The sequence below is a fragment of the Drosophila ananassae genome, chromosome 2R, assembly GCF_017639315.1.
Source record: "Drosophila ananassae strain 14024-0371.13 chromosome 2R, ASM1763931v2, whole genome shotgun sequence".
Classification (NCBI taxonomy): domain Eukaryota; kingdom Metazoa; phylum Arthropoda; class Insecta; order Diptera; family Drosophilidae; genus Drosophila; species Drosophila ananassae.
This window is the reverse complement of record NC_057928.1, coordinates 5,652,836-5,797,014: the sequence shown is the minus strand read 5'-3', so window position 1 is coordinate 5,797,014 and position 144,179 is coordinate 5,652,836. Positions and strand designations below refer to the sequence as shown.

At 47.1% G+C, this 144,179-nt stretch overlaps 1 protein-coding gene across 1 annotated transcript; it reads left to right on the top strand.

Moving 5' to 3' along the window:
- The first annotated feature begins 40,702 nt into the window (after positions 1 to 40,702).
- Positions 40,703 to 140,833, top strand: LOC6493814 (MOXD1 homolog 2). The gene is made up of 11 exons (XM_001958454.4): positions 40,703 to 41,550; positions 83,745 to 84,597; positions 104,762 to 104,917; positions 118,601 to 118,885; positions 120,911 to 121,096; positions 121,931 to 122,126; positions 126,798 to 126,967; positions 127,073 to 127,235; positions 129,137 to 129,272; positions 136,878 to 137,046; positions 140,014 to 140,833. Exons 2-11 carry the CDS (start codon positions 84,142 to 84,144, stop codon positions 140,335 to 140,337), a joined length of 2,241 nt encoding a protein of 746 aa, XP_001958490.2. The 5' UTR covers positions 40,703 to 41,550; positions 83,745 to 84,141; the 3' UTR covers positions 140,338 to 140,833.
- The last annotated feature ends 3,346 nt before the right edge of the window (positions 140,834 to 144,179 follow it).

The following is a 144,179-nucleotide window of genomic DNA, read 5'->3' as shown; positions in this document are numbered from 1 at the left end:
GCACAGTAAACCAAAACTCGAAATGAGTTTTATTTTTTCGGCCTAAGAGTGGGAGCATAAAAATACATAAATATCAGGCATACATATGCATTATGTTGGATATGGTGGGCTGATCAGGATGGGGGAATGTGTACACATATATTTATGTATAAATCAAGTTGCCAAGTTTTTATGCCTTTCGTTGAAAAGGAGACTTTCTATTAGCAAAGGCGTCTCCTATAAATGCGAGTGTTCTCCCTTCTGGTTTTATATCCAGCTCCCCTGCCCCTGCCCCGGTCTCTGTCCCTGTCCCTGCTCCAAAGCCACGCCTACTTCTTGGATAGCTTCCCTTTGGAGAGTGCATGAATATTTATGACGCAACATTTGGCATAAGTGGCACTCATTTTCAATAATCATCTTAAGCAGATTAAGTTAAATGTCAACCATTAGTCATAATGGCCAGCTCTCCTTAACATGTAAGTGTGTGTACCAATACACCGGGAGAAAAGTGTGGGACTAATCTAAAAGCTTTCATTTCAATAAGCGACATACAGAAATTACCTCAAGCACTATGAAATTAATGAAACTTAAAGTGGGTACTCTTATTAAGTAGCTAGGTACTTGGCGGCAAAGCGGCCATTCATTTTTTCTCAGTACATATGGGTGCTGCTTACATTTGGCATTCGCATTTCACATTTTATTGCCAAGTACTATATAGAATAAAAACGCATAAAAATCGGAGAGACCGGCGGAGGACTCCTGAACCGAGTCGTGGCCATTTATTTTGTGGAATTGTTAAGGCTCTGTTATAAACGCTCCGCACTTGAGCGTCCTGCGCTCCTTTTATTCTTGTTGTTGGTTGTTTGTGCTGCGGATTAGCTGAAAGAACAGCGCTATGTCGCAGGAAAAACGTTACGATTCCATTTCCTCCCTTCCTCGTCCTCGTCCTCGACCCCGTCCAGAGCGGGTGGGGGTGGTCAGGTGAAAAGTGGCTGGCTATTAATTTGAGCGCCGCGTCAGATGACATTAGGCATGTTAGGCATTCTGTTGAATCACTTGAGCGCTAACGAGATGCCATTTGAGAAGCTGAAGCCCGGGATTAAGCTAAACAGAAGCAGCTCTCCCTTTCCTCATTAAAGATTCAAGTTATTTTTTAGCCCGAATTCGTCCTCTTCCTCGTTTTCCATTAATCTTGGCCTGGCTTTGCCGCAGGACATTCTCAGCTCGCAAGTCCGATACCAACAAAAAGTGCAGGAAGAGTTAAAATAACCAATTTCATGGCGAGGCCAAAGCCCTTTATCAAGCCCTGCTCAATATGCAGCTCTGGCTGTGACTTTTGCTTCTTGGGGCAACTTCGTCCTGTCTCGTCCTGCGGTTTTCGGTTATCACAACTTCCAACCACTAACTCCCCTGTCGCTCAGCTCCTGCCGCCCAACTTCGTCCTTCTTTGTTGGCAGGTATGCATCAATTCATTGCCTAATCTATTTGCTGCTGACTCCACCTGGAAGCTCCAGAGAACCTCCACTTCGTCTTCGTTCTCTTGTTCTCGTATCCTGCCTTCAAAAAGGATTGTTTGTGCAATTTGGAGCCCTTCTGCTGCCAACAGAAGGTGTCAGTGTGAAGAATATGTAGATCAGAAACCGGGCCACTGACATGTTCTCAAGTTGAACCGATAAACTTCAGAGCTGGTCTTTAAATTTGAATAACTTTAAATATATTTAGGAAATTATCTAATTATTCATCTTACTTTTACTGACTGTCCAGTAACAAGAAGAATCTAAACGACTATATAGTACAGTAATAAAAATATTAACACTTCATTGCATTAATTCATTTCAAACTTAATACGTTTCAAAATGATAAAATAAATGATAATTAAAAATTATAATCAAAAAAATAAAATGTCTGCTACTCATTGATTTTAGTATTAAGAAAAATTTATATTTTAAATGCTTTTAAAATTAAAAAGTTCATAAAAAGAACAAGGAATGGCAGAAAATATACTTTTCGTTACTGAATAATATTTGAGATGGTTTGGAGGTTATTTTTTTTTTTTCATGCTCCAGGTCTGAGGCAGGTAAGTCCCCGCAACGACGCCAATCTGAGGGCAGGGGGAAACAGGATGCCAGAGGAGGCGAATAAAATGGAAACCTGCTTGGCTATGCAAACCACAACGCTGACCGCCTGACCCAACAAATTACTCAATATCTTTGTGCCTGGCATGAATATATCCCAGTCCTAGACTCATGCATGCACTGAAAAATATTATGTTAAAAAAAAATAAAAATGAAAAAAAAGAGTTTGGTCGGAATTCGAATATAACTGTGGGGAGATGAAGAGCTGAACGTGTTTGGCTCTGTGCAGGCCCAAGGACTCAGATGGTCCCAGAAGCTCCCAGAGGACGGAGCTGCGCTCTGCAGCTCGAGGCAGTCATCAACAATCAACTTGATGACGAGCACAATAAAAATGAAAACCGAAACCCGGCTCACTTGCGGCTATCAGGCATCTCGCTCGCGCCATGCTCTATCTCGGTCTGTCGAGTTATTTGCTAACTTTTATTAATGCCGAAACGTACGGCAACGATTTACAACGACAATAAAACGCGCATCCCGCTCGCGCTATCATATCGCGCAAAGTCGCTCCTAGTCATAGTCGCAGTCACAGTCATGGCACTTGCTCCTCGCTCTATCGCTATCTAACCCAGCCAAGACGCGGCATCCCAGCCGGGCCGCAGCCAAGGCGGTCCACCAAACTCCAAGGCAACGGCACACAATGGCTAAACCCAAGCCGGTGGCGGTGGCGGTGGCGGTGGCGACGGCGAGAAAAGCCATCCTCTCGTATCCTGAAAATGGCAAGGAAGGTGCGGATCTCGATTTATGTGCACTGCACGCAGTCCCAGCTACGGAGGAGCAGGGCGTGTTGAAGTCGAATATTTTTTACCCACTACTTTGAATATTTTATTTAAGAACAGGTTAACAGGGAATTATGTGCGATTTCTGTAAAACTCTTCTGTGAGACCTAACCAAACCTAGATATTCCACCCAAGTCACTTGATATTAAAATTGTGGTTTATTAAATATGGCTTTATAGTTGGTGGTAGTACCAAATAGATGAAAGATCAATTGAATAATTGAAAATTGGTTCTCTTTTCATGATCGATATAATGTTTCTATTATTTCAAAAACAGTTCTGATTTTATTAAAATATTTTCTTACATATCTCCTTTTCCTAAAGTCTATTTCGCAAAAGAACATGCACTAAAAAGAATTATTTCCAGGGTATGGCGCATAAAAAAATGACTCTGGCTCTGTCCGATTTCTGTCCCTGGCAGACCCACAATGCATGGAATGTGAAAATCTTAAAGACTTTTGGATTGCCAGCCATAAATGCGCATTTATTTCTATGCTCAAGTTACTGGCAATGGCGGCTGGAGCGAAAGAGACGGGATCCTTGCAGCCTGCGTCACTTTGTCTCATTTTTGTGCTTCGCTGACAAATGCAGCCGTGCATATGCTACGGCTCACCCACCAACCGCCAGCCCATCCATCCACCCACACCCACCGACACTCACACATGCCCCACACAGAGCTATAAGCTTCTCGAAATCCTCGGGTCCTCCCCAGAATTCGTCTCCCCAGCGCCCACTCCCCCATTGGCAGTCAACGCATATTGGTAGCTAAGTTATCGCATTTGCGACGACAATGCCAAGCTCGGCAGAGAGATCTGCGATGGAGCTGTGGGAGCCGGGCTCGGATTCGGATTCTGAATCGGAATCGGAATTGAATGCTCCACTCCAACAGGGGAGCCGGAGCCGGAGCCGAATGTGGGAGTTGCAGATGCAGCTACGAGGTCTCACAGCTATACTGGCATCTGAGCACTGAGAACAAAGTTTAAAAGGATATTGAGGAAATCTTATTATCGGGAATTATATAAGTTATTGATAGTGCAATTTAATTAGTTTTCGTGAATAAATAGGTTCAAATGGAACTACTCAGTAAGTAGTTTAAAAATTCAATCGGAAATGCTTTTGTAATATTTTCTATTGACGGACATGTGAAGTACCATAATGAAGGGATTACGTACAAAATGATATATATTTCTTGGAAATAGAACCCATGTCAGAACCCGCAAGTCTTCTCTTATCTGAGTGATGAGAATAAAAATACAGAAAAATACAAATAAGTAATATCCATCTCGGAATCACTTTGGATTGTCTCAGTGTTCCCGGGCATCTCTTACACTTTCTTGCATATTTTTGCCATTTGAATTTGTAAAATCAACATCCATTAATCTGCACTCACACTCGCAGTGCCCCCGGTCCTGGGAACTACTCCCCCGCTCCGCTTTCGGGGCTGCATCTCCGTCGCCCCGTTTGCATGCTCGGTTTCATTTTTGGAGCTGAGCTGCAGAAGCAACGGCAGCAGCCAGAAAATATGAAAAATGTTCTACTTACACTGGAAATGCTAAAAGGCAGTGCCAGAGGAAGAGGCGGACGCGGAGGCGGAGGCGGAGGGCGGGTCGAGGTGGAAAAGAAAAGCTGTGGCAGTCACTGCCAGTTGCCGTCGTCAGTTAGCATCGTTTGCGATAGTCTGGGCGACGTCATACAGTCCCAACATCCCGATACCTACGCACCTCCTCCTGCCCGGACTCCTAACCCAACATCGGTTGCATTATTTGCATTTTACGAGTTGCCCCGCAATGGGGCAGGTTGGAAGGTTGCCACGCTCTGGCAGATGGTAGGAGGAGCCAAGCGCAGGTGCGTGCCGAGGAGTGATGAAAATGTATTAGGTAACGAACTGAACCCCAAATAAATAGTCTTAACGGCCAGAAATAGATTGTAATAGTGACTAAGTAGCTCCAATCGTATATGCATCTTGTGAGGAATATCTTTTCTTTAGTGGGTAGAAAAAATGTATCTACCGGTGTCTATTAGATTTTACTTACAATTAAGTTTCAAATTCAACCATTATTTTTATATTTTTGATGATATAATAAACATATATACTAAACTAATATATTTGGGAAATATAATAAAATATTTATTTAAATTTAAATTTATTATTTAAAAGACCCAGGTGTGTATTCGCCATCGTTAGATACAATTTACTATAAACAGAAGCCCCTATATCCTCAGTAATCTTTGACTGATATTAAAGTTTAATGTCAGCAGCTTTATATCAGAACCGAATAGCTCCAAGTTAGGACCTGTAGATATATATTTTAAGATATACATACATATATAATAAGTTATATTTTAATGAGTATACAAAATCTAATAATAAACACTATCATATACAAATTTATTTATTGTGATACAAAATACAGTGATGACTTCTTATGAATTGCTGTCTACTTGTTAAAATTTTCTATTTTTAAAGTCATAAAATTTTCTAATCATTTCCGACGTTCTACACACTTTAAATAGACTATTCGCTGTGTGATAAATTAAAGTAACGCCCGGGGTGCGACTTTCCCAGCCACGGCATATGCTTCAATTGTCGCCTGGCTGTATGTAGGTGCTCCATCCGCTGCACTTGGTGGCTTCGCTCTTCGAGGGTGATGGAAGCTGATGCCTGCTGCTGATGCCGGTGGTTGTGCTCTTTGCTGCAGGACTCCGCTTTGCCACTCCGCCACCCCGCCGTCGCGTTGTCAACATCGGCGGAAGTGCATGTGTTTTTCCGTTGGAATAACTCCATTGTGTGTTTCAGTGCAGTCGGGCGAGCATCAGCGAAACCATCGCCCTCCCATCCCTATGGGCTGCCCCGAAACGGGGACAACTGGAAACGTAAAGCAAGCCAAAAACGTTGAAATATCGTATCGTTAAGTTACCGGAGCAGAGTTGTATCCTTTTCCCCGGGTCCACAAAGACCCTCTTCCGAGTGTCCTTGCTGTTTTAAAATGTATACGCAGTTGCATCTCCCAGAAGCTGCTCGCTCCACAAACTGAATTTGTATGCTTTATGCAGATGTGTAAAATTATACGAAAGTTAATATTTCGCGAATGCCTTTTGAAGCAGCATGCGCTGCCCCATGTGGCAGCCCTTCTAAACTGCGAATGGCGTTTGGCACTTAAAGGGCCTGGCTTAAAGCCGCACTCGCCTCGCTGACAAACTGTTGCCACTTGTGTTCTTGTCATGAATTATTGTTGACGCAGCCGAAACCCCTCCCCCAAAGAGCCCAAAGAGTCAAAAGGGCCGAGGCGACGTTTCAAAAACGAAAATGAGGCCGACCATACCGAAGGAAATTCGGTCAGAAGAAGAAAGCCAGCGAAACAAAAGGGAGCCGTCGGAGAAAGAGCTTAGGCGGAGAGAAAATCCAATTCCAAAGGCATAAATCATGGCCAAAAGTTGCAAGGTTTTTTAAGCGACATAAATACAATAACTAACCAGAGGGAAAAATATAATTGCGAGCGGCCCAAAAGGCCACAGTCCACAGAAGGCCAACTAAGCAGGACCTCGGTATTGTGGGTGTTATTTTTGTTGTTGTTGCCACTGTCCTTATTATTATTGTGGGCCCGTTTTCAAGTGTCAAGCTGTGGCTAAGCGGTGGAGTGGGAAGAAGGGCGGAGGCTACATCCACATACCAAACATAAATTGCTGAAAAGTGTGAAGAGAACATAATTGTAACATTCCTTGTTTTGGCCCAAAGCAATGCACCACCATCACCACCAGAGTCAGAGTCAGAGCCATAGCCGTAGCCAAAGCCGGAGCAGGAGCAGGAGCCAGAGCCAGGCCAGAGAATGGAGGCCAAAACACAGCCAGACACATGGCCAGGATGTTAGAAGGCCTGCCTGCCTGCCTTTGTTGGTGTTGGTGCCGTTGTCGGCCTGCCTTTTTCGAGCATTCAATTATGTATGTCTGCGATCCCTGAGCCTGCCACAAGCACACTCCTGTTCACACACACACAAACACACACCCATGTACGAGGCAAAAGTTTTGTAACGCCCTCCGAAAAAAAAAAACCCAAAAGGGGGCCCAAGGAGAAGGGCTCGAAAAGGTGTGAAGGGTGTTGCACCACACTGTGCCACGATGACTGCCAAGCCAAAGGCAACTATTTGTTGTTGGCACTCTGCCTGGATTTGGGGTGCTTCGGCTTGGCAGCCCAGTTGGCTACCACTTCAATGAAGCTACCCTTCCAGCTCTTAATGTCCTATTCGGGTTAACGTAGCATTCAATTAAGGGTATTCATTATTCTTCATTCGGAGGAGCCGAGCTCCTCAATTATTCTCGAAGATTATGCCGTTTGTTTTTGTTATTGTCGCTGTAGCACCATAATGTAAATGTAGCACAAACCTTTTTATAACACAGACAGACCGTCAGACAGGACCTCATACACACACACACACAGGCACACACATGGCGGCAAAAAGGACGAGTTATGTGCGAGCTTTCGCTTTTTGTTGCTCTTCCACTGCGTTGGCTTGGCACATAAAAAATAACAAGAGAAACTGGACCACCCGAAGGACGAAAAGCGCAGAAGGCAGCAGGGAGGGGAGTGCCACAGTCAGCTGTTGTTGGCCAAAATATGCGAGAGTGCGGAGAAAGTTTTTACTCCGGCCCTTCGCCTTTGACTTTGTCATTTAATTTCAGCTGGATTTTTGGCAGCACAATCAGCAAGTGGCATCAAGAGTGTATATCACATGTTTAAGCATAAAGTTGGCAGTGCATATGTGCGAGCGGAACTCTACTCGACTGGAATATGGCAAGGACTCGAGTGCGGTGCCTTGCGATTCGGAAATCGTATTCAGCTGTTCCATTCAAGAAACCGAATAATTCCTTGCAGACACAAATACTCTTCGGGGATGAGCGGGATCTGGGAAGCGTTTGATTTATGGCCGTTTCAATTGCCAGATACATAAATATTATAGCTCTGACAAATGGAATTAGCACATGAAAGTAAAGAAGGAACGAAGGGAAGGGCGGGGGCAGATTATTAGGGGAGACACGGGGGGATTAATAGATAAATTGTGGCCACAAATATAGCCGAGCACTGGAAGGGGTGCGAAGAAGGGAGTCCCACGATTCGAATCTCAAGTTATTGCCACTGTTTGGTCTGTGTGTCAGAACAATAATCTGTTAAATAAATCATTTTTGCTTAAAACTGAATATGATTTTACTAAGATTTATTTAACTGATCAGCCCTGTATTTACATCCAATTCTGCCTAATCTCTTACCTACTCTTGAGATTCTATCTCAAACTATATAGTGTATAATCCATTTCATTGTTTGTTCTACTTCCCTATGTAAGTGGAAATATTTCTTACTTAGTAAGCAATTAAGATCTCCAACCAACCGCTCTTAACGAGGCCTATTAGTGATGGACAAAGTTCAGATGCACATATTCGGTTGCAATTTCGTAGATGTCTTTGATATCCTTTTCAGGCAATATGCTCACAAAGCCAGTTGGAAATATTGTCCCAAATGCAACAAGAGTGCGCCCAAAAACAAAAAAAAGGGGGGCGGGGGTGGGAGTAGCGCGCCAACTCAAAGAAAACTGCAACGGAAACCGGAATTCCCAGCGCAAGATGTCAACCCTGTTAACCCTTCGCAAAAAACTGGGACGAAAATTGAAAGAAGCTGAGCCAGAGGAGGAACCCTCATCACACAGGGAAAAACCCTTGCCAACTGTGACCCCGAACTGGGGAAAAGAGTGGAAAACATTTTCTTCTAATAACTGCGCAGCAGAAAAAAGCGAGCGATGAAAATGAAAACGCAGAAAAACGAGACAGCGGCAATTTCGCTTACAAAATTGCCAAACCAAAAAGGACTTTGAATTCCAATTGCAAAGTTGGAAAGTACAGAAGCATGGGCGGGGACGACGGGGCCTGGCCAGGCCAGGCCAGGACAGGGATGCTGCTCGTCAGCCTTAATAACGCAACCGCAGAACATGCAGACGTGCCACGCCCACAAAACGAACCAACATAAATCATAGACAACAAAAAAGTGGATGGCAGGGGAGAGTTCGGCCAGCAAAAAAAAACTTTTAATATCAGCAATGCAAATTTAGTTGGCCGGAGGGTGATGGCCGAGGAGGGGGTCGATGGAGGGGCCAGGGAACTGATGACGCAACGCACCCCAAAAGCAAACGTCGGACCATTGAAATCTATGCAATAGAAGACACAGAAGCCGCCAGGCGAGCCATCAACGATGAGTCAATAGGGTCAGCCCAGCACCCGCGGGTCACAGTGGACAAAAGTCACAGCGAAACTAGAAGGACTATATGGAGCCATAGAGCTGTAGATTAAAGTAACTGATAATAGTATAATCTCCACCAATAATTACTTTAGTAAACTTATAATAAATCATTTCATCTTTGGAGGACAACATCTGGGGTAAAAGTTTAGGACTGGGGTTGCTATTGAAACCTCGAATGACCTTAATAACTGAATTATTTACTTTATAACTTAATAAATATTGAAGAGATAAAAGGGGGAGTAGAAGACTTGGAAAAGCTAATCAAATGTGTCCATTAAGGTAGTATACTTTTCTCTCTTTTAATAGGTGCCAAGGGTGGTCCAATATCCCTAACTGTGACATAAAAATTCAAGATGTCTCCAAAATGTATATTATTTTATGTGTTTATTTTTTTATTATTCACAATAATCTGCTATTTTCGATTGTTGTAATTAAAAGAAAGTCAAAAGTTTACTAATAGAGCTTCAATAATTTTAAAGTTGATTACTTCTATGGATGCAAGAGATAAAAAAAGTTAAAATATTTTGTATTTTTAAAAATAACTCCAAAACGATCATTAGATAATTGGTAACCAAAAGGTTCGGAAGGACCAATATACCCTGTTTAGAACTTATAATATTTTCTTTTGATATTGTATCTATATTAAAGAAGAAAAACTAGCTATAGTTTAATAGAACTAATATGATAGATCATCAATTGTTCAAAGGATGCATATGGTAATATAGAGGCTTAAACTTAAATTTGTATACATTTCCATTTCAAAAACAATTTGCGTACTATAAAGGAAAGCTGCGTTATAGATAAAAAAGATGAGCTCCTACTTACTTAATGTTGAGTGGTTTCAACACTAATAATAATAAATAAGGATAAATATATTTAAGGAATAATAATATGGTTTATTTCCATGAGCACCTTTCCACTGTGCTGATCGGCGCCAAAGGGTAAGTTCTCTGTGGCGGGATTCTCCGCCTTTTGACGAGCTTTATGCAAACGTCTTTTGCATTGATGAGAATGAAATAAAAGACCACGGCAGATGGCTGGCGGGGGAGGCAGAGCTGAGGGCAACGAGCTTTTGTCGAAAGCAATTAAAAATGCTGCAGTTGATGCTTAACTAGTTTTTAATAAGTTTTTAATTAAAAATAAATATGCATTTGCGTGTAAAAAATGATGAGCGCCAGATGCCCGAGCGCAGGACGTCCGACCCGGAGCACGTGACTCTCTGGATGGGGCGGTGTGGTGTGGGGAGTGATGGGCACGTGGCCCAGCGACCCGGCTCGGCCAGCAGGCAGACGCTCCAGGGTGGGAATTGGGAACACATCATCATCGCCATCATTATCTTTTTGCCGCTGTGCTCGCCGCTGTTTGTGCTACTCATTACATGGCGTGTAGACAAGGCAAACAAAATTGAATTAGCATACCAGGCGGGTGAACAAAAAATCACGCATACGCCACCGGCCGGAGCGAGTCCCAGGGATGTTCCCCCGGGATATGGGCCACACTGCCACTGCTCCAGTGACTTCCGCTGAACTGTCTTCGCGCTCCATTGTTGTCCTACAATTGCCCTCAACATTGGGAAGTGCGAAAACATTTATGAAGAGGTCCCCGACTCGGGATCTTAGTGGCTATTTTATGCTCTTTACGGAAGTCGCTTATTAAGAAATATTGTTTTATCTCTCATCTTTAAGTACAACATAGTCTGTAAGTTTTAAAATCGAATAGCTTATTCCACGAGTAAAGGCTATCGTATGTTGGGGAAGTGTGGGCTAAACTCAAGACGACTTCGAATATGACAAACTCCTCGAATTAGCCGTAATTCCTTGCCAAAGCCAAATAAAAAATATTGTAAATGCAAGCTCCTTGGCTTGGGAAGTGTGGCAGGGGCTTCCCCAAGCCCCTGGGGGTATATAATGGGGGCTGGGTCCTGGTATTTGCTTTCACAAACGAATCCAGGAGGCCCGCCGGCCCCAAGAGATGGAGGTGGCTCCACCTCGCCCCCGCCACTCCACACAGCTTTCCGGGCGGATTGTTCTAAGCGTGGCACAGCTCACGGATGAATTCAAGCGCAAAATTATGTAGCCACACACAGATACATACGCACTCGACTATGTCCTTCTGTGTGGGTGTTTGCGGGACAATCAAGCAATGAAATTTCATGCGTTTGCCCTTGGACGGCGACCGACGACTGACGACCGGCGACCCCCTGCTCAGCTTAACTCCGGGGCATCCCACACCTCCCGGGAGGGGACCCTCCCGGCACCCTCCACTTAATAAACAAGTAACACATTTTCACTTCCTTTGAACCTGTTAGGAATTTTAAATTTTTTTTGGTAGATTATCCGCTTTTAGCCCAGGCCACGCCTACGTCCCGTCCGCCCCAATGCCGCACAATGCACAAAAAGCACGTACCACATACACGGGCGCCGGAGAGGACGAGGAATGCGGGGCGAGGGGCTGGATAGCTAGTGATCCCATCGTCCTTTGCTGGTGTGGAAAAGTATTACTTGACTGACATTTAAATTAACACAATCACAGTTATTGGGGGCTCAGACCCAGTGGTTTTCAGGAATTCAAGCGCCATGAGCTGGCCTTCGTGCCCCGTCGGAAAAGTCACTGAACACATAGACAGGGCCATTTTTCACCAAAAACTGTAAGATTGGAGAAACAAGTGTCTCGGGCAGAGGTTTGGCTCACGTTTGTTTACGCACTGGATGCCTATTTTATTTTTATTTTATTGAGCTCTAAAAAGTATGCTACGAAAGTGTAGCACTTTTGTGGACGGATTTAAGAATGGTAGGGCATTTTGTTTTGAAAAAATTACTCATCTGAGACTTGTGACAACTATAAATGAGGTGTTCAACAAACATCCTAAAAATAATGGAATGGGTTCCGCCAGCAGCCAAGGACTCTCTCGGAGGAAATTGCAATTTCTGCACATCCTTTAAGTTATAAATTATTCATACAATTCCATCCATATATCAACTTTAATATTTTAAAGTGGTGTTTCCAATCAAGTTTCTTGATTGGTTAAATTTTCGGAATGACAAATTGCCCAAACATTGGTTAGTTGATTTCCTTTGAAAGGCCTCTGCTAGCAGGGCAGGGCAGGCCCAGGCCCGCCTTCCTGCTCCACTCGATAAAGATGGGAAAAACATATACCGACTTGATAAATGTTCAATTAAAACTGTAAGCTGTCTCCCCCTGAAGACTTAACATTTCTTTTGTCTTTGAGTGCACTATTGTGACATTTTGCTTTTTGTTTCATTTTTTTTTTCGGGGGTCAAACATTTGACTCGATTACTAGAGAGTCTCCGGTTGCATGACAGTGTCTCCCTCTCTTTCCTTCCGTCTCGGTGTCCTTCTCTCCCTCTATCACTTTATCAATCTGTCCATCTCTTTTTGCCACTGTGTCCTGTTCGACTTATGCGCGTGGGCGTTTTTTAATCAAAATGTAACAAGCCAAAAGCAAACAAGGATGGCCTGCCAGGATCCTGGCTCCTGGATTCCGTGTCCCAGGACCTGCCCACCGCCCCCCAGTTGGCCAGGACGGAGCTCATGGCCTGGATTAGTAGTGCAGCAGCAAAAAATAAGAGGAGCAAGGAAAAAAGGCCCGAAAACAGATAACGAGAGTTGCTGGCTATAGAAAGATAGTTCTTGTTGTCTTCCCTTGTTGCACACTTTTTATTAGACTTTATGCGCTTTTGTGCCGACCCGCCTCCTGTTAGCCTCTCTTAGCCTTCGGTGTTTGTTTTGTACCCAGAATGTGGGCCAGGAGGAGGATCCGAGGGCTAAGGTGCTCCGGCCAGGAATCGTATAAAAACCCATGGCCCAGGGCCAGAGGCAACTTAATAAAGGAGCCGAAGAAGTACTCAGGGCAACGAAATCGAATGAAGGGGAAGTCTTATTAATTCTCAAGGCCTGTGCTCGAGGTTGATTAAATATGTGGGAAACCACCCGAGCCCTTTCGGCCTGAGCCGTAAGGACCAATGTTTACCTTATATGGCCAATTTGTAACTAAATCGGAGTTGGAGATGAGCAGCTAAGCTGCGTGTAAGCGCTCGAAAGCGCCACTTCATCGGTCGGTCCTAATCGGACTCGGGAATGGAAACGGGCATGGGGAGTGGTCTCCTTGCTAGAGTCCTTTGTCGGTCAGCTCAGAAATTAATTAACCAGGAACACACTGGCCATGGCTTCAATGGCTCGGGCAGTCGAGGCCCCAACTGGCCATACAATAAAACAATAACAGAGGCTCGGGCATCCCGAGCCAATGACCACACCTCCCGTTCACATCTCATCAACACATTACAAGCCACTCAATAAGCTGCCATCGCCGGCGCCAAAAGTGCCAAGAACACACACTCCCAAGCCCACACTAGCACACACAAAGCAGGACGAGGACAACGATTCTATTGAGGATGATGAGGCTGCCGAGATGGCGATGATCGGGATGATGAAGCCCCAGAACTGTAATTTGCTGCGTCCAGTTTAGTTCAAAGGCGATAGGCGCTTTCTCGCAGCTTCTGGAGCTCTGGGGTCCGAGGGGTCGGTGGGGCCAGGACCTTTTGTTCTCTGACCTCATTGACTAACCGGGCTATCCTAACAATGTGAAGGCTTCAAATGCCTTTTCTATGGAAGCATTCGTCCATGTGGACTAAGATTTTTGTGCCGGTCATCAGCAGCAAGACGATGAGGACGGTGACGATGACGAGGCAGGACGGTGGACGCTGGGTTGGGCAAAGGCAAGGTAAGCCAGAGGGTGGACCGATAAGTTGGAGTTTATAAGCTGATAGCTCATTCTCCAGCATAAAGGACGAAGAATGGTCCGTTGTGTAATATTGTGCCAGGACATTTTAATCTGTAGAAAATAAAAAGCCGTTTGGGCGATCAAGTTTAAAAATCCCATACTTTAAGTTGAATAATTTTTATGGCGTATGGATTCAAGCTTTCTTTAAAATTTAATATTTTGATTTCAAAACTTAAGCTCTAAAGACCTAAGAATATTTTAAAAACTTTGTAGTGACATTTGTTTTTATGAATAAATTTATAATAATATAGTAATATTACTATTACATTACTTTCATGGAAAACTCATTATATTTTTATGAATTAATTTATATATAAGACATAATTTTATGAATTGAAAAGCAAAAACTTCTGTCATAAAATAGACCCTTAGTAAGTTAGGATTCTGTTTCTATTTTACTATCTACTCTTTTCTATCTAACTTTAAATCATATTTCTATTAGTTTTTAGAATAATTATCCCAAGAATACTGATATGTAAACTGTTGATGCCACCTACGCCATCAAGGACATTGGTTATCGTCCCTTTCAGATTGTAATCAAGTTCCTATATGCCTAAAGACATGCCAGCCCTCGTGTGACTTCTTTGTTTGGTCCTGACTTGCTCCTGGCTCCTCCAGAAATGCTTTGGGGAGCCATATTCCTCTCAGGCTTGTGGGTGTATGCGAGTATTGGCATTAAAAACAAAAGACCCATAAAGATTATGTCAAAAACAAACTATTCAATTAAGTAACTAAACTAACTGACATTGGCAACAAAGGGACTGAAGTGGACGAAGACTATTCCGTAAAACTACTTGTGCTGCTTCTGCTGCTGATCCTGCTGGCTTCCACACATGCCGCACATGCTGCACACTTGCTGAAGCTATCAGCCCTCAGTCCTGCGCCCCTAATCCCCTCGCAGCCACCACCCATGCCAACTGTTGAAACGAACTTTTGGTCTTTGTCAAGCCAAACATGCAACAACAATTACAATCGTCTTGCAGGACTCTTTTTGTTTTATTTGCATAGCAGAGATAGGGATTGGAGAGGTGGGTGCTCCCAGGACCCTTGGACCGGTCAGTGGTTGTTCCATAGGGGGAGCTTATGATGCAGCCACCCTCTTTTATTTAGTTGAAGAATTTGAGTGCGGAAAATATTGCGAATATGTTGCTGGACGAGAGGTATATTGATTAGATGGTCGGTTCGATAAGGTCCAGCAGGGCAGGACTTTATTTTCAAAAATAATAACTTCAATCTCATTTATTTAATGGGCCTTCGAGGACATTGTTATGTCGATACACGCTGGGATAGGTGGATCTATTTCTGGTGCATGTCGTCGGTCAGACTTCCTTTGTCGCTCCGTGGGGTCCGAGCTATTGGCATTATTAGCAAAAGGCTTAGGCAATTGCGCGTGTCAGGCCCTTGGCATGAGCTCCTTCGGAACGAATACGGGCTTCGGGCTTCAGATGTTGGGAGGACTGGAATGATGAGCGGAGCAGTGGCACGTGTCATAAAATAAACAAAAATCCGAGGCAGCGCCTGCCATTCCACATAGCTGCACAATAAATTGTATCTAATAATGCGCACCGTGCAGCAGAACAAACAATCAATCAATAGACAATATTTTGCCCCCTTTCGCCCTGGCCCTGGCCCTGGCCCTGGCCCTGGCCGGCGATTTTGTTTTCGGTTCCGATTGCCTTAAAACAAAGAGCGAACAATGGCAGAAAAAATAGGAAAGACAGAACTTGTGTAAGGAGTAGGAAAAGATAAATATTTATACCTCGAGCGCACTGCAGGCGACGCTCGACTTGTTTTTTCAGCTTCGCTGAGCGTATAGAACTAGATACGACTGGAGCAAGAGATGGCGGCGGGGCAGGCGGCAGGGGGCGTGGCTGGGGCGAAGGTGGCTAAGAGCATTTGAAGATAGTAAAAAACAAGTAGGTAAATACAATATAAATGCTGGTAGTCTTCTCGGCCAAGGGTCTCTGTATCTTTTCCCTTCGGTTGCAGCAGCCATTCCAGCCAGCACTTTTATTACATGCGACTTTTCTGCAAATTGTGGAACCATTGTCTTCACCCTCCCCCATTCCCGAGGTTGCCCCACCAGAGCCCCCACCGTCAACCGCCCCCGATGGCCAAGGGGCCAAAGTGTTTGAATTTACTAGCAAAGCGGAAAGGCAAAGAGAGCGAAATGAACTACGACCCATCCAACTGTTTGGACGGCTCAAAAGGTTGCCACCTCCACCTCCACCTCCATCTCCACAATCCCCGCCACATCCAACCACCATCCCTGTCATCCCCAAAACCGACCAGCCAGAAAGGTTCCCAGTTTTCCGTTTTATGCTGCGATGGCGTTCTTATTTATAAACCCAAAGGCAAAGCTAAGGAAACCACCTTGGGTTCGGTACACTCGTTATCCCTGCGGGCGTAATAACTTGTCGATGATGCGAGAGTTGTTCGATCAAATTGGTAAACAAATGCATATCAAAGATTTCGGTCGACGACAGGCCGGCCATCCATGTTCCTATCCCACAAACTGGAAGGGAAATAGCTCTATTTCTTAACCAAACTCCGGATAATTTCGCATTTTGATGTTAGATTTGAGGAAGAGCGCGGATAAGACTTTAAAAAGGGAACTCTGAATAAAAGTGTCAGGGAAAGTAATTTTTTGTATACTGCCAATTGAATACTTAAAATTGATTAAAAACTTATTATGAATTGATATAAATACCTAAGCCCTTATCTGTAAATGAACGAAAATATGAATATCCTGAGTTATTAATCGGTCTAATCTGAAAAGGTTGAACTAATTGATATAATTGACCCATCCTTGTGTTTTAAAAGATGGATTTTAATGATTTGAAAAATCAAAATATAATATTTTTAAATCTAGTCGGTAGGAATAATATTCTTCCCCATAATATTCTTCCAAGGTAGGAATAATATGTGGAAGAATACTATGACTAGGTTATCTGAACAATGATCATGATAGTATCCAATAAAGACCCAATAGAGTCGGAGATACCACAGCTTTGCATGCTTTTTGATAAATTAAAAACAAAAATATACTTTTTTAAAGATGACTTATAATATTCAGTGACCATCTGTGGATTAAACACCTGCAGCCTTTACCAACAATTTAAAACGCTTAGCCCATTTAAGATGTATCCATTAGTTTATCAAAAGTCTAACTTGCAACTTGATCTTTTCTTTCCCGCTAAAAAGAGTTAACACTTATGAAGTCATTGAAAAAAACCTTTTTTCGGAATTCTATAAGAGTGAATGTAAAATCGCAATACAGGATATCCAATGTGACAGTGCCTCGAGACCTAATAGATAGAGTATCTTTGCCTCGAAACACCTTTGGACTTTCGGAGCAGGACTCCATTTGGGCAGACAAGCCCAGACAGAGACAGACGCAGGCCGGGCCACGGTGGAACAGAGAGAGGGCTTCGCCGGCGCTGGCCATTTCGGACTGCTAAGTAGTGGGCAATTATTTTTACGACAACTAGTTAAGAGTGCCTCTATGAGGGGTGGGAGTGGCGTTGGGCGATGGGTGGGGCGGATGGGCAGCAGGGTGGAAGGGTGGCCACTTAAATTTGTTACTCGCTTCTAATTGCGGCTTCTTATCCCCAAAAGAGAGCCGAGGAGCAACAATGGAAAAGGAAACAATGTTGGCAGCCAGGAGCTGTAAAAAGGACGAGGGACGGGCAAATGGGTGTGTTGATAGCTCTGATATGAAGTTGAACTTTGTGCGAGGGACGGCAAGTTGATACGAAATAAATACATGAGGGTTTGCGCAACAAAGCAAAGTTAACTTGTTTAAAAACTTGCCAAAGATAATGAGTTCCTAAGATGGATGGCCCCGTCCCAGACTCGACTTCCTGCACCTTGTGTGTGCAACATTCGGTTGAAACATAACTGAGACTGTTTGCTTACTTGTTTTTATGGCTGGCTCTGGGTCTGGATCTGACTCAGACTCTGACTCTGTCTCTGGCTCTACGGCACTTCAATGGTGGTAATGATAAAAAGTCCCCAGAAGAGTAACTAAGACAGGCTTCCCCCAGGGTCCCCTGCCGGATGCCTGGAGTCTGGGGTCAAGTATCAGAAATCGGTTTGGGACATTGTTGATGTCTGCGAAGGAGTTGTCTGTGTCTCAGAAGCTCTGTGCGACTGAATGGTCGAGATAAGCATTGCTTTTGTTTGAATTGCATTAGCAAAGTCGCTCCAAGTGTGAGCAATCAAAGTTAAGCATTCCATGTGTGTTTCTTAGAGTTTCACATCTCAAACGGTAACGAGAGCTCATAATGGGTAGTTGTTAATCTTAGCTTAAACATGTACTAAGCACTACCATTCAGCTCTACTAAGAAAATTACAAAAATTTGTCAAAATAATAACTAAATAGTTTCTCAAGCTTTTTTTGTGTAATTGTAGAGCAAGGTCTCTGTTACAGTAGCAAGGTGTATGAAAGTTCATTTTTATACCAGGTACTTATGGAGAAGAGAATGTCATGGTTTTTAACAGGGATATGGTTTAATTTCCGACCCCATGAACTCATAAGAGATAGAGCTATAAGGTCTAACATTTAAACTCATACCCATAAGGTTTAATTTTGTTGGAATATTTTTTGCAAGTGACAGTTCAGTAAAGGACCAAGGAATGGGCCAAGGCCATCCCAAGAGACCATATTAGAAAATACCGCATTCTAAAGGCGTCTCTTCTAGAAAAATTTAAAAAATTCTACAAAAAATTGTGTTTAGTTTTTTATGCAGATTAATGAACACTATATTTCACATTAAGTTTAATTAAAATTTTATATTCAACACATTTCACATTTTGATAAAACTTAAAACAGATAAAATGTAAAATGTAAAAGATAATTTATATCAATATGTGGATATAATTTTAGTTTCAAAAAATCAAATAGAAAATCGGTTTTGTATCTCAATCTTTCGGTCGAATCATTAATTGTATCCCTCTGGTCTGTTGGGCGGTTGGGAAACCATCCCTGAAATCATATACAAAAAAAAAAAAATTAATAAATATTAGTTATTAGAATATAAATATTGGCGATATAAAGGAATTATAAGCAAAATAGAAACACATACCTGGTGAACCACCAGCCATTTCCAAATTCCATCGCCCAGTTTCGATCAGGATTCCCGTCCTCATCTCGATCGAATGTGGAGAATTTAGTTCCCTGAGTTAGGCCTAAAAGTGATACATGTCCCCTACATCCGTCAACCTTTTTCAGATTATAGCCTTCGCTCTTATTACCCAAAATAAAATTGTTGCATCGTAGTTCATAGCCTTTGTCAGCCTTGTGGTAAATAATAACCTCATGAGGCTTTCGATTAGTCAAGAGATGCAGCCTCTCCAGTCCGATGAAGAAGTCATACTTCACTTCGCCGAATCCATTAATGTACTGCTCGTAGGAACGATTAAATTTCGTCGAAAACTGAAATTTAAAAAGAACCTCCATCCAAGCAGATCCAACGTCCTTGTCTGCGTAACAACGCAAGATAAAAGGATCTGATCCTGGGAGCTGGATTGTTTGGATGGCATAATATTCATTTTGGGTTGATGGACAGTGATCTGGAAAAGTTGGGACCTTTGTTTTAATCTCCATATTATTGGTTTCTCCCAAGTTATCATTCATTTGTTGTTTTGAGATCGACAGACTCGTATTATTCTCATGTTCAGTTTTCACCATTTCGGCTCTTTTTATTATTTCTCGTAATTTTTCAATCTCGTCACTGAAGAGATTTTTTAGCTTGCCGACATCACAAGATTTTTTCATGTCAGAAATTTGATTTTGTAGTTGATTAATTTGGTTACTTTGCTGTTCTATTTGACCTTTTTGCTTCTCATATTGAAGATTAATTTCATTCAGTTCATTCTGGACTTGCGCGTACTTCAAATTGGTTTGCTTTTGGCTTTCTTGCGACTCGGATAATTCAAGATTTTGGTCTCTAAACTTATATCCCAACTCGTCATATTTCAAATAAATTTGATTATACTTTTCTTCTGCGTTTTTAAGACGAACTTCATAAAACGTCTTCAGGAAATCCACATACTTAACCGGATCTTCTGAATGTTTTTCTTGCAATTTTGAATACTTAAAATTAACTTCGTTTAGTGAGTTCTGCAGCTCTGAGTTCTTCACATCTTTCGTCTGGCAAATCTCAAAATATCTAAGTAGGGGTTTTACAATTGGGTAAAAAACTGCTCCGCACTCGTCTTCTTTCTCCTCAGAAAGATAGCAGGACTAGGGAAAGTGGAAGTAGTATTAACTCTATTAAACTAAGTATCTACATTACTTCTTGATCGAATCCCAGAGAAAAAGAAATCAGACACAAAAACACCGCCGGAAAAATCATGTTCACTTATATGCTCAACCCACTACAAGAACTCGTAGGAACGAGTAAAAAAAACTGTAAACATGCTGATGTCAAAAGTAAAAAAAAAACAATTGAAAAGCAATTTTATATATTGTTTTTTTTCAAGAAAAAGTTATAGCTTATAAATAAATGTTAAAGTAATTTTATTTTATGAAGTTTCGGCTGATCTTTTTGTGTGGAAAAAAAAATAAATGGAATATTTTTATATTGAATTTAGCTGATACATAATGTATTTATTGAGCTGGAGAGTTACTTATCAGAATCTTACTTATGAGAATAAATAACACAGATATATAAATCAGATATAAATATATCCGATCCCACGTAAATCACACCTCCATTTAATTGCCATCGACATCGGCTTCACCTGAAGTTAGCTTTCCTCTCTCGTTTAATATTTCTTCTGTAGTACAATATCATGGTTTCAAGATGTTAAAGTTTCAGATTTAAAGAACTATTTTTTTATAATACTTTCGTAGTTTTTGCAAAAAAAAGGAATTTAAGGCTAAAACGATTTCCGAGCATTTTGTATTTATTTTTTGTAGTTGAGGGCCATTTTAATGGCTGGGAATACCAAATTATTAATACATTTATTACAAAATGTACACAACATCATGCGGGTACTAATTGAATTGCTTTATATACGTAGCCGTTGACATTTTTTCTAGATTTTAAATTTAATTTGCTGTCAACATTTTTTCAAAATATATTTCATTTCCATCTGAATGACTTTCAGGGGGCGTTAAGCGTCCTTCCCCGAAGTGCAAGTGTCAGATTATTACACGAAAACTAATTTGATGTTTTCATGATATATTTTCTGCAGCGTTGTTATTCGTTTTTGTTTTATTCGATCCGTGGCTGTGTTCCTTTCAACCACAAAATTGAAATGTTTTAATTGAAACTAAATGTTGCCCCTGTGTATAAGGCCGGCCGGCAAATAAAACAAGAGTCGGAACAAGGCAAACAAGCTTGTTGAAAACAATAACAAGAACACCGAAACGAACACGAATGGATGCCAAAGGCTGGGAGTTGCAATGGCTGGGCCAACCCCGAACCCTGAACGGCAATAATAATTACATCGAATCTATTTCCCAGTTAGCCGAAGTTGCAACTGCTCGCCGTTTGCGACTTTGTCCTGAAACTCCATCACAATGCAGTAAACCCCGGAAATCCGCTTTGCGCTCCATTCCACCCTTCGTTGTACAATTGCGGGGATTTCCAGGACGATCCTAATCCGGTCCGCGTCTCTTTATGCAGAATTGTAATCGAATGGCGGCCAAGAATACTCGAGGAGGAGGCCACCAGAAATGTCATTTTACGGGCGCTCCTCGCGGTTATAATTTCGCGGGCCCTACCTTTGTTTCTTTTTATTTTTTAGCAATTTCCACATTGCAAAGCACTTAAAAAGGGCAAAAGCTTAAGCCTCGTGCGGTCAACAAAAAAGCGGCCGCAGTGGGAAAAATAAATACGGGCTCAGGCTGTTGGACGCTGGATAAAACAGGACCACGAGGACCTCTGGCAGTCCCTTGGGTCTCTTTCTGGCCTTCACACAGATACACGGATACTCGGCCGCACACGGACAGGGCAAATAAAAATGCATTAAATAAAATTTGTCATATAAATCTTGCAATTTATATGTTTGTGCTGGCGTTTGTTTGTGTGTGGCTTGCAGAAGCCCGAAAAATGTAATTTACGGACCAAAAGCGCTCGTAAGTAAGTACGAATGGGTTGCAAAGGGTATGCCCAGATTTACGAAAAAATTGCAATAATCGAAAATGTAAATGTTGTTTAAACTTAACTTTTTGTACCCACTACAAGTCCCTATATCCGTTATTGAAAAAGCGTGTATAAAACCAAGGAATTTGAAAAATCTTGGAAAAATAAATAGATAAAATGATATTGAATGTGTCATTTTTAAAAACATATATTATATAACTTATATGTTAATTTAAGTTTTTCTTTTAATTGACTATAAAATTAATATATCATATTTTTGGCATTTAATATTGGTGTTTTGATGAATATATCCTTGGTCCAGTTATTTTAAAAGTAAGAAACAAAGATTGTTTTTCCTAATATTACAGTATAATATATATTATATATATATATATATATTTTAAATATAAGCAAATTTTATTAGTTTCCATATCCTATCCATATTCCTATACTTGCTAAATTTTGCTAAATAACGGCATTCAAATATTTATTTTTATTTTGGATCGGCAACTGTTTACTAAATTTGTACTTTAAGCCAATTAACAATTTATTTAAATAACATTATAAGCCAATTGCTATTGGAAAGGGAATGCTCTGCCGAAAAGTGTACCGGATGTGGCTTGGCCTTGGCTTGGTCTTCCTAAATAGTAGCATACATTTCAGCGCAAATGGCTTCCTGCAGAAAGAGCTAGTAGGTGTCGGCCATTTGCAACACTTCCAGACCGTAAAACTCTTTGGCGCTTTTGGCTTGTCATCTCGAGCGAGTTGCCGTATAACTCATTAAGAGCCCTTGTCGCAGGTGCTAATTCGTTAAAATGGAAATCAGAATTTTCCAATTAAACTGCGGATAATAAATTGGACCGACCAGAAACCGAACATATACCCTCGCCAAGGAGAAGGCGGACACTTGGGGTAACTTTTGGGGTTGGCCAGCAGCTGGCGGCGGCCGAGAAGGGCGCTGTGGGCTCTGGGCGGAACGGAAATAAATTATAAATACGCCGGAAGTTCCGAGTCAGCATGAATGGGCGAAAACGCACACACGCACACCACACACCCACCCTGGACCGCTCACCCACAGGTTTGCATTTCCGTTAGCTGGCTAATTTGTAAAAAGCTGTTGACCAGCACACAAGAGCTCGCAGCTGAGACTCAACAAGAAGATAAACTATGCGCCGTCCCATATATGCGTATGTGTGTGTGTATGTGGGGAGTGCACACACACAATCTCCTAAGCAGATACTTTATCTAATGCCAGACGACGTGTGGAAATTTAGATGTACATACGCTCAGTGTACATATAAATACATCTGTGTGTGTTTGCGCAGACATGCACACATTGGGGGGGGGGAAGCAATTAGACAAAACAAACGCAATGCTACAAAGGCAATGGAATTCTGCTTGGCAACCGCAGCAAAAGTTGAAAACATCTCAAATATGGTGGGAGCTCAAGCCAAAGGACCTCTGGAAAGATGGAAAATGCAGGAGATGGGATGGGGGATGGGGTGATTACTCCTGGAAATTGACTAAAATTCAACTTGCAAGTGTTTCTGATATTACTTTTTGTGAGTTCTTGGCTGGCTTTGCCTTTAGCCTCCTTTCTCTCCAAGGAACTTCCTGCCTTACCTACTCTGTAGTTTACAAACTATATTTTTTATTACCAATACCTTGATTTCTTCGCATAAATTTATTAATATTTTGCCACTAATACATTACTACTAAATTAGTTGGTTTAAAATAGTTTGTTAGTAATATATGTTAGTTAAGTAAAATAATTAAATTTGTATTATTTTTGAAATTCATCGCCCTACTTCTAGAGCAAAAAGGTCTTTTCCGCAAGATCCATGGCCAGAAATGGCCAAATTGTTGTTGCTTCTATTTATTTTGCGGCAGTATCTCACTTGACGGACCGGCAGAAAGCCAACGAAGGGAAACTGCTGTTGCTGCAACTTGAAGTATGCGTGGTCCGGGGGGCGGGCCAGGGAGATGTGTGGATATTGTGGGGCAGCAGCTGCGAGAGCAGCTCAACAATTCAATTTTAGATTCTTGCGCAAATTGCGCAATGCGAGGGCCAAGGGGCGTGGCAGCGTATGGTCTACCGTCTGTGGCGTGGGTGCAAGTGACTTGACTGCGGGTTGATTCATACAACAGACAGCTTGCTCTACTTGGCCCCAACATTACGCAGCCCTGGGACCTCAATGCGCTGCCAAGCCCCTCCTCCTCCTCCACCGACACCGCCCTGCCCCCAAAACCCATCCGGAACAGTGCGTGTGCGTTTTTTCAGCTTGGTAATTGTAAACTGGCTCATTTATTTTCCCCACTTGTTTTTATGTATTTCTTAAAGTCTCTCGAACATATTGTTAACCATATTGTTTCAGAAAATAATGTCAATGGTTTCTTGAAAAAATGTTTTAGACTCAAATGAAATCAATACCCTTCTTGCTTGAAATAAAAATTAATAAAGTTAAGCATTTTTTAGCTTTCTAATCCTGTGAAAATTGGTGAGCTTTAACTCATTTTCTGGAACTTATCTAAATGAAATTGAATTCTTAACACAAAATAATAGATCTCTACATGTAGCATGTGAGATTGAAACTCTATTCCAATTTTTATTCAATTTCTGTTTAAAGTCAAAACTGTTACTTATTGTTCAAGCATTGAACACGATAAAAATTCCTAACATAGAATGTAGGAGATCGGACCCATGTGAATAAGTGATTAACAGCATGGTTTGAAAGACGATCTCCTGCAGTCTAACCAAATGTTTATGTGGTGCACTTGAGGCACTTAAGAAAGGGTCACATAGCATGTCAGCGAGCAGTCCGTTGATAAGTAGTTTTAAATAGATTTAAGATTTTCATGTATCTTTCTTGTAAGAGAAGTGTGTGAAATAAAAACAGTTTTAAAAAGAAACTCATTGGAGTAACACCTTATTATAAGGGGCTCCTCTTATCATGTGGTCCTTCGGGACACCCTGACGTTTTCCCCCCTGTGGTAAGAGACTCAGGTTAGGCTGCGATCTGGGCAAAAAAGAGCCCAGTTTAAAATCGCGTAGTCAAACAAAAAAAAAAAAAAACTGTTGTTTCCCCCCAAGAGGTAAGGAACGCAGAAAATTAAATTATAAAAATGCCAATAGGCATAATATAAGGCTGCGATCTGGGCAAAAAAGATCCCAGTTTAAAATCGTAGTCAGAAAAAAAAACTGTCGTTTCCCCCCAAGAGGTAAGGAACACAGAAAATTAAATTATAAAAGTGCCAATAGGCATAAAATAAGGCTGCGATCTGGGCAAAGAAGATCCCAGTTTAAAATCGTAGTCAGGAAAAAACTGTTGTTTCCCCCCAAGAGGTAAGGAACACAGAAAATTAAATTATAAAAATGCCAATAGGCATAATATAAGGCTGCGATCTGGGCAAAAAAGATCCCAGTTTAAAATCGTAGTCAGGAAAAAAAAAACTGTTGTTTCCCCCCAAGAGGTAAGGAACACAGAAAATTAAATTATAAATAAAAATGCCAATGAGCATTAAATAAGGCTTCGATCTGGCCCAAAAAGAGACCAGTTTAAAATCGTAGTCAAAAAAAAAAAAAAAAAAAAAAAAAAAAAAAAAAAAAAAAAAAAAAAACTGTTGTTTCCCCCCAAGAGGTAAGTAACACAGAAAATTAAATTATAAAAATGCCAATAGGCATAATATAAGGCTGCGATCTGGGCAAAAAAGAGCCCAGGGACAGCACCGGAATAAATAACATTTGAAACTATAAAAAATAAAATTACAAAGGTGTTGGCGTATCCGAGGCCCTACATCGAAAAATTTAAAAAACATCAGCCAATGCAGCAGTGAGCACCCCAGCAAAAGCAACATCAGTCACAGCAGCAGCAGCACCCCAAGCAGAAGCAACATTCGAGCGACAGCAACATCAGGAGCAACAGCAGCCAAAGCAACAACGGAAACAAAAGCATCGGCAAGAGCATCAAAACAACATCAGCAATTATAGTCATCGGCAAGTTTTGTTTTCTTTTTGGTTTTATAACTTTAATTTAATTTTAATTTAAAAAAAGTTTTCAAGATGTCCACTAAAATCAAAAATTTAAAATATATATAAAATACAGTCCACTAAAAAATCGAACAAAAATAATAATTCATTTAAAAATGTAAACAAAAGTCAAGCACTTTTGTGGCCCCTTGCAGGATGTTCAAACATTAAGTTGAACATGGGAGCTAATAAAATAACTTAAACAATGTTAAAATATTTAAAAATATGTAATAGAATGATATAATTAACGACATATTGTCATCGAACAATTAAAATAATAATAGTTTTCTAATATTGAAGAAAACAAATTTAAAAATATCCAAAATGTACACCTTTTTTGTGGCCCTTTGCAGAATGTTCAAGCATTGAACACGATAAAAATTCCTAACATAGAATGTAGGAGATCGGACCCATGTGAATAAGTGATTAACAGCATGGTTTGAAAGACGATCTCCTGCAGTCTAACCAAATGTTTATGTGGTGCACTTGAGGCACTTAAGAAAGGGTCACATAGCATGTCAGCGAGCAGTCCGTTGATAAGTAGTTTTAAATAGATTTAAGATTTTCATGTATCTTTCTTGTAAGAGAAGTGTGTGAAATAAAAACAGTTTTAAAACAGAACTCATTGGAGTAACACTTATTTGAAGGGCTCCTCTTAACACTTATGAAATTTTATTTTAATTAAGAACTCGCAAGGTTTACAAACGAAAACAAAAGACACAAAGCCCACAAGAATTTTTCTTTATCGAGCTTCCCTCACTGCTGCAGGTCGCGTTCTGGCATTTCTCCTTCTCGCTTTCGAGGCAACCTTGTTGTTGCCACAGTTCCACAGCTCCCCAGCAAACAAGAGTTATTTGGCTCTCAAATGGTTTAATTAAAACATTGTTACTTCATTGTGAAAATGCGCAAAGTGTAATTATATAACATTTTCACAACCACGCACCCTCGCTCTCGACATTAGAGCGTTGGCAGTGCTAACAACAACTACAAATACGGCGTACGCCGTACGGAGGCCGGCCGGAGACGGGACAGACAAAATGTAGTACATGTGTCGAGGGGCGGCCCAGGATGGTGGCGGTGCAGGTGAGAGACTGGGACTTGCCCGTGTGGGGCAAGTTTGCCAGTCTCCATGTGCAACACGTGCAGAGGAATCTCGCTCGACTCAGAAATTGACATACGAAAGCTGCAGAAACAATTTTGGTCGGGTCTCATGACTAAAAACAATATTTGCAGGCATAACAAGAGCAGATAGAAACACGAGTTAAGACAGACTTGGCTAACAAAGCTGATCGAGCAACACATTTCTTTTGAGAGCTTCAAATAACATTAAAAGTTAAGCGCCTTCTTTTCATCACGGCCTATTACATAAATAGAATTAGCCAACTTTCCCTTATTACATTAAATTATTTACATTTTATCATTCTTGAAGATTTAAATTACTGGGACCCTTCAACCAACCCCCAGTCTGTCAGAGGACTCTTGGCTTATCTCTGGCTGGAAACCCTTTAATAACTTAATTGAGGTTGACGCTTTAAAGATGTCGCCCACCGGGCAGGGGGAATGGTTATTCAAAGCCAAAAGCAAAGATGGGCTCAGACATAAAGCCAGTCACACACACAAGCCAAACACACTCGCTGGCAAAGGGCAGAAAGCCAGGCCAAATACCAAAGGGCTGCAAATAAATTAACTTTTTTGGTGATTTTATGTAAATCGTGAAATGGAAAGCCTAGTCGACTGACGAGGGAACGACCACTTATATTTATTTAACGATGTGACCCAAATTTATTTCTTCATGTGGAGTGTTTAATTAGAAAGCTCCCCTCGCAGCGACAGTTGGTGGTTTTTACGACTCGAAGAGCACGGCGGTTAGGCCTCGAGGTTGGGCCCGCTCCTTGTCAAGGTCAAATGATATGTGCATATAAATAACCCCGACCGGGTCCGCCCCGAGCGGAGTGCGGCTTATCTTCGAGTCGGGCTGTGCCAAAAATTTACGTACTGTTAAGTAAAGGATTTGTGGTTAATGACGGTTGTCGGTTTTGGCCACTGCAAGATTATTTTTCTGGCCCAGTTCCTCGGCTACACATGTAATGCTTGGCCAAGGCTGGGTCCCTTCCATGAGGGCACTATATTTGCGGTGCCGGGCTGCTCAGGATGTGGGCAAGTAATCAAATTTAAATTAAAGTTTCTGGGTATATACTGATTCGGGATTGAGGGATGCCATTAGTGCGGAAAAGGATGCGGAAAATCTAAAGAAACCAGGAAGGAATGGTTATTCCTTAAAGTGATAACACTTAATTCCTTCCAGTTTATTTCCCCAATAAATTTTCAAACATTTTTTAATCGAATAAAATTGTGAGGTTTTTATGCTGTCAAATTGCTTTTATTTAAATATCAATAAAAAGTATTGATTTTTAGTTGGATTCACAAATCTAACTTTTTTGAACGAAGAAATGTGATATTTCTGGACGTATCCTTAAATAAATTTTCTCACTCCACTAATTGTTTGTTTACTGTTGTTATTTTTCCATATTTTATTTACAATAATATATATTTTGTAACTATCAAATTCTGCCCTTTTCCGTCATTTGTGGAAAAAATTTGTCTGCATGCCTTCGCAAAGTAGTTCCGGTTTTATACCGAATTCTATCAGATACATAAGTCCTCAGCTGAGACTTGGATGCGTTTGTGAGGCGTCGTGTGAAGATAGGATTATGGGTTTTTTTTTGCTATTTCGTTAGGGGGTGAGTGATCACGTAAGTGATCTACAAAGTGAAGCTTGGCGCCGGTTCCTGCCATTGGGAATTTCGGGATTTTTTGGTAGTTCTGGTAACAATGTATGCACATTAAAATATCTATATACCTATATACCTGATCTATGTAGATTTGCACTCATATGTCCAATAAATTTAATACATATCCCGCAATCATGAATTGAGTAATATTTTGGAGTAATAATGATTATATTTGATTTGTGTTTTTTCTCTCAGAGAATAATGAATAATTTTGATTTGAGTTTTTTCATTCAGAAAATAATAATTATTTTGTGATTTTTAAAATAAAACTCATAATGATTACCGTGCTTGATATATTAAATACTGCTCTTTTGAAAATTTGTGGCAAGGATTGTTCGGACTTTGACACCCATGTATGAGAAGAACTTAAAATTACAAGAAACTCCTTGCACTACGATTTTTTTTCATATAAACTGACATGTTAAATTAATTTTTTAAACTAAATAATTGACCTTTTCAAACTTTTTTTTAATATAAAAAATGTACTCATTTTTTTGGGTGTAATCTGTGCCATCTAATCTAATATATTTCTATGTATGTGAATCTAATCAAATTAATTGTATGCGTCAATGGTAAGAAGAATTTAAATAGTAATATAAGGCAGATTTGAAAGACATCCCATCAGTCTCGACGTAGCGTTAGTTCAAATTGGTCACAAGAGCTATATTAACATAACTAAATGTATGACAAGAAAAAATTAGCCCGCATTTGCCGCACAATGTCTTGGTTCAACTGGATTATCAAACCCAAGGCGTAACCTTTTTGGAAGCGCAAAGAAATCACAAACAAAAGTCGGCAAGGTGAGTGAAAGACCCGCCGCATTACTAGCATTTGCCCCCCAATCAACGGAAATGCAAATTGTGACATAAGTGGACGGCTTATCAGGCGTGCAAATCCTTCGGCCAAAACAGATACGAGACTGTGACAAATCTTGGCAGGAACCCCAGCTGTCATGAATGCTCGACAGCCCCTTGGCCGACCCTCAAAGTTTGGAAATGCCCCAGCTAAGCCCCGGCTTAGGACTTAGATATGTTGGATATGTTCAACAGCTGCGCTATTTCCATTTTTTCATTCCGGTTCCTCGTTTTTTCCCCGATCCGAGACCATGACAACTTTCAATTTCCATGACCGACCGCCTTCCTCGTTCGCAATTTCAATTTGGGAGAGCACACGCCGCGGCCAGCCACGCCCCCGAGCTTAGGAGGGCGTGTGGGACAACAAGAGTGGAAAATATTCTAATCCAATCGAAGCATTTATCAGCGTAACCGATCGACAAAAGTCGAGAGTTATGCATCAAAGTCACAGGCCCCGGAGATGAGCCAACTGAGATAGTCCTCATCCCCCGGGCAATTACCCCCTTTGCCGGGGCATATCGGGGGAAATAGATGAAATTTTTTTATGTAAATGCTACACTAAATCAAAACACATTTCTTACACGCGCACACGAGCCGGCAATTTGATGCTGCATTGGCCAGAGTTGACAAAGGCAGGAACGAACCCCCTTCCGGGCGAGGCACTCGTTCGATTCGTCCTTCTAACCCCCAATCATAAAAATATCTCTAACAATTTTTGCAGTAATGGCCAGACATAAAAAACACGCAACAAAAACAAGTGCAGGATGCGGATTTGGCTTGGGAGATGGTAGGATAAAGGATACCCTGTATTAGGGGCACTAGAAAAGAGCGATGTATGCTGAAATGTACTTTTTATGAAAGTTAAGATTGAGAAGATTAGTGCCTGTATAATTTTCTACTTTTAAAATTGTAGCTAAGTAGTAACTATCAAGATGTCTTTAATGATATATCAAGAGACTATAAGAATAGTCATGTATATAATTGCTATTCTGAATCATACATGAGTGGCTTAATAGCGACTTTAATAGATTTTTTCCTAATAATTTCCCATCGACACTTGCCATTTCCGTAATCCCAATATGCCCTGGCCACCCCGCAGCCCTGCTGCTGGTATAATAATAATTTTTCACTTGCGTAACCAATCGATCCGTGTGTCCTACCCCTAGCTGGAAATCGGTGCGGAGTGTCAAAGATGAGGCCACACTGATAAAATCCAATCACTATGAAATTTACGCTCCTTTACAGGAAATGAAGCGGAAGAAATGTGCAAAATGTATTGTCGCCCCTCCGCCCTCCGCCCGGAGACGCTGTGCTCTGTCCATTTGTCTGTTCGTGGGGTGATGGGACGAACTCCAAGTTATTGGCATTGCAATTCATAAAACAAATTGATATTGCCCTGCTATTACCCATACACAGACCCAGACCCAGAGATACACCCACCCATCCACATACATCTATACCTCAAATGCCAAATGTCGAACGCCCCCGTGTGCCACCGCAAGGGTGAGTGTTGACTGGTGACTGAGAAGGGGAGTGGGTAAATTAAATTAAATATTTTGTCGCATTTGCATGCGATTTCGTATTTTTTCATCGTTTAAATTCAGAGCTCAGGGAGCAATTTGCCGAGACATGTTTTGGCTTGATTAGCTTTCGCCGATTGCAGCAATTTGTGTCACAAGCAACGTCAACGCCCCGAGTCGACGAGACGGCCACGGGGCACAAAATCTGGATACGAGCCCTGGGCACCAATTTCCCCCACGACGCCCCTAATTATATGCAACAGGCAAGGGTCCGCCAGCCGACCAGCGAGTACTGGTTTCACAAAAATTCAGCTCGAAATTAATAAATTGCTGGCTGGGCGCAATGTCCCATAAAGGCTTCGGCCTGGTCATGGCCTGGTCAAGTCGCTCCAGCCATCTGGGTCGGGCCAGGACACTGCTCGAGAGCCAGGCGACCAGCGCCCAGGGCAGTGGCGCCGCAAAATTGAATAAATTATGTAATTCAATAGTATTATATGCTATTAAATAGTATTTAAAACTTAACATCTTTAAAATGTTAAATATTAAAAATAATTAAAAGAAGGACAATAGAAGTACCTCATTGTTGGAGGCTTGCTTAAGGATAACTTGTAGGATATGCACTATAATATGCATAATCATAAATTGGCAGAATTTCTTTCTGTTTTGGGCCTAAAACCAGCTTCGAAAACTAGGCCAGGTTTCTCGTTTGACTGACTTTTTGATTGTGTAATTCATTGAGCTTTTCCAATTTATTTATTCATTAAGTTTTTGCTTTCATTTGATACATCATTTGTGTTTAAGCCAAATTGCTTTTATGTGAAAAAATGTGGAAAATAATTACGAGAGCCCCAAAAAGATCCAATTTATCTCCAACTGTGTTAGTGTGATGTGTTTAAATGTTTTCAGCAACATGTCTCTCAATTCCCTTTTAATAAAAATATTAGGGACTCTTTATAAATCATAAATACAATAGGGAAAGTTTATAATAATAAATTTCTTAATCATCAACCTTTTTACTATTTATGTATGTTAAAGATGAAATTTCTCTCAAATTCTTTCTAGATTACCGAAGCTTCCGATCCTTTTTGAAATATTTTCTAGAATCTGTATAAATCTGAAAGATTTATTTTTACTTTCTTCAATAACATTGTGGAATACTTCTTAAATGCTTGCTTAAATGATTCAAATTTTTAAAGGAAGTTGTGGTAACTTAAGAAAGTAAATATGAAAAACCATTTCAAACCCCCAAATAAAGGCACAGTTAAACAAGTGATTTTGTATTAAACCCAGTCAGGGCTCAAAAGTAAATCATTGCCAAATAGAGTTGAAGCCCTTTTCCCACACTTTGCTTGGTCATCGGCGGAAAGTGGTTGGTGGGACAGTTGGCATGGATACGCTCCTGGAATTCTTCAACTTCTGATAATCGCGCGTCGAATTAATTAGTGGAGCAATTGCAACGGTTAAGTGACTGACTTCTAAGTCACGACTTTCGTGGCAATCCAAATGCAATTCATTGACAATCGATTAGTCAAACACTTTCCGCCCCGCGAACCACCATTAATTATTCCGCACATCCCCGGCTGGAAGTCGGAAAGTCGGCTGAGCAACCCCCAGAACGATCCCTGATCTGCGCCACTGCCAAAAAAATGTAACACACACGGGCATGGCCAGGGGCAGGGTATGAGCCGGAGCAGGGACATGGGCACCCCCTTCCCGAGTTGTCGCAATGTCGCAGTTCATTCCCACTGCACATCACACATCACAAATGCTGTCGGGCTCTTCATCGAGGCTGCGGACGCAGTCCAGGACCCTCGCTCCGTCCGAGAGACTCTAATAACAGATATTGCCAACCCCTAATTTTCCCTAATTTCTTAACCAATTTCGCCCATTACCAGGGCCGGGACACGGGAGAGACGGCAGAGCGGGGTCGGCAGAGAGGACGGTCGGGTGTGCAATAAAAATTAAAATCCATGCCCAGGCCATAGACATAACTCGTTTTCTGCCCCCCTGGCCCCTTTGTTCCCGCTCTGCCAACATTCATATCCTTCTGCAGCTGAGTGTCATGTCTGCCATAATAAAACGCTGTCGCTTCCCTGGAGTGGAGTGCACTCGGAAAAGAGTCTACTGCAGTTCATCTGGCAGTATCTATTTGCTATCAAGTTGAGACCTTCGAGAATCCATAAAATATTCTCGAACTTGCCTCAAAAAAGGGCTCTTATTGACCAAATATTTGAAGCCTTTTCAAAGATACTATATAGGTTATTCCAAATTATAAATATAAGTTATACTATATACAAGAGTTTTGGGAAGGATATTTGAACAAAGGATAATGTAGTAATACTTTAAAATGCCCATAACTTTAAACTTGAAATTATATTTTTGAAACTAACACCTAAAATAAGTAATATTTTACAAAAAATAGTCACAGTGTAGTGTCAGCGCAACGGCCCAGAGAAGAAGCCAAGTGCAGTGTCCGATTCCGAGGCAGAGGAAGGCGCTGTGGCAAGTGTGGCAAGGAAGGGGGCTTAGGTAGCAGCTGTGTGGATGGTTCCTCGTGTTTGTGGCGTATGATTGGCCACACAAACACGCAACTACTGTCAATTATTTGACTGTCATTGACGCACCGACTGACGGACACAGCTGAGGGGATGCAGGATCGAAGGGGACAATGGCAGTGGCAGTAACAGGGGCACTGCCAGGCTCGAGGGGGACAGGAAGCGGACAGGACCTGCTCGAAGGGGACGACTATCTGCGTAGGTTGTCGGAGGCCAACTCTCTTGACATTCAACAACAAACGTCTGTCTATCGAGCTACATGGCTTCCAGTGCCCCGTCTTGCTCGAGTGACCATCCAGTCGCCGCTAACCGGCGCCGCTGGCCTCGTTCCCCGTTCTGGCAGAGGTCCTTGGACCTCCTCCTACCGGTGCTCCTCGTCAACACAATTCCGGCTGTGCAGGTATTCCGTACTGACGCAATTGCGACAAATTTAAATTTGCGGTTTCTTAGTGGTTCGGGGCTGCCTGGCACTACGGAGTGAGCAGGAACTATACGAATTTGTCCTCGTCAAAGGCCTCCACTGCGATATCCTGTGCAGATGGTGTTCGGGGTCGTGGCTAACCAGTAACAGTGAGTCTGGCCGGGGCTGTAATTAGGCCAACACGCGAGATGTTATGGCCAAATAATAATTTAATAAAACACTCTTTAAGTTCCTTTACTTATGAACTAAGAATCTGATTCCAGTTCTGATCTTATTTAATATAATAATTTAATAAATTGGTTAAAAGAGGATTTAGTTTATGTGACTTGATCCCGTCCGACAATAATTTGAAATTATTTAGAGACTTCTTAGGGACTCAACCTTAAAGTCCTGTTCAAACTTTAAAGCTTAAATTGCTCCTGGCAGACCTCAAATCGATTTTCAACCATAATGGATATCAACTGTTCGACCTTTCGTCCTGGCTAGACCATTCAAATTTCTGTTTTTCCATCTCCTTTGTTATTTGTCGCTGGTTTGCTGCACGCCGCTGCAATCATCATTAAAACTTATTCAATGGCACACTCCGTCGTCCTGGCCAGGTTCGTCCTGCTCGGTTCCGGACTCCGGACTACGGACGACGGCTCCGGTTGTCCTCCGGTGGGGTCGGGCATTCCATGGGTAATTTCAGTCGCCTGTTTTGCTTTTGTGCACATAATGATTTTAATAAATTAAATTAAATTTGTACACGTCAAACATGTGTCGCCAACAATGCGACCTTAAATTGAGCTCCGCATAGAGCGCCAGCGACGGGGAGCGTCCTGGAGAGTCCTGTCAAGTCAATAAAAAATTGAGCCCGCTTTCCGAGCACCCCCCGGCTCCCGCCGCCGCCGCCGCCACCGCCACTGTTCAACCGAAACTGAGCAGCGACAACAAAAGTGACCCAAATATTTTGCAAGGACAATGCACTGGAGCACAATGCAAACAAGGATCAAGCGTGGCGCAGAGGGGCCGGGGGAAGGGGGCTGCCAGATATAAAGCGAGACCAGAACAGGACGTACAACAGACCGCAGAATGGACGGACAGAGATAGAGACAGAGGCAGACAGAGACAGAGACAGCGACAGCGACAGAGAGAGAAATGGCAACTCTGGTCAAGTAAATAAACAAAAGTAATTGCATAAATTTATATAAAAATAATGGAAACGCATCATGGAAATTGGACAATCGCCAAATGAAATTTAAGTGCAAAAGTTCCTCAACTTATCATCCCCTGGAGTACGGATACTATACGAGTAGTTTGTCTATTTGCATTGTGCTCGAAATCGAATTTATTTAGTTTTCCCGGCTCCTCCCGTTAAAGCCGCCCCGCCACGGAGTGCTAATAGTTTTCAAGGAAATAAGTGCTCGCTCGTGTTTTTAACTCTTCTGTGCATATTTGTTTATTCAACGCGCCTGTGGCTGGAGGCTTATGTTTATGGAGCTTGTACACACATTCCGGGGCTACTCTGGCATCCAAAATTCACAATCAAGGCCTCGAGTGCATTTTCAAAAACTTCTAATGAAAAATACATTTTAAAGACATGTTTGTTTATTTCCACGGTATTTATAAATATTAAAGATTAATGTTTAAAATTTTAAAGATTCTGGTGCTCATAAATTTTATAAGAAATATTTGTTATATTCTTTTTATTTATTAAATGAGTTTCTGTACCAAATAGGGGGGAAAATTTGAGCTTTAATAAAATTTATTCTACTTTAGTAGATTGTGTCAGATAAAGAGCCTCTATTTTAGACAATTTTCAAAATCTGTTTTAAAAATTTAATTTTACTTAAAAAATGCAAAGATATGACTGTCCACCAATGATCGGAGGGCAACCTGTTTCCAAGACACACATGAGTCAGCAGTTTCAACAAGAACGACGGCGATTGGTGCGATTCTCGCCTGCAACAGGTAGATCGTGGCTCGAAACTCGACCCATTCCATGCCCTTTGAGTGGAAACGAGAGGGCGGAAGGTTTTGACAAGGGCCTAGCTCTAGCTAGGCTTATGCCATTGAAGGCCTGATGGATGACCAGCGGGGTTCAAGCAACAACACGGACATAATGCCACAATGGGAACCCCTCTTGTGAGTGATTCACAAAAAGGGAAGTCACAACAAAGAGATACTTGGTGAGATTGCCTTTTCATTAAATATATTACGAAATATATCTCTTAATAAATATGTATAAAATATTTAGAATCATTAGTATAGATAGTATAGTATAGATAGATAGATAGCATATTTAGCGTAGTGTAGTTTCCTAAAAGTTATTTCATAAGAAGTGAACAATTTGACACAATTTATTTATATCGAAAATGTTTTAAAAATGATGACATTATTAAAAGTATATAAAAATAATATGATGCATAATCCTTTTGCAAAAATACATAAAATGTAAAAAATCTACACCTTTCATTTTATTTTCAATATATTTGTCGAATAATTCCCCCTAACGCTTATAATGGAATTGAAGTTGGAATAGTATTTCCTCTTTTTATGATGACACCTACCTCTGTTTATTAAAAATCCACAATGTTATTTCACAATGTAGCTTTAATAGTTGGCATTAACTTATTCCCTTTGCCGGCTTTGGGCGATCCATGGGGAGGTGTTGGCACAGCTAATCCCACTGCGGCGGGTCCAAAAAAGGGGCTTTAAACCTATGTATGTCCGAGGACCTGCGGCAATCAGTTGATTGATTGACAAGCCATTTACATTAACTTTGACGAGCGGGCGATGGAAGCAATTAAAGCCAGCCATAAACTGTCATCGTTTTTCTACGAGTGTGTCAAAGGTCAGCTGACAAGAGCAAAAACCACTGTCAGGTCCGCGAGTCGCAAGAGCAACAAAGCTGTCAGCTAATTAAAAATGCGCATAAAAAGCAAAACAGTAGGGAAACTAATGACTGCAAAATCAATACACGAAATGGGGGCGGGGGAGCTAAAAAAATATTTACAAATAAATAACAGAATGTAATTAATAATTTAAATGCTCAAGCGGTGGCTCGCTATAAAAGGCACAAAAACTGACATAAATAAATTAGAGCAGTATTAATTTGAAATAAAGCGCGCCGATAAATAATGAATAATTTTAAATATACACAATTTAGTTAATAAAAAACCCAATTAACGCAGCCAGGACCCGGAAGACGTCGAAGACGAAGAAGCCATTTAAAAGGCCATTTTGGCCGGGAGCAGGAGGGCGAGTGCCTCGAGGATCCCATGAATGAATGAATGTCATGAAGTCAACTAGGACAAAGCATATAACACTCATTTATTAATGTACCATTTCGGCACGATAGAGAGCGGCGGGGAGAGGCGAGCGGAGAGTCCTGAGAGCTCAGGAATTTTTAAATCCAAGCCGAAGTTTTTATTCTCTTTCAAGATGGTATCTTTAAGGGCATCAATCGAATAATTATTTCTTTCTTAATGGGCTAAATAGCACCGCGAACGTACTTCAAAGTATTGACTTTACCCAGCGTCCTGATTAAGGATATAACTACGTAATAGATCCCGAAATGGCTCGTTCCAAGCATCTGTACAAAGTTTAAAATACCCTGCTAGGATGTAACAATTCTCTCGCTCTCCCACTCTCCCAAAATCAATCCCTCTCTTAAGGAATCCATTCACAGGACTCTTGGCGTGCTCTCAGTAATGGTGACATTGAAATCCTGTCTGTCAACAGAATCGAGGACAAAGTCCTGTGGTGTCTGTTACCCGACAGTGTTTCAAATGTTAAACGACTCGGGAGCTGTAATCAGGAAGCACGGCCGGAAAATCGAGGATAAACAAATCCTTTTCGTGGAAAAAAATAATTTCTGCATTTATTGTTTATCATTTGATTCTATTTTCGGGGCTTCCATTCGAATCTCATCCAAAGATATTGAAAATAAGGTGATTCAAAACCAGGTGATTGGAAATTCCCCTGTTAAAAAAATATTTAAATAATAATACTTAAATAATAACTATTCATAAAAGTTATGTTTTTTTTTATTAGTATTTTACTAGCCAAATACTTAATAAATGAAATTCTATCTAATACAGAACCCTTTGAACCCAACAACATATTCTGGTTGCGCCCATGGGAGAACATAAAATATTTATGGACTGAAACCGGTTTGAAATGCTTCCCTCGGTTGAACAACAACAGAAGCCGGTTGAAATTGAAAGAGCTTATCATTAACAGAGTTGAAGGGACTAACATTATTGTGCGGTTGCCGGTGGAATGCTGTTAAGGCACTGCAGGGGCTTCGCTTAGCAGGCGGTTTTGGATAAAATTACTCAGCTTAGCCAAAGGGAGACTTGTGTGCTAAAAACTAACAAAATCAAAACCTATTTGTAAATGTCCCAAAAGGTTCGTTGAGAAATCTCCAGATAAATGGATCAATAGGGTGTGGAGAGCCTCTATTAAAAGTCAAAAGGATAACGAGACCAGGATAATGAAAACAATGAGCTTGGTCAAGATATCGATATTAGCCCAGCGAAAGGTGTTGAATAGTTTTTCTCCCAGATTTCTTTATCCCAGTGTTTATCCTGTTTCTGAGCCTTGGATTCGGCCAGGTTAACAAGCACTTCGGATGAATCAGGTTGCAGCTTCAGGTTTGTGTTTGCTGCAACTATAAATAAATATTAAAAGGTGGTTAGATTCGTCACCTACCCGGACTACCGTCCATAAGGAACCATAAGGAAAACTTTTAATATAGTTAGGAAATACTATTTGTAAGCTATATTTTAGTTATGTTTAAAACGAATAAACTGTTATTTAAAAACAAGTATGAGGGTAAGTTGCGATTTTTTTGCAAAATGTAAACAATTCTCAAAATTAGAAATTAAATATGTTAATGTAAGTATTGTATGTGTGTATTTAAGTGGATTTGTAAGTGTAATGGACATTTTTAGAGGCCCGCTGTTATGAACATTTGCCGGCAATATGGCTTTCAACCACTTAACAGCGCTTTAACTGCGGCATTGTTTACATGTTAACCTACGACAACATTAACATCTCAATTGCGCTATGTTAACGGGCCGAGTGAGAGCCATCAATTTTAGAGCTGTGCTGCTATGAATGCGAAATGTTAATGTTAATGGCGCCGCTAACAGTCTGCTAAAAGCCAGGCGTGCACTTTATGGCCCTGTTATGGGTGCGGTTAACTGCTCTGTGTGTGTGTGCGTGCAGGCGCTAAGTGTGGGCCCAGTTTATTTGCCAAATCGGTCCCCATGTGGCTCGAAACTGGGCTTTAACTGGGCTTGCTATGGTTGCACAGACACTGCTGAAATTACTGTTTTGACGGTAAACAGGTAAATAGTACAGTGCTGCCTTAATGAATTTTAGTTGAAGTCCTAGAGGTAGGACTTTTTGTTAGAGTCCTTTGGGTTTATTTTTTATTATTGCATGTATATATATTTTTGATTTCTTCAGAGTAATAACGAGCCAACTAGACATACAATTATAAAATTGAAGATCTCTTAAAATTAAGCTTAATTTTATATTTTTAAATCTTTAACAAATATGGGTTTGGGACGAAATTATTAAAAATTCCCATATCCATAGAGCTAAAAATTACTCATTCGCAGAATTATTTATTAATGACTTATGAAACTTTTCCCGCACATGGCTAGCTTGGCTTCAAGACGCACTTAAATAGCCTAGATCGCCTGAGAAACCATAACCTGTTGGCGATTCCATTAGCCATTAAGTTATTCCAGAGCCGAGCCCCATTTCCTGAATGACTTTTCATATCTGGCATGTTAAATAGGCCCCAAAAATATACAATTAATAAAAGCTCAGTCTGAGACTGCCACCCCCCTTCCGGGCCGAAAACAATTGCCTTTTGTCTAATGTTCGTTTGCATTGTGCCGCTCAAAAATGTTGTTTACATTGCGGTAATTAGCCTACGTGCATGGCATCTGAACCTCTTCAATTGCCCGTCTGGCATTTCAATTTCCCCAACAGATGCACCTGCCGCTGTTGGGAAAGCCCTGTTAACGAGAGCGTCATTCTGTTAAAACATGCGTGAGAGGCCTCTCTTCTGCGCAATAAGAATATTGCTCTCATTGTACACTCGGAAAAGTTAAGTTTAATTTAATGTGAAAATATTAAATTGTTAAAACTTTTAATATGTATGTCTTAGACTCGGATAGGACTTGCTCAGGTATAATTATGCAAATTGCAAGTAAGTCTAGGAAAGTAAGGATATAATTTAGAACCAACAATGTTATATCATAAATCTATATATCTAAAAGTCTTATAATCCGAAAAGAATCTTCCATATCTTCTGCATGTCGGTTTACTTAATCAAAAGTAAACAAATTTTACCAACTTCAATGTTAAAGTAAAGTTTGTAAAATGAACTATTTTTTTCAGTGTACTTTGCTCTCTTGCAGCACTTTCACTCTTCTCTTCTCGCTTCTCTCACGGACTCTGTTACTCTCGTGCCGCCGTACGAAGGGTGACCCAGGCCAGGCCAGGTGGCCGCGGAAAACAAACTCGGATCCAGTTTTTCAGATACTTTTTCGGATTCAGTTACTTTCGAAGTTTCTCAGCGAACGGAACACGCGGCGGACGACTTTCGACGACTTCCTCCAGCCGAACACGAGAAGCAAATCTCTTAAATAAAACACGAAAAGCGAGCAGCATCTTGTTGAGATTCGAGATTCGAGTGCGTGGAGAATTGCGAAGCATACAGTTTGAAGATACATGGTACTGCTTTTGGATTGTGTAAATAGAATATCATAGGGAGTAAAGTAAAGCGCGGTTTCACAGTGCGACACAGTGCGATTCATATGCAAATCCGGAACTGAGGCCGAGAGACATCATTTGCGAATTAAATCAAAACACGGCGGGCTCTCTCTCCGAGCCGGCAAATCCTGGCAACAACAATTCCAGGACGCTTCGCTGAGCACTGAACTTTTTCACGTTACGCGACGCGAGCAGTTAACAGTTAACCGCTTACCGTTACGCTTCCGCTTACGTCCTCCCTCCTTACGAGTGCGAGCGAGTAGACAATAGGCGAACGACCCGACCGGGATGCCGCCCACGTAATGTGTGCCGAAATTTAAATTCCGCTTTATGCAAATACGACTGACTGTCTGACTGTCTGACTGTCGGCGCTTGACGGAGAGTGCGCGAGTGTGGGTGCGTTGCATGTGGATTACCATAAACGTAAACAAAAGGATTAGACGTTACGCTGCCGGGATTGCGAGTGCGATTGAAGCAGCACCTGAGTTTTTCCAATAGCTCTGAGATCCAGCTCCAGCTCCAGCTCCAGACCCAGGTGAGTTGTGTGTAAATGATGTATTACCTGGCCGACGAGAGGGCGGGCGGCGGGAACCTGCGGCGGCACTTGCGGTTGCTGTGTGTGGCATGTTAAGTGCAATCCATTATACAGATATGTGCCTTGCACATGCAGGTTTGCTCTCTGTCTTCGGCCCTCCTGGCCCGCTCCTGGGCCTGCCTCCTGTGTGTTTTCGGTTGCCACAAAATTCTGTCGGGGTGTGTGTGTGCGAGTGGCTGGGGGAGTGGCTGGGGGAGAAGGACGAACCTCTTAATGCATCCATCAACTTCAATGGAATGCCATTCAATCAGTATTTCCTTTTTGTGTTTTTCTTTTTTTGCGGAATATTGCAGTTTTGCATTTTTCCTCGGAGGGGGAAATCTGCATCTGCAAGATGCTCCCCGGACTAGGGATAATGGGAGTTAATTTTAATTTATAAAGGCCGATTGTGGGGACTTCAAAGCTTGTACCTTGCGGAGTGTCGGAGTTTCGAAGATAAAGTTCGGGCCGACATGGAACTCATTTTTTAGTTCGGGCGGTCTGGGCAGTGGGGGAAAGAAGTGCCGCAAGTTTAGAATCGGAAAAGTTTCCGAGACATGATATGATGGCCTAATTGGAATTGCCGAATAGAGGCCAGCTCGGAGCGGAACAAGAACAGAGGGCCAATTAAAAGTTTGCTCGGGAAATTGTTGCATATGTTTAAGGTCCCCCATGGAGTTGAACAAAATATAGTTTATGGAGTGGCCGCCCCTATGCGATCATTGAAGTGCCGGAATTGATTGATTCGATGTCGCTTTGCTCCTAATGAACGGCAATAAAAATTTATTTGGGCTACTCTGAGCCGCCCTTCCTGGTGGCTGTTCCTGATCGAGTTCTTCCTCACCCCCCACAGCCCGGGGATAGGGCCGTTTTCAATCGAACTTTTTTAATTACAAACCAAACACCACGAATTTCATGCCCGCTGTATTGAAATATCGTAGGCCGCGCACTCCCCGGCGCCTGTCATAAATATTTTAGCAGCTCCCCATGCCCCGGCGAGGGCAGCACAAATATTTTAACCATAAAAATTGCCAGCCCACCGGGAATCGACAAAAAATCCTTTTTCGCGGCGGCGGAGGTGTATGAAAGGATACAACAATGGCAGTCGGCACTCGCCAGTCAGCAGTCGGTAGTCGGTAGTCGACAGGAAAGAAAAACGCATTTTCCAAAATATTTACACAGGAAAAATGAACAGCAGAAGCGAGCGACGGCAAAGAAAACTAGAAAAAGCACCACTGGCGAATAAAAAGCAGAAATAAAATATGAAATAAGGCCGAGGGAGGATCTATTTTATTTTTTGGCTACAATTTCTGTCGCCCACCGATGTCCTGGCACGGGCAGCTCGTATTTGTTCGAATATCTGGCCGAGTTGCAGTAAATAAATATACGCGTATCTCTGATGGGGATTTATGGCAGCGAGAGCCCCGGTCCTCGGTCCTCCGGCAGGCGCTGCTGCTGCTGCTGGCCTAGGACTTAAATAAATGATAGATTGAAATTTATATGGCCTATGGGCCTCGCATCCCGCGCCCTCCATTTTGTCTGACTTGGGTCGGAGAGGGACTGGGTATGGGGCGCCAAAATTGCCGCCATTTAAATAGAGTAGGTAACAAAATCTGTGATGTATCTGTTAGGACGTCACTGGCGAGCTAGTTAGCATCGGCCATTGTCTGGCCGGGGAACTTTAAACACTATTTTCGAGTTCGGGGATTTATTTGTTCATTTTCGGAAGCTGCCCCAGGATATTATTGACGCTCCTGTGGAATATTGGAAATGTTTGTAAACTATTTGCATTGATTTGAAAATCACTTTCCAATCCCATTTAAGCGTTCGCAGCTCACCTGTGACGTCGCCGAAGAGTGCATTGTTTGCATTGAAATTTCATTGATCTAGTAGGCACATACATAGTGTTTGTGCAACTTGCAACAGTGATTCATAATTAATATTTGAGCTCTGCTTTTCTATGCCCAGGCCGGGGGCATGCCCCTCCGCATCACAGCCGCAAATTAAAAATGCAACACCAGGGCGGGCAGGCGGCAAGAATGGGAGTATGTTTGGGCTTCCAATAATAAAACTCTGCCGCTGGCCGCCCGACTGCAATCTATATGAGCAGAATTTATTGACCAAAGTCCTGCCAGTCCTGCCAGTCCTGCAATGGGTTTCCGAAAAGTTAATATTAATTTTGATGGAAATGAAGAGCGATTTAAAAGGCCCTCGCAGGGAAGAGACAACTTGCACAACAGCTTAATTTGCAGAAACACAAAGGACATCCACAGGGGAATGAGTTATGGGTACATGAATAGGATAGCAGCAGAATCCTTCGCCGGAAGTTCAATTTCAGGCAGAAACCAACTCGCAAATGCATTACTTTTGAAGGCGATTTAAATAGAGTTGGTCCCCTAAACGCTTCAGATTAAAGTTTTGCATTCTGGCAGCAATTTCCCAAAAATTTTCCGGAGGTGACCGCAGCTCCGCCCGGACCGCCCCCCGTCCGCCTCTCTCAAAATAAATTCGCCCGATATTGTTTGCCACAGAAAGCTGCCTGCTGACTGTAAAATTAATTTCATATGGCAAATGGCTAAGAAAAATGTTTTGCCACACAATCTATGAGAATTTTATCCCAATCCAAGCAGACACAAGCTCTGTGGCAGGATGGCACGATGGCAGGACACTGGGACTGGGGCTGGGGCTGGGGAGGAAATAAGTAAAATGCCAAAAATGCTAAATAAGATGGCTCACATATCTAAAACCCCAACAAGAAGCTTCAATAAATAAATACGTGTGTCTGTGAGGGGGACAGAACTCTCCTCCCCATCCCCCAGATCCCTGCGGAGTCTCGTTTAATTTTGGGAAAGCGCACTCAAATGTTAATTTCATTTCCCGTTTGCCTTTTGTCTGCACTTCCCTGAGCCTGTGCCTGAGCCTGAGCCATCCTGCCCCACTCGTACGAGGACGAAGAAAAAAAGATGATATTCGTATTTAATTTCAATTTCAAAGGATTTTCCATGTATTTATTCAAGGACTTTATCTTAAGCATAAATTACGGGCCAACGAACGGGCAAAAGGACGAACGGGTACGGGTGCGGGTGCGGGTGCACCGTTTGGCTTTCCGTCTGCCTCTGGCTTTCACCTACTTTCTAGGCGGACTCGAAAGGTAGCCTGCGAGTCACACACGCTCTGCAGGACACCCCTCCGCCCCCAGCTGCCAGGCCAGGCCAAACATTGTCTGGCTCTGGAGCTGACTCGGCTCCCCCACCTCCTCCGGCTGGCCGTGTTTGCCAAACTGTGGCTTCCAGGTTATCTGTCTCACTTCTCTGTATCTCCCATCAGCCTCCCGCCTCCCTCCACGCTCCTTGACATCGCTGTCGTCGTTGTCGTGTGCATTTGGTTTTCATTTACATATGAAGCTCCTTAATAATCCTTTTGTGCACAGAACAGAGCCGTACAGCCGTACAGCCGTACTGGAGAGTCAGAGCCAGAACCAGAGCCAGAGCTCCCAGGACTCTCCACACACGGCACACAGTTGGTGTTGCGTGCGCATAAGGAAATGCTTAAATATATGCAAATCCAGTTAAGTGTAATCATTTAGCAGGAGAAAAAGTGGCCCGCCTGCTACCAGGACCTGCTTCCCAGCAGCATCCTTCAGCCAGGCTCCGTAAATTAGAATTTGAATGCATTTAACGCACAAAAAGGAGGTTATCAACAATGCCAGGCGATAATAAAGTTATGGATGGTTCGTTGCTTAGCCCCGGCTAATGGAGTCTAGAGAGCTAAAGAAAAGGATTTAGAGTCCTTTGAAAGAAGTAACATTCTGGCTCTGCCTTTCCAATGGATAGTTGGAGGCATAAATCGATTTATTTTTTAGAAACAGCTTCCGCGCTTATGCGCTCCTAAAACACTAATTAGTAATTCAAATAATAAATTGAATGGCCCACTGGACAAAGGCGGGCATGCGAGCGGCATTACGGAGTGTAAATAATGGAGAGGTAGCGAAAGAAACGCGAAAAAATCCATTAACGCTTTGTGGCATCGCATTTAAGCCGCAGCCTTTAAGCCCCGGAGTACTATAGCACTCTACGGGCTCCGGGCATGTGCAGAACCCCTTCCGGAGATGCGACTGAGACTAACGAGCGGCGTTAGTTTAATTTCTAGAGCAGCATTCCAGCGGAGGAGCAAAAAATGTAGAAAATAATAAATGCAAATGCTTTTGCGCTCATAATTCCATCATCACCATCAGCAGCAGCAGCAGCAGATTCAGCATCAGCATGCTGCCAGGATGGCGAGGAATCCTTGTGATCATCGCACCGGGGCCTCGGCTCTCTTTCGCTTTGGCTCCGGCTTTGGGCTCCCTCTGCGGTTTGGCTGGCAGGACGTTTCGTGTGTCTGCAGCGGATATGAGGCGGAGGCATCACAAACAGGCCACCCCTGGCGGGCGGGCAGGGCGGAGGCCTCCAAGTTGGTTGCCTATTTTCAAAAACACGGCATAAGGATAACAACCTCTTAACCCAGTTTGACTGCAGGCAGCCGAGTCGCAGGCAGGCGGATACACGGATACACGGATACAGATACAGAGGCACAAAAGGCAGGACTAGATACAGGGAACATCGACGGGCAAGGGGCGTATCCTTGTGCATGTCCTGGCCCGGCTACCCGTTTTAAATTGAACTGTGCGCATTTAAGCGTGAACTGACAGCTTGGAAAATCGAAAGCAAAAATAAATTGTCTAGTGAACTTGGTGGTCCAGGGCTGGCAAGCAGGCTGAAACACAGCTGAGCTGATTGTAGCCTGTGGGCTTAGTGTCAGCCGGCGGGCGGTGGGCGGTGGGCGGCGGGCGGCGGAAGTGGGCGGAGCGAAAGGACACTGGCAGGAAATGGCTCTCGGCCCGACACTCGCTGTGCGAGTGTGCGAGTGTGTGTCTGTCGGTGGCTATTAATTGAAATTCGTTGTGCTCGAAGCCTGCTCCTTGCTCCTTGCCGCTCCGGAGCTGAATAAAGTTTTAAAAGCTCAGTAGGACCTTGGCTCAAGCATAGGCCTTGAAGGACATTACCGGCAGCAGGCTACGAAACTTGTCGCCTGCGAAGGACCACCCTCCGAACTGGCATTTGCATATATATCATCTCGCATATCCTTTTCGTCCGAGCCCGAAACTTTGTCCCTTTCTGCGCCACATTTGCATAGACTGGCATAGACCCGCTCTCCCAAATCCCGACTTCCAAATCCCTACTTGTGTGCTGCTGCTGCTGCTGCTGCGCGAGTCCTTGTGCATATATCAGCCACCAGGAAGCGATCCTACGGAAAATAAACTCTGATAACCGGTTTCGGATTTAGGGTTACGCCGCTCCCTCCTTGTTAGCGAGGTAAACAAATCTGAAACTAATCCTTCGCAGCCAACTGGCAATTGTAAACGAATGCGGATTCCGACTCGGATTCGGATTGTTTGCCTTGTTTGAATTGAATGCACTCCCAGGACCAAAACCAGCACGGGGAGGACTCGTTTTTAATTAAGAAATTTTGGGTAAAGAGTTAATGAAGCATGAATAGAGTTCCGTATAGGGTGCCGGCTCGGCCACCACATTTGAATATTAACGCGGCCCTGAAACGAAGAGCATCAGTAACCCTAATGGTCGCTAGGTAGATGCATCTCCCCCAGAGAGAGGTCTAGTAGTCACCTATCTGAAAGGTTCGTACAGCCCTCGTTAGCACTCTCAACCTGGAGTGCCGTGCGACCCATAAATGTTTCAAAACTCCGGGGCGCTGCAGTTCTGAATGGGGTGCCACTGCAATAGCTGCCAAAAGTTCTGATGCTCACCTGCTGCCGAAGCTCCTCACCTGCCTCGGATAGTTTGCAGCAACTTTTGCCTCTGGAGAAACTTTTCCTGTGCCGCTCTACATGCACAGCTCCGCCCGCCGCGTCCGCCTCGTCCGCCGCTTATGCTACTTAAAGTTTGCTTTCTGTCTTTGAGTAACAAGATACACCCAACCAGGCTGTGGCCCAGCCTCCTGCGGCCCAGCCACCCGAATTGTGAGCAAATTAATTGAACGCAAAGAAATGCAGAAGGCAAACGGAGGGGACTTGGAGCGAGTGTGGCACTGGAAGCTCGTTAAGCTCAAAACGCTTACCGACCTGGACTGCCGCCTCCTGGGACTGACCTCAGAGGGCCAAAGGATGCGACTGGCGAGTGCTTCACGTTTCCAATTAAAGATGAGAGTACTTGGGGAGCAGAAGAACCCCTAATATTCCCGAATACCTCTATTATTTCCGCTCCAAACCTCTATTTTTTCACCCAAAAGCGGAGCTCGCATGGCCCGAGTAGTACGGGGCATGAAACAATGGAGAAAAAATCTCAAAAGTTTTTGCCACTCATTTTTCAGCCGGTCCTCGGGACTCGGCTCTCGGTCCCCTAGCTCTCGGTCGGTCTCTTCCTCCGGCTGCCTGCTAATCCAGGACAATAAGTGTTTGTCGTTGGGATTTAGACAATTATTCACGTTAAGTTGACGTCTGAGACGGGGAGCCAGGCAACTGACAGTTGCGCTCGTCGTTCGCCGTCGCCTCCTCCGGGTGCGAGTCTGCACAGTTTTGTAATTTCTTCAACGTTTCAATTTGTACCGGTCTGGATTTGGGCCGCTTATTTTCGGTTTTCTTTGCTCCTTCGAAGGACTTCGCTCCTCCGGCATCCGGGGCTCCGGCACACGCAGCAGTTTGTATTATAAGCGCATTTGGGTTTTAAGGTGTCAGCGGCGGGCGAGTCGCGCTGATATGTCATCTGGAAATAATTTTTATTTATTCGCTCGCTCCGTCGCTAAGCCGTCTGGCAATTTTACGATGACATTTCTGCCTCTTCGAGGATTTGCGTTTGCCAAACTGGCGATATACATTTTTTATGCTTCCATACTCCGTGCACACCCACTCCAGGCGCTTTATTTGATTTCGTCGCCACAATAAAAAACAAAGTCGAGCTCAGCAGCCGGCAGCTCCAGCGAGCAGCTCCTCCTTACGCACTCTATGAAGTGACCCCCAGGCACTCCGCATATGTGTCCGGATTCGGGACTCCAGATCCCCCGTCCGGGTCACGTACGGAACATAAAAGTATTTACAAATAATATTTCCATATGGTAAGACGTGACAAAGACTCAAATTAGCGATGGAACGTTTATCTTCGACTGGTGGGGAGTGGGGGAGTGGGAGAGCCACCCTGTCACCCTACCATCCTGCCCCACCAGCTGGCCGCATAAAAGTCCGGTCGTAAACAAATATCGGAGAAATATCCTCGCAAACATCCAACTTATCGGAGGGCCAGAAAAGTATTCCCTTACTTTTTCCATAATTTTAATGCCCCCGGATTGAACCTTTTTTCCGGCGGCCTGTAAGATGGCGGGGGAGTGGCGGTGTTTAGGCCATTAATTTAATTTTATGTTTGATTTTGGGTGCACTTTAACGCTGGTACCTTTTTTAATAGTGGACTGTTGTTGCCGAAAACGAAAATGATTTTGTTTGGCACTTTTAATGGCTGCGTTTGGCGGCAAAGTTTTCTGTGTTGGCCGGCACTTTAATGGCCCAAATTGGTGCGGACCAGGGCCTGAAACGGAAAGTGGCTCTGCGATTTATATTATTTGAGCTTGAGAAGTCTCATTATGTGGAAGAACACGGATCGCTCCCCTCGGGCCTCTCATTTCCGCGAGTCTGGCAGGTATCCCACTCGAACTCTCGAGCTGGCAAAGTGGAGGAGTCATTAAGATGCATTTATGATCCTCACATCGTTAGCCGGCCCGTCCTGTCCGATTCCTACACGCCTGTTAGTGTCTACGAGGGGCAGGAGGCTCAGTCGCCTCCTCCTCCGCCGGGGCAACCTTTAGAAACACTTTTAATTGCTTGAACTTATTAAACAGCTGCCACCGCCGAGCAGGCAGGGGGCGGGCTGCCGTCCTCCCAACTGCAGCATCAACTTTCTGCACTCGCCTCGCATCCTGGTCGAGGCCATCCTGGTGCCCGAGGAGGAAAAAATAAAACTTTACTGCGGCCGCATATACAAAGACAAAGACCCGGGGCCCGGCTTAAGGTCAGCAACTTTTATTTCTTTGCAAACACTTGCACATCCCGGCTCTGAAGTGGCCCATCCAGCAGCCACATGCTCCATCCACCATCCGCGCCAGCATCCATCGTTCGTCCCCGTCTGCTTATCTTTTCGCTCCTCTGGCTCTTGGCTTTTTATTTCGACGCTGGTGCTGTGCACATTTTATTGTTCTTGGCCCGGCCATCACCAGGGTCCTCGCCTCGGCTGCATTTTGGCATTTTTCAGCGCCCGTTTATTTTTGTGTTTTTTAGTTTGAAGTTTAATGCCAGAGTCGTGCCTCATATTTCGACGATGGAATACAATAGACGATGAAACAACAGCAGCGACCTCGGACACGGGAGTGCCAGGGGGCGGAGGTCCATACCCTAAGAAGGAGTATAGTGGTTTTAAGAAAGATTTAGAAGTTGGCTTTGAAATAAAAGAATGGCTATTTCTAAGCATATTGTAAGGATTTCTAAGCATATTGTGTAAAGTATTTAAAGCAGGGACCGTATTTATTATGAGTTTTATGTTAAAAGTCACAATATAATCATTATTTTTAAAATAATAATTTTTTCTAAGCAAAATTATAGGAAATTTACTCAGTTTTATCTAATTTTAAATGGTACGGAGAAGCGATCGCGGGAAAAATCACGGTATCTATACCTGTAAACTTGGTCTAAGGAGATATGCAATCAAATATCCAAAATATTTCATAAATATACCGAATAAATGTATATATTATTTATTAAAAAATAATGACTATGACTGTTTGATTTTTATTTTTTCGCTAAAAGAATAATCATTATTTTGTTAGTTTTTAGGCACAACTCTCCATATCCCAACATCCTAATGCATCTGGCTATTCGGTGTAACGAGTCACCTTTTTGGCAAGTTTTTTTATGTTCCCCTGTTGTTTGGCTTTTTTTGGGTGCTGCACAAGTAGTCTACGCTTTGGTGGTTGCTACACAGATTCAGCTTCAGCTACAGCTTTTGCTTATGCTGGTTTAGTAATCCGCCTCACTTTAGCACTTGAGCGGCATCTCCTCCGTCCCTGCTGCCACCCGGGCCTGCCCCTGCCATCGCCATCGCCTCACCCTCGCTATTGTCCACTCGAAGCGCTGACTGCAGATTGAGCAAAAGTTGCTGGCTCCGCTGTTGTTGTTTTTTGGCTGCCTGGCAGCCTCTGGGAAGTGTGAACATTTTGGGCAACACTCCGCGAGCTGCCCCGCCTTCGCCCCGGTCCGCGCCATGTCCCATCCCCCTCCTAACTGCTTCCCAGGCCCGGCTCAAAAGGTGTTGGTAATGATGATTTTGAATTATTCATGATTCACGACGATTGAAATTATTTGCGCGCGCTCGTCCGCTCCTCGCTCGTTGCTGAAGTTCTCTGGCTGCGTGTTGCAAGGAGCCGGGGAGGAGGTTCGCACTTATAAGGCTGAAGAGGCAACAATGCCGGATCCGTGAGGGGTGTTCCCCTGCCGTGTGTCTGGCCGGCTTACCTCTTCGCTTTATGTTAAATCATTCAAATCGAACAAAAACGAATAAAAAACAACTGGCAGCAACAGCTGAGGATCTGCCAGGACTCGGGGCTGCCGAGGGGTGGGGGGTGAGCGGCAGTGTTCTCAGGGGATGCTTCTCTGGAAGGTTCGGTTTGGGATCGGATTGGTTTGGGATTTGCCACATTTCGGACGCCCTGACAGAGGTCTGACAAGCTCTATCAAAGGAGTCCCTTCCGAGTCCTTTGTTCTCCGAGCTGGCGAATCATCGGCGGAAACTGAAATGTCACAAATGTGGATCATCGCCGGCTTGCTCACTTCGCCGCTCTCGCGTTAATGGAATTTGGGATTAGCCGTGTGGCTCCTGGCCTGAGTTAATTATGAACTGAGTTTCGGCGAAAGTGCAACTGATCTGGACTGATCTCTGCCAGCTTCTAATGGCCGGCCCTTTGTATGGTCGATGTGTCGTACATGGGATGGAAGTCAATGCCACTACTTATGTCCTCCGCGGGCCACTTGCCGCTTATTCAGCATTTCGGTCGGGCATCGCAGCTCTCCGTTCGACTGCCAATCGGCACCGGGGATTTGGCCAAAGTCATTTTGCGCATTTTCAATTTGGCAAACTTTCGCTCCCAGGAGGCCCTCGTCCTGTGCCGGCTGCTGATGCTGCTGCTTTTGTAGTCTTAGCGCATTCAGGCTGCTAATTAGGCGGCATTAAGATTGTGTTGCCCCACTGGCCCCCTCTGGCCACAGTAAGCGCATTAGATGCTTCAGTTGCGACGCTACTGCAGAGCACAAAGTCAAAACGAGAAATAAATGCCAATAATTTGGTTCGCTCAAAACCAATCACCCACACACTGACTCCGAGAAGTCTTTTGCCCTTTTTTGAATGGCAAACAATGGGGAGTGGGAGTGGGAGTGGGAGTGGGAGTGGGAGTGGGAGTGGGAGTGGGAGGGTCGGACGGTCGTTCAGTGGAAATACAATTTAGTTTTCCTGCTTTTCGGATTCGGATTCGGATTCAAGCTCCGAGAGGCTAACGAACTATTTTTACAGAAAGCGAGGCGACCAGAAGCGAAGACGACGCCGAACCCTGTTTGAGGCCACTTGAGGCGGCAAAAAAGTGCAAGCCAGGCCAAAAAGAAATGGAAAATCAAAGGCAAAAAAGGTTTCCCCAACTCTCCATCGGAAAATCCCATTCCTTCAGCTCCATCTCGAGATCCAGGGCTGTTGTTTTTGTTTCTCTGTTTGCTACGTGAACACAAACTTAATTTGAAGTTAAAATGTAGCGCAAAGTGTAAGGCAAACAAGGATGGGGCTGGGGCTGATGCCGGGACTGGGACCGGGGCTGGGGAGCTCCCAAGCCAACCGAAATACGAGGGTTCGAGCCGGGTCTCAGCTTGGCTTTTATGATCGAGTTAATTTGAATTTTCAAGAAGCCAACTGCCTGTGTATTCTCGCCTCACTTTGTTGCTGTTTTGATCAGCTGAGACAAAGAGATTTCTGGCATTTGCCATCGGATTCAACAGGAGCCCTTCCTGGTCCTCGTCCTCCTACAACCTCCTTTCCGTTCTCAACCCTTTCCTTTCCGACTTTGTTGATTCACTTTGAAAAGTATTTTCCCGCCGCATGTGTCTGGCGAACTTTGGGAGCTCCTGTGGTTGCTGTTCGGGGTCGCTTTTCCACCTATTTTTTGTGTTTTTTGCGACTTTCGAGCCAGAACGTTTTGTACGTGCCCCGGCTTATGTGCATAGGATTTCAATGCCTCGCCTCGCTATTGATTTTTATACAATATATATTGCTGGTTGTGAGCGGCGATGTCCATCTGATTGGTTGCTCCATCGCCTGCACTGTCCCGGCCCGGCTCTTTGTCATCCCCGTGTGCGAGCGGCACATAAAGCACCAGATTCGATTATGCGACTTAATCTGATTTCGCACAAACGAATGATTCAAATGCAAATACCAGGCCACCGCACCACCCGGCACACACATGCCGCAAGGAGGCGGGCGCCTGGTTGGCATAGAAATGCGAGTCTTCGGCTCGGTCCCCCCTTTTTTCGGTTAATAGCTTTCGATTTATAACAAGCAGATGAAAGCATAAAGATTTGCATTACAAAACAAGGACAGGTAGGCCTTGGAGCTGGGACCTGGAACTGGGACTGGGACTGGGTCCTGGGGTGGCTGGCAAAGGGTTGGATAAGACCCGACAAAGTCAGCCAGGACATACAATTAGTGTGATGGGGTTGCCGGCAAGAATGTTGATTGGGTTGTGGTTTGTCTGCTTGCCAAGGCAACTGGGTCGGGCTAAGCAGGGTTAAGCTCAATTATAATGGCCTGTATGTGGCATCCAGCAGGCAGGTTGACGGAATTTCAATTGATCTGCTAGCCCGATTGATAAGACACTCACATGTGAGAGGAGTTCGAATATAAAACACTGAATTCAGAGAAACATATACAATTTCTTACTCAAACCAAATTGATTTTACTTAATTCAAGAATTTAATTCGTTCTTAATTTAATTATTTTTTCCCCTAAAGTTCGATTTGAGAACAAAAATTCTTGATTTAAGAGTCAAAAATATATATGATGTAATTTTAATATTATTGTTACTCATATTTCTTAATGTTTTCATATTTTTTATGTGAGTATTAAAACTTATGATTTCTCAAATATATTAAGATATTGTTTCGTGAACTGATTGTTTTTGATCGTGGTAGAAATAGAACCCAGCCCATCCGCACTAAAAAAACAAAAAAACCATTATCAAAATGTAAATATTACAGTTAAAATTACTCAATAATTTATTGGGAATATAAAGCTTCGAAAAAGATACAACAAAAATAGATAAAAATACGCGTAGTTCCCGATTTTCAATCTGTGTGAAGTGGTATTTATTCTTTCACCTAGTCAGCTTTGGGTTTCATAAGCTCACAAGTAGTTTATATGCCGCACATTATCATAATTAAATCGGGCATCAACACCTTTTCCACCTGGCGCGTCTTCGCCCCCACTTAGGCCCTTGCAGCCTCCTCCAGTTTCTGCGAAAATCTTCCCACAACTGCCCTAGTCCGAGTGCGATTCTGCGCGGCGTATTCCCACAGATTATCACAAATTAGATGCAGTTCGCATCGGGCCCTGGCACACATGGATCAATCGGCCACATGCCTGGCTCAAATTAAGATTCGGAGCCCTGCACTCGGCACTTGGGGAGCAGGAGATACAGATAGCTGAAGGTACGACGACCATCCACCCCCACCCCACGTGCCAGATGCAGAATATTTTTCCTCCGATGGCACATAATTTTCGCACACCACCGCGCGAGCGCTGCATGCCGACGATGATGTGCGAGTATCTTGTGGATGCACAATGGCTTCTTCCTCATAACCAACACGTACTGGCAATTCACGAGGCGAGGCCTCCACCAGAGGTGCTAATGCTGATCAGCAGTAACTGATACCAGACCGGGCCGGGCCAGGGCAGTCCTGGAATAATGCAAAGAAGCCAATCAGACCCGCAATGCAAAGCTGAGGAACAACAGGAGTAAGTCCGCCCGAGATGGGGAACAATGCTCAATTTCGAATGCTGAATGCTGGATGCTGGACGGTGAATGGTGGACGGGGCAACTGGGACTGGGGGACTGGTCGCAACGCCCGCTGGACGTGTATCTGATGGGGCTCGGATTCACTGGAGAGTCCCGGCCAGTCCCGAGTTAGTTGGCAGGCGAGTTCAGTTCGGAACACAAATCATCTTCCAGCGCTCACGAAATTGTTGCGCAAACTTTCAAAAGAAACAGAAACAAAGCCCCAAAGAAACAAACCGAGCCAGCAAAAGGCGAAGCAAAACAAGCGCTGCCTGGCTGCATGGAATGCCTCGAATACCCTCACCAGAGTTGGTCATTCAATGACTCACTGGGCAGGCATCCGAGTAGCCGCTTTACCCAGCTTCTGCGGTCTGTAATCCGAGTAGTTGGAACAATACCCGACTTCGCAGGGTAAAAATCAGAGTGGAGGGGCCGGCCTGGAAAACAAAAGGAGGCGTTGGTGTTGGTGTTGGCTGATTGTGGTTGCTGGTACCTGTGCGGCGTCGGAGCTGGAGGAGGAGGAGTGGGCCAGCGGAGTATGTGTGAACTCGCAAAACGTGACACATTTATATCACTTCGTTTGAATCGCAAAATAATAATAAATATAATAGCAACCACGTTGCTGGGGGAGTCTCTGGCCTGTCTGCGGTCCATTCCGGTCTCTGGAATGGAATCTCCGGCCAGTCTCTTTCTGGCCCGGCCGAGCCCAGGTTTTGACCTGCCAGCTCTGGCTGGGAAGCTTTATATTTATTTTGCTCGCTTCCTTTATCGTCTTTGTGTGTTGTTTTTGTTGCCTGGCCGCTGCTGGCGGCAATTGTTAAAAAACTTAAACACCAGCGAGCGATAAGTAGAATGTTATGGCTTCTGGGGTATGCCCGATGGGGCATGCGAGTGCCGTCATACCCTCGCTTCGCAGCGGCTTCCATTCGGGCCATTCCTCCACAGCCTCTGCTACCTCTTAGCCGCCGAGCAAATCAATTCACCCTCCTTGACGAAAAACACAAAATGCCATTGGAGCCGCCAGGTAGCCACATCCGCAGATGAATTCCCTGCCAGAAACTTTGACCATCGGGCCAGCCCAATGGGTTTTGGGTATTTTCGGGCTACCTCTCCCTGTGCCCGCTTGACAATACACGAAATATTGCACCCCTGGGTCTGCGACGCTCCGGCCCGTCCAGAGATGTCAGCGAGCGGCGGCGGATGTATTTGTGGCGTATAATGTTACATCTGCTTAGCGGAAAGATAAATCAACGGAGCAACGTCGCCTGCATCAGCTACCAGTTCGGCCAGAGACCTTCCCAGCCAGTCCTGCCAGTCTCCAGCTCCAGCTTCAGCTCCAGCTTCCCGCCATCGCTGGCATCAGCAGCAGCGCCAAACGTCGCACTCAAGTTGACAATGATAAATAGTGAAAGAGCTCCAGGCGAGCCGGGGCCCAGAGTGGGGTTGTGGGAAGCGAAGAGGAGGCAGCCCGTGCGGTGACAGACACTCCACTCCCAGGTCGGCAAGTGGCGAAAGTTTTGCGCTCCTCCCGTGGTGCGGAGCAAAACATTTCGATTAAAGTTTATGAAACGGCAGCCTCGGAGCACCTCCGGTGACAATGGATCCCGCCTGGTCAGAAATTAGTATCTGCGAATGGATTGGGCCGGGCGTCCCAGTCTCCGAATCACAGTGCTCAGTGCACAGTCGGGGGCTCCCGCTCCCGACCATCCTGGAGTTGATTAAAAGTTTCGCACAACTTGCCTAGCAGGCGGGGGAGAATCCCGAATCTTTTTGAATATCGAACAGGAAGTCGCGCCGAAACTTGGATGGGATGAGCCGGCAACAAAAGGAAGCCGAAGATAGCTGGGAAGGCAGCTGGCAGGTGCTGGCTTTGACAATCCTCTCCGAGGGAGGCGGCGAGGCGGCAAGGTGGCAAGGCGGCGGAGGATGTGGCGACAACAAGTTATCTCGCCGGGCAGGACAATATTTCTCGGCCGCAGGCAGAAGGAAACTTTCCCAACCGAAGGAAAGTAAGTCGAGCTCAAGGCGAAACCAAACACTCTTTGAGGTAGAAATTTAAATATAAATAAATTGCCAAACAAAGTACCCTTGCGGGAGGAGCTGCATGGGGCGGAGGCCCTGCATCCGAGCTGCCAGGGTGCAGGGTGCAGCTGCAGCGTCTGCGCAAGGCGGAGCCGGTAAGCCCTTGAGGAGTCTAAATAAATAAAAATTCAACAAAATGACATTTAAGGTAAATTTAGCAGGCGAAGCCCCAGCCCCAGCCCCAGCACCAGCAGGAGCGGGAGCAGGAGCCCCACAGTATATATTTTGCGCCGAGGTGCCAGGGGATGCTGAGTGGAGCAGTAAGCAAACTTGATGGTCTCGGGCTGGGTTTCGGGGCTGCCTGAGTACCCTACTGCCTGGCCTGGCGTGGCCTGGCTTTCTTTTCCTAACTGAGGACTCGAGCACTCGGGGTTTGCATACAAATAGCAGTAGCGACGGTCGTGGAGGGTTGGACTGGAGCCCAGGGTTGCGACCCCTCGACTAAAGGTGTTGGCAGGAGCAGCCAAGTGAGAATAGCCAGCGAACTGGACAGAATTATGCTAGCGGAAAGTTTTTTACTTATAATTGGTTGGGTGGATTGAGGGACTCATTGTCCTGGAAGGGGTGGCGTTCAAAGATCCCTGGGTGGTGGCAGCTGCGAGAGATCATCGCCCCCAGCCGGGATCGGGGTGGCCGAGGCAGTGAACTTAGGTCGGTTCGGTCCAAGGCGGGGCAAGCTATAGCCTCAAGCCTCAAGAGTAAGGTCAACAAAAATCGAAGCCCGGCACACGCCCGCACTCGCAGCAGGAGGCAGCTAGCACTCGGCCAGGATAGTTCTGGAGTGCAGTGTGGCGCATACTTGCAGCAGACACTGTGTGCTTTGGGGTGCCATAAAGCAAAGTATAGTTCGCCCGGCGTCCTGGCGCATAAAATATTCACCCAAACACAGACCATAAACAAAACAGAGCCAGCAGACTCTTATGACCCGCATGGAGGATGGCTCCCCCCTTCCCAACCATCGTCCTGGTTCCAAGGATGTTTGTTTTTATTTGCCCGACCCCCGGCCCGGGAGGGGGGTGTGTGTCGTCGGTTGACATGACGGCGGAGCGGCGAAAGAAAGCCGTTGACGAAAGCAGCAGCAAAATTTTGAACTAGTTTAAGTGCCCCATCATGAAGTCCCAAGTTTCTCGTTTTCGCCAGGATTGTTTTACTTTATAAAAAACACACACTCGCACACACACACACACACACTCGGAGAGAGAGACACACCGAAACCCACACACGTAGCTCTCATAGCCACCCTTCCATTGGAGCTGCATGGTTATGCAAAGTAATTTGCTTGTGTTTGTGCTGGTGGGGATTGGGATTGGGGGCGAGGGCGAGGGCTGTCGGGGGCAAGGAGCAGCCAAGGCAAGGACAACACATAAAGCATCGGGGAAGCAGCTCCGCCTGGCGAGGGACGAAGCGGGCTGCTGGACTCAGCCAATAGCGACAGGAGCAGGAGCAGGAGCTGGAGCTGGAGCTAGAGCTTTATTTTTGGTCCCTCCTGCCAACCCTCTTTTCTACAGCCCCTCTCACAAATTGGTAGTGTGCGTGAGCTGCCAAGGGGCGGAGCATGGTCAGGGGGCAGGGCAGATGCACATGACCCCCTTTCGACAGCTGCAGCAGCCCCCTCCGAGTCCCGAGTCCCCCCTCTATTCAAAGTGTAGATAATTTCATTTGAAGTATGGCAAAATAAAATTTTTTTCAGCTCTCGAGCTCGAGCTCTCATCTCTCCTCAGCGGTGCTCCCCATTTCCATTTTCCCCCCTCGCCCATCGCCCATCGTCCGTCGTCCGACGTCCTGCAGCTTGTAGTTTCAAAGCTGCGGAGTCCTTGTTGCCCATTTTCGGAGCAGCAGCAGCAGCAGCTCATTTCCTTTGGGCTAATGATGTGGGTCAATTATGGCTGCCAGAAGCGAACTGCTCTCCATTCAGATTTTGTCTACTGGAATTAATGGCATTAGTTTTGTGCATTTAGTTTTGATTAGACGGGGGGAGGGGATCACTTGGCCATTTGCATGTTTGGTCCCCGGCTCCAGGACTCGGCTAAGCCTGGGAAGGAAAAACAATTTTCCATCTTCCACTTTCCATTTGAAATCAATGCCGAGGAGATGGAGTTTTTTGGACTTTTTGAAAGGGTTAGTCCTTCCAGGACGTGAAAGTTCAGCGAGGCTATATCCGGTCTGTGAGTCTTATGGCTGATTTCCTGGCCCCGAATGGTTATGGCCTTCGGAAGACGCGACCGGCAGCGACTCTCTTGGGCGGCTTTGCGAGCCAAGGAAGTCATTAATGATTTCCTTCGTTAACTCGCCCGCCCCCACAACAAATGCCATCTCTGGGACGTATCTGTGGCCCGATTCCCTGGCGGCAAGTGCTGCAGACGTATTACCCCATTTACCTTTGGCAAATATCTGCCACACAACCGCATGCACGTTCCGTTCGACTAACCCACCTATCCAGCCCGACTACACGTGCATGAAAGCCAAATCTCTGTGTTTGTTATTTGCAACTCGCTGCTCCCCATTCCCTTTCCATTCGCTCTCTGCGATATTTTTTAAATGTCAACGCAAATCTTTTTTGTGCATGCCACTTTTTGGTGGCGCCCTTCCCCTTCCCCCTCCCGACATTAATGCTGCCTCAGTTGCACGCTGATTGGCAATCGGGAATGTGACTTGCATGCCGGCGGAGCGGGATCGAAACAAAGCCACCGGAATGGGTATTTGAGCATCGTGGGTGGATGCCGCACTTATTAAATTAAAAACACACACACGCAGCTGTGCTGGGGACTGCTGGGGTGCTGGGAGGAGGTCCTGGCGAGGAGGTGCCCAGCAGATAGAGCACACATATCCTTTTTTCGCTATTTAACGTGTGCATGCTTCGGCAATTTGATTGTGGCCGAGCAGGCGTATGAAAATCAATTTCACGCTGAAACGCACCAAAAACTTTAATAATATTTGCGTCGCGGCACTTAACAGACAGCAGGACGGCAGGACGGGAGGGCGGCAGGACGGTAGGACGTGGAGTGTCCTGGCTATCCCCTTGAAGAGTGGCGGCCAGCAACCACTACATTTAATTGAATATTTCTGATAGAGCTTTAAGGGACGTCCAGCAGCTAATTGGATTAAAGATATAGTTCAAATGACTCGCGCAGCTCTCGCCGCTGACAAGCCCTATCAGGACGGCTTCAGAAGTTGCCTCCAACACCTCAGATCTCAGGCAGTTCCAGGACTACCTGGCCAGGATACCAGGAATTTATCACCTAGCGGAGAAACCCTGGAATCCGCTCTCAGGCTCTGTTGGCGAGTCTCTCCAGGCAGCGCCAGACACTTGGCATAGTTCTGCGGCCAGCGCTGGCAGGAGGAGCTGCCTGGGGAGGGAGACCTACACGTAGCCCTAACTTTTGCTTCGAACATAAAGTGCGCGCTAAGAATTTACCGCATAAATTTTAAACAAGTAGCAAAAAGAGGCGAAGGTAAAAGCCAGAAGTTGCAGGTGGGCATGGGCATGAGCTTGGGCTTGGGCTTGGGCAGCGGGGGGAGCTTGCAAACCGCACTTTGGCACAAAACTCACAAGACACTCATAACTTTTTACGTTGGTTCGTTGCACATACCCCCAGAACCAAGAACCAAGAACCGAGGGACGAGAACCGAGAGCCGAGAAGCAGCTCCCAGAACCAAGACAGAAGCCGGACCGAGGCTGACCAGGACGAGGGGCTGCTGGCAGCGGCGGGTCGGGGGCGAGTCGGAGACCACCCCAGGATGCAGTCGAGTAGCGGTTGCCGGTGGCTCGAGCACTTGGCCAATTCCCCTGGCTAGGCCCGGGGAAAAACATTTTAAGTTTCTCTTCTGCCGCGTCTGCAGCTTTTATGGGTTTCGGGACTGAGGCTACACACAAAGAAATCGCTCTTGCCGAAAAAGTGACTTTAAAAAGGTGATTTATAAATTTATTTTAACTTAAATTACATTTAACTTCAAAGACCCTAGTCGGAATAGAGTTCTTGTTGAAGAAACAACTATCTGGCCAGGCCGAGAAAGGGAGATCCCATCCAAGACTATCTTGTGCCACTAATAGCACTAATTTTGGGAGACATTCAGGCCTTTTATTTATGTGCACCCCTGCTCCAAGGCCCCGTCGCTGCTCATGTGTTTACAAAGTAATTACGCGGCTAAAATTAAATTCACAAGAAGTCGGGCGGTCGAGGAGGAGGAGCGCTTAAAAAACATCTCAGAGCCTCGGTCTCGCTGACCCTCTGAGCTCCTCCTGGTGGCACAGTTCCTGCCGGGGGCCTGGCGCAGTTAATGCACGCTAAAAGGTTTTTCCCGCCCCGGGGCGGTGGCCATGCAGATTAGCGGGGGATATTAGGGCGAGCGAGGTATTTAAACGCGGCTTAGGCAGCAAGACGGAGCCGGCCCTTCCGCGGCCCCTCCGCGGGGAAAGTTGCGAACAAGCGGGATGAGCCGGTGCAGCAGTGCAAAGTCTAATTGAATCGCGTGGAGTGGCTTAGGAGCGTGGAGGCAGCCAGGGCAGTGGCTGGACAGGCGGCATTAAGTGGCATCAATACCGAGTTGTATGGAAATTTAAGAAGGGTTTAGCAGCACGGAGCCAGAGAGGGCGGGCGTAACTTGAGCGGCCCTCAATCTCGGTAGCTGGGCTGCGGAGGAAACCCAATCGATTGGAAACTCATTGGGAAATAATAATAAAGGTAATCTTCACATAAGAAAGACGAAGCCTGAAAAGGTCCAAAAGATTCGCACAACTCGGCTTTTTATTTGATTAACTTTTTACCTACTTGGGGGTTACTTTGGAGTTGAAAGAAGTTCTCGGGTTTCAAAAAATAAGAAAAATAAGAATATGCAATCACTGCCTATCGGATTGAAACAATACTTGTTTGGCATTCCTTAAAGTAGCCCTCGAATGCCACAGACGTGTGATTCTCCCGGGCCTGCCCGGGCCTTGAAACAATGAAACAAAGCACAATGGCAGACCTTTCGCAAGGAGCTCTCCCTCCGCTGTAGAGCCCTTTAGAGTCCTTTTCGGCATGCATACATCAAAATGCCTTGGGTCGACTCCTTAAAGCCGAAAGTTTTTTGCGACTCCTCGCGGCTCTGTTTTTTTGCCTCCTTTGTGCTACATTTTGGCATTTCGCTGGAGAAAGGCCTCCGAGGGAGCACGTGCTTCCCTCAGCGGGGCCCGGTCGCTACAAATGTGTCTAGGATATGAATAAGGAACGTATTAATTTTGAATATGTGGAAAATCTCGCACGCCGATGTGCGCGCCGCACCAGGAAATGCCGGCTATAATGCCTGCCAGAAGGGCTGTCCGGGGGGCGAGTGGGATGGCACTGGGGCCGAGGGCTCCAACAATGAAGATGCCAGGCGATACGACAAGTACGTCAGCCCGAGGAGCCCGAAGAGGACGCTCAGAGCGTGTCGGTGTCTGTGTAGGCCTTTTATTGCTATTGTCAAACTATTGTGCCTGTGCGGGTATCTTCCACCCTCGCCCCGGCTTTGAGTCCCGGCCTCGGCCTCGGCCTCCTCCTCGTCCGCCCGAGTTGCTTTTTATGAAACATCAAAATGTCAGTCAATGTCATTAAATGACTTTTATATTACACCTAATACGATGACAAGGCCTCCAGCCTGTCTGCCAGGCTGCTCTCCGCTCGGCTTGATATCTTTTTGAGTGTATCTTAAAGATTCTAAAATTAGACGATTGTGTGTCGGCTGTTTATTTGTTGTTGTTCTGGTGTTCTGCTGCTCTGCTGCTCTGCTGCTCGGCTGCTCTTCTGGCATCTTATGGCATCTTCTGCTGTGGCACACACGTGATTGCTTTTTGTCTGCGGTGACAAATCGCGACTGGAAACTGGTTCCATCCTGCCACCTCTGGCTGCTGGCTGCCCCGAGACTGCGAGTCGTCTCCGTCGCCTTGTTGACAAAGTCAAACAATTTGCTGAAATAAGTTTGAAATTGAATGAAATTGTCAAAAGCATTTCGCACATTTTATTATTTTTATATTATTATTTTTTTGAAGGCAAAGTTTTTCGGATTCTACAGGGTAGCCGAGGGGTATGAGCGTCTTGAAAGGATCACACACTCTCCATGTCTTTTATTATAAGAACACCCCACATGGCAGGGATAGAGTCCTAGTCTAGTATTCTATTCCAGTCCCAAGCCACTTTGTTTATTTGTGGCCTGATTCGAGTCTTTTGCATCCCGATTCGAAGTCTGCGGGGTTTTTGCTGACTTGGCTTTTGGCAAAAATGAGACTGGGGTCCTTGTCGCCCCTGCCAGAGCCCTGAGTCCTTGGATCCCCTTCCCCCAGCCAGCTTTCATATTTATGCATCATGTGTTCCATGGGCTTTAATAAAGCACGAGCTGGAATTGGTGCCGATGTGTAATGAAAACCATAAAATATTTAATAAAAATATTTACTATGTTCCGTCCGACGGCGCTGCTCGCTGCTGTCATAAATTAGTTGTTTTTAGTGTTTTGGCCAAAAGTTTGAGTCGCGCTAGCGCTCTACTCGGGTCTAGGGAGCTCTGGGGAACTCTTTGCGGCTGCGTTCCTCCGGCCATGCATTCGTATAAATACTATATGTACGGATTCGGGGGCGTGAGCTTGATTTATGTTCGAAACTTGATATCACGTTCGTTCGAGCGGATTTTTTCCTCCTCATCTACCATCTACCATTTACCATCTCTCAACTTTTCCCCTCCACCCACTGCCTGAGTCTTCATCTCCATCTCATTTTCCGACTCTATGTGTGGTTTATTTTTATGTAAAGCGCATAAAGAAAAGTTTTTTAGAGTCCGCACATAAACTGATTTTTATTTATGGCATTAGCAATGGGCCTGGGATGTGGTAGATGGGATATAAGATGGCTCTGGGAATGCGAATGAGATCGACGGGGAATGAGAACGAGGAAATCGAGACGTCATGATATGATGAAATGGGAGCACTTCCCCTGCCGCCGTCCATGGGGAGTGGTAGCCGTGGCCCCATCACGCCATTTAATTATGCCAGCTCTTTAGTTAATAGTTTTAGTAACGCAGCTGGAGCAGGGTCTTGAGATCTTGAGAGGTGGAGTGCGTGATATATGGTCGGATACAGTCGGTCGGCAGTGGAAATCAGCATTTGAATGGGAGACCGCTCGGAGCCCAGCCATTGAAATCTGACTTTTATGGTGATCTATTAATAAGCAGGGGGATCGCCTCTAAGCCAGATGAAACCATCATATCGAGATATTCCCCAAACAAAGCCAGAACTCTCCGACGCAGTCACAACATTGTAGTCGGAGAAAGATCCGTTTTTTGTGGATGTGCTTTGTGTGTTTCTCGGAAATCAACCCATTCATCTCTGATGGCTAGAAAGTTTCCTCCTCGAGATAGCACAGACTCGCACTTAAATTCTTAAAGAACTCTCGTCCGGAGGACTTATCCCCGAGATCTTTGTTGCAGCTCCGCCGGGCTGCTCTTGGTTTCAAGGCGCAGTTGGTTTCAATTTGCCTCCGTCCACTTCGAAGTGCCGCTGCCTTATCCTTTCCTTCATTTTTATTCCGGCTTTGCAGGCACCGGACGTAGCACTCCGTGCCGGCCACAGCCATTTTTTATGGCCCTCGTTTTTTGTAGCTCCTTTGCCTTTGCCTTTGCGGAGCTCTCCTTCTTGCATCTCTAGATTTCTTTTAATGAAAAATTTGTTACAGCGTTTTATATAACAAACAAAATGCAGGCAAAGCTCAGGCAATAACAGCAACTTTGTTGCGCCATCCTTTCCGTTCCATTCCTTGTCCTGGTCCGTCCTGACTCACTCACTCGCCCGCCTGACGACTGCTCCTCTTCATTACTGACTTTCATTTGCTTTTTGGCTTGCTCGGCTGGGGCTGATTATTTTTAACTGGCAAACAGCTAATTAAGTATGGAGTAGCATTGTTGTTGTCGGCCCGGCTTCTTTTCTTCGGGAGCTTGTTCATTTTGTTGAGACCGTCTGGCGGAGGAGGGCCTTTGTTCGTCCGGGTACTGGTGGGGCGGTGCAACAAAGTTGCAATAAATGACGTAAAATGCACAAAGGTGGCACGGCGGCACTGGCGGGAAGAAAGGTGAAATGCGACTCGACTCTGCCACCCCGTTTCTCTCAGTGCCCTCGCTGGTTAACTCAGTTTGACGTAGTTATGTCGTTTATAATAAAAACGTTGCTGCGACTCAACGCGACTTTAATGGCTGTTTGGATTCCCCTCGTCCTCCGTCATCCGTCCTCCGACCTTCGCTCTGGCCTGCATCCTTTCAAATCAAATGAGCGAGTGCAGGCAGCAGCATCGGGGCAGGACAAAGCGGGCAACTCAGCTCCTGCTGCTCATTGAAGTTTTCTCTTTGCCGAGTCGCTCTTTCGTCCTGCGGTTTGGGCCACTCCAGCTGCGACTGCCTGCATGTAAGTGGCCCCAGGATTCTCTTTCATCAGAGCACTGCGAGAAACACAAGCAGTCTGTAGCCTAGAACCAAACTGAGACTGGTGCGGAATGTCCTTTTTCTCCCTGTGTATATCCTCATTCAGCAGCGAGGCTGCCACTGCACTGGGTGCTGTGTATATGGCATACAGAATAACTACATTTAGCATTATATCGACATCTGTTCGGCAGAAAGTCATCAAAAGTACTAAAAAGCAAAACAAAGTTGCCCGGGTCCGGGTCCGGGTCTGGGGCCGGGTCTGGGGCCTGCTTGGCAGGACCAAAAGGAGCACAGGCAAAAAGTGAAGCTGGAAAAACTTCTGCCAACTTCTAGTTGGAAGCTGCTCTGAAGTGGAGTCCTCCTAGCCTCCCCGCTCCTCCTGGAGGGACCTGTTCGTATTTTTATTCCCCGCTTTTAGTGCCAGCGAAGTACAAAAGTCAGGAGATTTACTAAATAATGATGTCGAATTTATTTGCGATTGGCGAATGTGAGTATCGGATGACATTGTTGCTTCTGTTTGATGTGGAGATGCTGGGGTGTCCTCTGCTGATTAGAGGCTTCCAGCCAGTTCATTTGCAGGGAAATTCGGATGAGTTTTGACTCAATGAGTCAAACGAATGCGAAGCCTCCTTGCCTCACCTGCCGGCCGAATAGCTGCCTGGTTGTCTTGTTGCAACTTCTTTCCGCCGAACAAAGGCAGAGGCAGGGGCTGAAGTCGCTCTTCTGGAAACTCCTATGCACTTTCCTGAGCCCTCAAACTACCTGCTAGCTCTGGAATTTCTCGTAACTCTGTTTCTGGCTGCGACTACTGGCGGCAGTGCAGCGGGTTCCCACGGCCCGCTCTCCCCGGCTCCCAGCCTTGAGACTGAAGCCAAATCAGCTGCTGTAATGAGACAGCGACAAGCGGCAACCAAAGCATACGTATTTGTGCAACAAACAAAGCCAAATACCCGGCGGCAAGCGGGGCCTGTTGCCCCGCCGATGATTATGACAATATTTGCATTGCTGCTTGTGCACACATATTTTTACAGCCGGAAGTTGACTTTATGCATTTCGCAACTGTTTGCACTCCATTCAAAAATTATTGCGCAACTTTTTGTGCACTCGCTGTGCCTGAGCTGTGTGGTATGCCCCAGTTGTTGACTCAAGCTGCCGGCAAACAGTAGTAGTATACATTAAGAGATAGCCCTGTCAAGGCCCCGAACTAATTTATTCATTCTTTTCATTACAGGTTCGTAAATCACTCGATTGAATATGCGTGAGTATATGCCTGGCCGCTAATGCACTTCCATTTGCGGCAGAGTTATGACAGCTCTATCGGCCGGTCCTATCGCGGTCTTTAGGCGATTCACTAATGCCACGGGCTACTACCTCTTCGACCCGAAACCGAAACCTAAACCGACTTTTCATTAATATTCCATCAGGGGCAGATACGCGGCCGAGAGTTCTTATCGGGCCGGGTGACTCAGCCGATCGAAGGAGCCAGGAAATGCACTTACTCCCCTATAAACTATACTAACCTGGCTAATGGCTGCTCTTTAACCGTTTTATTGAATCGCTTTCCCTTATCACCAGTTCGCTCTCGACCGGTCTGTGTGTGGCTCCCGCTTAACCCTTGTGCGCCCTGCCGCCATATACGGCCCCATTAAATCGAGGTTCGGGCGCGAGTTCCCATATTGTGCGCCAATTTTTATGCAGGGAGCGGGAAACATTGTCAAATAAAACTAGAGGCCTCTAAAATAGCTTTTAAAGTCATAAAACGCCACGACTCTCGAGTCGTATCGTAAAAATTAACGATGGGTGCGTGGGGTCGAACTCGAGCCCGGTAGGTGGGAGGGAGGACTGGTACTGGGACTGGAACTGGGACTAGGAGATGTTTGTTTTGCCTTCATTGTTTTGTTTGCTGCTCGGGTTGTGGCCCTTTTTTAATAGAATTTCGCTTAATTTGCGCTGAGGAGGAGGGGCTCGACTTGCCCCTCCACCTTTTCCAACTCTTTTAATTAAATGGTTATTGGCGAGAGGGTTGCGTGGCCAATACCCGGAGTGGAGTGGAGGGACAGTGGACAGTGGACACCGGACGGCGAAAGCGTAAAGCGTATTAATGATGAATATTTATGTGCGGCCAGGACGGAAGCGGCAGTGTGTAAAGGCCGGGCGGGGGGGGGGCATAAATTAGGCGAAAGTGCGGTCGGGGGTGGGTCGATTGATTCGAGTGGTCACCGACGCCGATAACTCATTGGAATAAAAGGCACTCCGGGGCTAGTGCGGGCTAATTATGCGTCAGTGCACAAGGGTTAACGGGGCAGGGTGGAAAAAGGACCAAAGTGCCTTTCTTTTTTTTATCTTTGGCGTGGCGTGTGTGGCGGAAAAGAAATTCAAGTAAATTGATTTTTTCTATGCTCTTGGCTTTGACTGCCGCCCCACGGCCCCACGGCCCTACTGCCTGTCAGTTTCAAAATGCTCCGTCGTCCTTCCATTCCAGGCCACCCACATCCACACCCACACCCCTTTTCTCCAGCTCTTGCAGCTCTTGCTTTTGGCGCGTAATCGACTTCATGCTTTTGCTTTTAATGGTATTTTTCCTGTGGTTCAAACTAATATCCATAATGCATAAATATTGAAGCCCTGCGACCCAGCACCCACCCAGCACCCTTCCAGCAGCCCCAATCATTGAGCTGCCTCGGCATTTTTTGCTTGATAAATATTTCTTTCCTTTCTTGTGATTCGACTCCGAGATGTTGGACGTCTCCTCCTCGGCCCTTCCCGCCAGCAGTCCACACACTCTCCCCCACCTCGTATTTACTTTGGAACATGCGCATCGCTCGCATCGTATCGTTTTTATCATCATCATCATCGGTCGGTGAGTTTCTCGTTTTTATAAAATTTATGCGAAAAAATCCCTACTACGTCTGCAATTTATTGCATTTTCGTAAGTCGAGCGATTTGAAAAATGCCACGGGCACCAAAGGCAACAAAGCCAACGAATCGACGGCAAACAAATAACATTTCTGCTGATTTTAATGTTTTGTCAATGTCGCAGGCTCGGCCTGACCCTCCCGGGGCTTTGTTTTTGTTATTACTGTTGATTTGTTAATAAACAATTTTTATGTCCTGCCGGCCATCGGGGCACAAAAAACTCGCACGAAGGAAAACACTTTTATGGTTGTGGGCCAGGCTTATGGACTGATGCCCTCAGAGGGTGCCCTCTAAGGGTGAAGGGCTGGCGAGGTCCTTTATCAGCTCTCGTATCTGCTTTCCTGGACAAATTATCAAAATAAACAGGGGCCCGGGGCCTCCTTAATAAGCCGAACTATTCAAAAGAAATGTTATTGTTTTCCTTGGCTTGGGGTCGCAGTCGGGGTGTCCTGGTCATTTGAATGGTCTGGTCTACTTGGGGTTTCTTGTTTTTCTCCACCTTGTTGGGAAAGCGACCTTTGCCCTTTCACTTGCTGACGGCGGAGACAGCAGATGGTGCAGTCGCTCCCTGGAAAAGGGGACTTGAGACGAAGCCGGAGATGAAGCTTTCTGGTGAGGCCTCTGGCTCCCGACTGACAGCCATATATCTTGCCACGCTCTCCGAGCCGCAGTCTTCGGCCCGGACCATTTCTTATACTAGTCACAGTTCTATAATTTCTCGATTTATTTTCAGCAGCGACAGCCTGTGTTGTGTCCTTGTTGTCCCACATCCCGGCTGCCAGAGACAATCCAAACATTATTCAAAGTCAAACTTCATTCGCACTCACACTCACACATGCGTGGAGGCAAATTTTTAACCACATTATTTATTCACTGTGGCTCTGTCTAGGCCACCCTCGCTGCCCCTCCATGACGAGCTGTGTAAATATGTTGCACACTCCTGCTCGCGCTGCTGTTATTTAGATTGTGTTTTTTTGCCGTCGGTTTGCGCTTTATTTTGCATTCGAGCACCAGCCACAATTTATCAGCGGCCATAACAAAAGGCGCCGAGTTGGCTGCCAAAAACCGAAACCCAAAAACCAAAAATTGCCGCCGCCTCCTGCCGCCGCATTTTTATTGTAGCGCGACACATTTTCTAGCTCGGCAAATAATAATTTCGCAAAAATACAAAAATATAAATTTCATGCTCTGAATGCTTTCGGAGAGAAGCGCAAAACACGCCGCTGAAATGTGGCGAGGAGCAGAAGCAGAAAGGATTCATAAGCGCACGAATCCAGCGGAAATTATTGTAATGCTTTCAGTGACAGAGCCGCAATTGGCATGCTCTCGATGAAGTAGTGTCCTTAACCGTTTTTTGTGGGCCTGGCCTGGTTTTTTTTCGAGCGTATCCCTTGGCAAACAACAAGGGCATGGCCTGGCTTATTGGCAATACCATTGTTGTTTCGGCATATTTTATGCGTGTTTATTGTTTATACGCTTTTTCGGAGGCGGCGGAGGGCGGTCGAAAGTCTATAAATTAAATAAATTGTAAAACAGAGCTGCGGGGAGTGCAGAGCAGAGTGGCTCTGGAGCTTTATTAAATTAAATATTTCACTGCAATAAAGATTATCAGTTGGCAAAAGCCAGCAAGATAGAGCAAATAGACAAATGGACTAGACGACGACTCACTGGCTCTTCAAACAGTTCCGGGGGTGTCCCTGCAAAGGATAATGTTTGAGGGGGGACGGGGTCTTGGGACGGGGTACAGCATCACATACTCGTACACGAGCGTTAACATTGTAAGCAGACCATATAAATGTAAATGAACTTTGTCCTGATGCCGTTTCCGCTTTCTCCTGCTCTGCATAGCATTTCCTGTGGCACACACACACTCAGACATAGCTAGGCAGCCATTTTTTGGTGATGCATGCCCCACAGCCTCCGCCTCCTCCCACCCTCTTTGCATGCGACTCTTATTCAGTTCCGTTTTTATTTGCTCAAACAATATTCGACATAGTAATTTTATGCTTCGACTGCGGAACACATAAAATTATCTTTTGAATAAATAAAGATAAGAGCCACACACACAGAGGCGAAAGAGACAGATCTACAGCCAAGAGAGAGAGCCAGCACTAGTACATTGACATAGACGTAGAGCAAATGTTCACATTTTAATGTTTTATTCAAAAGGAAACATTCAGAGACGAAGATGCAAATTAAAATATCATTCAATGCTGGCAATTTAATGTATTATTTTTGATAAATGAATACGCTGCTGCCAGGAACAGAAACAGAGAAATGCTTCCCATTAACATATGTACGAGTGTAGGAGTGCAGGAGTTTGGGAGTTTAGGAGTTCAGGATCTGTGTGCGTACGAGGCATAGAATGGTAAACAGACCGAGGCATTAGAGCCTGGTTAGAGGCACCTGGCAGATAAATCTTGTGCTTCATGCCTGCTAAACGCCAGACACGCCTGAATTCTCGTTACATTTCGCATTTCGTATTTAGATTTCGGATTTGTTTTATTTTTGGCCAAATATTTTTGCACTTTTCCAGCTTGGCTGGCCGGATTACGGCCTGGCTGCAAAATGTAAAATGAAAATGTTTTGTGGCCCTAACTAAATGGTTTTCTGCCTCTATTGTCCTCTTGTTTTCGGAAACAATGGCGCACTTGTATTTATGCCCGGATTGCGGCCAATGTAAATCGGTCTAATGATTGAGAGCTCTTCCAGGATTAGCCCCACTCCGGCCCCGGAGGATCCCAAAATCAATAAGAGCTATTTTGAGTAGGGTACTCCAAGAATGACACAAACTTTTCCAGCTAGCGGACGCGCGTCAACTGTATCCTTTAATCTGTCGGGGTCAGTGGCGTGAAATATCACCGCCCCACCTGCTGGCCCCACTAGCATTTTGTAGTCACATTAATTAAAATTTTATGCAACACACGCGAGACGGAACGCCCCTGCCCCTGAACGTCCCAGCGCCACCTCCAGCTCCTGTGCCAGTGATGTGCCACTTGCCGCTGTCTGGTCGTGGAAAATGTCGGATGTCATGTGAATCACCGTTAGGCCTGTTACCCTTTATGCCCACCACACACACACACACTAGCTCACACACACATACACCATGTGGCAAATGCGGATGTGGCACATATATCGATGGCCATTTTTGTATCGCTTCGTGGTCGGTCGGTCAATTCGATTATTTTTCATTTTTCACCTTTCCCGTTTAAACTCTCGCATGTGGCGTGTAGTTGTACTTGCCCCTTACCCCCCCGAGTTGTTGTAAATTCCATGTAAATTAATTAAACTCGCTGGCCGGCTCGAAAAAGGCAACAAATTGCCAGGAGCTACCGGGATGAGCTCAACTCAGTCCAGTCCAGTCCGGGCCAGTTCGATTGGACTGGCGGGGGAGGTGGGTCCATAGCGTAAAAATTATGTATTGCATGTCAAAGGGCAGACAATGTGCCTGCGGGGGGCTTGGGCGGTTCTCCAGTGGTATGAAGGTGCCACTTAATATTTTTTCATATGCCACAAATCGACCGCACGGCGATCAGAGCCCCGAAAGGACATCCACGATGGCGGCACCCACAGGTGCACGGCGACAATTAACGAAAATTTATTCAATTTACGCATTGTCCCCCGCACTCCAGCCGATATTTATGGAGTTGCAAAGAATTTTTAAATAATAAATTTACTTTTTGCATTAAGCCGCGCTCTTTGCGCCTCTCCCCCCCGTCTGTCTCTGTTTCCCATTTAAAAATAAATTAATTAATCAGCGCACTCTGCAAATAGCTTCGATTGCCATTCAGCTCTCTCGTTTCGATCGAAATTTTAATTAACAATTACCAGGCGATGTAGGAATCTATATGGTATATAATTACTATCCCTCTTTTTCGAGTGGAATTGAAACCCCCTCCGGCTAAGGTCTACGGTTACAGTTTGCGGATAATCGGTGCCCCGAAACGAGGCCACATTGTCATTCAGTCTCAACTTTTTGAGAATTATGATAATTGCTCAATCGCCTAATTGAATATGCAGCAGGAAACATCCCACTTGGCCGGGGTCTTGAGCAAGGAGCTGCCCAAGGACCCACTGGCCCCGTTCGCGGGCCGACCCGGCCTAGACACGCCACCCGGAGAACATCCTGGCCATCCTGGCCCGCTTTTATTATTGATTAAAAGTGTGCAAACGCTTTTGCGGCAATTTCGATTTTAAAACCACTTTTCCATTTCGATTGGAGGTGGTGTCTGCCCGGGATTTTAAGTTTGTTTTTTGCATGGACATCACGTATTCAATCAATTGCAACGACTGCTACGAGTGGGGCTGGCCCCGATGAGGAGGAGGAGGAGCAGGAGCAGGAGCAGGAGGGACTGGCCATGCAGTGCCGAACGGCGCTTATTTCGGTTGACCCATTTTGGCAATTGGCCGAAATGTCTGCATCGTTCTCGAATGCATCTTTTTGACCAGGTCCTGACGCTGGCGCTGACGCTGGCAGTGGTAGTGGCTCTGGCCAAAAATTAAGATACGAGACCCGGCCAACACAGTCAGGCAGGACGAGATTGGGGGCCAGAGTTGCAGCTGATTGCAGATTGGCTTAGACAGGAACCAACACGCACACATAGCTGCCCCATGCAACGTCCCTCCTGCCGCCCCGGGTGTTGACATTTATGTCCGATGCAGATATTTCCACAGGAGCTCGCCGCCCCTCCACGTGCTCCGGCTCCGGGCTGGCCAACAATAAAATTTGCCACTGTGACGGGACGCAAACAGGAGCCAGGATGGCCGGGTCGAGTCGGGTAGGGGTAGGGGTAGGTGCAGTCTGTGTTAAACACGCCAAAGCCCCAGTCCAGTCTGGCCGGCCGTGGTCGGACAATGTAAACGCTTCGTGTTGTTCCGAAACTAGTTATAATTCCGTACCTCTCTGGAGTGGGGTGTCCCCGGGAATGCAAAATTCAATAACCTCCGTCTTTCGGAGAAAAGGGAAACTTTCTCCGGAGCATCTCTCCCAAAACGATAAATTCATCCGGAGTTTCAAGTTGGCCTTCCGATAAATTGGACGCGAATAAACTTTGGAGAGCACCATCGCAGGTAGCCCTGGTAAGCAACTTGTTTAGGCCAGATCCTGCCACAGGGAGTCACGGGGAGTCCCGGGCCACCCACGCCCAAGCACACATTGGCACATCAGTGGAAATCATAGCATACTGCGGGGCGCCGCTTTTTGAGCGTCCTGCCCGAAAATTTATTGAGCAAAGTTGCTGAGCTGATGTATGGGCGGGTAGGCGTGGGCGTTCTGGCCAGGAGCAGGAGCGGGCTGACAGTTGGCACACTTTATCATTGGAGACGGCGCTGAGGGATGGCTGAGGCAGAGAGAGGAGAAAGTGGAAAGTAGGAAACGGGAAGTGGGAAGTGGGATGCAGGATCAAACCGCAAAATCCAAACTGATGCACACAAATAAAAAAGGGAAGCAAGGATCAGGGAGAGAGTAGGGAGGGCGGGTGAAAGCAAACAGGAGTGCACACACTAAAGCCCTCTGCATATGTGTGTGTGTGTGCATTACTGGGGGAGGGAGGGCAGAGTGGGTGGCAAAGGAATTTAAACGGAACTTGCCGCTCCGCTATGCGTTTGTGTTGCTGCTGTTGCCATTGTGGTATTGTTATTTTTGTTGCTGTCGCCCTCCCCTCTCCAACCCCCCCCAGTCTGTGTTTAAAAAGTTTTATGCTCGTCACGAGAGAAATTTATTGCACTCCGGTGTTCAAAGCTTTTATCCTTTTCATATAGCACGGCCAGCCACATGTGCCGAGGGTATCCGCGGGGCATGAGCAGCGCGGCGGCCACCGGGGGATACTCCGACTCCATCCGCGGCGGATCAGATATGGAAATAATTTGTACAATTTGTAAATAATTTAATATTTGTGTGTCGGGTCGAGCAGAGCTCGCTGCAGCGGCAGGATTAGTCATCCAGAGTATCCTGTAGTCGGGACTCCTTCCGCCGAAGCCGTTTCTTTGGACTTTTTTCGACTCAAGTGCCAACGCCCCCGAGCCCTCGCTCACATTTTCGGACTGTGTCTGAAAAACGGATGTGATTTATTTGGTAATGCTAATGATGTTTTTGCAGCAGTCGCTCAGACCTGGTCCTCGTTCTCGTCCTCGTCCTCGGCCCGGCCCACTGTCCTTTTCCCAGTTTATTTGAGCAATTTTTATCGCATGTGTTGCAACAAAAAGCTGGCAAAAAAGGCAAAAAATAACCGAAAACCTGCCGAAAGTTTTTCGACAACCGACAACGAAAAAACCTTTGCGGAAATGCTTACGTTTCGTTTTCAATGCTGGAGTGCCGGTAGCGGGAGCGGGAGCGGGTCCTGGGAAACTGTAAACATTCTGCCATTTATCTTGTGTAGCCAATAAATCGCTTTTGTGTCCCAGCCCCCCCCTCATCCACCGAGGGGATCCCCGACTCCGGGCAAGGTACTCGAAGTTAATTTTTTAAATGAGCCAAAGATTTCCGCCATATCGGACTATATTTATGTCCTGGCCGCCTTTGTGGCAGCTCCCTGTGGCAGCAGAAACTCCCCGCGATAGTCGGTATCTTGTCACTGGCTTTGACAGCCCTCATCCTTTGCTTTGTGCTTTAATTGTCTAGCTTAAGGATTTGGTTTATTGCAGGGCCTTGGCTTTATCCGTCACTGAGCTTTATTAATTGTTTCCCCTCTAACCTCCTCCTTGCGCCTCCTTGCGCCGACGGGGAAGTGGCCCACATGGTCAGTGGAGAGTGGAGGTCAAAGCACGAAAATTGCAAATTTCGAGGCCGTCATTTAATGAAAAGAATTAAAAAGGTTTAATGCTCTCAGCCAGAGGTTCAAAAGAACATCCCCTCCAATTATTCCCTCGCCGCCCAGTCCTCCAGTCCTCCAGCCCGGCAATTGTTTTTATTATTCGCCAACCCCCTCAACAAGTGACTTGCTGTTCCGGCTTCGAGCTAAACTTGCCCCAGGGAGCACCTCCTTTCCGTCTCCCTCCGCCGAGTTGTCATATTGGCTAAGCCAACTGAGCTGCTCTTCGACAAAGGCCACCGTTTTCAAGCTACATTTGCCCCATTCAGGACACCCGCTCCTGCCTCCAGCCGGGCATGACGGCGAAGAAACTGCCGAGGGCCTTCAGGACGTGGGTCGGGGGCAAATTGCTTGGGTGGTTGCGTCTCGGCTTGTGGCAAGGACAATTAAAACGGTAACCGAAGTTGTAATCGTACAGAATGTTTACACTCAAATGGCTGCTTTGTGCACAGTCCCATCCCAGTCTCCAGCCCCCAGCTCACAGACATCCTCCCTATTCAGGCCTCGAAGGGAAATATTATGCATTGTCACTGAGCCGAGCTGTGGAGCTCTCGGAAAATTAATAATTTATTTGTTTTGTCATTCGACATTGTAAATAATGCGAGAGATTTTCAATAATCTTCTTTGTTAATATTGAAATTAATTTGTTTACAGTTATGCTACTTAATTAAACAGGCCGGTCGCACGCCCCATTCCGAGGCACCACTCCCCCCCGCAGCATCCGTCCTCGCAGGCCGTCGGTTCACCGCAGGCTCATAAATAACTAACGGGCGGGGGCGGTGTAGGTGGCGGTGGCCGAAAGGACAAATGCATTTTAAAGCCTTCGAGAGGACTCGTCCTGCTCAATTATGCAATAAATTCATCACCCCGTGTCCCTGCGGTTAGTCTCCTCCGATTGAAACATTCATGCCACTTGCCGCATGCCTCGGTGATGGCATTCCTCCAATTAGGGCCGCCAGCACGTTTAAATAATCATAAAAATATTTGGCTAAACGGTAATGCCTCGAATTTGTTGGCCCGGCCGTAACAAATTAAGTGAGAAACATCCAATTGTGTCCCACGCCGGCGACCGGCGGCCGGCCCACACACTCCTCCCGGGACGCTTCTCCGAAACGCAGTTTCCCCGTACGCCCCAGACCTACTCGTATCTATTCATCTGACATCCAGCACCATAGGCATGTAACGTGGAGATCTCGGGGGAAACAAAAAATTAGAACAACTTAGCAACATGGGGCAGCGGCGCGGAGCGGAGACGATAAAGCCGCCGCGCCGCCTGTCATCATTTATTTTGTCAGTCTAAAAACAATTTGAAACTTATGGCTGCAAACAAGATACTCCGCCGAGATGTAGATACAAATGAGATGGCATCGAACAGATACTCTCCCCCGACCGAACTCCATCGACCGATTAATGCTCTACGGATGAGGTAGAGTCCATGGGCCCTGCCCGGAGGCAGTGAGGTGTTATTAAAACTGAAACTGAAACATTAACAGTGACAATGAGCTCTTCCAACAAACTGCTCCCTTCTAAATATACATTTCAATGGAGATGCCAAAAATAGTCCCCTATTATTTGCTTTTTTTCAATTGAATTATTTTTTACTTCCACAGATTTCCTCAAAGAGGCCTTCCACCTGCCTGCCTCAATGACTTCCAATCTTTTTCTGCTTCCAGCCCCTAAAAGAGCAGTGAGATTAGTATCCTCTTCTTTAATCCATTTCCTTGTGGCATAACTCCATTTTTCACGACCGTAGAGCTGCCAAACAAAGGATTATGCATCGGGGTGTCTTCTCCGTGTCTTTTGTCGGAGGCCGTCCTTTGTGCAGTCTTCCTTTCAGCCCGGCTAACAAAGTCATCAGACCCTACGGCCCTTCGGCAGGGTATCAAAAGATGCCCGATGCTGAGCACCAGGTCGGACCAGACCGGACCGGACCGGGCCGGGCCGGACTGAGGCAACGAAAGCCCGGCAACGCCTCCCCGCTGTCTCCTAATGATGTGTGGCTGCTGCAGAGATCTTTTGTTCCCGTCGCCCTTCCCCCCGGCCGTCATTGTCGTCTGCACCTACACGGGCACACACACAAGTCATTAAGTGTTAATTTAATGGCCAGGAGATCTCTGTCGCAGATAACGGATGCATGCGAGAGGGTTTAGTTCGGTTCGTTGGGAGTTCTGCTCTCGGCCGGGCTGGGCCGGGCCGGACAGGCCTATCAGTCGCCTGGCATCTCTACAAGTTTTTCGGAAAAAACATTCTCGGTGCGCAGCAGGTGATATATGTATGTGTGTGCCTGCTTATGGCCAGCAGCAACCACTCCGGGCCAATATGCTTTTCGCTCCACCAGCCCCCCACCAGCCGGTCATATGATATTTGTGTTGTCGGTTTGTTAACGCTGACAGACAATTAAGTGTTTGCTTTATGTTTATTGGAATGGACTTTTGGGGGACTTCGCCTCCGCGCGCTCCTTAGCGCATTGATTGATGGCGCTGGGGAGGAAGAGATGTCTCGGATTTCTTCCACGGCCCATAGCCCAGACCCAGAGCTGAGGCCCAGAGCCAGAGCCCACCTGGCTTCAAATATTTGCTACTTGAAGCAATAAAAGCGCCCCAAACTACAAGCAACCAGTAGCGGCCTACCAGACACGGATTTCGCACCCATTTTTGGGAATCCGGAATCCGGAGTCCGGACTCAGGATCTGGGTCGTGCAGTGCCGATGACGTAACGTAACGGAAACTTTTTAATTAAAATTCGAAAAATTAATTAAATATTTCGTGTGACGTCGTCGACAACAAGCATCTGAGCAACACAGCAAGAAAGTACAAGCAGCTCGACGGCGTTGACGATGACGACTTTGAGATTAAATTTCCTACCTTCGTACCTAACGAAAATGCAAAAGGCAGCATCCCAGGAGCTGGAGCTGGAGCAGGAGCAGGAGACGGAGCCGGAGCCGGAGCAAGGGTGGAGGGCTGAAAAGTTTCACTCTGCCGAAATAAAAAACGGCAGAAAAAGCAAAAGAATTTCCCATGAAGCCGGCAGGCGAGCAGCAAAAACGGCAACAATATCAAGTGCAAAAAGAGAAAATTCACTTGCCTGGTCGAAAAACATAACTACAAATAGTGGATAGAGGCCGGGGGCAGGCTGGGGGGGGAGGAGGAGGAGCAGCTACGGGGTCCCGACTTTTAGCAATAGACAGAAACAAAAGAAAGTTTCGGAGATGGGATCCGGGCGAGGAGCGGGCGCCGAGCAGGAGGGAAATGGGAAAAGTGAGCGGAGCTCGCAATTGCAGAATGAGTTTGGGCCAGAAGAAGAGGCAAATTTTATGATGCGCAGCTGATAAGCCAAAAAGATGACACAGAGCCGGTGGAAAGAGCAGCTAGCAGCTTTCTCCAACTACTCCAACTTGGGAGGCCAATAGGAGGGGGGCGAGGCTGAAAGTAACCAAGTTTGAACTCAAAAGGCAGACACACTTGACTGACTAAGTCGGCTCGGTGCTTAAGCTGGGAACTGTTCTAGGATTTTCAATCGGGTTGTCCACCTTCGTAGCTCCAGTCTGTGGCGCAATCCATCACACTGGGAAGAAGCGGACATAGAGTCCCCTTATGATATATTAACATCACCCTGGGATAAGATTGATTTCCTTGATAGCCAGCCGCCTTGATAGCCAGTGTTTGCCTCTCGTTAGATCCAACTCCAAAGACAACCAGATCCGCTCAAACTTTTGTGCACACATCTCGGGGAGCTGGATCCATTCATTTAATCCAATTGCAGCAGGCAGAACTTTTTATAACTATGCCGACAAGCCAATTATGCCAGAGTAAATAGCAGTCGCTACCCTGCTCCTGTACCCAGCCGAAAATGTTAAAAACTTAAACAACGCTGACATATTTCCCCAGATGCCTTCCAACTTTCGGGACAGAGTGGTGGCGGTGAAGGTGGAGGCTGAGGCGGAGGAGGGAGCCTCTGTATAAAAATGTTATGTCAACGCAGCTCTGAGCCCGTCAGCCCATCGCCCATCGCCCGCCAACATGCAAGCCTTTTTCACTTCCAGTTTAATGAAAAATGTCAAATAAAAGTGCCCAAAACAGAGCCCGTCAGCAAAGTTTAGTAGTACCTGGAAGCGAGTAGTTTCCAGGTGGAGGAAGGCCAGCCGGAGGAGCGACCAGGACGAGGCAGCACTCCTTTGGCACTCACTAATTACTATTTATTTGAAACGAAAATTGCTAACGAGCAAAGATATTACAAGGGCTATAATAATCAACAGGCGGTGGACAGCGGACTGAGCATGGCCAGCCATCCGATAGAAGGAATTATTATTTTTTATGATTATTTAAATTACGCCAGGAGCGGGCAAGGGGCAGGGGCAGGGGCCTCCGACTTCTGGAATGTCGGGGCAATTTACAAAAGGCAGCCACTTTGCAGCTCCGGCGAGCTGATGAGCTCCTTCGCCAATAGCTTCCATCAGTCCAGCCACAGTGGGACTCTCATGCCTTCCCAGTCGGCCTTGGCCCTGGCATCTGGGCCACGGCAGTGGCGCTCTTAGTGGCCCACTGTGGCGGAACTGAGGCAGCAGCTTGCAGCTCTTAGTGCAATTGGCTGCAAGCTTGTTTAATGATCATTAAATACGAAGACGACACACGGAGGCCGGAGACGACACCGGAGCCTCGGAGGCGCAGTTTTGATTCAAACCGCTCCTGACCAGGCCTTAATAAACGAGAACAGGTAGCCCCTCCCGGCGGCCGGCCCACTCCGCCTGTTCTCGGACCTGTTCTTTCCGTTTTCGTTTTGGGCTCTTTGCGCCCGTGTTGCCCGGAGCCAAGTGCTTTGGACTCACTCTAATTAGTCAATTTTTTTACTCAATTAAATCTGCGGGGCGGCGGAGAGTGGGGAGTGGGGAGTCGCTACCAAGAGGCTCTCGAGTAAGCAAATGATGTGCAGTAATTAGTGGCCGCCGCATCCCTGCGTCCTCTCCCGTATACATGCATATAATTTCCAGTTTGACTTGTCTCGGAGACCTTGCCCCGCCGATGATAAATAATAATTTTTTGCTCGCCGCGTTCACTGGCAATTTTTGCTGCAAGGCAGGCAGGCAGGAGGCAGAAATGCAGAAAGGATGACAGGTGCAGTGACAACCACACATGCAAGCTCCGGGAGCTCGGGAGCTGCGCAGATACACGTTCTCACAGATGCACAGACACACACTCCGGCGGATGCAAGTACAACAACTTACATGTCATACAACTTGGCTCGTACATTTATAATCAAGCTGCGGCAACCGCAGAGCCCTCCAATCGAATGCTGCTGCTGCTGCTGCTGTGGCAGCCACATGATGCAGCATCTTCGACGAGGCCGCGGTGTGTGTGAGTGGCGTGTACTTGCAGCTTGTATCTACTAAATGAAAACATACGCGGAGGCAGCCCCTGTCCCTGGCCGGGCGAAGAACTGCACACTGGGACGGGATTAGAAAGTATCGGGTTGTGCCAAAAAAGAGTCACTAATTGCGCGTCCACGGGACGCCGAGGCGCTCTCGGGGCGAGCTGTGGCTGTGGCCCGAAATGTGAAAGCCCGAGTCGAAGGTGAAAGGAATACTGCACACATTTCGCACAATCGGAGCGGCGTTATTAATGATGTGTGAGCCAGAACGCGGTGATTAGGTCAATGAGTTGGCTAAATATTGTAATTAGAATGGAATCAATTAGGAAAGGAAAACACAATTTCCCACTGGAGCTTGCGGCTGTGGTTTCCATTTCAGTTTCTCGGCCACAGCTCACATTCTTTCGCCGGCCGACTCTTAATTAGAATTTGAGCAACGAAGATTAATTATCGGCATGCGTCCTACTGCATCCTCTCTTGAGCGGACACTTGTTATGATTCGAAAGCACTCACCTTGGGCCATCCTTGGCAGTGTATTTGGTTCAGTTAATTAGAAGGATGACTTTCCAGGACCCACCAGCCTCTCCCTGAGGTCGGTAGACTTCCCCATAAGAAGCCTTCAATATCTATCGGGAGTGGAGTGGCTGAAACTAAACTCTGCGCTTGCCCCACTGTGGCTCGGGCTAAACATCCTCATCAATGTCGCCGTCCATCGGTCCGACCGACACACAGAAGCTGCCACAGACCCGGGCCAGATCCGGGGCGCCCCTCGGGGAAGTGCCCGCCGCTGCCTCCACGAGTCGTGCAATGATGAAAACCATTGGACAAAGTCTTTGACTTGTATTCATTTTTCTTGCTTTTCTCCGGCCCCTTTTCATTCTTTCTTTCTTTCCGCTGTGTTGGTTCTTTTTTGCCGTGCCGCTGCGGCGCTTGGGAAGGCCTTTATGTGCCCCATTCAGTTGCATCTTTTTTGCTCGCCGAACCGACAGCCCCGACCGACAGCCTGCCCTGTCCGGCCCGTCTGAGTTTTTGTGTAAAAGCGACTAATGTGTCTACGGAAGCTATTTCGTGCCTTTTAGAACCAGTTGCCGGAGCAATCTTCGGGCCTGTGTTTGTTTTCGCTCTGGCGTAGTTAATTCGCCAAGTAATAATATTATACGAGCGGAGCTGGGCGAAGCACTTGTGCTTATGAATGTCCCCTGAAGGTGGGAGATGCTGGCCCGAAATGATCGGAGCAACTCACGCTGCCACCGCCAGAGGCTGTCGAGGAGCACTTGTACTTATGAATGTCGTCTTGGACAACATGCTGGGCAGCCAGTCCTGGCAGCTTGGGCAGTACGGGAAGAGGAGGAGCTGGACGGACCTGCCTCCCTCCAGGCTAAATTGGCTCGAATTTTACGGCAGGAGCAGCGCAGCAACAATCACGATGAGTACGATTGGCCTCGCCTGGACTCGGTCTGTATTTAAGAGACATCATTCATCTGGCCGCCCCATCAACGGCAGTCGAAGGCAGCCCGAAGACGATGACGAGCACGGCGATGATGACTCTGATGATGATGATGACGGCAGCAATAATAATAACAAACAGAACAGCGAACACCGAACACAGCCCTGTAGCCCTGTGCTGTACAAAGTACAAGTCCGCATAATTATAATCAACGTCATTTAATGTTGCCGGCCGTCACTCAGCGCCATCAACAATAAAAACAACAAACACAAGACCCGAAAGAGCAGCAACAACAGCGAGATACGTTGCTCCATCGGGCCCATTGTTGTGTATCTTTTGGATACATTTTTGATAACAGCACGGCGAGGCGGAGCGAGACTGAGAGGCGCAATAACTTTGTCATTAGGAAGGATGTGAAACATAAAAGTCACCTAAATGCGCCATAGAAATCTGCTAGCTGCCGGGCCAGTATCTTATAGATACATTCGTCCAATCGTTTCGTTCTGATGGCAGGAACTTCCTAAAATTATTTTTATTGGCCTCTATTAGGCGGAGATTTTTGTGGCGCAACTTTCCTCGAATTGAGATATTCAATTTCGGCCTCCGAGGGGGACTGGGGAGGGCATTCTGCCGTCGGCAGGGAGTAGTTTGGGTCTCACTTATTCGTCTTCCGTTGGCCCCCCGTTTGTTGACCTTTGTCAACTTTGAACACGCGACTAAGCACTCGGAATTAGTGCAAATACATTTCAGTATCCGCGAGGCACTCCACTCCGCACTCTGGCTCACGCACACCCGGCCGGGATGTATCTATGCGCTGTGTCGCGCGGCGGAAGTTGGCTATTTATAACAAATTACCAGCCATTTGACATTTACCCAAAACGCCGACTCCGCCGTCAAATTAAAGATTTGAGCGGGCAGTGGCGTGGCGTCGCCGAGGGGGCGGCCCGGGGCAGCCCGGGCTGGGCGAGCACTTTTGGCACGTAATCAAATGTAACCGCACACCAAATATGCGCAGACAGCTGCGATGGGTGTGGGGGCGGGCCGGGCCTGGTTGGGCCGACAACTGGAAGCCATAGACGCCGTCGTCAATGCGCTTGCGGTTCCTCCGGGTAAGCCGCGACGATTTAATACAATAAATCCCTTTTCCCGGGCTAGTCTGGTCTGGCCGGGCCTGGCCGGGCCTGGCCTGGCCTCGCCTCCACTTAACCGACCTACGGACGGACAGCCAACTTGACTTGGGTTCAGCCCGGGCGACCTTCTTCATTAAAATTATGACAAGCTGTAATTATCTTCGATTTGCTTTGAGCGGCCACAACGCACTAATTGCGTGCGAGACAGGGACTTTTAATACCGGAGTGCGGCGGGAAACCCGGAATTAGTCATTCGAATGCTCCGAAAGCGTCGGGGGAGGAGGTCGATGGGGCAAGGTCGGGTGCCGGACCACACTTATGCGAAAGCTTTCATCCTCCACTGAAGAGTGCCATTGACTTTCCGACTTTTCTACTGCTCGCAGCTTATTAAAAGCCAGCTCACTGCGAGCTCACTCCATCGTGAGATATTTGTCATCTTCCTGCCAGTGAGAAGGGAGCTTCCTTCGAAGACCCCAGTACTCCAGTACTCCAGTACAGTGGCTTTAATTTCCGTGCTCAGTCGAGTACTGCGAGCGATTTCGTCTTCCGACTCGAGTACATCGCTGTGAAAACTGCGTGACCAGGCTAATTAACGCTTCAAGGAAAATGTTGACGAACTTCCAGCTGCGATGGCAACAAGAGGCAAGAAAAGGCGTCAACTTTGTTGTGATGTGTGGATGGATGGACGTCTGTTGCTCTGACTGGGGATGTGTATCTCATAGATACCGGTTCATAATTTATGTAATTATATGCGTTTAAGCATTGCAGCACGAAGGGGCAGCCATCGAGTTCTTTCAGCCATTATAACCGACAACAAATTATAGCAATTATGTAACATTTTTCCTTTCTTACCGACTTTTTTCAGGTTGCATCCGCTGTCTGCTATCTGCTACCTTGAGCTGCGACTCCGATCCGTTCGACGAGGCTTTGTCCGGGTGACAAGCGAAACTAATGAGCGACCAGCGCAGGACGGAACCGGAAGCAGCAACGAAAGTAAAATTGCTTAAATAAATAATCGTAACTGTGATAACACCAAAGAAGCTTCGGCCGAAAGCCCCAGACAAAGGCCAAGACAGTTGCGTAATTACCAGGCATCCCATCTCCATCTCCAACTCCACTCTCCACTCACCACTGACCAGTGCGTCGTGACCAGTGATTCTGAGAGTAATAAATGTCAACGTGGCTGCTGTAGCCAGCCGGCAACAAGAAAAGTAATCACAACTATTTGCTAAACCCAAGCACCCGGCTAACCGGCGCACAAAATGGACAGCACAATGTGGCAGCGAACAAGAAAAGCAGTTACGACAACAGCAGAGGCTGGGGCAGGGGCAGCCCATGCTTCGGGAGTGGCGCATTCAAGTTCAAGGCGGTCATCGTTAATCACATGTTTTATATCCTGCCACACGTTCAGCTTGCTCCTGCTGCTCCTCCTCGGCTGCGTGGCGAGCGGAGCCCGGGCAGCCAGCAAGCCGGCCACTCGCAGCAACAAAACATCGGCCAACGCAGAGGCAGCCGAGTCCGGAACACCCATTTGGGATCATGCCATCGATTTGAATGAGGATTTTCGCATACTATGGCAAATCATTAATCAGGATATTACGTTCGAAATACAGGCACGTACCCTGGGCTACGTCGGCTTCGGATTCTCGCCCGATGGCAATCTGGCCGGCGCCGACATGGCCATCGGCTGGGTGGACAAGGGTCAGACCTATTTTCAGGTAAGTGAAGCGCAAAACAAAGCCCAGCGATCCCAAAAGTGAAAAGGAAACCAAGGCTGGCGCTGGCTGGGAGAGAGTGTATGTGGCACACGGGTACGGGTACGGGTCCGGGTCCGGGTCCGTTCGGGCCTAACGATTTTTCATTCCACGGCTAACATTTTCATTTTTCCGATGCGTGTGGCCGGAAATTAAGGGCAGCCCCGGTAGCCTCGGTAGCCGGGCACCGGGCCGGGCCAACTAAATGAAAAGTTGTCGCCCTAATATCATTCAATTTATTCTCGCAAAGTCGTCTTCCCAGGGCAAACATTTTGCGCGCCGGGCGTGTTGATAAATATGTTGTATGAAAAATACACAAGAAGAACATTTTGCCACTCTCGTGGATCGTAATTAATTTGTGGCAGAAACAAAGTCCCGCAAAAAAGCAGCCAGTAGTGGCTCTGGCCAGGGCCTGAATAATGACAAACTCATTTGTGGCAGTGCCACCATCGCCGGCAACTGCCAACTGGAAACAAAGTTTTTATTTGCACTTCTGGCGAGGTGGCTCGGTCAGATAATGGAATAGTTAGTTGTGTAGTGGGTCCTTGATTATGCCACTCTGTCCGCCCGGCCGTGAGCCGTGGGCTAGTGCTGTCAAATATTTATTGGCGATGCGCTGGCGTGTTGCTGTGCTTACTTTCGACATAATTAAGGTTATTTCGGTGGGTTTTTAAGGCCTTCGTGTCCTCCATTGATGGAACGACGCAGTTTAGAGCAATGGATTCCGTTTGTGACACCACAAGTGGCCCTGCCACTGTCGCTTTCACTCGGAAAAGTCGCCAGAACGACGTCATTTGGCAATAGTTCCTGGCCAGGTGGAAGTGCCTCCATCCGCCCCCTCACTTGGCTTTCTGACTCCCCGGGAAGAGTAATAGGAGTCGTCGCTGCGAAGTGTCTAATGAAATGCGAGTATTGCGTGCTGTGGTTGCGTAGCTCTTCGCAGCTTTTTTTCTTTTTTTGCTCCTCCAGCCTCGTCCTGACAGGATATGCGTGGGGCAGGTCTCCCACTCCCACTCCCTACCGACGGGCGGTGGTCGCCATAGAATGCCTCGGGATGGGTGGCCAATTGTATGCCTGACACAAACAGGAAAAGCTTTTTTCCCTCGCCCGTTTTTGTTCCTGTGTGATTTAATGATTTTCGAGGCAGCCAACGAAAATGTCACCCACACACATGCTGATTGTTATTGTTGTTGAATGTTAAATACCAGCCAGATACATTAATATGTCTGTCTACCGGCCACTCCCCCGCCCGTGCAGTCCGGGCTGCCACCCTCCCGGCCTGGCCCGCTTGGCCCGCCTGGCCCGCCCGGCTGTCTGGTTGTGTGACGGTGTTAATTTCACATCTTGACGTGTCGTTGGTAATTGCGAGTTGCTTCAAATTGTACATACAGTATCGTATAATGGGACTCGTGACTGTCACCTTGCAACCGCCGCACCACCCGGGTGGGGGGCCTTGGGGTGGCGCTTATTCGGCTTTGCCTTTTTGTGTAGGCGCTGATTTGTGAAAAGGTTCAAAGGTTAATTAGAGCTGAAACTGATACTCTCGTTTGACATATTAATTGAGTGCTAATAGTGTAAGTGAAGGCGGGGAAAAGTCAAAGGAAACGTGTTTGTGTATCCTTGCTGCCCACAGGTATCCTTCCGCACACGGATAATTGAAACAAATTGTGCAATTATTCCGCTCTTCCACATTCAAAATATTTATGACATTTCGAAGCAGCACTAATTGGCTAATTTTTCGAATAGTATTCAATTTTCCCAGCCTCCCCTCTGCGGGGGAGGGCGACGAGATACTTCTCAGTAGGTGTATTTTTATGATGCTGGCATCTGTGGAATTTTCATTTAAAATTCAAGGCACAGAGAGAGAGAGACGCTCTGGCCATAAAGTATTTCTTATAGACTTTTGTTCGATTGACTTTAAGGAGACACAGCTCAGCCCCAGCTCCAGCTCTAGCTCCAGTCTGAGCTTGAGAGGCGCTCTGTGCCAAGAGTTTTTATATCGAGTGCCAGCCCAAGGGCAAAGACATAAGCATAAGCCCTCCACTCCGCAAGGGAGGGGTAAGCGACGGAGCAGCAGTGACATAGTTCTCATTAGATCGAACAATGTGTGGGAATTTTCGCATCCAATTCGGCTTCTCCGGCTTCTCTTGGTTTTGGGCAAGTGCCATGAGCCCTGGCATTCTTGGAGTGCCTCCGGCTGGCACAGTTTATAAATTCTGCCGCGATTATGGCTGGCAGAGCCCCTTCTTCGGGGCTGCTTGCACAAGTAACTTTAAACTCCATCGGAGTGAAAGTAATTGGCAGTGAAACAGATATCCCAATTAGACAAAGCCCACAAGGCCGGAATGCAGCTTGCAGGCGAAGAACTAACTCAGAACGTCTGGCTTCCAAAGCAAACAAGCAACAATCCAGTCCAGAAGCATTACAGTCTCCAGTAAATATCTTTCAATCAACAAGAAATCCAAGAAACACCAGTCGCCCACTCAGATATTCCCGGGATATCACTCAAGTCGGACAAATATTTGATAAGTTTGGGGCCGTATCGCTTTCCCTCGGATCTTTCCCGGCGAGGGCTCGGATTTCACCCAGAACTATCATCATTTATTGGCCAGTTGACCGGCATCTGGAGCTGGCATTTCCCACAGCGCCGCCGGCGACGACAACAAGTGTAACTCTGTAAGCCAGCCCCCCTCGGAGCTGAAACTTTGCACACTTTCGCCGCCAGAGGAGCTCGAGCACAGGTTGTGGGCCCAGTCGAGTTAAGAGGAAGACGCTAAGTGGCCCCAGCGAATCCGCTTTAAAAGCTGACATAATCAACGACACGCAGAGCGGTGTTGGCGGTTGGGGGTTGGGGTTTCGGCCTATTAGTCGGCCATTATTTGTAGATACTGTTGCGATAAGCCCTTTGCCACTGCCGCCGAAAAAGCCAAACCGCGATGCCACACCTAAGGAGAAATACAAATTCCGTGTAATTTATTTTTAACTTTTATTACACGAGCCCCGAGGAGCGGGAGTCTTATCAAAATTTTAATTAATACGCATCTGAGAAAAGTTTTGTGAAAACGGTTTCAACGCCGCGGCAGGCAGGCCAAGGCCGAAGGCCCCAAAGCCAAAAGCTTCTTCTTTTGACGTTAATTAGTGCCATCCAAGTGGCTGGCTGACTTTGTTGCACTGGCCGGGCCGGCTGAGTGAACTACAAGCGAGCAGCCACCACAGCCATTAGCTGTTTAGAGCGATTAGTATCTTAAAAGTACTTAAAAGGTCGTTACTCTGGCCCCATCTAAATATGCGGCCGACAAAAAATAGAGAATAGGGCAAACTTGGCCAGCGACTAATTATTTAATTTCAAGTTTTAAGCATGCTTCCAGTCTGTCAGTCATTCCGAAGCTTCCCCCGCGGCTCTGCCTCCTCCTGCCTCCTCGTGGAGGGCCGAGGGGGCTGGAGACTCAACCCATTAAGCGCAGAGATAACAGATCCATTATAGAAGAATTACGAGTACACAACATCAGTGGAGCGCCATCAACATCACAGTCGTCGTCATCTTTTGCTAATGACCATCCATCGATGGCGATGCGATGCGATGTCGATGTTTTGCAGCCATCGTAGTACATCACTCAAGCCGAGGGTTACTTATGGAATTGACAGCCCAGGCCGGGACGGGATGGGGTTTCTTCTCTCCGTGGTATGTGGTGTCTGTGTGACGCATTTCGAGTGGTTACGCTGCACAAAAATAATGCGAAGCCCTCCGAAGCTCCATTACAATCTCATTAAAGTTGGACAAAAATGAGGCAACAGTTTCGTTTCTGTTTTGGCAACCTTTTGATCTCCGGTGCGGCCAGCATGCACTCCGGGGACTGAAGTGTATCTGGCGGATACATTAGGCATTAGCATTAGCACGTTGTTCTATTTGGACGTACGGCGTTGTTAATTATCGGCGAATGATTAATTATGGCAGTTCAGTCCAGCGCTAGCATCGGGACATCTGCGGCTTGTTTGGGGTCCGGTTACCGCCCCTCCCTCCCCTCTCACAAGGTCCATCTCCCCGCTTTTTGATTGGCATATGAGTAATGAGCTTTTTGTTTTGTGTTTTCTAGTCTTTTGGTTTTTTTTTTCGGTGCCATGACATGCGAACATCTTGTAGTGTTTTGAGTAATTCTCCTCTTTGTACGACTTGTGTGTGAAATTGCTTATTCCTCCGACCCGCCAGCAAGTATCTGAGCTGCCCACACAGACTCTCACCAGCTCGTAGATACATCTATCCAGCAGCTTGCATGTCATCGCCCTAGACCTCGGAGTTCTCGGACTTCGCGGTGGAGTTCGGAGCTCGTTTTTGGTTTGCTTGATTGGTTCGCCGGTACTTTCATTACTTTCTCACAGCTGTGGCGCAGTGGCGTGCCCAGCGCTTAGAATTCAATTAGTTTTTATAGACATTATCCAATTTGTTCCCCTGCCTCTGGCCCAGCTCCAGCCATAGTTCTCTGATAGTTCGGTGCGTGTTTCGAAGAGAAGTGCTAGTGCCAGTGCGGGTATCCATAGCCGAAGCGATTCGCGTGCTGAGCATTCTCTGAGCTCTCCGAGCTCAATGGCCATTCATCCATTCTGGTTCCCACTCACCATTGTTCGCGAAGCACTATTTGTAGTGGAAGACACGCACACACTCCTACGCACAACACCCAGAACACACTCCCGCCGACTCCATAAATCATAAATACATGCTGGCAAATTATATGGATGAAAGGCCGGGGCCAGCCCCTCCGTCGCGTTCTGTTCTTCGGGAGCACACATCCAGATAAATAATAGTTAAATTCGGTCTATTATTTTCCGCCCGACGCATAAATATTTTGTTATTCAATTTTGTGATATTTGCTGTCCGCCCCGGCCTCTGCCCCTGCCCCGGTCCCTGCCCCGGGCTTTATTGGGCGTAGGAGTGGGACCCGCCAAGTGCCTTCAATTGTTATGGGCGATTTGGCTCAAGTTGTGATATTTGTACTCGGATTCGGCTGGTGTTGGGGCTTGTGGGCAGTGGGATATGTGGACGAGATAAAGTACCTCAATTAGGTGGCCATTAGCATATCTGGAAACACTAAGTATCGTCTCCTAATGAAATTCCACAACTCGTTAGCTTGGGCTGCCGACTTGGGAAGTCGCCTCTCCCACCGGACCCGACACGTCCCGGAAGCCATAAACTATGCATGCAAAAGTTTCCCAGGATGTGCCCAAAGTACTCGCCCAATCGAAGCAAATCAAACCGGGCTAAATGGATCAAAATGAACAGATTTCTGTTAGCCTTTCACCAAGGACATTACTCATCTTGAGACGCTTGCACAGGCAAATCAATTAACTGCCAAATCAATTTACAATTTATGCATAAACTTTATAATCAATAGACTTAAGCGGCCCAAGCCGAGGCACGACACACACAACACAGTACCGGCCTCCTGCTCAGCAGCTCTGGCTGTCAGCTTTAAGCCCAAAGCCGTAACAATTATGGAAGATTCTCCCTGGGAGGGGCTGGCAGGAGGGGGACAAATCCGTTAGGCCATAAAAGCCGTAAATGCTCAATTACAGGAAGTAAATATGCACACTTGATTGCAGAATGTTGCGTAGATTACGGCTGGCCAAGACCCTGGCCCAGACTTGGCCAGGCTTGGCTGGCAGTCTTGGCCAACTCGGTTGACTTTTAAAATTATCGCACACATCAAAACTGCAAGGAGCCTGGCTGGGCTCTCGGCTCTCGACTCTCGGCGAGGAAGTTTAATTTCATTACAGTCATGTGACATAAACCGTTGCCGGATGGCTCGCCTGGCCTGAGCCTGGGCCTCTGCCTTCTGCCGTCTGGCTGGAGATTCTCCTATAAGCATTTTGATAATCTATTACACATAACGCAAACCTCAAAAACCGCAAAACAGCCGCCAGTCTCTGGCCGGGCCCAGACTCCTCTTGGCCTCCTCTTGGCGGAGCTGGGGGCTCCCCTTCGGGCCATTAGTGCGTTGTTTTCGGCGGGACAATGCCAGTGCGCATATTTGCTTTAGCGGCCGCATCTTCGACAACGGGCTGGGACTTGTGACCGGGACTTGGGACCCGCTCAAGACCTGGCCATCGGGTAATTGCAGAAAGTACCGTTGCCCATATGCGAGAGATTCTTTTTCTTCCAGGCCTCCCCCCTCGCGGCCCGGCCACCGCCAATCATTTTCCCTCGCATGCCGCGGCCTGGCCGCAATTTTCATTGCGTTTGCAAAATATTTTCTGGTGTCTTGGCCCCGCGATTTATGAGCGTTGAAAAGGCTTAGAACGAGTGGTGGGGGATGGGAGGTGGGAGGTGGGGCCTGGAAGGCTGCCCCTCGATTATGTTGATAATGTCAGCGGGAGAAACCAGTCGCGAGTCGCGAGTGCGACCGGTTCTCAGGCAGGCAGCATCTTCGAGGCTCCTCTCCAGTCATATTAGCGTGTCCCGTTGCCGTGGCCGATGTCGTAGCTTGTACCTGTTCGCTGTGCGTAAAAAAAAGCAGGGAAAAGAAGACAGGTCGTGAGCTGGACTGGGCCCAATATGGTCAACGCTCTGCCGGCCATGTTTACACGTTAAGTGTGTTTGTGTGTTAGCATCTGGCCTCGCGCGATTCCCAGGCCTTGCCGCATGACATTCCCGGCTGTTGACACTGCCGATGTCGTCGAGTGCCTCGCTAATCACTTTTTGATTGTACGACGCAGAAGAAGTCACACCCGGCCAGGAGATGCAGATCTGGACGGCGGGTCTTGGCCAATAGTCACCTTTAGTACCTCCTCTTAGTCTTACATCTAATATCCGCACTAACGGCATCTGCAGCTGCGTGAAAGCATATTTGTGTTGAGATTTTCGAAAGGCCCCTCGGATGACATCGCAATTGGCCAACGGCCCCAGCGGAGGCCCAGTATCTTGCCTCTTTCTCCGGTTAATGCCGGCCATTCCGCTCACTCGGCGGCGGCTATTCTTATATTCGTCATTAATTAAGCGCTAAACGGCCGCCCGCTGTGAGGAGTAGCCGAGGGCCTTCAGCATCCCATTCGACGCTACACATATGCATGCCAGCAACTAGATGAGGGGCGACAAGTGATTACACTGAGAGAAACACAAGTCTGCCCTTCAGAGCAGCCCACTTAGCTCGTATATTTTTCTCTCTCTGCAGTCTCATAATAAAAACTGCATGGAATTGATTTTGAAATAGCAGCAGCCGCCGAAACTCATAATGATGATGGAAGGAATGATTATCATGACGAGTCTGTGGATGCTGCGGCCGAGGATCCGGAGACCTCATCCCCTGCCCCTGCCCTGCGTGTTAATTAAAAGCCACTGGACGCTGGTGCTTGGAGGGGGAGCAGCGATTAGAAGCGACGGGGAGTGAGTGCAACAACCTTGGCACTTCCTGGGTACTTAGTCAACGCTTCGCCGCTTGATTATTTCATGGGGCGGAGCGCACACACTCCGCCATCCTCATATAAATACGCTCGCAAAGTAAATGCGTAGGCCGCCGCAATATGCCCCTGCCACTGTCGCTGGCCCCCTGTCGCATTTCATAGCCCTGATGCCAAATCCCTCCCCGGTACCCGGTGCCCGAAGCCCGGTAGCCACATGCAGGGAGAATCGAAAGAGCCCAGCAACTGGCACTGGGCAATTGGAACTGGGCATCAACGGCATCAGCGCTGACTAATGATGAAATGCGTGGCATTCGCTGAGCTGGGTTGGGTACGGGTACGGGTACGGGTGCGGGTCTCATTTATGTAGAAAAGGATTAAGGCCATAAACCAAACGGCTGACGTTGGAGCTTAGCATGAAAAATGATTGCCGGGCCAGTCATCAGTCGGTAGTTTTTTTCTGACTCAGCCCTGCCCGCTTAGGTAGGTGTTAAAGTGCCGCAGATTGTGGACTCCGTCTCTGCTCTCAGTTCCAGACAAGTGCAGCTTCCGAGCTCCAGCTCTAAGCCCGGATTGGGGACTCGGAGCGGGTAGTTTCTTGGGCCTGGGCGGGTAAGCCGTTGAGTTATTTGCATAAGTATTTCTGATGTACGTTCATAATGGCATTCGGGGCTCGATTGTGCCGAGGAATTCGAGATTCGAGGGTTATGCGAGATGGAGAATTAATTAGAAATCCGGGCAGGGACCAGGGCTCAGGGGGACACGCCTCGATAACCGAGTCCGAGCCCGGTCGGGGCAACAGCTTTGGCTAATACGAGTACACTTGTCCCTTTGCTGCGGCCAAGTGGCCAAGTGCCCGTGGAGAAAACTTTTTATTTTTCAACTTTCCGTCAAAGTTCTCCAAGTCAAACAAAGCCTGACCACATCGGGCGGACAATGGCACCCAAAGGCGCACTTAGGGCGGTCAAAATGCACACAAATCAAACTTGGTCGGGTCCGGAGGACATTCGGCACTGCCGTTGGTCTTTTATTAAAAAACCGTAACTAATGATGCCTAAATTCGCAATAAAAATGAAAACCAAACGCACAATATGGTCCATTAGAGTGCTGGCTGCCGTTGTTGCTCGGCTATTAGAGGTTCGTCCCTCGCAATTTAAAACAATTTTAATAATACAAGGAAGTACCTAAAGCGGGGGAGGGAGCAGTAGACAAAGGAAAGCCAGAAAGTCAAACATCGGGCGCTCGCAGCTAGGACAGGGACTCAGCACCGGCTTATTGTGACAAATTTTAAGTAATTTTATTTTTATTTCACCAACAGCTTCGGCTTTTTGTATTGTTCCTGAGGTCGGCGGCGAAAAGAAAGCAGAAACCATCAGCGAACCAAAGTCGGCTCAGGGAAAAGTGCTTGAAGTAGGGACTGCTCCCAAAAATAGCTCTCGAAGCCGCTTCCGTCTCATTAAAGGCGTGCGGGAGGAAACAAAAGTTTTGTAGCTGCCTGACGAATTCCCAGAATATTTATTTACACCTTCGCCGAAGGATGAAGGTCCTGCCCCACTCCCCTCTGGTCCTGTTTGTTTTGCATGTGTCTAAAAGGCAGACAAAGCCAAATCCGAAAGCCACATGGCCCGAGGCGTGCGAAAGCCGACAAAACGGAAAATACTTCAATCAATGTAAAAATTGGGCAGAAAAGGTAGAGCAAACGGGCTTGTGGTGGTTGGGCGGTGGGGCGGATGGGCGGCGAGCAGCCGGAAGTGGAAAAATAATCAGAGAAGTTAAATCTGTGGGCGCCATATGCCCACCAAGGGCGGTGGGACGGACGCCCAAAAGCCCAGAGGGACGGGAGAGCAGAGGGGCAGACAGACAGAGACACACCCCGGCACATAAACAATGAAATGGCTGCTAAAATATATCTCCTTTTATATATGTCTACCCTGTAGAAGAGGTCTTTAAAGGCTATATGAATTCGAGTCCTCGAAAGACAGAGAATTACTTCAAAGTTATACTTTTAGACTCGCTCTTGAGGATGAAAAATAATTACAGTTTTCAGACCAAAAATGAAAGGACAATGCAATATTCCTAAACCACAGACGAATGCCAATCTGTCAATTAGACAGCAAGCTCCAGAACGAAAAATGTCAATACTGGAATTAGAAATCAGTATGGAGTATCCTTTAGTCGCTTCGCCCAGAGCTCGTAGCCAAAAATTCGATTCGGCCTGAAAGCTGAGAACAGCAGTAACCCGGAGCTCGGATTTTTCCAGCCCTCGTAGCAATTGTGCCGGGCTTTTGAAGGCTCCTTGAAAACCTATTGGAGCTATAAATCCTTTGTGTTTTCAATTTTTATTTTATTGCTCTTCGCAGAGGGTGTGCGTGCCTCGCCAGAATTGGTGTGCCTGTGGAAAGGTGAGCACTGGAGCACCCAGCCCAGTCCAATAAAACTCTACCGCACTCCGGGGGAGTGACTCAATATCGGAACAAGGACAACAGGAACGCTTGCAGAGACAAAGCCCAACTGCAGAAAGTAAAATTTAAACAGATACAGCTCTAGTCCGTCTCGGGGGGTTGGCCACTTGGCCAGTTCTATTCGGGGGCTTCAGAGCTCTGGTCCCGGGGTTGCAGCTACGAACTCGTAGAGCTTCCGCGTTCGAGGCAATCGAGTTAATCTAGCAATGAGTTGGCAGGTAAAGTAATTGGGGATGTGTGAAGTCGCTGGATGTGCGGCGGGGTGGCGCGTCTCTGGAGTGTCTGGAGCGTGGTGGCCGCAGATAGCAGATGTGCCTAAATAATTGCTGATAAATAACAATAATTCGGGAGTGTGGGGCCGGCAAAAAATGTAATTGGATGCCGGATATTGAAAGTGAAGTCAGCCAGAAGTCAGTCGGACGGGAGTTGATCGCATTTCTTCATTTCCCGGTTAATCCTGCCAGATTTTCCTGCCATTATCTGGTTATTCTTGATTCTGAAACGTGAAATTGTTGCTTCTAACTTTGGTTTAAAGGACTAACCATTCGATCCTTACCCTCTAAACCCCGATTCAACGCCCTTTTTGCTTGGCATTATTATTATTGCTGTTTGGTGCAGGTTGGCTGGGGTTCTACCCGCCATATAGCCCAAGGCCCCCGTTTATTTGTTGTTTTTTATTCGACCATTTCGTACTCCCCCCTGAGCCGGGGCCCGTGCCATTTAAGCGTGGAAATAAATGACTTCTTGGCTGAAAAAGTTTATTTTAACCTCAGAGCCCAAAAGTGCACGGAGCAATAATCGAATTTGAGTGAATTAAGATTGGGGAATTGCTCTCGAACAATGAAATAAGTGGAGAGTGCTGCCACATGCCACATGTGAGCGTGTGGTAGGGGGTGTGGGTGGAAAATTATCCCTTAAGTACACATGGGAAGGACGGGGTGGAGGTGGCGGTGGCGGTAGAGAGGATAAGGCCCATGGGCTGGCCCTGGCTGGTCCTTCCGTTCTTCCGAATGTGTTTTTTTATTTGTTTACCGATAACACTTGGTCCTAAAAGGGGACCGAGTGGATGGCAGCTGGCCCAGAGTGTCCTGGCTGCAAGGACAGCCTGCGACAGCAATCAGAACGCTCGACAAATAGCAACAAGCCAGCTTCCCCTATCTCGCCTGTCTCTCTGTTTGTGTTTGTATTTTCATCAAATAAAATTGACACACACAAGTGTTAGCCGCTTAGGTTGACAGCTTCCCTCCACATCCTCTTTATCTGCTCGAGGTCCCTCGAGGAGGCAAGCCACGGAGCTCCTCCAGCGGAAGCCAAGAGGTCGCCCATTCCCAGGGCTGGTTTCAAGGACTTGGTTAATTCTGCCCCGTCCTGCCCTCCCCCTGGTGGCTGTTTGTTTTTGGCTTGAGCTTTTGATTCGAATTTAGTTAAATTAAATTGGGGGTAAGAGGAAATAAAAACAAGGACTCCGAGAGGAAGCCTGATAGAAAGAATGATAGGAAGAATGATAGGATACCCTGCGAAATTAGAATGTAAATTAGAGAAGCACTTTTCCAATTGCACGGCCTACGAATGCTACAGAAAACATGAAAATGTAATCTTAATGTGCTGCCAGACTATACACCCTCAACGGGACTGGGGCTACAGGGAATCTATTCCTAGATTGCCATTTACCTTCATCAAAAACTCGCCGGCGAATGGAATCTAGTTATATCCTAATCGGCCACTCCAGACACACCCACATAAACACACTCGCAACCCCGTTTAAAGTTCAAAAGCGTTTGAGGCAACGGCAATGGCAGGGGATCGGGGATGGGGGAAGAAGGACGGCCCTCGGGGCGAAGGACTAAGGACTGGGGCGCCAGGCGATGCCTGCGTCAATTGAAGTTTTAACATACAAATGTAATTAAAACGTTTTACGTAGCCGCCCCCGGGCGCCGAAACCAACAACACAAAGTGTTTGGGGGAGCTCTCAGAGTGCTTCGGTGCAAGAGTGTGTGTGTGTGTGTGTGTGGGTCCAGAAAGGGGAAACACACACACAGGCAGAGGCACACACTCACAGGCCGAGACTCTTGAAATTGTTGCCGGCGGATGCAATAAGTTGGTGATAAGGTGTTCGTTCCCCTGGGGCCACAGGGGGAGAACCTTTTGCAAACTTGTCAAAAATCAGAGAAAAGAAACGGCACTGCAGGGCTCGGCACGGGGAGGATGCGAAAACGTGTTTCCCGAGTCGCTCTCCGGCAGTGAAAACAATGCCAATGTCGTTGTTAACCTTTTTGCCAGAACTCGCCTTTTGGCCGCCAGTTGCCAGCCATCCCAGCCATCGCAGCCACCCCGGCCACCCATTAGCCCCGCCCCCAGGACTATGACGCAAACAATGATATTTACATTTTTTATCTTCTATGGGGGATGGGGTTGGAGTCGAGGGTTGGGGCTACCACCCACCCCTGCCCGACTTTTGAACATTTCCCTCTGAAATTGGAAACTGGCCGAAGGGCCCTCGACATCTCGGCACGTTTTGGGGCATTTCCCAAGGAGCGGAATAAAAACGGAGCCGGCCCAGGAAGATGAGCCTCATATCAAAGCGATCATGGATTTATGGCCTTAATAATAGGCCAAGCGGACGAGGATGCGGATGCAGAGCGGATGGGACGCCTCCGAGTGACTAAATTGGACCGAAAAGGGAGCACGCAACTGGACGAGTAATTAGGGAAAGGATTTCGGGAAATGAGCAATTTTTTCGGCACAAATTTAGGACAGCAAGTACGTGAGTGGGAGGGTGCATACTTGGAGACATTTAATGAGCAGTCGCTATCTTTCTTTGGCTGGTTTTAATTTTCGCCAACTGCTTTGTGGAATCCAGTCAGACATCGAGGACCAGCACCCCGAAAAGCCACCCTGCCAAGTGACAGTTTGTCAAACTCCCCAATAAAGTCGCAAACAGCTTCAGCCAGAAAACAAATAAAAGGAGCAGCTGCCACGAAAGGTTACCCCCAACACATACGCGGCAAGAGCCGGAAAATATGCGGGAGGAGTGCCAGCCAGCCACCATCGCTCATTAAAATAAAATTTTGCACAAATATTAAATAGCCGAACATTTTCCGAGGGATATAATCCGAATGTCAGTGGCAATCCTCAATCTGCCAGTGACATTGAGTGGTTAAGTGGTGGGGCGGGGCAGGACCAGAGACCGGCGGATGGAGGAGGGTTGAGTGGAAGTTCATTTTTCTGAGATAACTCTCTGGTGGCGCAGAAAGTGTCAAAAACGCTTAATAAACGTCAATGTCAGGCGATTTGAAGTCAGCGTCGAAATGCAAAATTTATCAAACAAAACACACTCCTGCGAAACGCAAAAGGACGAAGGGTGCTGGCTGTCGGGCGAGAGCTGGGATAGATTTCGAAGATTTGTGATTGGAACCCAAAGCGCAATTGAATTCGCAGTGTCAGAAGAAAGGAGCAGGAGGGCAGCCAGGACCCCCAGGACACCAGGAACACCGAGGACACCCAGGACACACATCTCGATGCCAATCCCTCAATTCTGGCATTCATTCCACTTCCATCCATTCCGCCGGCTCCGTTTCGTTTCGTTTCATTCAGCCGTCGTTCATTCGCTTGACAAATGGAGTGTCATAAATGCAGCCCTTAAGGGCATCGCCGGCCCCTCTCCCCTTTATGGTAAACGACACGTAGACAGGCCTTCCCACTCTCCCAGGCCACCCGACCCACCACCCACACCAACACCCACACCCACTCCCACACAAAGAGGCTGCGAAGCTAAAAATGCACAGGGGGATTGGGAATTTATTTGAATTTGCTTTTAGTTTTTCGGGTCCGGCTGCTTGGCTGTTCGGCTGTCGGTCTGGGCGGAAGATACATTCAACAGATTTCGATGGCAGCCGTAACAGATCGCTTTTAAAAAGTGGTTTCGATGTGTCTTGGGGGTTGTGTGATGGGCGATGGGATTGCCCATCGGGAAGACTCTGCCAGGCAGAAGCCTCTACCTTTTAATTCAAATTATCTTAGTTGGGAGTTTTTCGTTTAAGGATTCACAGAAGGATAGATGGCTGTCTGTCTCGTGGCGCATTTAAGGGTAATGCCAACCACTCTCCTCCCACAACGCAGCTGCGAAAGATACGACCACAAAAAGTGACAGTCGTCAGCTTAACAATATGACAAATACAATTTTTCGTCTTTATAATTCCATTTCACTATAAAAACGCATTATTATATAATGCGAGCATCCCTCGCAGCCCCGCCCCTGCCACAGAGCCGAGTGTCATCGTCGTCATGCCCGTCAGCAGGAGAATCCGCATCCGCATTCGCATCCGCATCCGCACTCGCAGCTGGGTGGGCGTGGCAGAGGAGCAGGGCCAACAGCGCTTGGGCGGAACTCTCTCGGACAATTGAAAGCGATACGCAAAAAATGGTCTCCCTTTGTCCGATTGTTTCTTTTAATAATTCTTTGGTTTTTTGTGCATTTGTCACCAGAGATGGGGGGAAGGGGCAGTCGCCCACCCGACCAGAGGGATGTCTGGATGAACGCCCTGGAGTTAATTTTGAGTGACGTGCAAAGTTTGTTAATTGAATTTGCCTTTTTGATATGTATGTCACACTGACGACGGGCCGCAGTACAGTGGGGACTAGCTAAGTGGGTTGTGTACATGACATTAATTGAGAGCACTAGTCGGAAGGGTTGCTACCTCGCCCGCCACCCTTCGGCCTCGATGTTTATGGACAGCCATCGAGTTGCCAGTTGTGAGTTTTGAGAAATTGTTTAATGCAAATGGGCGAGTGAAGTTGCCCCTTGAGGCCGGGCCACTGAGATTGCGGACGGGAGAGGCCTTAAAACAATGGGGGACCACCGCCCCGAAGTGCCAAATTAAACAAGCGTTGACTTTCGGAATTAAAGAGTCTCTTTGATGAGTTTGGCCCAATTAGGGGTAGGACGCAGGGCCATTATCCTTCCCCGCTCGGCAGTTTATGATTCTGTTACAGATACACTTCCAGCCCCCTCTCCAGGACATGTCACTATCGAATTTGAATTCTATGAACTGATTTTAGTCAGAGGAAGTTCCATTAGCCCTCGTTTGTGTGTGCCCACTGTCCAGTTCCATCAGCCGGATGTCGGTTTTTTGCATCGCGATGCGCTCCACTTTGATTTTGATTGTGTGCAGATGCATTTAATTCCGCCACGTAGCGCCCTTCGGCTCTGCCCGCCACTTTAATCATCATAATATGCCTTTTTGTGCCACGTCCAATGGTGCTTGCAGCGTGAATGGATTGGCTGACAGGGGCGGAGGGGCCGACAAATGGCAGAAACTAATTTATATATTACATGCCGGCGATGGTTTGCCAATAATCACTGGCTGTTCAAGTGCGATGCGACGGGGAGGAGCACTCCGCCACTCCGATTTACAAACTGCCTCCGTGACTGGACAAGACAAAGTGATTGATATTTAATCTAAAATAAGAGCCAAAAGTCCGTTGGCAATTTCCATTTTAATAAAATGCCCTTTCTCGCCCCGCCGGAGAGCAGAGCGATGGCCACCCATCGCTATGGATTGGCTATATCCAGTATTTGCAATCCGAGCCAGAGAGGCGGGAGCCAAGTTGCATTGCATTGCACAATTTGTTGCTGTTTGATTTCATAAAATATTAACTGGCAATTGCAGAGTCTGCATATATTTGATGATTACGCAGCAAGACAGTCCAGTCCAGTCCAGTCTAGGGTTAGGCAAACACACGCAGCTCTTGAAGATGAGTTTCGAGCTGAAGGACGATGAAGGACGGGCAGGACGGACCAAAAGCGATTTAATTTGCCTGAGTCCTGCGCTGGAGAGCACTCTGTTGGCAGGATACAAGCATTTTCGGCTCTCGACCGATGATGGAAGTTCAATCCCCCGTCCCCGGAACGCACTTTAACTATATTAATTGATATACTTGCTCGCAGCGGTAATTTAAGCCAACTGAAGTCGTCTGCCAATGCCAATATCATCAGCCATTCCAACCATCCCAGTCCCTTCCGCCGCTCATCAGCAGAGGAGTCTCCGAATTGGAATTGGTTTGGTTCCTGATTCTGGGCGGAGATTTCGTCTTGATGACTTTGCCCGGAGGCGCGTTCTCTTTTTGGCGCTGACACAAGCTCAGAGCACAGAGCGCAGAGCGCAGAGGTATATACTACAAGCACTCACACACACACACACTCTGGCAACTACTTCTGTACTTTGTGCACTCCTTCGGGCAAATAGGCAGGCAACACAGCGTATACGTAATCAAATGTACATAAGGCATTAAGCGACGGCGGCGGCGACGCCATCAATTCCTAAGCCAAAACAAGCGCGGCGAGTGGGGGGTTGGCGGGGGTTTGGGAAAGGGGATCCAAAGAAGCTCCTGTGGCATACATCAAGTGCAGGCCGGCGGGCGAGGAAACGGGAAAGGCAGGAAAGGAAGGACAAGCAGTGCACAGGAAAACAATTTACAATGCCACCAACTTAACAGGATGCGGGGAGCAAGCCGGAGCCCTGGAGTGCCCTGGTGTGGGTGGGATCTGCATGCAGTTTTGGCACTGCAAATGGCAATAGATAGCTGAAACAGTTGGCAGCCGGAAGGGGCGTGCCGCAGAGGGGGGCTCCAGCAGTTTGCAACAAAAATTAAAATCCAGAAATCAATAGTTCATTACATATCCGGGCCCGCACCTTCATTATGCGCTTTTCTGCTGATGGGCTCCCCAGAGCGCACTTCGTCTAAATCAAAGAAACCTGTCGGAAGCTGGGAACCTTCGTCAGAGCAGGTCGGGTCAGAACTTTGCAGGCAACTCTCTGAAGGCATTCTTCGCCATTATACATAGCTACACATAGAATATTTGTGTAATATGTGTAGTGGCTGGGACAGGGCTGGGACCGGAGGCCAACCCTTTCTATGTACGACTCGCTCCACGGAGAAAATCTGTACACGAGGCCGGGCATTCGTGGGCGAGTGGCAGGATCTGACAATAAGTTTAATGTGTGCTCCGAGCATATTCTGAGGCCCTCAGACCCCCCGCTAGCCAGCTGTCAGTTCAGATGAGTTCAGTTGACTTGAGCGGCGCTGCGATGATGACTCCCCCTCCACAGGACAATGTACTTCACTGAACTGTCCCAGCTGACGTTGAATTATCATAAATTGCCGAAGTTTGTTTTTGGCATAACAAAACTTGAGGCTGGCTCGGGAGCCAGAGGATGGGTGTGGGTGTGAAAAGTTTTCATCAGGCGAAAATCAGAGCAATTACACTTGTGTTGTGTGGGCCAGAAAGGGTTGCACTCGAAGGACTCGCCCTCCCGCCACATCCTCGCTGCATAATCCTATTAAATTTACGTTGCGGCCTGGAAAAGCAAAGTAAACCGTCAGCGCAGGCCGGGATGGGGAAAAAAGCTCAAAAGGTGCTTAATTTGTGCGCTGCCTTTATTGATTTCCCCCCGCTCCCTGGCACACAAGTATTAGAGGAGCTGCCTCGGCTAAAAGGCATTAAAGTCTTGACAAGGCTATTAAATGCTTAAGAGGCAGCGACGTTAATGACAACATCGCAAAAAGGCCAACCAGGGCAAGGAGGTGTCCTCGTCGGCGACGCAGCGCTGCTCAAGCAGAAGTAGTCGGGAGGCGAGCGACGCAAGGATTACAATTTACGAGTCCTGCGAACCATGAAGGTGTGATAAAATTTCAGCAATTAAAAAAACGTGTGCGTTGACAACGGAGGGGCTGGGCGCCAAGGAGGGTGTCGTGGAGCAGAGAGTTGAGGAGGAGCCGCGACAAGTACAACAGTAGAGCCGAGGCATGCAACTTAAGAAGAAAGTGTCAGAGTCCGGCGCAGTAAAGTGGCAGCTCAAATGCTCTCCCTTGAACAAATGAAAAAATAAACTTCAGAGTAAATAATTGTCGATGCTTTCAGAACCATATTCAGTTCCCTTTCAGGACATTCCCAAAAACAGGAATCCAATTTCTTAGCATACTTTTCTGCTTTCAATTATAGAAAGGCTCAAGCCCAATGGATATTTTTGAATACCCTTCTTCGAAAGCTCCTCCAGTCGACATTGGCGACATCTCTGCTCCTTGGGCTTACACCTACTCACACACACACACACACACTCCTAGGCACACTGAGTCACCCACACAGCCATAAAAAAAAAGTTGGTAGCAGTTTAAACGTCGTTGGCATTTGAGAGCAGCTCCAAGAATATTGCAAATTTATGCGCCTTCCCTTTTTGCATAATTACACCCCAACGACCCCTGGCAGCCCCCCTCCCCTTCCGCCGCCCTCCTCCGCGGGCCACGCCCACGCACACGCAGATTTTGATAACGTCGCTCCGTGTTTGCTGCTTGCAACATTGCAGCGCGTATTTTTAATTTCCGTCAGTGGGCCGTCCCTCTCGCTCCGGCTCGTCCTGTCTCTTTTTCCTAGATAAGCGGGAAACATGTCAAGGTATGACTGTGTGAACAAATCTATGTGTGTGTGTGTGCCTAGGACTCGCTATCTGGCGGTGTGTGCGGGGGTTCGGCCAGATAATGTAAAATTAAAAGGGAAGCTGTGCAAAACAGGCAACGGGAAGAGGAACTGCGCGCCTGCGATCTTGAATTATGCGTTCCCAGATTACCCAAAAATATACACATACACCGGGTATAGGAGGAGCGGCCTGTGACAAGGACGATTGTGCGGTCCATACATGGAAAATATTTCTGCAAATTTATTGTAAACGCTCGCCGGAGCGGGAGCGGGAGCAGCCGCAGCAGCAGCCACAGCCGAAGGAGGAAAAAACTTTTAATTAGCCAACTAAAATGGCAAATGGCGCAGGGCCTGAGATATGATTAATGAAATGCTGGCATGTAATTCGGGCGGCAACATCACGCAGGAGAGCGGGATACAGATGATATAAATTAGGGCAAATTAATTGCACCAGCCCCAGGTGTGAGGGGGTGGCATCCATTCCATTCGGGCGTGTGTGAGTGGCAACTTTTCGCCGTAATTAGATGATGGAAAACGCTCATTTCAGCATTCAACGGGCGGGAGCGGAGCGGAGCGGAGAGCCGGGCAAGGGACAGGACCAGGGCCGGTAGGAAGACGAATAGACAACTTTTTTCTATGCGCTATAATCTGTCAGATGGGATAAAACAGCTTGGGAAAGTGCACATCCTGCCGAGTGTGATAAAGGACGGAGCATTAACGGAAATAAATCAAATGTTCAGGTGGAGGATTGCCGGAAAAGTGACCACCAGCTGCGCATTCTGTTGCCAAATGACGCAGGCCACAGTCGTAATAAAGGAGATTGAAGGAGTCCTCCTCCAGGGCCTTTAAAACCTCCTCCATGCGACAGCAAATAATTAAATCAATAAATTTCGGAAAATATCTTTATGGAGCTCCCCGGCTTCCATCAGCTTCAATTATGGAAGGAGGCCGCCGGGTGCGGTGGCGCCTCCCCCCAGCCACTTTACTTTTGACTTTGGCAACATCATCAACATTTTTGCCAAATAACAAAAAGATGAAGAGACTGGGGCTGACAAGGGAAGATGGCAAGCATAACGCCCATTTTCAGTCAGCTGCCAATATGAGAAGCCGAATCCTTTTACCAGGCACCTATCCTTCTCGTCTCCTGTCGCCCGCCTCCCCCCCGGCTCTCAGCCACAACAAACTCCGAGAACATTTCCCAAATATTGTGCTGGCAGACAGGGGTCGTGAGGGTATATGTATAAGAATTTGCATACACCCACACAGCCCCTCCCGGATAGCTGGCTCCGGGAGCGCCGGGCCTGGCCAACATGGCCGGCAAAAAATCGTAGAAGCAGGGCCCAATGGAGCGGACTGAAGAGGATACACATAGGGAGCATAGAGTGTGTGGAGAATAAGTTTTGTATTTTTAAACCGAAAAGGGTTTCGGCTCCTCTGCTCTGCTTCTTGCCACAATCCTGGGCAAAACTAGTCGTACAACCTTTAACTTGGCAGCTCTGTCAAAACACTTGGAAAGGCCAAAGTGCTGTGAGAAAGCCAAGACCTTCTTTTGGGATATTTAAATTATTTCACGAAAGTATAGCGTACATACGAACATCTTTATGTCTTGTGCCGGAGGCAGCGCGTGTTCCGTGTCCCGGGCAACTTCTTTGGTTAATGACATAAGTATATTTCCGAAATCACGGCAAACGAAACCCGAAATCTCCTTAATGTCGCCTCACACGAGAGCTCTGCGTAAATTAAGCATTTTTCTCGCATTTTCCACTCATTAATCCCCGTTCGTTTTCGCTGCATTTCATTACAGGATCGACACGTCACACGGAATGGAAACCCCGAGCCGGTGGTGGATCCCTCGCAGGATTATATGCTGATGCTGGGCTACGAGAACGCCACGCACACCGTCCTCCGGTTCCGACGCAAGCTGGACACATGCGACGCCAGTCACGACATTGCCATAACGGTGAGTCCTCCACTCCTCCCAGAGTATCCTTTGGCGACGTTAAGTAGATATACTGGCCAAAGTTTGGTCGGCACCAAGTGAAATTTATGCCCGCTGGAAGTGGTCCTTCCGACTGACTCATAGCTTCTGTTAATAAAAAAAGTTTCAAAGCAAGTGCTGCCCTCCGAACTGAAATGATATAAGTACTAGAGCTCCCCCCTCACACTTGAAGATGTCTCGTATCATATAGTCCTTTGCTTTTCCACTTTTAGTCCGTATAACTCTTGAACTTTGTCCATTTCTCTGCGTGTGATGGCCAGGACCTCGATTTCACAAAAATTAAACACAAATATCATGCTAAGCACGCGGAATCAGCAAATCGTTGCTCCCCGGATTCGGATCCGGGTGGGGGAATAATAATAAAGATTAAAGACTCCGGATTAGGGGTTGCACTCGAACATAACCCCAGCAGCCGCTTATTAGCTGCACTCCAATCTGGCCCAATCCCCAATATTGGTTGCGCAATTAGCCGGGAAATCGAAATCTCTCCATCGGCAGCCACCTCTAAGCACTCCATCAAAGCCACCACCAGAGCAGATATCACGGAGCAGTCATTGTGATAAAACTTTTATCACGTATAACTTGAGCGTAAATCTTAAAGAAAACTTTCCGGTTAAGTTAAGTAAACAAAGCGCGTGGCAGGAGCGCACAAACATCGGTGCGGGGAAACGGCAAAGGACACATATGCCAGACATGGCGACAAGGACGAGGGATGCCCCGAACGCACGCATATTGAGATATAGTGGGCCTGAAGACCCGAAAAGCGGGGATGTGTGTTTGCTTCTAGACACATTTGGTTATTGCTTTATCTAAACGCTCTGGGAGCCGCCCACTCCTGTGGGATATGGGGTGATCTGTGGGGAAGCCCTGGGACTCTATTTGTCTAGCGTATTAATTGGATTTCGTCGCGTCACCAGCGACGCTTCTGGGAAAAAGCCGCAGAATCGCTTGGCCAATCGTCCTGGACAAATTAGTTTGCAATAAGCCAGTGCCCAGCGCTGCTGAGTCCGCGGCAAAGTGTTGTTGCGGGCAATTTTCGAGCACAATGCAAACTTTTAATGAATTTCCATTTAGCTGACCCCGCTCCTCGCATTTCGCTTAAGTTCTTCGCTACAATTTACTGAGAGTGGGGGTGCTGCGCAAATAGGGGGCGCTAGTTTCAGTTTGAAGCGGAGTTTTGTTACTTTTAGGGCACTAGACATTCCCTTCCTGGAAAAAGGAGCAGGGTCAGTAGACTATTTTAGGAAAAAATAATATTTCAAGGTTTCCGAGGTCTGTTGAGGAAGGGCCCTCTAGCTTCTACTCCTATCCATGGATAGATGTCCTTTTTGTTTATTTTTAAGGGTATTCCTAGTCGTATATAGAATCCTCTTTCAATTCTACTTCTTGCATAAGAAGTCCCTACTATTTCAGCTTTCACTTAACTTCTCCGCCGATTTCCGTTTTGTGCAATTTTCTGGGAAGGTATTTTGCATCTTTTGCCCGTTCGCGCGTTGAATATGCACTGTCCCCCTGCCCCTACCCCTGTCCAGGCCCCTGCCCGCCAGCCCCCGCACCTCCCTCCGCTGCCCCATGAATAAAAAGTAAACTACAACTTGCAGTTTTTTGCATTAAGTGCAGCAGAGCGACTGAGCGAGGGCGGGAAGTGGAAGTGGAAGTGGAAGAGCAGAAGCAACCATTTGGCAAATTAAGCGCTGTTTGTTGTGCATCCAGGGGCGGTGGAGCCAGGGGGCGGCGGCGAAAATTAATAATGTATTATGTGCAGAGCCATTTGCAAGGTTTGAGTTTGGTTTGTCCAGAACTTTGAGGTCAGCGTGCGGGGCACGATTTGCCGTGCACTTAAAAATTTATTAATTGTTTGCGTTTCTCCAACAGCTGAAACGCCCACCCACCACTGCCGCCCTCCGGCCACTATCTTTTGGAAATTAGTGAGTGGCAATGCTCTTAGGGCTGAAGACCCTCGTAGAGCTGAAAACCTTCTCTAGTACTCGATCCCCGCTCCGAATAATTCGATTTTGAACCCTTTGGGCCGTGTTCGAGTCTAATCATATCAAATTTTCGATTCGTGCCACTTCAAAGCGCAGCCACGCCAGCCCATATGGATTTATCGGCCTAAGCCGCTCAAGTGGCATAATCCCCTCGCCCCTGCTGCCCAAAATTAGCCCGGCGAGGGGCCCAGGCACCGGAGGACCTGAATTTTTAATATACAAAACAAAATTTCCAGCTGTTTAAGCGCATAATAAAAAAATCCTATTTTAAATAACTTGCAACGATTCCAAGAATTTCGCCCAGAAGCCCTCGCCCTCGCCCTTGCCCTCCTCGGTCGGAATATCCGGCGAAAGGTCATAAAAAGTTGAATAAAAAATGGTTCAAGGGAAGAGCAGCCCGGAGCTGGGCCTGGAGACTGGCGCGGAGGCGGAGTCAATCAGCTGCTCAACCGTTCAAGTTGCCAGTGTTCAATTAAGCGTGTTCAATAAATTCCCTGCCCGTGGGCAACCCCTATGCGGATAGGGGTTACGCTCCGGCCGGAGCATATGTGCTACGAGCGTATCTGGGCAAAGGCTCGGAGTTGTCTCGACAAATTTTCCTATAAATATAAATAAAAATGTTTATTTATATAATTAATTGTATCAGTCGGAGGAAATTGGCCGAGCGAGCAACCCCTTTTATTGGCCGGCTCCTGCCTTTTTTGGGTTCATAAATAAGTAAGGACGGCGGCGGTGGGGTGGTCGGAAATGCACGCACGTAGGGGGTGGAGGGGCGCTGGCCGGGGGGCAGACAAACCGCAAAAACGTCAACCACAATACAAAAATTACGGCCACTAAAAACCGCCAACGACAACGACGGCGACGGCGACGGCGTCGGCGATGCCGGAGCTGAAAAATATCAATCGATGTGGGTTCATTTGTGTGTAATGAACATTAATGAAGCGCGAAGAGCGTGACTAATAACGAAATTACCAATTGGCCAAAAGAGTCAGGACCAGGGTGGACATGACGTCAGATGGGCCTGGATCTGGCCCAGTTGGGGGGATGTCTATATAAATGGAGAATCTATCAAAAGAAATCAAACATTTAGGAAGAGGTGGAAGCATAAACCATAAAACGCCATTAAGTGCGTCGTTTCAGTTTGATTTTAAAACTCTGATTTTTATTTCCCCAGCTCCTCCAGCTGCAGGAATATTAAATGACGAAGGACTCCCCGAGCTTCCATTATCCATTATGTTTTCTACTGCGTCGCTGGTCAATTCCAACTCATTGAAATGTTTTAATGATTTCCTGCGTTATCCGCAAACTTTGTCACTTAAATGCGGACAAAAAGTGGCAGGAGCTGAATTATGGCCCGAATGACGAGCGGCTTAGAGGACGGATGGCATGCACAGATTGAGATACATTTATCACTCAATTTAGAGCTCTCAAGGCGCCGGCAGTTGGCTTAATTATTCCTCCCAACTTCCTTGCTTTTTTGGATTGATAATGAATGGGTTTCAATTTATTTGAACCAATAATAGATACCGAGGCGCCTTTGTCGCAGCTTTAATTAAATTCCCCGAACCAGCTTAATTGCCCACCGCCCACTTCAAATCATTAAAATCTTTATGGCGCGCCCATCCCCGGCAATAAAAACCTTCTATCTGAAGAGCAACATAAACTTCCCAATGGAGGAGGCTGCTCCTCAGGGTCCTCCAGATCCCCCTAAACCCTCTCTCCGGCTAAACTTTCGGGTAAAAGCTCTTATTTTGATTTGTGCAAAATAATTGAGTAATTACAAATTTTAATTTCCATTGACTTTCATGTCGCTGTCATTATGGTTCCCGCTGCTATTTGTTTAGGCCGACAAACACGCTGGGAGAGCGGCGCAAAAAGAAACTCATTTAAAATGCAAATTTTCACTAAACTGGGCAAATTATAATTCAGAGACGAAAGCAGCATTCCGCGCCGAAAGTGACAATTAACACTAATTGTCATTATAATAATTTCATATTGTTTTCGCCCGTGGTGTGGTTGTTGCAGTAATTGTTTAAGCTTGCCACGGCATTTCGCTGTCCGGGTAATTTCGAATGCAAAAACTGCACAGAGTACTCTAGCAGACCGTAGACCGTAGACCGTAGACCGTAGACCGTAGACCGCAGAGTAGAAAGAATCGGTCGGAAAACTTTGCCGTGTGAAGTTCAAATGGGTTCGAAGCTCGGCAAAAATATTGTTTTTAATATAATTTATGCCCGAGCCAGGGCCTAGGGCCAGAGCCCAAGTTGGAGTAGTTGTGTAATGGAATTCTGCCCCCCGCTCCACTCCAGTCCGGCCCGCACATGGCGCTACTATTTTTGCTATGTGTTTATTATTTTAACACGAAACTTGCACTCAAGCCGGGCCGGAAAAGGGGCAGGGGGCGGAGCGCTTTCCCCAATTGTAAACAGTAATTTTTGCCCATTAATGGGGTCCTGCCGGGGTCCTGGCCTGCACACATACGCCAGGCTGTTGTTGTCCCCCCAAGAGCAATAACAAGTAGAAACAAAAAGGCAACAAGTCAAGTCGACAGTAATTTTCAACACTTACAACCGAGCTAAGGACCCGAGGAGCCCAGGACTGCACGACTCCAGGACCAGAGAGCCCCAACACCCCAGCACCCTAGCACCCCAGCGCCCCAATGGCCGCTGCAATTTTTACATCAAAGAAGCGAATTCCTCAAAACGAGTTCAACCCCGCGCGGCTCCGGCGGGGGAAGTCCTGTGACAGAAGGGCTGCCAACCTGCCGGGCGAACCCGGCGATTCCGCTGAGAAAGCGTTCCCCGTTTCGGGGAACAGACACTTGGCCGCGTGCCCCTCGCGGCGGCCCCACTTTCTGCAAATTCGTGCCACAAACATGAGCCCCAACACCCAGACATCTCTCTTACGGGCCACATATGTGTGCAGTTTGTCACGACATAAGCTCGAAACAGTTCAGCTCGAAGACGGGCGGGCCAGAGGGCTTTGACGGCGATGGCGATGGCGATGGGGATGGCAATGGCTATGGATTCGCGTCGCAACAGAACGCAAAAACCAAAACCAAGGCACTGACTTTTATAATGAATTATTAGTGGAGTGGTTGGGGGCCAGTGGTTGCTTGTGTGGTGTTTGCGGGTCTTGCGGTTGCAGCTCGGCACTTAAAAATTTAATAGGGCCTGCAACAAAATTCAACGGCCCCCTGGCCAAGAACCCAACTTGGGCTCAAAAAGTGTGCTACGAGAATCAAATTGATTTAATTTTTTAGGTCTTTCGGGTTTTCCTTTTTTTTTGGGGCGAGCTCGGTGGGTGCAGCAGGCAGCCAGCTGGAAATCCTTTGGAACTTTGTTAGTGCCAAGCTCACAAGAGCAGAACCGAACATTTTAGCCTTTGGCCCAAAAAATAAATGCCAACTAAAAGCCGAATTAAGTGCAAAAGGTGGTCAGCAGCTCCTCCTTAACAGCTCCCGAGCCACTCGACAAAAAAAGCCATTAATGCTGCAGCAAAGTTCAAGTGGTAGCCAAAATATGATGAAATTAACCTTCGCCCAAGCCGGAGAGCAGGTCTGGGAAAATCCCAGGAATGTTTCCACGAAACGTGAACTATCCGGGGACCGGGAACGCCTTCCCGCTCATTACGCCTCGCAATGTTTTTCCCGTTTATGGCGAGCCGTTTCAGGTTGATTGCTTTGAAGCTCACACTGCATCTAAAATAGAAAAAGGCCGGAATCGTCCGCTTTTAGCCCTTCCACGGAAAGCCGCTTCCCAACACAAACACACTCGTCTAAGCCAGACCACTTTAAACTGGCCGAGCAGCCAAACAAAAATTGCGCATAATTCCGGCTCGCTAAAAGTTTCGAGTCCCGCTCCCATCCGTCACTCCGCCGGCCGGGGCTCGAGGATGAAGTTCCCCGCGAAGTTTAAACGATTGCCGAGCCGGGCCCAGAACAGCGCCCTCCTTGTATATTTGTCAAGCAAATGGAATAACCGTTGCAATTGCTACAACGTCAAAGCCAAACAAAAATGTTATTTGCCGCTTTGCCCAAAAATCAAGTACACATCCAAAACCAGCCCCACAACCGAGCCCCATGGCTGAAGGGTGGTCGAGTGCGGGTGGCGGCGTCAAATGTGGATTTTGATGTTGCCTGGCACTGAAAAGTGGTCTTTGAGCGATACGACTATATGTGGGGTCCTGGAGAGCTGCCGGCTGCCAGCCCGACTAGTCGGTTTATTAAAGTTAGAGCCCAGCATTGTCCCTTTTACACATGAGTTTGCGAGTTGACGAGCATCGAATGAGTGAGCGACTCCACGAGCGATTGCACACTCGCAGGACGAAGGACCAGCGAAGGGAACGGCCCCCACCGAGATTTATTATAACGGGAGGAAGTGATAGGGAATCGGAGGCCATCAGGACTTGGTCAAGAGTCCTGACTCCATCATAATATTTGATCCTTTTTTGTTAACTTAATGCCAAAGCCTGATCAAGTCCTGGCCATTTGGTGATATCTACTATTTAGGAACTAGGGAAAAAACTAGAGTATCCCACAAACGGTGCCATAGGAGGACCTCCAAAAGTATTCCTCTTGTTGCGCTTATTTTCGGGCTGTGATTTTCGCGTTCAGAAGTTTGCATTTTGTGTGCCGCACTGCGAGTGTGTGTGTTGTTTTAGGAGGGTAACTGACGGCCCGGACGAGGAGGAGGATGAGGATGAGGAGCAGGACCTGGGCCGGACTCGTGTTGATGGTATTGTGGCAGTAGGACTGCATGTGGAACGTGCTCGTCGAAAACAGAACAAACCCAAAGCAAGGCAAAAGGCAAACCCAACACAACGCACTGGGAAACGTTTGTTTTAATGCCCCAAAGCGACAAATATTGAAAGAGCGCGAAAGGATGGGGCTCTGGTGCTGGTCCTGGTCCTAGTCCTAGTCCTGGTCCTGGTCCTGGCCAGGTGCCTGGCTCCGCGACTGAAACACTAAACTCTAGCAGAGGATTTAACAGCCAAAGTAATGCAACGACAAACAAAGCAGCCGGCAAAGAGAGATTTCAGTTTGTTTTCTTTTTTATTTTTTTCGACTATTTCGAGGGTTGCTGAGGGCGGCCAGGAGGGCGGGCTTTTTGGCCATTTCTCCGGCCGGGCGCTGTCGACCGGATTTCGAGGTGAGTGGCAGGGGGGGTCATAAATAACGAGCCCAGTTGAGTTGCCATTCAGCGCGGCAGGATGCAGGGGGCCGCCTGTCAAATGCAACAGGGTAGGGCCAAAACGGTCAAAACGGCCAAAACCGAGAGCCGGGACGAGAGCCAGAACAAAAAAGGTGCTGGAGCTGCGCATCCTTGGAACCAAAGTAATTAAAGTGGCAAACGCTGACAGCCCGAGGGCGCCACCTCGCCAAAAACAAAAAATTACAATATATGGAAGCCTGGAACATATAGAAACCGCAGCTCATCCTGCCCTGCATCGCCCTCTCCCGCCGAGCGGTGCAAATCCAATTTGTTTATAAAAATATTAGACCACATATTGGGAAGTGGGGGGAGAGTGGGTGCCCGGGCCACTTGTGGACCTCTGCAGGACGCCATAAAGTATGCAATAGTTCGCCCGACCGGTGTAGTTATTTTATTATATTATTTATGGTCAAATGGCGGAGTAAACTTGCATTTTTTGCCCTGCTTTTCAGCTTTTCATTTGGTAAACTCTCCAAACAAACTCGGTTAGTAAATTCGTTTTGAGCCAGGGGGATAGGGACCCCACCCTTTGGTGTCTGTTTTTTTCCGCTCATATTGTGATGTAAGCCAAATACCGCGCTAGTGACCAAAGCAACCGCAAAGTCCGAGCAACTAAGACACATCCATACACACTCCCAGCCGTCCTGGCAGCCAGGGAGCAGGGCAGACACAGATACCGACACACACAAAGTAACCGCAAAAAAGTGGTCAGTTGGCCAAAACTAAACGAAATGTAATAAAGCAACGGATATGCCAGTTGGCCCCTCCCCGAGCCCTTTTAGGGCACAATATAGTTGCAGAGAGCTCAATAAATGAATATGAATTGGGCGAAGCAGGAGGGCAGCAGCTGCAAGTGTGTCAGTAATATGAAAGCAGTTTCCAATGCACCTCAGTGGAAAAACAAAAACAACTCTAGTTCCTCACGTAACCATAACAAATGCCCTTCGATATGAGTCCGAGTATCCTGCACGGGATTATATGACTTTGAACGATACCTTTACTCTTCCGGAATCCCGGCTCTAATTCGAGAAGCTCGCTTGGCTAGGCACTGCCCTTTGACCCTCTTCGGGCTTAAGTCTTGTTTACATGTTCGACCTAATCTCCTTGGAAGTGGCCCGGGAGTATCCTTCGTCATTTCGGCTCCAGACGGACACACTCTGAGTCTGACTCACACACATTCGTGGCAATCTTGACGCATTTGCTGCAATAATTTACGGGCAACCGCATTAATTTTCCTCTCAGTTTAAACAACATTTTCATTCAGTGAGTAAACGGACTAGACGAGACGAGGCGAGGCGAGACGGGGCAGCACCTGGGGCAGTCGGAGGAGAAACCTCATTAGATTTGTTAATTTAAATGCAATTGCCGGAGGCAGTTGCACCTTGAGCCGGCCGGCCTTTGCCTTCCATAAATAAATCAAATTAGTGTCAATTGCACGAACAACAAGCGGAGAAACGTGCCGGACAAATGTGTCCAAATATTCGGCCATAACGCCATCGCAATCCGGCCCAAAGACTCAATTTAATGAAACAAAAATCATTAAGCCACTTAGCAGAGATGTGAGGAGACCGAATGCGATTACAGATCTGGGAATACTTTGCTCTGATTTGCTCGTGTGGGCTCCTTTGTCCGACTCCTAGTCCGACTCCTGCTCGGACGAGCATCCAGCTGTGTCGTTGGTTGCAGATCCAGGTGGCTGTCAACAATGCCCAATGATTTCTCTCCGGTGGAGGCAATCACAGATTCTGACACGGCAATTAGACAGCAGCCCGAAAGGGGTGGTGGACGGGGCGGCCCAGCTCCAGCTGATGACCACTTCTGCCTATTAGTTATTGAAATCATCTGTCAGAAAGTTCCGAAAACATTTCACAAGTCCCCACTGACGACCATAGGAGTGGCATAAATGCACAGAAACCCAAAACTGAGTACAGGCCACACTGAAACAAACGGAGGCAGCCCCACAGCATTGAGGCTTTCCCATTTTGCATTCTGCCGAAGGATATTCAATGGCTTTTCGGAAGTGCAAATGGGCCAAGGGGCCAGATCCCTCGACAGGCACTCTCAAAAATTGGTCGACGTGACTGGGCTTCTAAGCACAGGCGGGTCGGGCTGAACCACAAAATCTAAATGAATTCTTTGTGTTTCCGTAATTCTTAAGCCGTTTTAAGGCGCCCATTTAAGGATTAGGGACAACACTGCGTATGAGTGATGCGCACTGCTAGAGACCCGCACTAATTTGGCTTCAAAAGCTCAGAGAGACTCTTAAAGCCCAGACACCATGGTCCACCCCAGTGCCCACACATGCACACACGGACACATGTGCCGGCAACGGACACGGGTTTCTGGGGAACGGTTGATTTGATTGCCGAGCAGGAGAAAGAAGGGCTGCATCGAAGCTGAAGGACCTCGGGCTCTCAGATCTGAGCTCTGAGCTCAGCTGCTCCGGAAAGTTTTCACAATGCAAGTTGGCTTCCCCCTGAAGTGTGAATTCATGTAAATGTGTGCGAGTCGAGTCCGGGTCCCAGGTCCTGCGCAACATTTGTTTGTTCTGTTTATAATTCAATTGTAAATGCATTTCAATTACGTTCACATTAAACAGGGCCAGCACAGACAAAGTTTTCGGAGCGGCAGCCTTGGCTTGACCACTGAGCCCGGCCCGGCCCGGACCCTGCCCTGCCCGGAGCAAGGAGCACGGAGCACGGAGCCGTGACCAGGGCCAGGGCCATTACTGGCCTTTGCGGAGTCTGCAGCCAACTTAGCGAGCGGAACACGCTCCGCATTTAAGGACAATTGGCCCATTATGGCAACGCGTTGAAACGGCAAAACGAAAGTGGGCAAAAAAACAAAGAGAAGAGCAACGGGAGCAGTGGAGAGGAGGACGCATCCAGGATAACAATGCCATTAACAACTACTACGAATGGCTCTTAAAGGTGCAATGTGTGAACGAATGCCAGGAGTTGCCTCCCGGCAGGGAAATAAGAAACAAACGCAAGTTTCAACAGCAGCTCTACACAAAGCAGTGATGAATGGAGCTCTGCATTTGTTTCAAGTAGTTTATGGCAATCGTACAGCGTTTTTGTAAAGGAAATCAATTCGCCTTTCTATTAAGGAGTCTAGTTTAGTTATGACTTATCAAGACTCCTGTCAGAACGATAATCATCTGTCTAATGTGCCAATTAATAAGAATTTTATATCTAAAATGTTATGCCAGTTGAAGTGCAGCAATAAAGACCTTCTTCCGAGTCGGATCAAATGCATCTATGCCTTACCTCACACCTTAACCAGGCCTAATGAATGCGAACTGAGCCAAAAAATCGCAGTGGCCCAGGGCCCTGCTGTGCCACCGCCGCTGCCCGGGACGGAGCCACCCCAGATCCGCAAGGAGCATTGAAAACCCACCCAGTCAGAGGTTAAATGACCTTTGGAGTGCACTTAACCAGGCGGCAGGACTCAGTCGAGCGTTTCCCTCCGTTCGAGGCTGCACTGGCATTTCGGTGTGTGTGCGCCTGGGTTTTGTGTCGTGCAACCCTCGCAGGTTTTTGGGGCATGGCCCTCACCCCGCTCCTGCTCTAGCTCTTGCTCTGATGAGCCGTCCAAGTCCGAGTCGGACTGCGAATCGAAGCCCGAAACCACCGCAGTCACAATTAGCCTCGAGTCGAGTCCTTCTGGCCCTGCGGCAGTCACTAAAGTGTAACCTGTGTTCCTGACCGCACTCTCCTTGCCTTCCCTGCCCACCGGCCTGCCCACAACGTCGTCATCGTCTTTGGCAATTAAGCCTTGGCCGACCGTTGACCACGGCAAATGACCGCAGCCAGTTTGCTTTCATTAATTTTTGGTTGTAATCCTTGCTGAAGCTTTTCATTTCATTTTAGTTTTCGCCTCGCAGTTGTTGTTCCACTGGCTTTTCCGGACTCCTGCCCGTCATCCTTGTCGTGCGTGTGCATAGTTCGGAGCACACTTTTTCACACTTGGTTCCCACATAGTAGAGTGCCCTGGACCTGGGAGGGTTAATGGGTTTTGGGTTTGTGTAGCGCCCAGAGCCGTTTTAGCTTCCCGAGAGATAGCACCGTTTTGGGGTACAGTGCGTATTTATTTTCTGGTGCATTTTAAACAAGTCCTGATGGGCTTAAACCCTTCCGATATGTCTCTTTTTTTCAATTCATCGCAGCCCCCTCACTGGCTTTAAGAATATCCTTTTTCCGACCAAACTCAGTAATTACGATTCCCCATTCTGCTCTGACCACTCAACCGTAGGTGGCGCTTTGATGAGCTCCCATCACTCCCAATAAGGGGAAACCCATTGTTGCAGCCGTTTTTGCTTTAGTCCAAAAATGGAACAGTTTACAGGTCACTCCGGAGTCCGGAGAACCGGCGAAGGCCTCTTCTCTCCCTTTCGCTACCGGGCAAGGGGCGTTGAGTTTTTTGCCACAGTGGTCGTGTTTTTACATCTGGGCCATGTCCAGGCCCAGTCAGCTTCGGTAGCCTCAGCGTTAATGACTTTTGTGCCGGATCCTTCTCCGGCTGTCCCTGTCGCCTGGCCAAATGTTTTAAAACTGGCCAGCAGTTTTTGTTTCGGCCACTGCCACTCCGGCAGCTCCTGCTGTTATTGTGGGTTGTTGTTACTGGCGATTGCCGGGCGGTTAGTGCGCGCGTTTGCCACCGCCCGCAGTGTTTGCCAGGACAACCAGGACAACCGACTCATTTGTACAGGTTTTTTACACACTCCGCCCCCTTTCGGCCGGCTCGCCGGCTGCCCGTTGGCGGGGCGGGGATGGAGCGGGAAAGGGAATTGTTAATTAAAGTATTGTCTCCTCGTGGCTGGCAAAATGAACAAGTAGAAACAAGGACCCTGGCCCCACAGGTCCTGCCCCCCACAGGTCTCCTCCGGAGCTCTCGGCTCGCAGCTCGGAGCTGCTCCTGCTCGGCCGTCAATTGTCGAACATGGTACTCTACAGTTCCACTTAACAGCTACAATGGGCACTTTGCCACAATGAATTCAAATGGATGCCCGACGTTGGTTTTTTGTTTTTTTTTTAGCATCCGCCACACTGCACTGCAGCTCCCCCCACTTCCCACACCCCACACACTCTCTGTGGCGCCCAGAGTGCTACATGTGTTGTTGTTGTTGTTTTTGCTGTGTCGCTGCACACACACGTGGACATGACGTGCACACAATGACAGCTGACTGTTGGCTTCCAAAAGCCCCCGGAGCCACGGCAGTCGACTCGGCACAAACGGCGAATCAGCCCGGGGTTCGAGGGAGTCGGAGACGATGGCCGATGCCGAGGCCGAGCAGTCGGGGAATCCCATAGACCAGGCTGTGATTCTTTAATGGCTGCTTTAATTTTTCGGGTTTGCCAATTAAAAGTACATGGCGAATGAAAAATACATACGACTTGGAGGAAGGAACTGGCAGCAGCGAGCTGGGAGCCTGCATAATATGGTACAATGCTGACTGCTCCGGAAGAGCTCGGGGAGAATGGGGAATTCGTTGAGCTAGACGGATGTTTGGGAGGCACCCACCTTAAGTGTAAATTGGTTGCCCAAAGATGCAATTGCGGGACTTCAGAGTGAGTGCAAATTACACGAGTGGAGTGGCCCCGGAAGGTAATTCAGCCAAATGCAGCGGGCCAGACAGCAGCGGGCCAGTACAGTCTGCCACAGAAGTTTGGCAACGTGGCCGGCAGCCGAGAGGGCTCCAGGAGCAGCGCCAAATTAATTCGTTAAAGGGGAATTAAATAAATGAAGCGCGGTCATTTCGAGGGAATATACGGTAGCCGAGTTATTCGGGGCCAGTCCTTCAAGGAATACCCTTCTCGCATCCATTCGGACCGGATCCGAAGTGCGGCAACGCGGCTTCCACCCACCCAGTTGCCCAGCTGCCCAACTGCCAGTGGTGCAATTTGCACCATTAACCCACCATCGCCAACGCTCCACTCCAGCCTCCGAGAGCAGCTGACCAAACATCCACCTGGCCGCAGCCCCGAAGCAGGATGCCACTCTCGCCCCCACTCCCATTCCCACTTCCACTCCCATCGCGGCGCGGACTGCTCTGCCCACAGGCAAACATCCTTGCTTCCTTCCTGTCGTTTTGTTGCTGCTCGCCGGGGCGAGCTTTTCCCTTTTTTGTGTGTACTTCATTTAGCAGGCGAACCTTGCCCCGAGTGAGCAGCGGAGAGGGACCAGGGAAGGGTGGGGATTTCCGGAGGGAAGGGTTCCTGGCCAGACAGTGCATCCGTGTACACGTCAGCAGCGACATTATTGCTGCTGTTTCTGGGTTGTTGCAACGCCATTATAACGCCATTCCGCCACGCGGCCACTCTGCCACTCAGTCCCTCTTCCATGCCGCTCCATCGACAGCCCACCTTGACCAGACCACCTTGGCAACTAATTTTTTACACATTTCTCATTTTCAACCCGCCATTATCCGCTCTTCCTTGCAGAACGACACGATGCGCCTGCTGTACATGTACCACGCCCACGATCCTCCGCACGGCTCGGTGCGGCCCGGCACCCTCCCGGACCCGGCCGGCGCCTTCCGCCCCTACCGCCCCATGGTCCTGATGCAGCGGGCTCAGATGCCCCTGCCCTCGCCCACGCACGACGAGCGCGTGCGAGTCCTGGAGCTGCGCAACGAGGATGTGGAGCTTCCCGCCGGCGACCTGCCCCTCTTCTGGTGCAAGATGTTCAAGCTGGAGGACATCAATCGCAAGCATCACCTGATCCGGGTACGCGACTTTGGTTCCCTTACAACTTACTCCTATCCAAAATCCTCTCAAGACTTAAATATTATAGTCAGTTTTTATTTAAGTCTGTTAGGCGGGTCATAAATATATTGTCATATAGATGTTTTTAAAATATTAAGGTTCTTTAAAAAAAAAAATTGTGTGCGTGGAGTCCCTACGCGCGAAAGAAGTGAAACTTTTTAGCGATATTCCAAAAAATGCATATTATTTCGTATAAAAGAAAAATAGAGGGAGGGAAAGGATAAAAATAAGGTGGAGTGACCAACACTTTCTTCAATTCACATTTTATAAATTTATTATAAAGCAAAGTCCAAGTTCTGCTTTCTTTCGTGCTCGGTATTCACGATAATATTGTGCTCTGTTCCCTTCTCTTAAAACACCGGCTGCACTGTCTTTTTCCGCTGTAAAATCAATTCAAAATCAAACCATTAAAATTTTTGCCAATCCAATTGATATTAATTTCAAGATGATATGATCCACAAGGTGCATCTGTTATGGACAATTGAAATATTCAAGAGAAACGTACCACCACATAACCTGGAATCCGCTGTGATATGCGTATTTTCACTGTCACTCATTTTATTGTTTGTTTGAATCACTATTCACTGTACTAATACTACAAGTAGTGCGTCAATATTATATAGAACACGAATTAATTATGGGAAACACTTTAATAACAAAATACGAGATAAGAATAAGAAAAAGAATTTTCGACACATAGGACGCTTGATGCACTCACGCATAGGCACTAATATTAGTCTAGGCAGCTGTTACGCGCTACGTGTATCGCCATAGCAGCGCATGCGCCTGGCGATACCTTACTCTCATTCACTCTCTCTCTCTCTCTCGCACTCTATCTTTCTCTTTTCCTCTTCTCCTTCCGAGTTGCGTTAAGCGTTCAACGCTATTCCCCCTCCACTGGAGCGTTAAACGTTTAACGCAACATTTTCCAGCGTCGTATAAGAAGTTTCACTTCAAAAATGGATAAAATGAAAAAATTGATTAATCCCTTCTTTAAATTTAATTTAAAAACTGCATGTACGTCTTCGATTAACAATGTTACACAAAACTTTATGAGATTATATACCTTTTTCCGACATCCTCCGAAAAATTTTAAATGATTAACCTTATTTTATTTTTAAGTTTTTTATTTGGGTAATATAACCCATTATTTTTAATCATCACCTAAAGTTGTTAAGCTTCCATCAAGTCCATCCTTACACCTAAGTATTATCTTTAAATTTTATTAAACATTTTATTTAAATAGAAATGTATAAAACACTAATTGATTTAAGTTCTATTAACAATACATCTTCTTCCAATACATATTCTTCCTAAGAATTCAATGTTAAAAATAATCATTGCTCCTTAAATTTCATTAAAACTTGTATTTAACAGAAAAGTATATAAATTGAAACCTTTTTAGTTCGATTAGCAATATCTCACAGCATCCTATAAGCGTATATCATTTAATTCTTTAAATCAAAAGTATCTTCTTTGGCTTATTCAATTTAATTCTATTAGAAATATTAGTAACTGATTTATTTTATCAATTTTCTCCACAACTTAAAGTGGGTTTTAAGAATTGTTAAGAAAGCTTAAGTGATTATAGTAAACGGGTATGCGGTGGCCGGAGCATCGACATCGGCATTCGGCACTCGGCCAGGACTAAACGATATTAAATACAATGCATAATTAAGGCCGAGCGCAGTTCTTCAGAGAGTCGCCTCCGCGTCCTGGCATCCTTTTGTCTGCCAGTGGCTGTCGCTGGTGTCTCTGCTCTCGCTTTTGCATTCTGAATTGTGCATTCTGCATTCTGCCCTGCCGTTGTCGTTGTCTCTTGGCCTCGGCATAACCAAATTGAAATATTAAAAATTTATCCCCGTCTCGCGCACCCATCCCATCCCATCCCATCCCATCCCATACAACCATACAATGCACTCCTCACCAACTGTTGCCTCCCCGATCTCACCCTGTTCTGGTTCATTTTCTTTTCATGGCTGGCAGTACGAGCCGATTTATGATTCATCGTCCAGCGTGCACTACTTGCAGCACATAACGCTGCACGAGTGCCAGGGAGCGCACGCCGAGCTGGAGGAGATGGCACGCGAGCAGGGCCGCCAGTGCCTGGGCGCCCGGTCCATACCGCTGGCATGCAACGCCATCGTGGCCTCCTGGTCGCGGGGCAGCGAGGTAAGCATCCGAGAACGGAATCCCGATCTCCCACCGATTCCCCTCCCCTCTCAGTCATAACCATAAGCATGCAATATTAATTTATCGTTCGCAAATGCTCTCTTTCGGCGCGAAGAAGGGAATTATGGATAAGAACCCGCCCGACTAAGAAGAAGCGACTACCCTACCCTATTGGTTAAGATCGTAGCATACTTTCAGGCACGGCTTGTAAAAAACGAAGAATCAATACCTTCCCATAATTTTTTAGAAAATGTTTAAAGATTCCTTAGAGATTACTCGTTATTATTTAAAAATAAAAATTTATTATGTAAGCTAACCATATTTCAGGGAAAAGTCAGTGGCCTAGCCCATGTGCCCGATTTCGGCAGAGTACGCCGGAAAAATAAATACCTTGGCCCCATTGGCCCCTGAACTCTTGGCCTCTCTTGGTGTTTTTTGTTTTCGGAGCAGCTCCTTCCAGTCCTCCTGCAGAAGGACAGCCGAGGAGGGCAGGGGAATTTTCATAATTTCATCAGATGAGCGCCATAATGCAGTAGCATGTTATGGCTGCTGCCCGCCAGGGGCGCCCCGCAGTGCAATTGAATGCCAATGGACGAGATGCAAGGCCACGGAGGCGACCGGAGGCGGAGCAGGGCCCTCCGATGGCTGCATTTCAATTGCACATGGCCATGGCAGCAACTTCCGTTCCGTTCGGGCCAAGTCCCAACCCATACATGCACTCAGGGCGGGCATAAAAACAAACACTCAACATATTTCCCTCCCGTCGCCCATTCTTTGTTGCCTGAGTTTTTTCGACGGCCGTTGTAATTCTGGTTTTTGTCTCCGTTTTCGCAGGGATTCACGTACCCCCACGAGGCCGGCTACCCGATCGAGTCGCGACAGGCCAAATATTATTTAATGGAGACCCATTACAACAATTTGAAGCCCGACTTTGCCCAATTGCACGCCCGACAAATGGCGGATAATTCGGGTTTGAAAATCTACTTTACGCACGTCCTGCGACCCAACGATGCCGGCATATTGTCAATCGGTAAGTACGCCCTCCGCGCCCCCACTTGGGGCATATCTGGATAGATACATACGGCCAGCATATGTGTGAGTATAAACTGCTCGTGTCTGGGAGCGCGATGGAAGAGGGAGTGGGCAGGAGAGCATCTGCTGCCCTTTTGTATATTTTATGCAATAGAGCGATGAGGAAGGACTTTCTATATGTACATATATGCACATACATATGCAACTCATGTCATGCAATTTATGAGATTGCCGAGTGGACTGGATGGCGGGGCGCAGTGCTCCAATGGCGCAATGATGCCATGCCAGGACTAACCACATCGGTGGGGCTAGTAAAACAAAAGCTTATGACTTTGCCCGGCTTGTCCAAATGCGGTTAGCTGGCTTTGGTAAGTGTGGGTGTGTGCAGGGATTGTCTGCAACAACAATCAGGGGATAAGGCAGGGCAGGAGGTACTGCAGCCACCCAGACGGCAGTCTAACTACCTTCTGCCCCCAGCTCACATCGTCACAATTTTTAATATGGCTGTCAGTCGAGGGAAAGGGCCCCTCTGCCACTGCCACTGCCACCGATTGCTCACAAATAGATTTTAATTTTAAATTCGGCGAGCGCTGGACACGGACAGGCACGCATCCAAATCAAACAATTGGAAATACTTGGCATGTGCCAGCAATCGGAACGGAGGCGGAAACTGAAACTTTCGGGCCAAGCAACTAAATAATGCAAGAGGTCGATGGTTAGGCGCTGCCACAGTGAGTAGTGCAGCAGCGAGGGTGGTTGCAAGAGTTCTTGCCAGAAACTGAGAACTGAAATTACAAACCTTAAATGCTATTAATGCTATTAAAGGCTTTAAATGTGAGTTTCTGCTCCAAGTAGACCCCCCATCCCACATCCCGAAGCTCGCCTTCAATTATCATACTTTGTGGCCTGTTTACTCGGCTCACCAACAAATTCTCGATTGCCGAAACCAGCAAAACAGCAATTCACAGGCACCTGGCCCCCCAGCTCCAGCTCCGGACTGGCATAGCGCTTTTTGAGTACTTCTCGGCCCCATGCCGGGGCTCCGCCCGTCCGGAACCAGCAGCAACCACCAAGTGAGCCACCTGAACATTCTTCAGATACTCATTTTTTGTTATTCATTTTGTGGCTCGTGAGCAGGCACAGGATAACTAAAATACTAATTTCACTTTAGAATTTATTTCTGCTTTGCCGTAGCTGCCAAGTATTGCCCTGCTCGGTTGTTTGTTTTTGGCATTTGTGGGTGGGCTTCAGGGCTGCGGGTGTGCGGGTGTTCGGAGTGGATGGACAGAGGCCGCCCGCCCTCACGGCTGTTGTTGCAATTGTTATTTCACTTTTGTTGAGAGTCACGCAAACCAATATAACTTTTCCCCAACCGCACAGAGGGACATGGCCGTGGCGCTAAATAAGACGGTTGGGGGCTGGGAGAACTTCGTCTACATTTTCCTGTTTTTTTGTTGAGTAGGTGTTGCCAAAACTTCCGGCGTAGAACTGAGCATAGGAGGAGCATAGAAAAAAACAGAGAAACGAACGGAACAGCACAGAACAGAACAGCACAGAACGAGAAGTGGATTAATACATCTTGATAGAAAAATACAATTTGGAAAAGTCGAAACTGGGGAGAATGTTCGTATAATTCGCAGCGAGTCCTGAAGGGAGGCGCAGATCCGATTGGGTGGGCTTACGGAGCGTCAGTCGCTATTTGCCATTGAAATATTTAATTGGAATTTAACGCACACCACGAACGAGCACACACAAATACACACAACACACACTCAGACAGGGACACAAGTCAATAAATAAAAAATGAGGAAAATCATTGCGAAAAAAATAAAATGTTCGCTACAATTTTCTCGTGGCTTGCTATAAATTGAATTACGAAGGGGACTCGAAGGAGGAAGGAGGCCAAAGCTCCTGGGCTCCCCAAACGCATAAGTTGCCCCGCCCCGCCCCCTCTCACCAGTCTCGCCAGACCTTGTCGCGGCAACATTTAATTTCAATTTAATTGGTTATTGATATAGCGCCCTGGTGTATGCAACGAATCTGTGATTAATGTTGCGGCTTGGCGAATTTTTATGGCACATTGGAGATGGAGGTGGGCCGGGGCCGGGGCCGGGGCGAAACAAATGAGCTTGGGACATGTTAAGCCGGCTCGGTCAGGGGATTGTAATCCGCAGCCGGAGGCTTATCGGAACATCCAGAAGCCCCACGCATGGGAGCCCCCTTCCGCCTCCCACTCGAAGCCCTCTCGAAATAATCAAAGGCACTTGGCCAACAAACCGAAACTAAAAGCGCAATGGAAATTGCCAGTTTTGAATTGCGACCACAGGACTGCCGGGCCAACTGCCATTTGATCAGAGTCTCAGTTAACAATTGGGCGACCTCAGTATGCAAATACGCTGCAATATCTATTTCTCCTATGGACGCTAATCAAATTGTTTCGGAGCCCGGGCAGCGTCCTCTTTTTGGGGCATGCGGCGGGTCGGATGGCGCTTTGACACAAATTGCCATTTAAAATAATTAGAAAAGTTGCAATCGGACGTTTTGCATTTCGCCATTGCCATTGCCGTGTGCTAGCTGTCAGCATGCAACTGCCAGAGCCCCCTGCCACATGGCCCCTGCCACATGCCACATGCCCCAAACCCCAAAACCCCTAACCCCTAAGCCAGCGTTAAATATCGATTTGAAAAATATGTGTAGTTATGAATTGCAAACGGGCTGGCTCCTGCGCTCGACCCCGCCGCGTTCGGTCCAAATCAAATAGGAATAGAGCCAATCACCCCCCGTGACTCCATACCAGGGACTTTCGTCATGCTCCGCATGGCCAATATTGAATTTTGATTTAATGAATGGAAATTCAGCGAACGCAATGAGAGAAATAGAGACAAAAATGGAAATGGAAATGAAATGAATCCGAGTTCAGTGCTCTGATGCTCGGCTGCTCTGATGGCCGGCTCTGATAATATTCAAATGGACTTGATCGAATCGAAATTTAATAGAAATCAATTAAAGGATAGCCCCAAACTTTAGCCGGCTCCCGTCAAACTTTCTGTCCAAGAAACTTCGGCCCTAAATGGAAGTTCAGCGCTCGATGCGACTCGCATGAATTGTAATTTTCAATTAAATTGATGATGGGGGAGTTTTGGTATCATAAAGTCCGAGGCCCTCCGAGACCCTCCGGTCCTCCTGCCCTCCGCCCTTCTCCGCCAGCAGGTTGATTGATTTTGTTCGCGTGACATTCTATAAAATGACCAGAAATTCGGACTGGGTAGTGGGGCGGCAATGTGGAAACTTTTTAAAGCCAACATGGCTTAGTTAAACAATTTTTTGGTAATTGAAAATTGATTCCCATCTACATGACAAAGCCAAAAACCCATTCGGGAGCGCGTATGAAAATTAATAGGAATAATCCCGGCAACAAATATGCAAAGCAAATTTACATATATATTCCGATATGCGGCTCGCAGCCATAGTTGCTCTTCGCAGGCGGCCCGAAATGAATTCAATTCATTGCGCAATGCTTTTCCAGTTGAGATTGTTGAGTTGCAGGGCGGAGACCGAGGCCTGAATGGATATTTTATGCAAACGATTTTAAAGTTAATATTTTTACGAAGGTTCAATGGGATTACCGGGGATAAGCCCGATCGGGGTAAAAAAAACCTCACAAAATAGGTCAGGCAATGAATCCGGCCATAAAAACTTGGCCCATAAGCCCAAAGGGCAAACAAACAAAGAGTTTAATGCTTTCGCCAGCTAATGCTTAATTGGAATGTAAAAAATTAAATAGGCTTTAACCTTGCCAATAACTTGGCTATTTTCCGGGCATAATAGGGATATTTTTTAAGCAAAATGCTTCGCAAATAATTTAATTAATCCGCAAGCGAAAAAAGGATTTTAATTACATTTAAGCTCGGATTTAAGCCAAAGTGGCGATAAAAAACTGAAATCAGTTCTGGCTGAGCCGGAGTATCAGCTCCTCCATTGTGGCCAAGTATTCCCGCGAGAATTTTGATTGGCATTCTGTAACCGCTCGCCCACGCACAACAATTGAAAGCCGGCAGCCGGCAGCCAACAAATATATATGTGGCACATGAATTTCAAATATTTTTTCAACATGGCAGGCAACACGCGTCCCTAATTGAGTGTGGGGCGGAGACACAATATGCGGGGTGTACACTGCGTATGAACAATATTCCACAACATTTAACTAATTGAGCCAGCGAGGAGCTAACAAAGCCAGCGGAGTGGCCAAAAAATTCAAAAATGCAAAATTTGATTAGCGAACAATTTCTTGAAAAGAAGCAGCTTCCCTAATTGATGTGTGGGTGTGGGGCGAGTGGGGCAAGTGGGGCATGTGGATGGTGGCGTGGCTGCATTGACAAAGTTGTTGAAACATCAAAAGCAGCAATTAAAACGTAATTACACTTTCTGCGACAAATCGAATTAAAAAATCAACGTTCAAAGTTAAATAGAGTGGCGAGTGCACGGGGCGCTGATGAGCGATGATAACGAGGTTGGGGTTTCCACATTCCGCGAACAGGACGGGCAGGAATAGGGACTGCCGTTTACCAGTTTACCAGTTTACCACGGCAGCTTTTAGCAGCAGAGCTCCCATCGAACCGTTAATTAAAAGCGTTGAAACCTCTCTGATACCGAACTTTGCTCGCTGCAGGAATGGACCCCAACTGGCGCCACATCATTCCGCCGGGCCAGAAGCACGTCGTGTCGGAGGGCCAGTGCATCGAGGATTGCACCGGGTATGCCTTCCCCCCGCAGGGCATCAACATATTCGCGGTGATGATGCGCACCCACCAGATCGGCAAGGAGGTTAAGCTGCGCCAGGTGAGTGTCTCATGTCCTTGATTGCAGTGCCTGCCCCCTAACATATATTATACGAAATGCAAATGCTAATGAGCAAACTTCCAACTCTCCATTTTCCCTCCCCAGATTCGACAGACCGAGGAGCTGGCGCCAATTGCACACGACAGCAATATAGATGTTGCCTATCAGGACTTTCGCCGGCTGCCACAATCGGTGCATTCCATGCCCGGGGATAGACTCATCGCCGAATGCATTTATGACAGTTCGTCACGAAAGGCAATTACCCTGGGTAAGTGCTAGGGACTACGGTACAGTGCGGTGCATACCCGTATATAAAGGGAAAAAGGCGCACACCGACTCGCCAAGCCATAAAGATTGCAAAAACTCGAAAATAAAACCAAAGTAGTCGGTAGACAGTAGTCACTAGTCAGTGAGTAGTGAGTGGGAGTCCAAAACATTGTCGTGAACGAAAATGTTCTATGAAATTGCTGATGGCGCTGGGGCGTAAACCCAAGACTGAGCAGGTGGTGGGAGTACTGGGGTGGGATGGGCTGGCTGGTTGGGTAAACAGGCAGTGGCAACGGTGAGCAATCGTCGTTATGACACATTTAAATCAGCCAAACGATATGCGACAGGAGACGGTTGTCGACGGAGACCGGAGCGGATCGTTGCACACGAAAGCCAAGACAAAGGCGGCGGCAATAAAGCCAGAAGGGGACACAATGGGGACCAGGAGCAGGAGCAGGAGCAGGAGCATGGGTTGGAACAACGTCATTGTAAAATACATAAACCAAGACAGTGAAACATTTCACTTAGCACAGGGAGAAGATATCCGGCAGGTGTTAAAGCGGGTGCTGTGGCAGGTGTACTGGTCCTGTTCCTGGTCCTGGGCCATCCCACTGCTCGTCCTCCTGTCGTTGTGACAGCTGCTCGGAGCTCCAGCGAAATGGACAACGCGGCACGCGGCACATCGTCGGGGGCGCTGGGGGATGTTGTTGTTATTAATGAGATTGGAATAGTGGAAGATGGAAAAATGTGGAGCTGACACAACAGACAACGATAATGGAAAGTTCTGATTTTGAAAGATACAGAAATGCATTGAGGCATTATGAATACCAGATTAAGCAGGAAGCCCGCCCTTTAATGAAAATTACTTAAAGACTAGTCTGTAGATTTAGTTTTCCCGGAAAGTACCTGGTATCTTATAGTCAATACCAAATATATACAATATGAGATAGAGTCAATAGCAAATTAAAGTAGTACCGAGTATTATATAGTAGTCTAGAAACCAGAGGTACTCAATACCAAGGCTCCAGCACTTAATCTTTAAAAAGATTACTAGCTATGTCGCCTGCAGATGAAGTTCCCAATGATGAGTACCGGGTATCAGATAGTCAAGAAACTCAAAGGGAGCTTTAGAACTCCTTCTCAAGTCGTGACTAACGTATGTTTTCAGAACACCCCCATTAAGTAGATTTCAGGGCAGAGCGTAGTGTGGTAAAAAGAAACATAAAAAGCATACAAGGAAAGGAAAGTTTGACTTTCTTGCTTGCTTGCACAAATTCAAACAATCTACACAATTCAGCGGGCAAATGCGAATTGCAGATGGCACTGAAGTGTTTTGGTGGAATCGGAGACCGGGGATGGGCGATGGCTGACGGGTGACAACTCTCAATGGAGACACACCGAGTTGCAAATAGACAAACGTAACGATGTTTCGCCGAACTGAGCAGAAAAGAAAGGAACAGGATCCGCAGACAGGACGAAAGGACTGAGAGGCAGTGAGGCGTGTGCACGGGAAATAAAGCCCAGCCCAAGTACAACTCAAATAAAGCAATTCCCGCCCAAGCAGCAAATGGGCGCCGCTCCCAGCCCGTTCCAAGCCATCAGCATCAGCGTTGTCTCCGGTTTGCAATATTATTATGATGGCGCCTTGGCTGTTTTACGGCTCTGCCAACTGCAACAGCCGCTTAATTTTCTCCTTTGTTGCAAGCCAGCCGAAGGAGACGGGGGAACTTGGTGGCTGGGTGGCTGGAGGAGACTTACCTGACCAGCCAGGCAGGAAATTGTGCAGGACTCTCGGTAAATTCTTTGCATTCTGGGCGGCTGAAAGGGCCTGTGCTACGCTTTTGTTTTTCACAGTTGCATTTCTTATGCATTTCATCTGATTCCTTTCTCCCTTTCCACCAGGTGGGCTTACCATGAAGGAAGAGAGCTGCACGGTGCTGACACTGTACTATCCTCGCCAGAAGAAGCTGACAACGTGCCACTCACTTCCCAGCCTGCCCACAGTGCTGCACTCTCTGGGCATCGAGCAACTGGCAACGTAAGTACTTTATTTTCCGTTCTCTTATCAAAATTGTATGCGTATTGCCCGGCATGTCGGCTGGCCGGCAGCATTCCGGCAACGGATCCTGGGCTAATGAAAATTGACACATCTCGAGTTGCCCCAGGCTGGGGATTCAAAATTGCGACACGGGTGGACGGGCCACACAGGATCAATCAACTCGAAAGCGGCAACCTATCCGACCATCGCCTACTCAAAAATTTATGCCATACGACTTTCAACTAATTAATCGACAAATTGTGCAGCTTAAGTTCTGGAAACTGGCACAATGGCCCCGACAATTTGCTCGCTATTCACATTCAATTCGGATCCTTTGTAGCATCACTAGACTCCTAGAGGGAGTCCTCTTCCACCCACTCGGCGCTGCCGGCTCCGGCTCCAGCACCGGCACCGGCACCGGCTGCGACTTGACTTGTGTGTAAGGAAATTCGGTTTGTTCCTCTGTTGACTAAAGTAATTGGTGATTTAATGATGTTGTTGCATAACCAAATCACCTAACGAACTGGCAGTGGCAGCCAAAGGGGCGACCGGAAGGGCGGGGCGGGCGGGCGCCAAGAGGTCGTCCTCGTCGGGTATTCTCTCTCTTCTGAAGTATTTGCCTAACAAACAATCGGAAAATGAACTGAACACTGAGCCCTGAGCACTGCACCCAGCCAGCTCCCCTCGGCTCTAATTGAGAATTGTGAATGTGGAAAAATAAATTACGAGACAGCAGAGCTCAGAGGGCGAAGGACTGCTATCCACGACCTCGCCGGGAAGGACTCTCTTTTATTTAGAAAATATTGATTTCTATTACCGACCGAAGTGCTAAATAAACAACGAGAAGGGGCCTAACCACCAAGCCACCAAGCCACCAAGCCACCCAGCCATCAGTCAGCCGTCACTCCGGGTCCATTCAAGGCCCCGCCCTCCGTAGCACTTGACCCCTCGATGGGCGACGGGTGCAGCTCCAGTGGTCTAGGATAAATAAGCAAGGACTCATAAATATTGTATTAAAGCGTGCGCTGAAAATTAGTCGAAATTAAACCAGAGTCGGGGCAAGGACACGCCCCATTAATCACTTCCTATTGACACAGGCGAGGCTGCAATCGAATCAGGCCGAATCAAAGATAATTTTCTATGGTCCATGTCGTGGCGGAGTCCCCCAGTCCGTCCCAGCACCGCAAATCAAAGCAAACGGCATAAATGGATTACGGTCGGGATGGCAAAAGGTAAGGAGCGGAAAATATGGCCACGTAAATGAGTTACGCCGGAGAGTGGATTGCGTTAAGATGAAAGGCGACTGTTGAAGGTGTTAGCTGGTATTTGCGGCCTGATTGGTTTTGCACAAGCCCGGTAATGAGGATCGATTAAGTGCTCGAAAAAGGGTAAAAGCCGGGAAGCGGCCCCAAATTTAATATAGCCCCATTCAGTGTCCCCTTCAGTGGCCATAATGTCGCATTTCATGTCCAAGCGAAGTGTTGTAGTTCGGCCCGAGTCCGAGTGTGAGGCCGAGCCCATCATCGACGGCATTGTCTGCCCACCGCTTTCTGTTGTAAGGACGTGCGGACAGGGCGGATGGAGAGGGTCCTGGACCCGTGCATTGGCTTTTTGTCCAGACAATGTCCACTTCATGGACCGTGGACTCATGGACTCATGGACTCGGAACACACACGACACGGCCTCTCCCCCTGAACTGTGTGCTCCCGAAATCGACATGAATTGATAAAGTCATTTGCAATTGTCTGTCGTTATGGGGCAGCTACACCCGGAACCGAGCCCGTGACGAGGACGGGCCCGGGGTTCAGGCCTCGTTCCGGCTCTTGTTATTTTTGGCGTTGTTCTTTCACGCGCTTGTTGTTGTTTGTTTAATACGAGACCCCCGCCCCGCCCACTCCGCTGCTGTTCTTGGCATTGTTGCCAGTCAGTTATTACGGGCTCTGCAATTTTGTAGCGCTTAATGTCCGGAGTCCGCACTCCGCAGTCCAGCGCCCCTCCCCCAGATCCGGGTCCGGGCAACGGGCTCCTGCAACCGAAAGTGCGAATGCGATATGAGGATTAAAATTCATAATGAAAACCGAACGACAACAAACGGACGAGTGCAGTGGGCGATGGGCAGCTACAGCAGCAGAAGCAGAGGAGCCACGTCGGGGGTCAGAGGTCAGTGGTCAGGGTGTGCATACTACGTGGCTCCTATTTGTTCTATGTCGAGATCGCCCGCAGGCACCGCATGTTGTGCGCTTCAGGTTTAATTAAACAATGATGGAAACCGAACACCGGCGAAGCAACAACATTGTTTTCCTACCGAAATAGGGCCGTATGCATATACGGTTGTACGGAGTACGCAGAACGGGGTTCAATAATAGAGTTTCTCCAAATGCACCAGGGACTACATACTCCCGAATGCGGTGGAGTGCGCTGACTTATTATATTAATGTTTCATTCGGGTATTTCGCAGGACCTGTGCGGAGTAATTACACGCCTGTAATCGCAGCTAGTCCACTTGATGTCCAAATTAAATAAAATGTGTCCGTCGCGCCTAGTCGGGCCCTGAAATTGATTGTTTTTATCGGCCGGTTCACACAACAGTGGCCACTGGTCAGGCATCTGGCTGGCCGAGCAGCTCCATGCCCCGTCCGATTCGGCATTCCACGCTGAATGATAAGCTAATGATGCACACAGGTTGTAGCCGGCAGCGGCGGCCAAATTGAGGCTCAATTGGTCTGCAACTAATGTAATTATAAGCCACTTGCAAATGCCAAACCGGACTCCTGCCACTCCCCCTCTCGAAATTCTAAGAGCCTGGATGCTTGTTGTGGTCGAAATGCAATTTAATTTGATACGCACTGATTTCGGCGAGTGTACCAAGGGGCTTCCAAAATTGTTTGCAGTTCAACTGCGGCTCAATTGAGCAACACACACAGATACACTCTCCGTCAGCCATCAGCCGTAAGGGGGCGGGGGCGGAGGGCTCGGATGCAGCTGGTCCTGGCGAGGGGCGGCGGCGTTGTGGGGGACCCATGGCCGCCCATCACCAGGCCCATCGTTGTCGTTGCCGTCATCGTCATCGTCATCATGCAAAACCCATTGAAGTCGTTAGCGTGCGTCGGGGCCCAAGGACATAAAGCACACAATGCACTGCATTGTGGCTGGGCTGACGAGGAGAGGGAGAGGGAGGGCGGAGGCAGCCATCAGGACATCGACTCGCAGCAGAACGGAATGCAGCACAGTGAGAAACGCTGCTCGAGATTAAGTTTGCAACTTGGCAATTTGCAATTTGTGCGTTGTGGGCATTCGAAGGAGTTGCTGCACGAGCCAGCGCCACTCTCTGCAATAATTCACAGACATATCCTGCGCTCTTGAGGAGACCTCATAGAGGGAAAGTAATACGCCCCACAGATCTTTACTTTCCTTGGAAATAATATAACGATACTTGTCTGTTGAGTACTACACCCTTCGAATAGTAATTCGAGCCGTAGTCACTTTCGTATTGATTCAGTTTCATGTTTCACATTTTGGGAAGGCATTAAAGTCCTCTTCTGAATATTCTATCAATCAAATCTCCCAAATTAATTGGCCAAACCACATCCTGCACTTCTCCAAGATGCATTTATTCCAATATTTTTCATAAATATGCTGCATTGGAAGCACAGGAGCTGAACATTTACAGGACATCTACTATTTTACGGTAAAGCCATTTCCCGTTGACTAAAATTCAGAATATTAGCAATGCTCTTTGGGATATTTGCGAGTAAAGCCCAAATCAATGAAAATCGGTCCGACAAAAAGCATATCTAATTCCTATTTGGCTTAATTCGTTCTTGACAAACTGTCAGGTAAGCCAGAACTGATAGGCTTTGACTTAAAGTTTTAATTTTGAGCCATCCTTCAAACTCGATTGAAAATAATGAAAAGAACGAAAGTGGTTTTTGCCGTGCAGTCTCCGAATCTCTGAGGTTCATCGATTATGCGCCCAGCCCAGGTCCAAATTCAAACCCGAGACTGAGGCCATCCCGTGGCCACCCACGCACACGGCTGATCCCCCTCCCTTCGGAGAGTCCTTTGGCGAGGACCTGATTCCTGAATCGGTCTGATGCCCGACCCGATTGCCCCGTTATTGACTTAATTTACGTTTTACGTTTTCGGGTTTTGTTGCCTGATTTCTGCATGCGGCTCGATGGTGCGATGGTCAGATGGCCCGTTGGCCCGATGGCCGGAATAAAGGGGAAAACCAGAAAAAATAATGTGATAGTGGTTTTTACAATTTACGCACTTGCCATGGCCACCGAAATTAATTTTAATTGTACGTGCGTTTGTGTCTGGCTCGCCACTGGCCTGCTTCTGGCCCCGGCATTAAAATCAAAGTAATTATTCAAGTTGTGTGCATTTCCACTCCCGTTCCACTGTCCCCTGTCCTCCACCGGGTCCTTTGGCCCCTTTGTTGTTTTATTGGCGCTTTCTGTTTGTTGAGCTACGCAAATTGGCTTCATTTTATAGTGCTTGCCTTTGGGCTCCGCGCGGCTCCTGTTAATTGTTCGGTGCTGGGCGATACAGATACCCTCTTTGTGCCCGACCCGCGACTTCGCCTCCCAAAAGGGGCCTCATTAAGGCTCATGATATCCTTTATTACTTTGTGACGGCTCCTTTTCCTTGGCTTTGCATATCGGATTGCCGGGCCGCATACGTCGATTCTCTTTGCCATCGATACCTTTCGCAATTATGCGGCGATATGGAATCTCCTTGTTAACTTTTGCTTTTCCGCTCGGTGGCTCGCCAAGTTGCCAAGGACACGGCCCGAGTCCTGATTCGGCAATCCATTACTCCGGTTTGGTGTTCGTTTAAGCCCAATGTGATTCCGCATTTTCGGACTTTTAATAGATGGCTCGATCAGATATATCCGTTCCGCCCCGCCAGTTTAGTTTTCATTTGTCATCGGGAACGGACTCTCGCCCGTTATGCCAATTGCAATTGCGCTCGAGTTCAAAATTGAATTCTGCATTGAATCCAATCCGAACAGGAGGTCATAACTGCCGCACGAACACACTCGCACACTCCCATGAAGGAGGGCATCCTTCAGCTACTGCGCTACTTTGCCACGCCCCTCGACTCTCGCCCCTTGCCCCTTGCCCCTTGCCCGTTGCCGCCCGTCGTCATAACGCTACATAAATAAACCCATTGCCAGCGCATTGCAGTTGCTGTAGCAGCTCGGAATGGCAATGGGAATGGAAATGTGAATGGGAATGTTTGTGCAAAAGCCCCTGGAGGGCCAGGAGCGGGATCAGGAGCAGGAGCCACAACAGGAGCTCGAACAGGAGCAGCAGCTGGAGATGGTGTATGGCCTGGAGCTGGTTCCGCTCGAAATGCATTTCGGGGCCGGCATTGTGATGTGCCATTGGGTTTTATAATCAACAATGCCAAACCAGTCCACTCCCCCACTCCGGAGCGCCTCCGTGCCTTTGTCCCCTCCCGGTTAGCTGGCTGATACAGGATTCCGAATCCTGTTGCTGCCGGGCCATCATTTTAATTATACTGAGTGCCAATGGAGTCACTGGCGATAAGGCTAAAACGCCGACGATTGATGCCACTCCACGGGGTGGGGCGGTGACTTCGAGTGGTCGGATGGGGGCGAACGGGACACACTCCAGGATCCAGGATGTTATCCCGTTTTTACATTACCCACATCTGTGTGAGTTCCGACTGCATTTATATTTATTATATGGAGGTGGGAGGTCACGGCGGCTTCGGTTGCGGCCATGTCGACCGGATATATTAGCCGGCGATCCTTGCACCCTCGAAGTGCGACAGGGAAGGATGTGCTGCAGCTACACGGAGCGAAACACAGGGCTCAACGTCGATCCTTTTTGCCCTCCAAGCCAGCTTCCAGTCGAACTCTGCCCCCTGATTTGTTCCAAGTGCACTGCAAGCCCGCAAAACAGATGCACGGAGACGGGCCGGCCATATATTATTTTATATTATCATTATTGCGGGGCGCAGGACATGGGTCCGGACCGCACGGACATGCGGGCAGGACTCGCACAAGTGGCCGTGCCATTAGAGGAGGTGGCGGCCGGCGAGGGTGGGGGTTTTGCAATCAATCCGCAGACATTAATATTTTTCGTGTTTGCAACCGCAAATTGTTGCGGCTGTTGCAGCGGCACTTTGCCCGCCCCCTGCCCCTGCCTCTGCCTCTGTTCCGTGCCATGCCGCCCTGGCCTGGCTGGCTCGCCACAAGAGCCAACCCCTGCAGCTCCCCCGCGTGGCACCTTGCCCGGCCTGAAGAGGACTATCGCAGACGCAACCCTCGATGCGGATTGAGTGGAATCATAAATTAATTAAAAGAGATTTGTTTGCGGCTTGCAAAGGATTCTGCCAGCCGACAAAAACAACTCTGTGCTCGGTGGAGAGCACAAAGAAAGTGTGCGTATATCCCCCCTGCTCTGCTCGCATCCCTGGGAGCTGCTAGTGTTCTATGAAATTAAAGCAACATTTTTCGTAATGCCCGGCAAAGAACGAAATTAATTAGCCTAATTGTAAGGGCGGACATGTCGGGGTGGGTGGGCGAAGGCCGCAACCAAACAGGACGAAACGAGGCGAAAGGAATGAATGGAGGGAATGAATGCGATGAGATGAATATATAGAGGGAATTTTTATTGCACAACATCCAGTGCAGGGGCGTAGAGAGCGGGGATATGCCACATCAGTGTTTGCCAAAGTTTAAAGCGCCTTTTGAGAGACACTTCCTGTCCGGGATGACGACTATAAATCAGTTCACTTTTGAACACCGAACCACCTTCAGCGATCGGCCTGTTAAGCCTGCCGGGGACTCGTGATTAATGGCTAATCCTGAGTAGAAACAGAAATCGAATTAAGCAGCCAAATTATAGATATTTGTTTAAGCAGGGACCTCCGCGTGGAAGCAGGGTTGACACAATTGAATACTCAGTAAACAAACGGAGCCACAGAGCATGAGCCAATCCATTAGTCATCTGCCGCGGCCCCCTCAGGACCGAGGACTACGCCACTGATTGGGCAGCATTGAGGTTTTACACTTTTGGCCCATTTGTTACGTTTTTCTACCCCTCGGGGTTCCCTGCCCGGCCCGAGTCGGTTCGAGTCGGTGTGCGGTTTTTATTTCGCTCTGGGTTGGCTCGGCTTGGCTCTGGCAGACCGAAAATGTAACAGCGTATTTGACGCGTCACAAATGAAAATCTAAAAGATTAATTAGCTCAAGTTTTTGTCGAGCGCGCGCCTTCCCGGACGAGAATCCCGGCGCAAATCTGCCAGGACTTACCCGGCGAAAGGAATCCACCGGCCGGGGATCAGAGCCACCCTCTTGCCCTCTGGATTCTGGATACTGGATTGTGGATTTTGGATTTCGGGTTTCGGATTCTGGGGGAAAAGTTGAAAATCTGCTGGCAAAGCGCCTTTTCGTCCTGCCGCCGGGCGGGCGTGACTGGGTGGCGTCGCTCGGCTTTCGGAGACGGCTCACTCTGGGCCGCGCTGCGAGTGTAATAAATTTTAAGTCCTAATCAAAGTTGACAATAATAATAAAGTTAATAATGTTATTTAGCTAACGCCGCCTCTCTTCTCCGTCTTATCTTGCAGCGACTCGAACCCCGTGCTTATATCATCGCCACCCGAATTGGCCGGAATGACTCTGGAGGCACGTCTGATATCCTACGATTGGGAAAATCAATTTGGCGAGTTCCAGGAGGCCACTCGCAAGGGCAGCTTCAAGCCCATCTGCTGGGGGGCCAAGAACCATGTGGTGCCGGTAAGTTAAAGCCCGACTTTTCGATTTATGCCCGCAGATAAGAGCCAAACTCTTCGCAGAGTGGCAGTGTTAAGATGGAGTATTTTTTTCAGTGGACTTGGAGGCGGAGTCGGGGAAACAATCTCCCTGGCAGCTCTGTCACAGTCGAAATCGCATTAACCCTTTTTATCTATCTGGGCATCTCAATCTCGTTTTTCTTACTTGGCTCGTTCGCCCTAATCGCCGGGAACATTTCGCTGCTCCTGGTCCTGCTGTCGCCCTCGTCCCTCGTCCTGCTGCTTTACATCCATCAGCTTAATCAGCTAAATTGCTAGACAATATCTGGGATAATTTTTCTTTCTGCCATTTGATGGCCAGCCCACAGTCGGCCACCCACGCAGCAGCAGTAACGGGCCAGGACCTGGGCAAGTGCTCATTTATTCATTGGGCGGGGTGGTGCAGCAATGCAGGAGAGTTAAAGCAGAAAAGACATTAGGGCCCCCAGACCCCATCCCATCCTATCCCCTAGCTGGGCCGCATCCCACATCCTGGTAGCGTCGGTTGGGGCAAAATGCGGGTAATGTCTACCGGAAACCGCACGTTATAAAGTGCAATCAATTGCATTGCGGCCATGGGCAGCGCTCGTTGGCTCGTTGGCTCGTTCGAGTTTGTTAGGCGCCACTTTACGGCAGTCTGGAGTGGATAGTGGATAGTGGAGAGTGGATGTTGGCTATAGGATGTCGGATGAGGCTAAGGGGAAGCCCGGCTGGGTCACATGCATGTATATATCGGGCTGACACACGTACGACTTCGACAACGATCATTCTAATGGGTCACACAGTGGCCCAGGCCCAGGCCCATGCCCAGAACCATCCACCCAGCCAGCTGCCTCTAATTCACGTCCAAAATGGCTTAAACCAACTGACTGAATGCTCCCATATGAGCATGATTCTCCCGCCTTCTTCTTGGCCGCCATATATTTCTCTCGCCGCATCCTTTAATACTTTGCACTGTGAGGCCGAAGGGAGATTGCTCAAGTTGGGGATTGTTGCCATTTTTATGCCACTGACTTGGCCCGGCTCTCGAGCGAAATTATCAACGCTTGAATTGTCATCGATTTTCCGTGCTGTTGGCTTAAATGTGGCTGCCGTTTCAGCCCAGTTCTGTTAGGTTTTTGCCGTTCTTTTTTTTGCAGCTGTCCGTTAGTCAATAATTCATTGAAGCACCCGCCGACCATCCGAGCATCCCCCTGCCTTTGACGGACAGGCCCATTGGATTTGTAAAAAACCCTAAAACGCACAAATTAGCACAGGGCGGCGGGCAAGAGGGCCATAGTTCTGGCAGGGTGCTTCGGGCCAAAGGTGGATGGCAGTTAAATGTAGCGAAAAATATACTCGGACAAAAAGGTGACAAGGAAGCGCAAGAAGTTTCTGATTAATTTTCACAAAGCCTCCAGCTCTCCGGCCCCAGGCTCCAGGCTCCAGTGAGTCGGAAGGCCCGGATTCCGGTGGCAAAAAGTTTTGAGCCGAAGGACCCCGATGGGCAGTGGCGTTGAAGATTAAACCCAATGAATTCCGGATGCCTAACCAAGTGGGAAATGACACGGAACACATACTGATTGATACGGTGCTCTGATTAAAGTTAAGTCCCGGACAAGCCAGGTGTTAGTTTCTGGGTCCGGACTGAGGCCCTTTGTGCTAACCCTGCTTTGCATAGGTCAGATTAATTAGCCTAATATAAAATATGTGGCCCACTTTCCATCAAAGCTGCAGCGTAGCTGAGCTCTGGCCGAAAAGCCAAAAAACAAAAAGGCCAGAGCGGACCCACCTAATTAGCATGTCAATCTCTGCACGCCCACACACACAGTCTCCGAGCCGGCTCTGCGGGGAGAAGGAGGCAGTGGTGGCGCAATTAAAGTCCACAATTTATGCATAACACAAAATTGCACATTTTATACCGCTCAACCTCAATGGCCTTGGCAACTGGCAACCGGCAACCGGCAACAACGGAGGCCCACAGACCAGGCAGCGCCTCTCTTTTCAATTAAAATATCTGTCAGCGGCAGCACGGGGTACACTCTGCTCAAGCCCACACCTGGATGTGGCGACGCCAGCCCCTCGATGCTTTCTCCGAATTTTATTTCCTCCGTTCTCCGACTGCCGTTTTGTTTTCCGTTTCTGTGCTCGCCCCCAAAACGGTTCATGAAGTGCCTTGTCAAAAATTCAACAAAAACAACGTGCTCCGCCGTCAGCGACGTCCTAGCCGGCGCGCGATTTGCATAATATTATTAGTAAACAATCGTTATGAAGTCGGGAACACCCTCCGTGTCCTGCTCTGGCTCTGCGAATGCAGACATTTGCTAGATTTAGACTTTCGACTGGGCATAAAATATTTGACCGCAGCCCGAGTCCCAGGATCCAACCTATTTATATACACAAATTTATTCAGCGTAATTAAAACACAAAATTCCACCAACGAATCCTCTGGGGACTCGCCGGAGTAAACACCGTGCGGCCACAGGGGCTGGGGGAGTGGGTGTGGGTGTGGGTGTCATTGGGGAGTCCTCCGCTCGGGCTTCATTGTTTTGCCATTGGACCAGGAATTTATTTTGAGTTTTGTTGCGATTGCTCTCGCCCACTCTTGGAACATAGGTGTTTCGGGTTTCCCCCCTTTCGTAATGTTTATTTGGAGATCCAAAGTATCTGCTAATTAAAGCCCAGTTAACGTTTTAATTTCCTGGATTTTAAAGTGAAAAGTACTGTTTCTTCAAGACCAGTGTCGCCTGCTTTCGTCCTTTCGGCCATTTTACTGCACTCTCCACGGCATAAATAAGCTTTTCAATTTCCTCGCTCGCTGCCGAAAAGCGGAGAGGGGAAGAGAAGAGGGAGAAATTTAATTAATGTCGTAATTTATTATACACAGATCCGATCCAGAACCACAGCCGCTAATGTCCTCCATTTCCTCTCTCTCTCCCTCTATCTCCTGCAGGGTTCCGAGTTCCTCGAGGGCTACAGCATAAATGTGACCAAGACCTACAAGAAGCACAGGCGGTGCAAGCCGAAGCGGCTCTTCGCCCCGCCCACCGAGCGCACCGTGGCCCCGCAGCCGACCGGGTCCGATCTGAGCGAGCTGCCGGTGCTGCACGAGCTGGACAACAACAACATCATCGAGGGAGCGGCGCGGAGCAGCCGGAGCTCGGCGACCGACGTCCTGGGCATGAGCCAGGGAACCGGACGAGCCGGCGAGTTCTCCAGCCGGCTCCTCTGGCTGGGGGCCTCCACCTGGTGGCTCCTGCTGATGCTTAGGACGTGAGGGGACTCCGTCTAAGGAGGTCCGTCAGAGGGGATTAGAAGCAGCAGCAGCAGCAGCGCCAGCAGCAGGACGCACAGGCACCACCGTCTCAACACTCAAAACTAAACACCCACAGGGCCATGCCACACTCGCACACACACACACAGACACAGTAGATGGAACTTCAGTGGCAAGCTGGCCAACTGGAAAACTGGAAAACTGGCAACACACCATAATGGCAACTCAACTACAGCTCTCAAACTATAAATGACATCTCTTAATCCTACTACAGATACAAATAGACGCCGAAGGACGTGCGGCAGGAGGAGGACATTAAATATTCATAATAAGCTAGCATATAAAAGCTTCCCCGTAGTCCCCGGTCCCGGCCCTGGCCCTGGCCGCTTCCCTACACCTATGTACACCTGCTGGGCACCCCACCCGTCCCTTTGATTTAAGCTCCTCCCTCCACGGTTTTGTTGATTTTGTTCTAGAGTTTAGTAAATTATTGACGATATTTTTTAGATTAGAATAAGCGGAAAAAGAGGGAAAAAACCTTTAATTTAAAAAGCAAAACAATGTCGAGAAAACCGAAAAGCAATAATTAGTTGTTGTTGTCGTTATAGAATATACAAACGCAAAATTGTAAAAGATACAGATATTATAGATATACACCCCGACTAGCGTATATACGCCTATATATGTGCAGTCACTCCCTCTACCATAACGATATATAGCGAACCCTATATTTAGATATCTATGTATACAGAATAGGGTCTGACTTATGTAAAGCTTGAGCGTCTGGTGGGTTTTGTTGGGCATTGCAAGAAACAATCGTAGAAGGGAATCGGCATCGAGTGGCACGTTGGAGGCGCATGCTTCAGGCCCTTCCCCCTAACCAGTTAAGTTTAGTGCCGAACCACTGAGTGCAACTGTGTAGGTTCGGACGGGGGATCGTAGATACATCACCCACACATACACACATAAACACGTACATAACTTATACGTCCATTTAAAAGCGAATACGAGAGAGGCGGAGCAGGTGGTTCAGTTACAGGACATTTCGGAAAGACTTGAAGGACTTTACTTTGTTTCGCAAAAGACTAAGAATAAAATTGATTAAGCTGAGCTGGATGCAGCTGAGCAGGCGGCAGAAGAGCGTACTTTCCTTTCAGGTTTTGTATAGTTTCCCTCTAACTCAACTATGTATTTTTTAAGGCGGACGAAGCATCGGGGCTTCAGTTCCTTGTCCGATCGGGCTATCCTCGCTTCTTATTCCTATTATTTTGATTAAGTTAGCTATCGCAAGTCTACCTGCTATTTGAAGAAACGCAAGCAAATACTCTTCACACTCAAAGTGTCGACTCTGTCCTTTTAACTCGCTTCGTTCTACTAACTCTCTATGTTACACACACCCTAGGCTATAACTATTTTCTAGATCTAAGCTGTAAATACTCTTCGGTAGGCGGAAGTTGGGAGACAGTGGGCAGTGGGGAATGGGGAATGGGGAATGGGAAGCTGGAAACGGCTAGGGGGAAATGGTACACCGGACACCGGAAACTAATTGCGGAATTGTTAGCCACGACGGATGATGGACGATGGATGGTGGAAGGAGGAGTTGAAGCATTATACAGGGTGTGTGATTAAGCTCTCGATCAGCTCTAGCAGCTCTAGGCATAGGATTAATGTCTCACTAGAATCTACAAGCACTTGCGGACAGACAGACCGGGCCGGACGGTGAAGAGAACTCCCAGCAACGTGTGGAGGAGCCGCCAAGATCTGCTCGAAGTAGTAAAAATATACCATATACATACGATATGAAGTAAAGTAAATTTATATATACACATACGATAACTATAACTATAAAGTCTATATATACAATACCATACGTCTATAAGTAGTTATGTGGTTCGTAGTTGTAAATGTGAATGTGAGTATTTTATACAAAAAAAAAAACAAAAATAAACAAAATAAAAACAGAGCGAAGCATGAAGCGATAAACACACCATTTTTATACCAAACCCAGTCGAAGAGTAGCGCCAGCGAGACCCCCATTGATGCGATCGATCGTGATCCCATGCTATATATACAAATCATATATTTTAGGATAACTGCTATAACTACGATTAGTGACGAGTTGACGCAAGCAGAATGCAAATTCAAAGTTGAAACAATCAAAATAACATTTAAACAAGCAACCAACACAAAAAACAACTCTTTTGCGCTAAACTATTAAAAGTTTCCCGCACACAAACACACAGACACACACACACCCCCACAACTTTCGTCCTGTTAAGGGGAAAAAAGTGAAACTTTGGTGCAGCCAGAGGCACAGCCTTTTTATGTGGGCCATCCTGTTTTTGAGGTTTTCCCCACTTGTCGGCCAACTTTTTAATGGACCCCTTCCCGGCAGCCCTTGCCAGCGACCTTCCGGCTGAACGCCGGAGCGCCCAGCCGTGCTGGCAGCCCCAACTAGGTCTAATTAGGAGCGATGAGCAACCGACAGCGTCCTCATAGTTTTGGCTTTCGATTCGCCCGCTTTGTCCTTTGTCATGGCAACCTGGCCATTTTTTTGCCGGCTCTCTTCTACCTTTTACCTTTGTTTGGGGCATTAATTAAACTTCTTGCCCGTGACTGTCGAGAGCAAGAGCAGCAAAAACAGGGCGCTCAATTACAAAGGCAGGCGGAAGGATCTGAAACGCAAAACATTACTTTGGCCCGCCAATTGGAAATTAGTTCGGCCACTGGCAAACAGACACAAAACACACAAAACAAGCAACAAACAGGCAACACAAAACACTCACTACACAAAGCCATGTATTCATATTATTTAATTAAAAGCAAACAACAAAAACGGTTTTGGAAAATGTACTTGCGATAGAAACGATAAAAAGTCGGAAAATAGTTTCAAAAACTACATACATATACAAGCGAAAAGGAAAAACAAAATGAATGCTAAACTAAAATAATCTAACTAAATCTAAAGCCTAGAAAGAAAACTAAAGCCAACCAAACGAAATCGCATTGAAATGCATCCAGAAACACAGAGTGTGCTGTGAAAGGTCACAGAGATGTCGGGGCAACGGAAGGTGTCTTGATGGGATGATGGAAGGCTGCTACTAACCGAACTAGTCCGAAAATATTAGGCCAATGAACCGGACTTGCGGATCACGAATCCGGGCGGGGCATTTAAAATGCAAAGCGCGGCTTCAAAGTCGGTCCGATTGTCTGGACGACTTGTTTTCCTCTGAAGCCATTCGGCTGCAGGTCCTTTTCCCATTTCGGTCCTTTGTTGGCGCAGAACAAGCCCAGGCGAAGGACTCTATTCAGCCAACTAATAAGTTTTTAAAACTGACCCAATTAGCCAGTTTAACTTTTCGTTTCCCCGCTTTGCAGTCGCCGGCAAGACACCTTTTGTTCATCCACTCAACGGCATCTCGAGGACCCGGCAAAGAGCTCCTCCGGGATCCACGCCCAGATTGGATGCCGGGTAGTAGATAAAGCACCACACTCACACAGGCGCGGGGATACACTGAACACATAGTAGCATGTTAGTAGTATCAAGATATTTGTACAAGTCCTTAGGCCCTCTATTCGAAGCTTTTATTTTGCGGAACGAGAGACAGGGAGAATTGGGGTGAGGAGTGGAAAACGAGAAGAGAGAAATGAGAAATGAGGAAACCAAAACAAAACACAACCTACCTAAAGCGATAAAACAGAACCTAACTATTTTTAGTGTGTACCTTGATTTTTTCAAACGTGAAAGGAACCCTGAGAGGCGCAGCGGGAATCCCCGAGAGGACTATATATATTAAAATTATACATACATACATATGTAGGGTTATAATAAATATTCCCCGAAG

Coding starts and splice junctions, on each gene's coding strand:
- LOC6493814 (XM_001958454.4), top strand. CDS start 84,142: ATGGACAGCACAATGTGGCAGCGAACAAGAAAAGCAGTTACGACAACA. Junction 84,598..104,761: donor AGGGTCAGACCTATTTTCAG/GTAAGTGAAGCG, acceptor ATTTCATTACAG/GATCGACACGTCACACGGAA. Junction 137,047..140,013: donor CCAAGAACCATGTGGTGCCG/GTAAGTTAAAGC, acceptor TATCTCCTGCAG/GGTTCCGAGTTCCTCGAGGG.